The following is a 144,179-nucleotide window of genomic DNA, read 5'->3' as shown; positions in this document are numbered from 1 at the left end:
AGCTTTTAATACAAAGAGGAGCATCTTCTGCGGATTTCTAAAACAAAGAACTGAGGAAGAGACTAGTAAAGTACTTTGTGTGAATGTGGCGTTTTATGGGGCAGAAACATGCATTGGAAATGAGGATACGGAGAAGAATGGAAAATGTGAAATGGACATACAGGATAAGAAATGAAGATTTGTTTGCAAGAGTGGATGAAAAAATAATGATGCTGAAACTGATCAGGAAGACGAAAAGGAATAGCTTTAGTCACTGGCTAAGAGGAAATTGCGTATTGAAGGATGTACTGGAAGAAATGGTGAACGGTAGAAGAGTTCGGGACAGAAGAACATATCAGAATATAGGCGACATTAAGGTACATAGATCATATGCGGAAACAAAGAGGAAGGCAAGGAATAGGAGAGACTGGAGAATGTTGGTAATGCATTGAAAGACATGCTTTTGGACAGAACACTATGAATCAATGAATGAATTAACCACATTTCGTCAGGGATATTTCGGTATTGTATTTGATGTTGGATAAAGTTCCTAGATATTTGTATATTACTCGTTGTAATGTAATGCATACTGACCATATCTGTAATAAATTTATAACTGAGGGGGTTAGAAGCAAATGGATACAAGTGACATTTCTAATAACATGAGTTAAGTGCATCCAGGGTAATCTAAAGCATCTAAAATTTTAGTGGCATATGGATATATCTATTAACCACATCAAATATTGAAATTTAAATTAAAAAGTTCACGGAAACTACCAAGAAAAAAGTAACTTAAGTACACTACACTCCTTTGGTTTTTACCCCTCAATTCGTAGCATTAATATACGTTGTCTCATGACCGAAAAATATAATTTTCTTTAATGAAAATAATGATTTATTGAAAAATTAGAACAAAGTGCATTTACTGCGGTTAATATTGGAATATTAAATTATATAAATGACCTTTGCCACTTTACTGACACATTTACATTTTCGAAAAAATGTTCAGTAATCTTCCCAAAGAGTTGCGGCTTAGTTTCAATTCAAGTTCTTACTTTAGCTGGTGGATTGTTGACACAAACACGAGAATTCACAAATTAAAATCACAAGAACTCGGTGGCCATGGTTGCCTGTAAGTAACATGAATGGGCAGCAAAATTATCTCTTAACAAATCTTGTTAAGGCAATATGATTTATTCATAATTTTGTAATTACCAGATACAATAAATGGCTTGGCTTAAACAAATCGCTGCTTCATCTTTCGCTGTAAGTATTTCAGTAAGCCTACCCTACCTGTGTAAGACGGGTGCTTGGCTAGAAGGCATTTTAGATCACCATAGAGAAGAAAATTCTTTTCCACCGCTGCTTTCAGACTGATTGGCTGATGACAATTTGTGGAGTTAAGCGGTGTTCTTTACGTGAACGTTGGTAACGCTAGCTATTGAGTCGAACTTCAAGTAGCCGAGCAACAGCCGCACCTCCAATCCGAAAACTAATGTTTTCTGTACCCAAGTATAAAACTCGCCTCGTAAAACTTTTGTGCTTTCATCTTACTACATTCTTACAGTGAAAACGCTTCATGATATGCCATCGCAACAAAAACAGGTATTAGTCGCAATAAATACATTTTGTATAAAGTAAACTTACATGTACTTTTCTTTTAATTGATGATATTACGAAATTAAATCATTTGCTCTTTATTAAACAAATTCTATAAATCCTCCGCGTTCTATAGTCTTTCTTTCTCTCGTTAAAGGGATAATTACTCTTATTATTACTATATTTCGAATAGTTCAGTTTTCTTAACTTATATACATGAATTCTGAACCGACTTTCTTTTGATACGATATTTAATTAGCAATTCAACAACAAATACACAAAAACTAATTATATACCCTAATATTAGGAGAAAGAAAACTGGATTTAAATGCGACATAGAAAATGTGAAGTACATATCGTTGTCATTACTGCGTTTTACTTTACTTCTGAGATATGTTTCATATATTAAATCTCTCCATTTTTTGTCAGGAATGCCAGCTTCAAAACAACGTCTTAAAAGTGAATTGACTCTATCCAAGAGAGGACTTCCTTTGCGTAGACACATTATGATGGCCCAAGAAAAAATATTTTCTTTAACGTAACATTCCACTCGAATCCAGGGTGGAATACCATTTAAACTTTTTATATATTTAACATTATCATTAGATGCTACTGTTGTTATGTCTCCCTGAAAGAGCACACGTTCGATACATTTATTAAGATCACTACATTCCACTTCATGACTTCTAAGTCGGTTTTGATCATCAAAAGATGTTGTTTGCATGAACAATTTGAGTATCGGATACAACCCGAAGGACAGGCCAGAAGAAAGAATATCTTCAAAGGTTTCGATTTCTTTATGGTATCCGGGTTCGATAAGATAGGACATGAAGAATGCTTGGAATACGTTACTGACAGCAAGGCAATAACAAACATATATGAAGAAGAGAATCCTCAGCTTTGAATTCTTTGGCATAAATGGAACCGATACGCTCATGCAAACAGCCCAAGTACTATAGAAAACATTAGAGAGGTTCTGGAATCTTCGAGCGTCAGAAGTATGTTTGGCACTGAGCCAAAATATAACGGTTGTTACAACGAAAGTGAGAATCATGGCTATCCACACAGATTCATTGTACATTTTACTAATTCTTGAAAATCTGCTTATTTGATTTGGACAGGGCACCGCCCACTTCGTTGCAGTATATGAGAAATGCGCTGTAGGATCCACAATTCCTTTAAAAGTTGCTGTTAAAACAAGTGATCCAATGAGGATATCAGACATACCACTCATAACTTCATCAAATACTGTCATTACAAGTTCCACGTCCAGTGTTAATTTCGGTGATAGAAAAACAAGTGTCATATTCATCTTTTGGGCTAATAAAATAAGCATTTCAGCTGGTACACCTCCTATCTCGAATAGTGTACTCCCGTCCTCAAGGGTTTCATTCTTGATTAGAATAAGATAAGGTTCAACTCCAAGAGATGAAGCTGTTATTGTGCAACCCATGAAATCATCAGGAACTTTATCAGGAAATAAATCTATAGCTGTACTGAATTTTCTGTCATTTTGAGGAAGCCATCTGTCTATTAGAACTACTTCATTTAGCTCTCCACAGACACTACCTGCATATGGAAACCAGGTGTAAGTGTCAAGTGAGTAATCTTCGTCCTCTTTTATACTTAGCAATTCATCAGACCTTCTAGTAGGGACTACAATGTTTACATTAGTGATGCTGCCCATGCTCCAGAGTGTATCCAGTATGTTGAAGACGTCAGTTTTCGTCTCTTCTCTAGAATTTAATGTCAAAAGTACGACGATATACTTTCCCCTAGAATTGAATGACATCTGTTCCTGTAAAGCTTCTAGCTGAATTTCAATCAGTATCTCATCGCCATCTGGCCACACAAAGATGATATAATTACGAATTAGTGGACAATTGATATCTTCATCTGCAAAGGCTGTAGGGGTGTCTGTGGAAGATATTTGGACAGTCCAGTTTATTGTTTTCAAAATGGCACTTACTAACTGCATATTGTCTTCACGAGGATAGAGAGAGCGTCCCGGGTCTTTGAACTCAGGTTTTGGCAACGATATGAGTATGGGATGATTTGGATCAAATTGATGTGTTATTTCCTGCAAATACTGTGACAAATGAGTCTGAGTTCTAGAAATGTTACAGTAGACTGGATATTGTAACGAAGCTATCCAAATTATTAGGGCAGCTGTCATCTTTCCCATCCTTTAAAACTGCACCTTAGGATTCCTACCTGCAATAGAAGAAATTGATAGTGATAAAAGAGACAGCAATTTTCTCCATTATTATAGGTATCTTATTCGTTTAATATCAATTCTGATTGATACGTAAGTCAACACCAGATTGAATAATGCAGCATGCAGTATAATTGCATGTATGAATACGCACGAGCTTATTGTGTGTGTGTATATATATATATATTTATTTATTTGTTCACATATATACATACATACATACATACACACATACATATCCTACATGAATCATTTCATGGAAAATCTAACACTTACGAAACATGACAACTTAGTATTTGCTGCAATTTTTTATATATTCTATTGATTAAATGAAATAACCCATGTGTAATTTTTTCGGGCTGACACAATTATTTAGTCATTTATTAAATATTACTTTTTTCATAAATTAGGGTGCAATGTATTATGAAAATGGTTATACTGAAGATTCCATAAATCGTAGTAATTCCATGTTTAGATCACATTAAAGTTCAATAATTGCAGTATTATATACTAATTTTTAGTGTTAAATCAAAACATAAAATGGGCCCCTTTTAGAAAGTTATATATTTAAAATACATTTTTATATATCAGGGGCCTACTTCTAAAACGGGAAAAAATATCATTACATTCTCTGAAATGTTTTACGTAGAACTGCGTTGGTATTAGAATGCTATTCGAATAAGTCGTCGCTGTGCAAATAATTTACTGATGGCGTGTTCGGCTCGGATTGAGTGAGACCGCGCGCCGGAGCATGCAGCTGCGATAGCCGCAGCGAGAAAGAGAAAGGCATTATCAGTGGTGCGGTGTTGCTATACATAAATAAATAGGACTGATAACCTCTAGTTCTAAAAGCACGTAATGTCCCTTCAACACTTTGCAGTTTCCCTTTAATTTATCTAACAATAATGCTTAAGTCTTTCGGAGTAGGTATCGTGTTGTGTTGTGTGCATGTGAGTCATTCTATCACTACCACCGGGTGTATACCCATTTGTATTGTTAATACACACATACATACATACATACATACATACATACATACATACATACATACATACATTCCACGTCAAATCAAACACCTGTATACGAAACGTGACCATTTAATATTTGCTTAAATCTTCTGAAATATGTTCTGCAGATCAAAATAAGAGGTCTGTATTTTTTTCTGGGATCATACTTTAATATTTTACTATTTATACTCTTTTAATTACTGTATATGACAAATTCATGCGCAACGCAGTATGAAAATGCTCATTGTTAAAATTCTATGCATCATAGACGTTGAGTGTTGGTGTCATTTGAAACGGGAGCAAATAGAATATTATATTAATTGATTTATTGATGGGGTTGTTTTAGAGGGTCACTTGTTAAATATTTTTTTTATAACAGCATACTTTAAAAATGCAAAAAAATAATTATAATCTAATATATTTTACATAGAACTACGCTGATTTCAGATTGCTTTCGAGTAAGAAATATATTGAAGTTGTGTGAGAGATTAGTGATGATTGAGAATCGCCAATAAAGAAGACAACATTATCTAAAAAATATGCAAAACAAAAAATGCAGAAAGTTACAGATACACTTATACATCAAATATTTCATATCACAGAAGACACAACTTCAGCTGAAAATTCAAATAATTCCGATGTAATACAGAAACTGATAGACTTCTTCCATGAAACAGACAACAGAAATCTCAAAATATAAATATCAACAATTTTTGAAAGTTGGTTTACAGTAAAACAACAGCATTTTAATATCAGCACTCACATGATACGGATTTCTAAACAAGTAGGAAACGAAAAGTGGGTTTTGGCTACTCCTAATCCTAAATCGGGAAAAAGTGTGGGAACATTTATAGTAGAGAAGGTTGTTCAATTTTACAATACTGATGATGTGAGGATAGTTCTGGCTGACAAAAGGAATTGTGTTTCAGTTAAAGAGGATGGTAAGAGAGTTCACAAATAGAAAAGATTAATACTATGTAATCTTAAGAAAACTTACCAGTGTTTCAAAGAGCGATATCCGTATATCAAAATAGGGTTTTGAAAATTTTTCAAACTCAGACCAAACGCCCTGGAACAAATGGCACAACACACTCAGTTTGTATCTATGTTCATCATGAAAATGTTAAATGAATGCTTGATGGAATTAATAATATTATTTATTATATTCCTTTTAAATTTTTAACAATAGTGAATACAAATACCTTTGGGGAGGCCGAGACGTAGATGGAAGGATAATATTAAAATGGATTTGAGGGAGGTGGGATATGATGATAGAGACTGGATTAATCTTGCTCAGGATAGGAACCGATGGCGGGCTTATGTGAGGGCGGCAATAAACCTCCGGGTTCCTTAAAAGCCATTTGTAAGAAAGTAAATAAGTAACTAAGTGAATACAAATAACATAGCCATATTTTCTACTCAAGGTACCAACAAGCAAAAGTGGTTCGAGGTATCTTACAACTTCATTCTTTTGTTCCACTGACAAAATTTCAGGCCATAATAAAGAATTATTCACTTCAAAGTGAGAGTAATGTGGTGGACATTAAATAGAATTTGTTGTAGGTGATTAGTTTTAAAACTTCAGTGTTGTGTAAACTGTAGTTATCATTCTTACAAGTGTATATTTTATAAAAACAATATTTAAATAAGTACTATATTACATAAATTACATGAAAGAGTGATATTGTGACCGCAGAACAGTGTAAAGTGGTCACACGCCTATCATCCAGAGCTGCACCTGCATATCACCTTGCAACAGTATTTACGCAGCCCACGAACCCAAGACGCGCAGCTTGGTGAATCATTTAATTGTTCTTCAACGGCTCAGAGTAGCATTCTGATTTTTCAAGGGTGGTTAAAATAATTTCAAGCTATTAAAGGATTTTTTTTCTGTAATTTTAAAGTAAGCCGCTGCCATTAGAACATACGTTTATGTGTTTAAATGTTTTTAAAACAAAGTCAACAAACTTATATGTTTATATTATTATGCGAAGAATAAAGTATGTACTGTCATCTTCAAATTGAGACAAAGAGGAAATCTCTGTGATGATTATTAGTGAAGATAATCACGTTTAAGAATAATGATGTGTGAACTATTTCGGAGTCTTTGATAACACATATCTACTACAATAATCGTTACAGACGACAATAATAAAGCACGTATTCTTTTTTTTCAATCCATAGGATGTGTAAAATTTGTTTTATCTAAGTCAGAGACATGACAGTCAATTCGAGGTTAAATTTGTGCGATTTGACGTGGAATGACTCACATGCAGACATACATACATACATACATACATACATACATACTTATATGCAGACATACATACATACATGCATGCATACATACATACATACATACATACATACATACATACATACATACATACATACATACAGCCACCGGCGTGACTCAGTCGCTTAAGGCCTGCCGGTCTGAAGTTGCGCTTGGGCGCGGGTTCGATCGTCGCTTGGCCTGATTACTTGGTTGGGCTTTTTCCGAGGTTTTCCCGAAACAGTAAGTTGAATGCCAGGTAATCTATGGCGAATCCTCGGCTTATTTCGCTAAATAACCTCGTAGTTGGTATGGCATCGTTAAATAACCAAGTAAAAATACATACATATATAAAAATGGCTTTTAAGGACTCGCAGGTTCATTGTTGCTATCACATAATCCCGCCATCGGTCACTATCCTGTGCAAGATTAATCCAGTCTCTATCATCATATCCCACTTCCCTGAAATCCATTTTAATATTATTCTCCCATTTACGTCTCGGCCCCCAAAGGCCTTTTTCACTCCGGTCTCCCAATTAATATTCTATATGCATTTCTGGATTCGCCCATACGTGCTAAATGTCCTGCCCATCTCAAATGTCTGAATTTAATGTTCCTAATTATGTCGGGTAAGGAATACAGCGTGCAGTTCTGCGTTGTGTAACTTTCTCCATTCTCCTGTAACTTCATCCTCTTAACCCCAAATATTTTCCTAAGAAACTTATTCTCAAATACCCTTAACCTCTGTTCCTTTCTCAAACTGAGAGTTCAAGTTTCACAACCATACAGAACAACCGGTAATATAACTACCTTATATATTCTAAGTTTCATATTATTTGAGGGCAGACTGGATGATAAAAGCTTTTCAACCGAATAATAACGCGCATTTCCCATATTTATTCTGCGTTTAATTACCTCCCGAGTATAATTTATATTTGTTACTGTTGCGACAAAATATTTGAATTTTTCCACCTCTTCGAAGGATAAACCTTCAATTTTTACATTTCCATTTCGTACAAAATTCTGGTCACGAGACATATGCACTTTGTCTTTTCGGGATTTACTTTTAAATCTATCGCTTCAAGTAAAATTTCCGTGTTTTCCCTAATCGTTTGTGGATTTTCTCCTAACATATTCACGTCGTCCGCATAGACAAGAAGCTGATATAACCCGTTGAATTCCAATCCGTCTCTGTTATAGTGAACTTTCCTAATGTCTGGCGTAACTTATACGGACTCTGGTGTAAGTTTCACTGAGACACATTTTAATTAATGGAACTAGTTACTTGGGAATACCAAATTAATAAGAATATATATAAAACTTCTCTCTTAAAGCGACTCATATGCCTTTTTGAAATCGGTGAATAAGTGATGTACTATGCCCTTATACTCCCATTTTTTTCCAATATCTGTCGAATACAAAGAATCTGATCAATAGTCGATCTGTTAGTCTAAAACCGCACTGTTGATCCCCAATAATTTAATCTACATATGGAATTAACTTTCTCAAAAGAATATTGAACAAAATTTTGTACGACGTCAACAAAAGTGGTATTCCTCGAAAGTTACTGCAGTTAGTCTTGTCCTCTTCTTAAAAATAGGTCAAATTATGTACTCCTTCCATTGTTCTGGTAGAATTTCCTTATGCTTATTATTATTATTATTATTATTATTATTATTATTATTATTATTATTAATATTATTATTATTGTTATTATTAGAATGAATGTGGAGGACATGTTACTATTATTGGACAATCCCTACCTTATGAGGAGACGAAGGGCGAAACAACGAAAATATAGGGTATATCCGATGCTTAGAGAAAGGTGTCGCCTGGGTAAGTTTCATTATCTACACCTACATAATAAACTTCTAGGATAATGCTAAGTTTTTCGATTAATATCGGATGAATGTTGATACATTTCAATATATTTTAAATGTAATTCGTCCATCAATCTCAAAATGGTTAACTTTCAGAGAAGTTGTACCACCTGAGAAACGTTTATAAGGTAAGTAGTACATGAATAATAATTTGTTAAGCCTTATAAATTTTATTTCACTTGCTTAATGAAAAAAAAATACAATAACTAATTAATTTTTCGGCGTTTATGGCGAAATTTAAGGAAACTATCACCACATGTTGCTCTGTTCGGCCGAATTAGACCGGAAAATCCCATCTGAATTTGATAAAAAGTCATTCGACCGTCTTCGGACGCAAACGGCCGAATAGGGCGAGTGTAATGGACCCGCACCAATGCATTCTCTTGTTGTGGAGTCATTCGGGCGTGTACGACCGTAAACGGCCGAGTTGTTATTCGTCCGAATCCGGTTCCAGTGGACGGCCAGCCGAAGGGGCTCAGATCCGATGGTCCGACAATAATTGTAATTCAAAGGTTATTGCCTGGAGAGAGGCAGATACAAAGGCCTAGGTACCCTGAAGCTAGCGTATGCGTTTGTAAGGATGGAGGAGACAACGAACAACGTAAACCGTAGATGCAAACATAGCACAAAAGAAATTTGATTTCTTGTGTGTGAGATTGTCGGTTACTACCTTAAATATTAAAGTGGGAGTGAACTATTTTTAACTGGCTGAAGAAAGTGAATGCAGGACAACAGAGTTTTTTTTAATCTTTAATTTGACTTGCATGACGAAAAAATGTTTTCTTTATTTTCTGTGTTTATTGAATGATTAAAAAAATTAAATCAAAGAATTTAAAAATGAAATTTTTAATTTCGTTCCGTTGAATAAACTATAGTTTTTTTTATAGCATGAAATTCTCAGATTGAGATTTTGGCTGATATATCAGTCAGTACATCTGACTTGAAGATATGTGTCAGAGGAAGAATTGTCTGTATGAATCTGAAGTCTGACTAGTGTAATATGTTACTAGTCAGCGATGTATGCAATGGAGGAGGAAAGGTACTGACCACTCTACCCAATTATCACCTGGTTTAATTGTCCCATGAGTGGTGCCTTATTGGTATCACTTATGATGTTCAAACCTGTCTTCAAACAGTTGACGAACAAGAAGAACATAAAATTATTATTATTATTATTATTATTATTATTATTATTATTATTATTATTATTACGAGTGCCGAACTGAGACATTTTAGATCAGATTCGAGGCTCTCCCGAGAGTCGGGTATCTAAAAGTCAGGTGCCTTCGGTTCTTGTAGCGAAGAGAGCACGGACCGTGTAAATACGAAACATTGGCAAGATATGCGGACTTAAGAGAAATTTGAAGATGACGTTTGATGGCAAGATCTTGGATTCCTCACATGTCTCCCAAATTAAATGACCTAACATGTCTTCAGGGAAACGTTTCGCTAGTACCACATTTATGTAACAGAGTCAAATCGTGTAAAGGATGGTTCACAATAAGCCGGGAACGGAAACTAGAATGAGAACGGAAATTTTAAAATAAATTAATTTAAATGTGAGCATTCACAATAGTTAATTATTGTGAATACTCACATTTAAATACATTTATTTTGACAATATTGCCGTTCTCGTTCTCGTTTCCGTTCCCAATTTATTGTGAACCAGCCTTAAGTCTTAAACTGTCTTGTACCCTATGCAGCTGAGTGCAAATAACACTACTCAACAAATTTGAACTTTTTTTCCATAACATTAATAAAATAGGCTGATCTTCACTAATTTGCATGCGCTGAACACGAAAATGACAGTGAAAAGTTTGTAACACGTCACGTTTTTGTGTTATAGATATTTACTTAGTACATTGAAAAATCAGGATTTTTGACATATTAAAAATTACTTTGTTCTCATTTTTTGGGTGAAAATTTCCAAGGCAGCTTAGATATGATAAAACTGATACATCAATAACTGACCAGCTATTAAGGCTTATAAAACCACTCTTCGTGCAATAAAATAGAGAAAGATAAAAAAATACCTTCATTTTTTTCTCTTATGAGAACTGGAATCTTTCCTTTATAAAAAAACTAGCAATAACCGCCCATCATCGCTGGATTCCATATTCCTTGATACCGTTTCTCCATTGTAGCAATGTCTTGGTGAAATCGCTATCCCTGCTCATCACTTACAGTCCCCAAGTTCTCAGGAAAGAAGTCCTAATGTGAATGTAAGTAGTGGATCTTCAGTGACATACTGCAGGCCATTTTTATTTATTTATTTATTTTTTTTTGTAATTTCTTAGTAACGTCTCTATTAATTGGCGATAATTTTCTGCCTTGTGATTCCCTAAAAATCCTTAAATGCAAAAGATTTCCATGCTGGTAATTCCTTGGGGTTAAGTTTTTTCTCAAAAATGGTGTCCTTAAAGAGTTTTCTAATTTGTGGATCGACAAATATGCCTTCTTTTAATTTAGCATCACTGATTTTAGGGAACAGAGTCTATAAGTGTTAAAAGGCTTCTCCACTCTTATCTAGAGCTTTCACAAAATTTTTCATTAGTCCTAGTTTTATACGCAGTGGAGGAAGAAGTACTTTTTCACGTTGCACTAGCGGAGGATATTTAATATTATGCTCACCAGGAATATAACCTTGTCTGATAGGCCACATAATGTTGTGCTGTTGCTCGACTATCCCCACAAACATAAAAAACAACATAACTTAGTAAATCCTCCTTGTAATCCAAGCAACAGCACTATTACTTTCAAATCCCCACAAATTTTCCAGCGATGTTCATTATAATTTACTGCATTCAATATTAGTGACATGTTTTCATAAGTTTCTTTCATAGTGACTGAATGAGCCACTGATGGAAGGTTTTAATATTGTCATTGTGCAATAAAGTGCTTTTAAGCTTAGTTTTTATGAATCGATGAACAGTCTCCATTCTTCTGAATTACCGTCGAGCGGGGTGACTTTGTGCCATTCGCGCATTTAATAAAAAAACATATGGAAGTAGTCTTTAAAACCGTCACAAGGTTTTAAAGACTACTAAACGTAAGGAATTAGACTTTAAAACTTTGTCACGGTCTTAAAGAATACTTCCATACGTTTTTCGCGAATGGCACAAAGTCACCCTCATGGCACAAAGTCACCCCTCGCGACGGTATATTGAATATCTAATTCATCCATAAGCCTGTTCACATTTTTGCAGGGACAAACAGAATTTTTCATTACAAAATAACTAGTCAGTTTATCGTTTCGTTTTCTGAACACGGAAATCTTGGTATCTTTTGCTAATAAGTCCCATTCTTGTAATCTAGAACCTAACAGTTCAGCGTGTTGCTTGGAAAGATCTGAATCCCCAACTAGGTCATTAAGTTCTGCCTGTTGTATCAGATGTGGTGTTCTATGATGTTCGGGAATGTAGGTGGGATCAGCGGAAGTTGAAGGGTAGTCTGAGGATTCTGATAGATCGTGTTCCTCTGGAATGACATAATCTTCGCCACTGGGCGGAGGGATAGGGATAGGAAGTTCAGGAGAATGTGGCACGGGTATTCTGGCTGGTGGGAAATTAGGATACACAATTTTATCTTCAGTTTTCCTTGAAAATCCCTGTGGTTTGACAATGCAGAAGTAACAATCTTCCAGATGACTGGTGGGCTGTCGCCAAATCATTGGAACAGCAAAAGACATTTTGTTATTTTCCCCCCGCAACCACTCTGTTAACTTCACGTAACATGTTACACAACACACGTGTGGTGCCCAATTCTTAACTTGTTCACCCACTTTATAGCCAAAATACAAGTAATATGGCTTTTTTACATTGTCTGTTATTTATCCATGTTGTGATTTCAAAGTTAATTTCCCACAAACACAGCAGAAACTATTTGGAAAATTTTTACAGGAACGACGATTGCTACCCATTTAACACTATTATAGAATAACTATACTAGGGGCAGAAGAAATCGGCGGGTCTGGCGAACCCCTACTTCTCTATCCCGACTCCTACACCCCTCAGAACCTGCTTGGTGTATGGTCCTGTTCCAAACAACTTTCTCCTCCATTGATACTTTTGCAATACAGGAAAACTTAGAACATAAATAAAATAATAACGTGATTTGTAGTAATTACAAAAATAAAAATAAAATAAAATAAAATAAAGTAGGAACTAAAATTAAAATTACAGCGGCAATGGAATTATATAATATAATATTAACATAGAGAAGAATAACATCGCACGTGAAAAGTAGGACAATTTATAAAAAAAATATATATTTCAGAATTATAGAATGCAAATATAATATAGGTTGATTAATTCATACACATAGGCTATAAATTTATTTAATCAAATTGAAGATATTAACAGGTTTCTAATTTTCTTGTTATATGTTAGTGGGTTACCTGTTAGAAGTTCTGGGTGTAATTTAGCTAAAGCATTGTACAACCGAGGGCCAAAATTAATGCTATGCTTTAGATCAGCAGATGTGAGACATTTAGGTTCTACTAATGTTGAATTAATATTTCGTCTTGTGTCATAATTATGTGCCTGTAATATAAATTTATTACGATTTTTATTAACAGCGTATACTTATAAACTTGTTCAATATTAAATGCATTAAATTCAGAATAAATTAATTTAGTTGGATAATCGAAACGTTTCTTCAAACAAATATAAATTATTCGTTTTTGTAGTAAATTTAACGGACTAAGATTAATTTTTGTACTTCCACCCGAAACAATAATATTGTTATCAGGACTCTGTGCAGGCCAGTCCAACCGGTGAACATTATTGTCTGCATACCACTGCATAGTAGCCGCCGAAACATTGGCCCTACTTCCATTGTCTGAGTGCCATCTTTGCAAGAGGAATGGCGACGCATTCCAGTGGATATCCTACACAAACTAGTGGAGAGCATTTTATTTATTTATTTATTTTATTGAGAATACATCTGCATGCCCCGTTACAGTAGTAACATTACATGCAACCATTACAAAATGTACAATTTGATATTTACAATTGGGATCATATAATAAATACATACGTTTGTGACGCTATTTATAGCATACAATTGTTTTTGGAATACTTATTATTTTATTGTTCTCTTTTTTGGAGAGTTATTATGTGCTGAGTTATTTAGTGATGGTGTGAAGGTTTGTTCTAGGTGTTCATGGATTGAATATATTTCCGAAATGCTCGTAGGTGCCTGGATGTTAATTGCTGATTAGTGACTGGCCAGGTTCCTCCATTTTGTGATATCTCTTTTATGAGGATAGTTCTTTGATACGAGTATGTCATATTCGGACATCCGTAGATTAGGTGGCTCACCGTTTCTTGTCCTATGTGGCATGTGCAGGCTGGATCATCTCTGAGATGGAAACGGTGTAAATATGAATTGGTTTTCCCGTGACCTGTCATCATGGCAGTGAATTCCGGCGTTACCGGGAGTTTTGTTTTTAATCTGCCCATGACGGAAGGGAAAAATGCTTCGCTCAGCGCTCCTTTTGTGGTATTATTCCAACATTCTTGCCGTTTCTGAAGTCCTAATCGTGATATTTCTGATTTTATTGTCGATTTTGGGATTTTCTTGTATATTTCTTCACCTCCCGTGGATGCTGCTTTGGCAGTCTGTCAGCGAGTTCGTTTCCATACAAGCCAGCATGGGCCTAGTGGAGAGCATGCCTGACAGGGTGGCTGCTGTGAGAGCAACAAGAGGTGGTACCACGAGGTTCTAAAGGGGCAAAAACAGTGCCCAATTACTTTTTGAGAAATAGTGTATGTATATACTTACTCACTTACTTACTTAATGGCTTTTAAGGAACCCGGAAGTTCATAGCCGCCCTCACATAAGCCCGCCATTAGTCCCTGGCCTGAGCAAGATTAATCCATTCTCTATCATCATATCCCACCTCCCTGAAATCCATTTTAATATTATCTTCCCATCTACGTCTCGGCCTCCCCAAAGATCTTTTTTCCTCCGGCCTCCCAACTAACACTCTATATGCATTTCTGGATTCTCCCATACGTGCTACATGCCCTGCCCATCTCAAACGTCTGGATTTAATGTTCCTAATTATGTCAGGTGAAGAATACAATGCGTGCAGTTCTGTGTTGTGTAACTTTCTCCACTCTCCTGTAACTTCATCCCTCCTAGCCCCAAATATTTTCCTAAGCACCTTATTCTCAGACACCCTTAACCTATGTTCCTCTCTCAAAGTGAGAGCCTAAGTTTCACAACCAATCGCAATTTCGACTTCAGAAAGTGTGGGTTCGGGTATAAATGGCTTAGCAGTTTGTATTTCAATTTCGTCCCGATCATTTCTATTTGCCCTATCTATATTTAGTAGTTGTCAAAAATAGTTTTTCTATCTGTTCAGGATTGAATGAGCATCTGCAAGCAAGTCACCATTCTCATCCTTGATCACGTTTACCCTTGCCTGATATCCATTTTTGAATTCCTTTATGCCCTAATAGGAAATCTCTAATGTTTTTATTTTTACTATTTGTTTCTATCTCATTCAGTTTTTCCTTCAAGTAATCTCTCTTTTTATTCCTAAGCGTACGATTTGCATCCCGTCTTTTATTGAAATAATTATCTCTATTCGCCTCATCTGGATCCTGTAAGAATTTCAATTTTGCCTGTTTCCTTCTTTCTACTACCATGCAGCAATCTTCATCAAAACACGGTTTCTTTTTCTTAATTTTCATAATAACCTATGCTCTGTTCAGCTGCAATTTTGATATTATCTCGGATATTTTCCCACATGTTATTAACATCTAACTCTTCCTGAACTTCGTCGGAACTTGCTAATACGGCAGTATGTATATATATATATATATATATATATATATATATATATATATAAAATCAATTTTCAGTTCAATAAACATTTTCGGCATTGTCACATGCTCACGATACGCATTAATAACCACAGCGTCCTGTAAATTTGCAGTGTCCAGCTAAAGAAAATCATTAAAACTTTATAAAACAACAGACTCCAAAAAAATACATTACTTATTAGACGACAAAAGATTTCATCTTCAACTTCACCAATGTCTTCAACATTTTTACTTAAAGTACAATAATTATTCTTGTCTGAATATATCAAAGCTTTCTCTGACTTTAGCCAAATGGCTAAAAAATTCTGTGTATTTTTCATGCTCAATTGTTGTATTATAACAATGGAAGCATTTGATTTGACACGGAATTCTGAATCCTGTTCTTCACACATTGCATAGCTGTATTGTTCATCGTGTATGCTCAATTTGTTTATAAATTCAGTATGTTAGTTCATAATAAGGCCATATATTTATTTTTATAGGTTATTTTACGACGCTTTATCAACAGCTTAGGTTATTTAGCGTCTGAATGAGATGAAGGTGATAATGCTGGTGAAATGAGTCCGGGGTCCAGCACCGATATTACCCAGCATTTGCTCATATTGGGTTGAGGGAAAACCCCGGAAAAAACCTCAACCAAGTAACTTGACCCGACCGGTATTCGAACCCGGGCCACCTGGTTTCGCGGCCAAACGCGCTAACCGTTACTCCACGGGTTGTGGACTAAGGCCATATAAAATTCATGATCCTTGTAATATGAAATGTGCCTAAAGAAGAGTGTGCATATGAGAAGACTCTGTTTGTATTAAATTAATTTAAAGTGCAGTAGGTGTGTTTCGAATTGAAAATGTAAAAGGATCTAGAAGGGCAAGAGCTCACATCTTAGTAAGTGATGCTACGTTCCCAGAATTTACAAGTTTGTTTAGTTACTAAAGTTAACATACAGGGTGGAAGGGAGCAAAATAAGGTCATTTCGGGAGTTGAATCATGACAGTGAGTTAACATTATAAACACCAAATATCTTTGTGGTTTTTGCAGTGCGGGTTTTGACAAAGTAGCATTTATATTTGAATTTTAGAACGAGTATTTCAATAAAATGGGAGAACATTTGAGAGGTATTGTTCGGAGATTTGTACACAAGATATCAACAAATATGTTCTTATTCGTTTGTTGTATAAGGTTGAAAGGTTGGCCGTAATTTCATCGAAGCTTATGAAGTATGTGACAGAAAGATTTATCAACCGTGCATTCAGTGACGGTAAAATATTTAGGAATTATTATAGATCAGCATTTACGTTGGGATAAACAAATTGATTTTATGTGTACAAGTATAACAAAGATAATTATAAATTCGTAATACTTCGAAATTTTATCACTAAGGAGGCATTGAGAATAGTATTTTTAGCTTTAATAAAATTTTTAATACAATATGGTATAATAAATTGGGATGGAGTAGCATCAATGTACTTAATCCATTAAGTTTATTACACAGAAGATTAATAAAAATTTGTCTAACCAAAAATATGGATTACACAACAAATTTGATTTATACACAATTTTAATAGTTATTTATGGTACTTGTGAGGTAAGTGCATCTTTATTGCGCGAGTGGAAAGATTTAAGCACGAGGCGTCAGCCCATACGTAATTTTATGCATGACCATAACGAAAAATTATGTTTTATATAAGAAAATATGTTGAAAATAAGTCCTCATATAATCACATATAATGGCATGGATTTTAGAATCGATACGTGTACTAGGTAGGTCAAGATGCAGGAGGCCATAATTAGTGAAGAATGGTATCTAAGGCGTTGGATAAAAAATAACAAATTATAATTAATTATATAATTTTAATATATATATGTATATACTTTTTTTCATTTTAAACGTGTATTTTCAACATTTTGAAGTTTCAGGGATTATTTAGAAGTGTTCACGGGGCTAATGTGATTAAAATAATTTCACATTTTACTTCTGTTAACTGAAGAGGAAAATTAAAACGTAATTAATCATCGTGTCTATTCAGCTCAGTTGATTAACGCGTGTTGTTATAAAATTCTGTAAACCCAAAACCCAACTTCGCAGGTTCAAGTCTCATTGCCTCCCAAAAGGTAAAGTATTACAAGTTTTTTAAAAATCTAAAAAATTCATATCAGATATGGATGCAATGCACAAATTACGACGTAATAGATAGAGAAAAGAGAAGGAGGTTGAGTGTATGTATATTTAAGAAATGGTAATAAAGAAGTAGAGGTAGTGACATCTTGTAACTAATAAATTAACTTCTTGAGTAATAGTTCAATGGAAAAGTTTACGTGTGTGCCCGGGTACTAGGAAAATACTCATGAACTGAAAGATAAAGTTCAAACTGTGAGGTAAAGTCTTTATCTCACCAGTGGAATAAAGTAATGTTGAATAAAAGCCTACTTTACAAACGCAAAAGTATTTAGTCAAGGCATGTTTTTCGTTATGGTCATGGATAAAATATTAAAATTGAAGGAATTTATAGATATAGCCTAGTTTACTAACTTATTACTACAGAAATAAAATAAAACATAAATCTAATCGACATGAATGTCGTACTCGAAGACAAAATCTACTTTCCCATTAATTGAACCTAAATGCCATACGAGTGCGGCACTCAAACATGGTGCTAGTGTCGGCCCTAGATTGTATACTGGAATTACAAACTTTTTTCCAAATTTGAAATATTTTAAAATTGAGCCTTTTAAAAAAAGAAATTTATAAAAATATTCATGGTATATAATATTAACAAATGTAGGTTACCTTTTTATTTCTGTCGACTATATTCATGTTTTTATTGAATATCACTGGCTTCTATCTGATTGTCAATTTATATTAAATGTGTTTTTCTCTCTTTATCTCTTACTTGTTTTTTTTCTCTTTTGTGTTATTAATTGATTTGAATTAAGTTACTTACTGTATTTAGTAAAGTGTCCTTGTAAATTTTTGTTATATTATTGGCTAAGATGACACCGTACACGAGCCGGCTCTTAAGGCAGTGGCTAGGAACATTTTTGTTTTATAATTTTAATTTGTACTCACTAGCTAGTTAGCTAAAACTTATTTTAAAAACATCAAATCAAATCGAAATCAAGCTACAGTGGTAAGGAGGAATTGCACAGCCATCAATGTCCGTCTGTTCCGTGCTTTGTTACTAAACTCTTGTGCAATTATTTCGCGACTAAACCGCTACTGTTACGTGAACACGTGTTAAAATTTTGTCATCTGTTCTCTTTTATTTGTATGAATATCTCAACAGTCGTGTACAAACGATAATAATATTATGCATTAATATTTAACTGGCGTCTCTGAGTCATCTTTTAAAGGACACTATTCACTCCCCTTTCCTTTTACCCACTATAGTCATGTATTAATATTTACTCGGTATTATTTATTTTAGTGTAATAAAATTAGTAAAAATACTCACAAGTTTTGTAATAACTAAAATATATTTCGCTGCAAGGTGTTCAGATTGCTTCTCTTTGTCTACAAACCTCTGGTATGACTAAAACTGATCGTTTGTACTAGTACACAGACCAACTATGGCATGACATGATTTTTACCTTAGAATACAGTTTTATACATATTGATTTTCTGTGAGCTGACAGCGATCATTATCACGACTAGAAATCAATGACATGAACATGCTTCAAAGATAAGGACATGGTATTTGGGGAAAAAAGAAAATCTATGTAAAAATTTCTTAAGCAATTTCCACTAAAATATACGTACAGGGCGATTCATGAGGATTTACCGTCCCTTACGGAGCTTATTTCGGAAGACATTCTGAGCAAAAAATGTCAAATAAACATTTTTTCTAATCTCAATATTTTCAGAGTTACACTAATTTTAATTTGTTTGTAAAATAAATTATTCTTGAGTTTTAAGTGTGAAAGAATATTACAGATAAAGAATGAACTATTCAGGAGTATCATTTCTTTAATTACCTAGTGTTCTGAAGCTAAAAATGTGTTGTGAATTCCATAGTTGCTTCGTGCAGATTTTTTTTATATTTTTAACCACACAATTACATTTTCTTGTGAATTTATCACAACAATTGTTACAAATTACGCCACTATTGTAAATTCTTTAAGACTGTACATTAGGATGTATAATTATACTGTAAAAAGTCAAGTTCCTAAAGTCGTATGATTTGTAACAATTTTTGTGGTAAGTTCGTAAGAATGATATCATTTTTAGTTAAAAATTTTTAACTGAATTCAGAACACTATCAAATTAAAGAAATGACACTTCTGAGTAGTTCTTTCTCTATTTGTAATATTTTTTACCCGTAAAACTAAACAAAAAAAGGTATTTTACTAAAACTTCAAATTAACGCAACATTGAAAATATTGAGATTAGGACAAATGTTTATATGACTTTTTTGCTCAGAATATCTTCGTAAATAAGCTCCGTAACTGATGGCAAATATTCATGAAACACGCTGTATATAAAACACATTTCATGTAAATTAATCATCATCATCATCATCATCATCATCATCACCACCACCATTGAGGTTCGGGCCATTCGGTCCGTTCCTTCTCAGAGAAACTGATTATCTATTATAAGGCCTGATTATAATCAATTTCAATAATTATTGATAAACCTCAGAGATTAATAAATTAATTATACTCGAAATCACGGCATTTGTAGTTAAAATGAACGAAACTAAATTTGAGTCCACACAGAAAATTATACCTCTATGTAAGTGTCTCCGTAATGTGAGATTTTGATTATGCTTTACCTGACAGCTAAAATGTACAGGGGCTTCGTAATGCTGGAAGAACATGTCCATCTTGTGCCCAATGCAATCTTCAGCAGCAACATTGGAATCTCGTTTTGTGGAAAGGCTAAGTTGCTGTGTCCTGTAAGACAATTCGGTAACAAAGCTGGTCCAATCAAGTGATTATTGATAACATTTCTTAGGATTTCTTGAATATCAAAGGAAAGGGATTTCCTTTTGTGTTCCTGAACAGGAAAATAAAAGAAAATGTCAAGTAAGGAATATTTAAATATTGAAGGAGCCGTCCTTCTTTCCTTACACGAAATAAGGAACGTTCAGAATTGGAGAAAGTGTATAAGGAAAATTAAAAGTCAGATTTAAGATAAGTAACTTGTCACGTAGTATTCAAAAATGCCACCCTTAATGTGTTAATACGAAAAAATAATACAAATGTTTCAGCTAAACTTATCGAATATATTACAACACAGCCATTTAACAAAAGACAGATTATGGAAAGCATAAAACAATATTCTGAAAAGTGATAGGCCAATATGCAGGAAAACATTAAAGAATTTGCCACAAATAGGAAATAGGTACAACAGTTTCATAATTAAACGTGTAATTTCTAAATTAAAAATGTTTACATTACGAATGACACCAATGTAATAACTAATAACATAAAATGGTCGCGTTCTGGTGTTTGTTTTTCAAGATGAATGGTAGTTATAAAATAACGAATGTTCGAGAATATTACAAAATTAAACTTCAATTTACATTGAAACGAAAACTCACACGAATTCACAACGTGGTTATTATTATTATTATTATTATTATTATTATTATTATTATTATTATTATTATTGTTATTGTTATTGTTATTATGGGAAGCACAACTGAATGTTAATTTTATCCGAAAAACACCTCTAAATTTTATGCTTTTTGCTTATGATTTATTGATCCTCTCAGATAATGTGCACAAAAAAAAAAAAAAAAACAGTATTCTGCATGTATAAAATGGTTTTCGATTACAATTTGAAGGTATCTACGAAAGAAAACCAAAATTTTCGGGTTCATAGGATTCTACCCAAACGTAACAAAATATCAATCAATGATGTCAATTTAGAACAGGTTTCAAATTTTAATGACCTAGGGCAGCGATGTCAAGGTCAAGAGCACGTAGACGGTTCTGCGTGCGATCAAACACTCACTGGTTGCAATGAATCTATTCTGCAGGCAGCAGCAGAGAATAAGAAGGGGTGAGCAACGTGAACTCTATTAGCCTGTCACTACAAGATGAATTAAACTGTTTTTAAATAACAGATAACGTGTTACATTCATGCAAGACAACGAGAAATCAGAACATGTTTTGTAGAGTGTCTCTCTCTAATAAATGCAATGAATTATAAAATAGTAGGCTACAATAAATAATAAACATAGCTTCTCCTTAACTTAAATAGTTTCAGATAATGGCTAGAATATAATTAATTTTTATATAGTTATCTATTAATTGAACTAGTATAAAAACACTGTTTTCCTGTTTTAAACTTACCAATTCAAAAGTGAAATAAATTACAGGGCAGTGTGCGTACGGAAAAATGAAATAGTAGGATTGCAACAAATAATAAACATAGCATATTTTTTTATCTTAGAGGTTTTGGATAATGAGGCCTCCTAATTAATTGCTATGTATCTGTTAAACTCTTAATAATGTACTTAAGTTTATTATAGGAACAGCACATTTCTAGAAACAAATTTAAATTCCTGACTTCCCGTTTAATGCAGAAGTGTTTTTTCTTGTTTTTGCCGAAACCAACCTTCTTATGTCCGGCGAAATTATGTTTCCTGCAACATGACGTAGCATAGCACGCTCATTATCTTCTGATAATCTTGGTATTAGTCTTGGATTTGTGAGGTTCATAAGTGAGGAAAATTGCTCACATACGTACGTACTGCCAAATATAGAAATAATTTGCGCCGCAAATATTTGTACCCTGGATATATTACCAGACAAAGCGAAATTCCAACTTGACTCTGTTAACGCAATTCAAAGAACCTGGAGAGAACTTTTCCTTGGCTTAACCAAAGGACATCACAATGGTAAGGACCATTGTCAAACTGAAAATCTATGGACGACGTATCTTCACATTTTTAGACAGAATTCATAACGAGTTTACGCTATTATCATACATACTTTTTGTACTTTATTCTGTAAACTTAAATGCAATGCAGAGAAAAACCTCTACAGTACATCTAAACATAATATTTATTACTATTTAATGTCTATAAACATCAAAATTACAATACATCATTATGTACATCAATTAATAATTTCAAGCATTTCTCATTGCTCCTCTTCGTAACTAAATGCCTTCCATATACTGTATGTATATATATATATATATATATATATATATATATTAAAGAACGTTATCTCCTCTTTCACTCATAAGAAGTCAGAAGTCCAGTCAGCCTAAAACTTATTGAACGACTTCTTCCTCAATGTGTAATGTACAACCCTTAAGTTCATCATTGGCTTGTACCTGCGGGACGCTCTGAACAGCGCATACGGGCGATGAGGCACGCTTGCGCTCTCGTTGACATCACTGACCTAGGGTGTAATATTATATATGACCAACCAAGTGATCAAGAACCTAAATTCTCCACATTTTTACAGCTCCTGGGAACGATGAAACGAACTCTAATGAAAAGAATCCGGAAGGAAATAATAGTGAAATTTTATAAGACACTGGCAATGCTATTGTTAACATGGAGCCGAAAATTGGATACTGACCAAGCAACAACGTAGAAGAATAAAGGCGGTTGAGATTAGATTATTGAAACATCTTGCTGGTTACAGATTGAAAGATCAGAAGAGAAATAGTGAAATTCGTGAAGAGTTACAAATACAAAGTCTTCTTGACTTCATAGACTCTTCTAGACAGCAGTGGTACCAACATCTGATGAGAATGGACGTAAACCACTCTTGTACAGATGTTTCTATGTCAACCAGTTGGTAGAAGGGATCTTGACAGGCCCAGAAAGAGATGGAAAGAACAGTTTTGATTTCCTGGAAATGGAACAGACCTAAAGGCCTAAACCATGATGTGTTTGATGATGATGAAGATTATTATTATTATTATTATTATTATTATTATTATTATTATTATTATTATTATTATTATTATTAGCAGCAGCAGTAGGAGTAGAATTAGGAGTAGCAGCAGCGGCGGTGGTGGTGGTATGACACTGTGTTAATTCTTTTGGAAGTAGGCTATTTCTACTACGTCATACTTGTGAAACCTCTGCAGTATAACTATATCGTTAATAATGTTCTATCCGCTTCTAAGACTGATTGATGTAAACAGATCTTATTCTAATACAATAACTCCAATTATATAATTGTCTAGTATTTTTCAATATGTTGTTTAAAACAAATTTTTCACGTGAATCAATCGAAACAATCTCATTTTAATTTTGGATAAAGACTCTTTCATGTATTATGCAAATCTGGCTTTCAGGTAGTAGCTCCCTGCAGGTTTGAATGATTTCAAGGAAAAATTGTTCCCGGGGCCGGGTATCGATCCCGGGACCCCTCGTTACTGGAGGTACGTTAACATAAAACCACAATTTAAGTCACACAGAGTCTGTGTGCACTCATAGTTGAGTTCTGGCGTCTTGTCAGCTCATGTGAATTGTGTGGATATAAAGGAAAAATTGTGACGGTGTCGTGTTACTTCCTGGGGTAGCTACGTCAGTAGAGCGTTCGCGCGCTAAGCGAAGGGACCTGGGATCGATACCTGGTGCCGGAACAATTTTTCCTTGAAATTATTCACTGTTTCATGTAGTTAATCATCACGCAATATACTAGTGTCACGAATTTCACATTGAACACAGCAAAACAAATGCGTATTGCCGGGACGAGCAGTCTACTGAGTTCTTCCACTTGTCAATATTTGCATAGTTATTGAAACGAAAGATAAATAGAACATAAATATATTATATTATACTGACACGGCAACTTTTAATGGCCGTATGTCGAAATCGTCCATCATACTATGTCTGTATATTGTTGAATACCCACGATAAATGCGAAGAAGAAAATATCCGTCAATGTTAATAGTAATGTATGGTTGAAAAATATTAACTCCGTACGTACATGAAATTATTGGGTATCATCAATGTGGTTTTAGGCGTAATAGATCGACTATTGATCAGATTTTTTGTATCCGACAGATATTGGAGACAAAATGGGAGTATAAGGGTACAGTACATAAGTTATTCATAAATTTAAAAAAGGCACATGAGTAGGTTAAGAGAAAAATATTATATGATATTCTTATTGAATTTGGTATTCCCAAGAAACTAGTTCGATTAATTAAAATGTGTCTCAGTGAAACGTACAGCAAAGTCCGTATAGGCCAGTTTCTATCTGATGCTTTTCCAATACACTGCGGGCTAAAGCAAGGAGATGCACTATCGCCTTTACTTTTTAACTTCGCTTTAGAATATGCCATTAGGAAAGTTCAGGTTAACAGACAGGGTTTGGAATTGAACGGGTTACATCAGCTTCTTGTCTATGCGAATGACGTGAATATGTTAGGAGAAAATCCACAAACGATTAGGGAAAGCATGGAAATTTTACTTGAAGCAAGTAAAGCGATCGGTTTGGAAATAAATCTCGAAAAGACAAAGTATATGATTATGTCTCGTGACCAGAATATTGTACGAAATGGAAATATAAAAAATTGGAGATTTATCCTTCGAAGAGGTGGAAAAATTCAAATATCTGGGAGCAACAGTAACAAATATGACATTCGGGAGGAAATTAAATTCAGAATAAATATGCAGGATAAATGCGTGTTATTATTCGGTTAAGAAGCTTTTGTCATCCAGTCTGCTGTCAAAAAATCTGAAAGTTAGAATTTAAAAACAGTTATATTACCGGTTATTCTGTATGGTTGTGAAACTTGGACTCTCACTCTGAGAGAGGAACAGAGAATAAGGGTATTTGAGAATAAGGTTCCTAGGAAAATATTTGGGGCTAAGACGGATGAAGTTACAGGAGAATGGAGAAAGTTACACAACGCAGAACTGCACGCATTGTATTCTTCACCTGACATCATTAAGAAGATAAAATCCATACGTTTTAGATGGGCAGGGCATGTAGCACGTATGGGCGAATCCAGAAATGCATATAGAGTGTTAGTTGGGAGGCCGGAGGGAAAAAGACCTTTGGGGAGGCCGAGACGTAGATCGGAGGATAAAATTAAAATTGATTTGAGGGAGGTGGGATATAATGGTAGAGAATGGATTAATCTTGCACAGGATAGGGACCAATGGCGGGTTTATATGAGGGCGGCAATGAACCTTCGGGTTCCTTAAAAGCCATTTGTAAGTAAGTAAGTAATGTATGGTTGAAAAACTGAAACTGAATTAATGATAATCGAAAAAATGTATTGGTCGTTGCCTCTAGTAAATATTGATTACTCAGAAGGCAGAAAACTTTATGTGCACGATCTAGCACTGCATGTCACGTGACATGTTTGCTTGTTTTGATTTGGTTAATTTTATGATTCTTGTTAGTATAGGCCACGTCTCTCCTTTATGTTTTCATTTGTCTCATTTATATTTTTAATGAATTGTATATTCTCATTTATAATTTATGCACATGCAAAACATCAATAATTGTAAACTAAATTGTTCACGTATATTAATGTGGAGAAGGACCTTTGATGGGCATTAGCTCATTAACAGTTCACTTGTCAGAATTAATTTTATACCAGTTTAAACCTTAAAAAATGTTGCTATCCTAATATTTTTTATGTGTGAACTCCCATTCCGTCTTAATTGAGTGTGTAATAATAATAATAATAATAATAATAATAATAATAATAATAATAATAATAAAACCTGAAGTTAGTAAAATACAAGCGGCAGAGATGAGATTCTTGCGAAAAGTAAAAGGACACACGAGATTGGATAGAATTAGAAATGAAGATATTAGGCAGGAACTAGGAGGATACCCACTTATTGATAAAATAGATAATTACAGACAAGATTGGAAATTACATGTAGAGTGAATGGACGACTACAGACTTCCCAAGAAAGCAATAAATTATAAACCAAAAGGTCGAAGAGATAAGGGACGACCGATGAATAGATGGAGCGACCTTTCATGCCGGAACGGGCAATTGCCCATACCATGAAGTGAATAATAATAATAATAATAATAATAATAATAATAATAATAATAATAATTAGAGTACGGATTTCCATGCAAATTCATGCTTTATATGATGGGGTCAGAGCCATAGTGGGCCAAGCGCCATACATTGAGAACGGAGAAAACAAGTGTTAGAAGCAAATAATATAAAGTGTGCACATTAAAACTAAATTATATGTCAATCTTCATTTAATTATGGTATTCACTTAACTTTAATCCTTACTTTCTCCGTATTTAATAAATGGCGCTTGGCACTGAACCCTTCATATAACCTCCTTCCATTTCTCAAACTTTGCTAATTTTCGTTTTATGAGTTATCGATTCCAAACAGCCGTACTTTTTCCGTGCATATTTGCATGTTTTGGCCTTTTATGAGATTAAATTCAGGCATAATGTATATTTGAGGATTTTAGATTTAATAACATTATTCAGACATTTATATTGCATATTACCTCCATTTTTCTGGCTTTAGGATTATGTTAACTTGGATAATAGCGCCTTTAATCAATGTTGCTTCGTGGTATCTGGTATTTTCATGTTATTTCTCTGTTGCTACCGGTAATATGGATTCGTGGCATCCTTTCTGACAACTAGTCTTTGGACACAGTAGGCCTACTAAATCCTCCCTTTGTTACACTGGAATTTGCAACCCTAATGCCCGTTCTCGATTAAAATTTGACCATGGTTAAGTCGACACTTGACCATCTTCAACGCCAATTTGCGGAGTAAATCTCGATCAAAGTTAAACAAGCGAGTTGATGATGATCAAATTTGATCACGGGTGTGGGACCGATTATCTTGAGTTGAACATGGTCAAGTCGAGAAAACCAAAATGGCGGCATGATTTGATGTACCTGATGGAATTGAAGATGAAATGATGTATCTTGAACACGCAAATCACTGCGGAAATAGCAGAATCGGTGTTATTGTAGAAAGAGTAAGTTTGTAGATGAATAATAAAAGTTTTTTTTTTCTTCTCAAAATAGACTAATGTTTTATATATATTTCTGTTTTGGAAGATCGGGACTTTACTTGAGGACAAAATATTATTTAGGCCTAACTGTCCAATTTTGTTAACATAATAATAAAGTAGTTATTCTATGCCGGTAATAATGTAGTAAAACTAAATGACCATTTTGTAGAATGCTAGATTATCACTTATTAGCTATAGATTTGCCGTTTGAAACTATTAGGACCTACATGATGTTTTGGGCAATTAGGCTATTTACGCTTGAATTAATGCAAATTACACGGATACCTTCCTTTCCCTCTTAATCCAAAATTCCAACTTTGTGAACACAAAATAAATGGATAAATTTCAGAACAAAGATGCTTTCCTTTCCCTCTTACTCCAAAATTCCAACCTTGTGCACATAAAATAAATTGGCACTAAAAACTTCCTTTTCGTATGCATGATGATGAGCATTCGACAAACACATACAAATCTGCTCTTTTTAGTAGCCTATTTCAAGATAATTGTCAGTGAGGTATCCGTAAACTGAAATTTTCCCAATTATTATCAATAATATGAAATAACCACTGTATAAATTACGTTACAAATTATGTGGAATTATGTGAACACGGATAACTCATGTTCAATTGTGAGGTTAAATCCAACCAGGTAGCCTGCTTTTCTCTTAGAGAACTTCCGTCAGCACTTATATTCTCTAATATGGATGCAGAATTGCTGACGAGTTCTAAAAGAATTCCCACTTTGAACTGTGAGAAGTTCGGTGCTCTTTTCTTTCTTTTTTTTTTTTCTTCCATTATTATTGAAATTTGTTATTTGAAAACTGCGAGGAAGTTTGAAACAGTCTAACAAACAAAAACGAAGAGATAATTATTGGCAGAGTGCGTTCGTTCGCTGTTTTATACGCGGTAACCTAGCGCTTAGATGATTCTTCTCAAGCGAGCGTACAGTCAGCTGACGGTACTGAGTTGATCGAGGGAAAATATCGGTGCACCACATCTACAACTTGATCATTGTCAAGAATTAACCATGTTTCTGTGATTGCTGATAAACGGGATAGATGATCGAGAATTATGCACACGGCCATAACTCTCGCTCCTTACAAGCCGAAGGTGAAAATATAAAAAAAAAATAAATAAATAAATAAAAAAAAAAGGATGACAGAAACATCATGCTTGCAGACTGCAATTTAGTAAACTTTTGTGTCGAATTGTGAAATGTTGCAATATTAGCTCCTATCAGAACAACAAGAAGAGATGGATTGAGGGAAAGAATTTCTAAAGACCGGTGATGTTTTTTTTTTTTTTTTTTTTATTGTTGTAATAAAGATGTAAATACTCGTGTAGCTCTTTGGGGCGCGATAGCGTCACAATTAAGTCGCAACCTGAGAAGCCGGAAGGTCGTGGGTTCTATTCCAGATGAGATGGTCATGCAGAAATGCAAAGGACTTACAATTCAAACTCACTTTTCCAAAAATTTCTTCGCTTAAGGGTATAATAATCCGTGGCGCTACAGCCCGTGAAGGGCCAAAACCGAACAGCCGGCTGCTGGCCTCACGCCCACATGCCGAAGCAGAGGTGGACGATCATCGAACCAGAATTGAGCTATCGTGTGGTTAGCACGATGATCCCCCGCAGCCGTTATAGCTGGCATTCGCAACCGGATTTCGCTACCTATCGTAGCTTTCCAAGTGCATCACGTTGCTGGGTGGGCACCGGTCCCATACACTGGCCGAAATTTCATGAGAAAATTTCTTCCCTATGAGGACTCGACCCAGCACGCATTCCGTAACGCGAGTCCTAGGCAGGATGCCTTAGACCGCGACGCCGCGGGACCGCTTAAGGGTATACTGATTTGAAATTTCAATTTTCTAAACTATTCTAGGTAGAGCTCTGAAATTTTGTACAATTGTACAGTTGTCCTGCTGCATTTAAATAGTATGTGTACAAAGTTTCATCTCATTGGGTGCAGAAATATCTGAATTATTAACAATTTTGTTATTTTAAATTGTGAAAATTTAGGTTTTCAAAAATTGCCACTTCTCCGATAAATTCTAATATTTTGGCCTCAAGTTTTGTCTACATACTTTTCAGACCCTCAGAAATAAAACTTACTACATAATTGTCTTTTTATTTTACTAAAAAAGTAATTAAAATATTTTATGCACTCAAGTGTAAAAACAAAAAACAAAAAAACAACTCGAGCGTAAAGAAAAATTAATATTAAAAAAATATGAGCGTTAGGTATAATCCTGATAGGAAGTTTTGTTAAGAACACTTTCAAATACCTCTACAAAATTCATGCATATATTCGTAGTACAAAATTTGTAGAAAGAGTAGCATTTTTAGCAATGCAAAATTTACAGAAAATTAAAGTGGAGAAAATTGACTTCGAAGTTTGAAATAATAATAATGAACCGAATCTCTGCCTCTTTTATTTTCTAGGCATTTTGAAATGTATAGGCCTAGTTTGTTATATGCAGAACTTACACTTATGTACACTACCACGCTGTGCACACCTGATCTACAGTAATAAATAAAGATGACGACTGAAAAAAAAACTATATAAACTTGTGAAAACACTATACTAGAGAACTATTATTTACAAATCACTATAGACTGTAGATACTATTATAAAACTAATAATAAAACTGTTAGAAACTTGCAATATTTCTTGTATCACAAAGAAAAACCAACATGTTGCTATGGCTACTAGCAACAAGTAAAATTTTCCTTTAGACAAGAGTTGTGCTCTCCTTTGTAACTGAATGTCTTTCAAAGAAAAGCAGCCTTTGAAGTGACAACTGTTGGGTTATATGAAAAACTATTTCTAGAAGCCGATAAGCTACGCTGGTTCAATCGGAAATCTAATATAATGAATAATGTATGAAATACAGCGTAATTTCCTAAATGTTCTCAGAATTCAGAGTGGAGGGCATGGACGGGACATTGAAATTACCAGTCAGAGGGCCCAGCCTTTTAAAGGTGTTGCCCTAAACAGCTAATAGAATGGTCGTATGGCCATGAAAATTGACAGAGGGCATCTTTAGACATAAACATTTTTAAATCATTTTTTTAACCAAAAATCACAAAATCTCACATCAATAGGCCTATACCCTTAAGTATCAACCTGTCACTTCCTGTGACGTAGAAAGATCATTTTCCGTGTTAAAAAATTTGCTTCAAATAAACATATGAGCTAAAGTGAAAAAAATTTTGAGAAATTAGTTGTGTACGTTGTTTCAAAATGAAATAAAAATGTAACAAGGTAGAAGTAAATTTCAATAGTGCGTGTTTTTACTGCTTTTTTTTTTTTAATAAATTCGTGCATGTCTGCGTAGAACAATGTGATCATTCAACACGAAACCGCACGGCCTCACGCAAGTCGGGAGACAATCGCTGCGTTGCAGAAGTTGCAGTTCCACGATGCTGTGCCTCATTCACCTTACAGCTCTGACCTGGCTGCATGTGACTTCTGACTCATACCGAAACTCAAGGACATCTGTAGCGCACACGCTTCGCGTCCGACGAAAGCAAAGCCGGTGGGGACTCTATCTGTTGAGATTTCTCGCTGACTAAGATCAGAAGTGCAGACTTCCCAAACTGATTTCTATCCAGAGCAGATGTTTAAATGCTGTCTATGCATCTGAACGCAACGTTGTCATCTTCTCTGTACTAAGCTGGGAATCCTCTCTGCAAGTCCTTGATCATTCCTTATTTGCTGAAAAGCATATTCAATCCGAAACCGCAATTCCTGAAGTTTGTTTACTTCAGAAGTCTAAATCAGGCTTTTTAAATGACGCGAATACAGAAATCTCATAGGATTTAAATCCGATGACCTAGGAGCCTACGGTACAGATCTTTCTCTGCCTAAGGAAATATTGCATCAATGGTTGATTTACGGACCAATATGTATTGGAACATTTTTGCTTCTTTTAGTTTATAAATATCTTGTTGTTTAAAGGAATAAAAACTTACAGTTTTACTATCGTAATACAGTGCATGCAATTATCTATTTAATACGCGTTTTCACCTTACGGCATCTTCAGTTTATTTTCAATCATGTGAAATAAATATTTAAGTGGAACTATCATTACAATACAATATGAACACACATTGAAAAATATTTTAAACATTTTAAAATAATTACTGCAATATTTAAAATTCAATAACTTATGTCGTTTTGTTCATTTTACTATACAGATCCAGAAAAATGAAAAATCCAACGCATTGCGCATGCTCATTACTTCAAAGCAGGCTGCATCGCTTTACCAGTTATTGATATTCATTTTACTTCAATTGTTGTCGTAACTCGAAAGGCATTTGAAAAAATGCAATGAAAATTTATACAGCGTGATTCACAAGGATTTACCACCACTTGCGGAGCTGATTTTCGAGGACATTCTGAGCAATAAATGTCATAGAAACATATGTCCAAATTTCAATATTTTAAAAGTTACACTAATTTAAATTTGTCAGTAAAATATCCTTTTCCTTTAGTTTTAAGGATAAAATAATATTACAAATAGAAAATGAACATTCAGAACTATTATTTCTTTGATTGACTAGTGTTCTGAAACTAAAAATGTGTAGTTAATTGCTTTGTACAGATTTTGTTTTTCTTTTTTTTTTTAACTAAAAATTAATTATTCTTACGCACTTATTACAAAAATTGTTACAAATCGTAAGACTTATTATTGTAAACGAAATTAACCTATAATGATATGATATGATATGATATGATATGATATGATATGATATGATATGATATATGATATGATATGATATGATATGATATGATATGATATGATATGATATGATATGATATGATATGATATGATATGATATGATATGATATGATATGATATGATATGATATGATATGATATGATATGATATATGATATGATATGATACGATACGACACGACACGACATGATATATGATATATGATATGATATGAAATGAAATGATGTGATGTGATGTGATGTGATATGTGATGTTATATGATGTAATGTGATGTGATATGATATATGATGTGATGTGATATGATATATGATGTGATGTGATATGATATGATATGATATATGATGTGATGTGAAGTCAAGTGAAGTGATGTGATGTGATATGATATGATGTGATGTGATGTGATGTGATATGATATATGTGATGTGATGTGATGTGATATGATATGATATATGGTATATGATTTAATATATGATATGATATGATATGATATGATATGATATGATATTACATTTATTTATTATCAAACTCTACAATTCATAGTTATGGTGGACCTTCACATTTCTGATTTTCGATCCATCATCCCTTTCATTCATATTACCCTTTTCTATTAATATATTTATTTGCCAAGCATTTCTTGATTACTTCCTATTCTTCTATTCTAACTCAATTGCTATCTATCCTTCCCTGTTTATCCTCTTTTATTCTCCTACATACGTAGACTATCTCGCTTCCATTTTTCACTTTCTTATTAAATATTGCATATTCCTTTCCTTAATAATTTACGTTGTTTATTATTTACTTATTTATTTATTTTATTCTCTATTCACAAACCTACCTATTCTTAATCATTCGTTTCCAGCTATTTTCTCCTAAATTATTTGTCTTCATTTCCCTTTTCTCTATTTACAAAATATCACTTATTATTTCCTTAGTATTATATCCTCTATTTATTTACGTATTTATTTTTTCTCTTCACTTTACTCCTAAATTTCCTCTTTTGTTACCTCTTTCTATTAAATTTATTTCTATAATACTCCTACAGTTATAGTGCCCCTGATACTACTCCCAATAACACTGAAAAGCGTGAAATATCTAATTCACTATTACACTTCCAATTTCTCTCTCTTCCACTTCACATTTGTTCAGATGTTCTTTCACTTTAATATTCTTTTGTTTATTGTTTGTATGTAAATCTTACTACACTCTTACACTTAACACTTTCTTCTCCATTTCTATTCTATTACTTTTGCCACTCCTAACTTTCTTGCACTCACTTTTCAGCACTCTTCTTCCTCACTAATTCCATCCTCCTCTATTAATTTGAGAAAAATTCGTTCTGGCACCGGGAATCCAACCCGGGACCTCCCAGCTGTGCGCTATTCTGCCCTCCATTTTTCCATAATAACCTATATGATTATTAAAAAACGCATTCCTCCACTATCCGAAATCTCAGCGAGTAAGCACGCTAAAACAGAGCTATCAGTACGTTTACGATGAATTGAAGGGTTGATAGGAAAAACAACCCATGTCAAAAAAACACTTTTTTTCAGGGGAGCGAAAAAACATTATATCTCGTTATGTAAAAAGGATAAGAAACTTAAAGTATAGGTATAAATACCCCAATGCTTTATAAATATATTGCTTGTATTTTAAGCATACACCGACGCCACATGATTTTAGCTTTCCATTTGTACCAATATCTCATTTTCGGCTAAAACTGACATGGGTTGTTTTTCCTATCAACCCTTCAATTGTCATAATCGGGGTTGTCGTGGTAGGCCTATATCCTGTTTGTCTAAATAATGATCTTAGGCATTAATTTGATCTTATTTTCAGATTAATTTCGTGCTTTTTGCTTGAGTTGTGAAACACTTCCTGTAATACTATTCAATCAGTACTGGGTTGAAAACCGTTGTTAAGTCGTTGTGGTATGAAGATACTGTATCAAGATTTTCAAGAGTTGGGCCATTTTTTGTTTCTGAGAATGTACATATTGATCTTATCTTCATAATTACAAATTTATTATCGAAATTCATTAACATGTTATAATTTAACATACATTATAACTCATATGTTTCAATTAACATCGGCAATTATAAATTATTTTATGTAATTCAGGATACAAGTGAAAAACGATTAATAATCTGATTTAGTTGTTGATGAAATTATTAAATATAATATATAAGCTAACATTAAGATAATTTTTTAAGCAGTTAATTAGAAAACTATTCTTTACTATTTCCAAGCCATGGTTTCAAAACCGTTTTATTTTCCTCTGGTTCTATCGATGTAATGTTTTTTCCGTCTACAAATTCTTCATTTTTATTGCTTTACGCATTTTTTTTATAAATTCAGTTGACATTGAATTATAATAAAATTTTACGTATAATATTCTGATAATATGTGTTTTTTATTTTATTGGTTATTTTACGACGCTGTATCTAAGTTTATTTTGCGTCTGAATGCAATGTAGGTGATAATGCCGGTGAAATGAGTCCGGGGTCCAGCACCGAAAGTTACCCAGCATTTGCTCGTATTGGGTTGATGGAAAACTCCGGAAAAACTTCAACCAGGTAACTTGCCCCAACCGGGATTCGAACCCGGGTCACGGCCAGACGCGCTGACAGTTACTCCACAGGTGTGGACTAATATGAGTTATTTATGCTCCAGTTTGTTTTGTGAATATAGACGCATCCTGTGATGTTCGATGGCAATACTTCGTAAACAGTGTACATCAACTGATACAATGAAATCAATAAGATATTTAGTTATACGCTATAAAGAGGGTGACTCACTAGGAAAGGTCACAAATTTAGGATATGATATCTTAGGTCATTTTGAGTGAAAAATTTCATATGAACATAGGTCCGTTTACGAACGGTGGCGGAGCTAGATGCACTTTTTTGGTAAAACGTCTCGCCCCAATGTGAATCAGACTTTACGTAACATTGGAATCTGCATTGTGAGCGATGTAGATAAGAGAAACAAACCGGTGGTGGGGCATTACAAATGTGACAACAAATACGTTATCACTTATCAGTTCACAGCAGTTCAGTCAGCTACCTACAGTACAGTAGATATATTAGGTACGGTTGTCGGAAGTGTTAAGTTGTGTTCATCAAGATGCCTTATAAATTTTCGACTGCAGAATACGCCGATATTTTGTTTGTTTATGGTTTGTGCGATGTTCCTTGCGTGCCGTCGCTGAATATGAACGACGCTTTCCGAAGAGAAAGGTACCATATTGAAGAGTATTTACTGTCTATGGGGTTGGATGAAAGACTTGGTATAGCAAAGGAACGGGAAACGAGAGAGGCGCTAATAGATCGTATTTTGGATGCGACATAAAGAACAACGTGTAACTCTCCCGAGCGATGAGCGCGATTCACGCCCGAGCGCAACAGTGCATTGAAGCAGAAGGAGGTACAGTACCTTTGAAAATGTGCGAAAACATCGACCCCGACATCTATAATATTAGGAATGTATGCATACGCGAATATAAACTTTAAATTTATTCGTTATCTGTCTCTAAATGCGAGTTAATCGTTCGAAAACGGACCTATATTCATATGAACTTTTTGACTCAGAATGACTTCAGAATTCACATCCTAAATTTGTTACCTATCCTCGTGAATCACTCTGTATAAATTCACCGTTTTTGTAGTCATGTTATCTCTCCCTACAGGGGTCCTTAATCGTATATTTATTTAGAATATTTTAGTGTACAACATATACAAGTTGTTTGAAAAGTAATACATAATTGAAGACTTACCGGAATAAGGATGTAACCAAAAAATTTAGTTCATGTTTCAAAAGAATTAAAAAACTTTTAGGGGCATATTCCACTATGCCTATTTTTCTAGCAGAACGTTTTGACTAATAAATTATATAAGTTTATTTTGCTATTGAATAGAAAAAGTATTATACAATGGCTTCAAAATAACTTTTTTCGCGATAATGCGTTTTTTCGTCGTTACAGCAAACGGCCGCCACGATTGAAAGTTGCTGAATTCGAATTTGCCAACCCAGATAAGTACAGGTATGTGAAAATATTACAAATAACTTCTCTAGAGTTATTATTATTGAAATTTCCAAGTTTATAGAACCCTATTTTACCCGAAGGTATATTAGGGCTGTAGTTAAATCATACATATCTTAGGCTTGTACAAATATTTACATAAAATATATACATATTTATGAATTAAAATACACATATTAGGCCTACATTAAATGTGTATGACATAATAAAAATCTTAGTTATATTGTATACAAATACGTAGATATGAGATAAAATAGATATAATACATAGAAATAGATGCACAATATTTGAAACACAGACATTACTACTCTAGAGTTATAATGAAAACCACTGCCTTCTATGCAGGGTGCGAATTAACGGGAGGGGGGGATGGGGGATTTCCCCATCACAAAATATAATTGTTTTTATGAGAGTATTTGTATCTTTTAAAGTACAAACTGAGCAAAGAAAATAATATTTCTGTATTATCATCACCGGAAAGCTGACAACAATCAATACCTTAGAAATTATACATCTTATCTTAAGTCTGTTCACGGATATAATTATTGTTATGATCAAGATGCAAGACAAGCAACTCAGTGCGACCAAGCGTTGAGCCGTATCGAATGAGGATAATAATAATTTTATGTATGGTATTCTCTATCTAGGATCCTATCCCTCCCCCCTAATCAGAAACTTTAATTCGCACTCTCCTTCTATGTATGCTACAATCCTACAATTCTTGTAAAATTCATAACCAAAATGTAGTGTTAATTGCTGCAAATCGCTGCATTTGAAAAGTACTGAACTTTCTTTAAACAATTCAAACGTCGCTTAACAAAAACAAATAAAAAAATATCCCATTTGAACACGAAATATTACAAGTACCTAAATGAATTTTACTCCTTCACATTTAAATTGATAGTGAAGTTTAAACGTTGGCCAGACTGCTAACCTTCAGTCAGCTGTTCATAGTGTGACGTACAGTTACCCTGAAAAAGAATGAGACGATTCTTGGTCGTCGGAAGTTAAAGTTCTACAGCGCGGTTCACTCGATATCGACGTAGGGATACATAACATGACAGATAGTACAAGAATTGTTACAAGGACCACAACAAGGACAAGGACCAGAATAAGGATCACGAAGAAGACTGCCATTTAAGGCCAGGATTTCACAACATAGCTCGAGTCCCAAAATATCATTGCTTCACTGTACCGAATGGCAAATGCCTGCTAAGGGATCTACATTCTGGACTGCTGCTATCACTGTCTTGTCTCGGTAGCTCATATAGTAGCGTGCCGGTTCCATTGTATAACCGAAACGTCTCGTGTTCGATCCCAGGTAAAACTTTTTTTTTATTGAGGTGTAATTAATTTGTTCAGAGTTCCTCGACTGTCTAATTTGTCGAAAAATATGGAATAATTTATGCCCAATTTCTGGGTCTTACAAGTGGGCTGAACCTCGTCAAAAATAAATAAATCTTACTTGGAAGTTAAAAGTATTCTTCCTCAAACAAAAATCATAAGAAACAAAAAGAGACCTGTTAACTTAAAATCTTGTCCACATGCCATCAGCTTCTATTACAGCTCTAAGTCGATCCGGCATGGATGTCACGAGATTGTGGAATAAGTTCTGATCCCCGGCGAGATCTTCCCAGGTGTCAACAACTTGATCCCACAATTCGTCTCGATTTCGAGGGCGTCGGTGGGCATAGGTGGCTATCCTTCTCTTTTTCAATTCCGCCCATAAATTTTCGATGACATTCAAATCAGGTGACTTCGGAGGCCAATTAATGATTTCAATCTCGGGTCTCCTTTGAAACCATCTTTGAATGCTTGCAGCATAGTGCACGGGATGGTTATCCTGCTGGAACAGCAATGTTCCTTCGGGAAATGTTCTCGGGCGGAGGGAAGGAATATATTTTCCAGAATGTGCTCGTAAGTTTCCGCATTAAACCGGCCATCGATGCGTTCTATAACGCCAGGTCCATCGTAAGACATCCACCCTCAACACGATATGCTAAAGCGCCCCGATCTTTCACGTCGGTGCACATAGCGCTGATCATGTCGGAGACCATCCTCACGATAGACACGGACCGGACCTTCGTAATCACTCGAGGTGGTTGTTTCGTCGGAGAAAATTACATTTCTCCAATCGAAATCCACTCGATTGGTAGCGAAGGCAAGACGGTCGACAGCTTGTGCTTCCACCAATATTTCCATTTGCGCAGCCCTCCGGCTCCTAATACCGCGGTTCCTCAACCTGCTGATCACAGTCTGTGAAGAGCCGGGAAAGTTAGATGCTGCTCTTATTTCGTTAGCAGTCAGAAAGGGGTCCTGTCGAACTGTTTCGAATAAAAGAGCATCCTCTTCCAATGAAGAAATCCGCGGACGCCAAGGAATAGGGCGATTTTCGACCTCCCCAAAATTTTGGTAACGATGAACCCATCTCGCGGCTGTACTTCCAGGAACGCCGACCAAACGGCCAGCAGATCTAGCCCCATATCCAGCCTCAACTAGAGCTATAACTCGCTGTCTCATGTCACGTCGGTTCGCCATTACGATGAGAAATGAGAGATGATGATAATACTTTAGTGTAGACAATGACTATTTAACATGATATAGAATTATTGAAATAAGAGGCATCTTGCATAGTAAGAGTTAATAAATCAACACTAAATTAAATATCTAAATAACAGGATATAACAGGAAGTCCAATTGTTGCGAAACTAATCAAATTAAATCTAATTACATTAAATAAACAAACCCCAAGTTATGACACCACATTGCTACAGCTGAATTGTATGTTATTAACATAAGCATTGAATAGGTCTGTGGTTGTGCGTTGGACGACAAAACCAAACATCGAAGGTTCGAATCTTGCCGAGGAATGTAACTTCTTGCTTTTTATAATGTAAATCAGACTTATAACTACAATCATTCATATTTCTTACATTATTTATTAATATTTATAGCCAACATTGAATTTGTAAAGAAAAGACTTTAGAAATCTCATATGGAATTTGTGATCTGTAGTGACATAAACATAGATTATCTCTCGGAACTTTTCCGTAAAAGTAAATTAAATTCACTCCTTGAAACTGGAAACCTTATTCGTAGGGTCATTTTCCCATAGCATACAAGCTGAAGTAACACAGCCATTGATAAACGTTTTGTACAGAGAATTAGACTGAATTCCTATTCGACAGAACCTATAATCAATGGCTTGTCTGACCATGATAAACAAATCCTATGTGTTTCCAATGTCACTGAACAATTTCAAAATATTAATTTAAAAACTAAGAAAGGATCGTAATTGCTGTATCTAGTGATTATTTACATTTATGTCTACAAAATGAATCTTGGAAAAACATATATGATACTGGTACTACTGATATTAAGAGTAAATATATTGAATTTTTCACCTAATTTCATAATCACTTCAGTGGATGTTCTCCACTCAATGTTGTAAAAAAATTCAAAAGTTAAAACATGTAGATAACGCAGGGACTTCAAAATCTCATGTATTAAAAAGAAGAATCTATATGTAATGAGTTGCAATGTAATGATCTTCATGTTCTTAAATACTGCAAGAAGTACAGTGTAATTTATCAAAAATTATGAAAGAGGGAAATAGAATATATTTGAGTAGAAAAGTACAAAATTCAGATAATGCAATTAAACCTATTCGTAATATTATTAAATTTAAACTTGTAGATATCCTAAGAAAGAAAATATTTTTTCATTAAAACCAATGATTATAAAGTAGAGGATCCCAAATCTATTGCAAATTCTTTTAACGTATTATGGTATATAGTACAGAAATATTATTGACAACTTAAACAATCAAGATTTTGCAAAAGATACTGCAATTGGTTACTTAACAGATGTATTTAATAATTATTATTAATATATGTAATTAGTCAATAACTGCAACAGTGCTTATACAATCATAACATGAATAAAATTGAATGGAAACACGTAGATAAAATAGTTAAAATTAACTGCAGGGGTGAGAATGAATTAATCCAAAGCCATACTTTTAACAAAAATTGTTTTTTGCGAGTGCATTTCTTACACATATGGGAAAGCTATTAATAAATTATTGTAATAATTACGCAACAAATGACATAGCCTAAGGACTCTAAACCTTTGTAAAAGTTTGTCTATTATTATATATTTTTTTTAATTTCATTTTAATTGTTAGTTTTTAATATATATGCATTTACATTGTATATATGTGTGTGTATAAATGCATTCATTAGATTAACGTTTATGATATTATAACTTGTAATTTTGTATTGTTTGCTATCATTAACACTTAATCTCAGGACTTTGTAAAACTATATTTCAACGTGACTTAGCTATTTCAACGTTATTTAGACAAAAAAAATTGTTGTGTAGACTAAGAATCGAACTCGCACTTTTCTACACAACACGCAGAAGTCTTACCGTCTGAGCTATGGAAACGACATAAAAGCTTTCCTTTCTGTGCGGAGTATCGATCTAGTCATGAAGGTCCATTGTCGATTTAACTACACGATTTATGTATATATTTATCTTTTATTTACGTAATATTATCATATTTTTTGCAGTTTTTTAATTGAATTTCGGAACGATGCTAGTAACAAACCAAATAGCCTGAATTTAAGTAACTCAATATTCGTTATCTTGTGTATCGGTGCTCTGGTCTCCGATCATGCGCAGTGTCTTACATCTAAGACTTAGGAATATTCAATCGTCTCATCCTTTTTCAGGGAAACTGTACGTACTGTACATATATTAAGATTTTTTAAAATAGTATATTATTTTCAAGAAATACTGTACGAACACGATTGTTGAGTGCATTACAAAATCTCGGGACGAAAAACTAGTTCTGGTCGTTCTTCAAACTTTTCCTCGATTATGTAAAAAGCACTTCACAACCTTGTATCGTAATATACTACTTCCACATTCTAAAATGAACTAAGGCATTTGAAGCAAACTGCAGATACCCGTCAAACCTCGTATTTGACAAGGAATATTTTTACTGAAATAAAATATTTTTGCGATTATTGTTATGACATCGAGAACATTTTACATGGAAACCTATAGATTTAATATCATCTGAAAGAGTATAATTTTATGTGATATTTGATTTTGATTTTATACAGGAACACTATGGTTATGGTTCTTATGGTAAGAATTTTATTTCTGACACGTTTTGCTAGTGCTTGTGTTATGAAAGCAGTTATATTGAATTAATCATCACAAAGCAAGATATTTTGTCCGAAATCCCTTCATTCGGTTGCAGTATAAATTACGTGTTACTTTTCAAACATCTTGTATGTTAAGTTAGGATTGTTAGGGTACTTTGAGCCAACTGCCTTTTGATACGACATTTCATTAGTAATTCGAATACAAATACAAAGAAACTGAATGTACATCCTATTATTAGAAGAAAGAAAACTGGGCCTAAATGTGACATGGAAAAAGTGAAGTACATATCATCGCCATAATTTTGTTTTACTTTGCTTGTTAGATATGTGTTATATATTAACTTTTTCCATTCTCTCTCAGGAATACCCGCTTCAAAACAACGTTTTAAAACCAAGTTCAGTCTATTCAAGATAGGACTTCCTCTGCGTAAAGCCATTATTAAGCCCGAAGAAAAAATGTCTTCTTTAGCGTAACATTCCACTCGGATCCAGGGTGGGATACCGTTTAGACTTGCCATATATTTGACAAGGGTATGAGTTGCAATTGTCGTCATGTCTCCCTGAAAGAGCACACGTTCAACACATTTGTCAAGAGCACTGCATTCCACTTCATGGCTTCTAAATCTCTTGTGATTGTCATACGATATTGTAAGGGAGAACAGCTTGAATACGCGAAACAATCCGAAGGACAGGCCAGATGAAAGGATATCTTCAAATGTTTCGATTCCTTTATGGTAGCCAGGTTCCACAAGGTAGGACATGAAGAAGGCTTGGAACACGTTACTGGCAGCAAGGCAATAACAGACATGTAGAAAAAAAAGAATCCTGAGCTTTATATTCTTTGGCATAACTGGAACCGATACGCCCATACAAACAGCCCAAGCACTATAGAAAACATTAGACAGATTCCGGAATGTTTGGGCATCAGAAGTATATTTAGCATTTAGCCAAAATATAGCTGATGTTACGACGAAAATGAGAATCATGGCTATCCAGACATATTCATTATACATTTTGCTAATTCTTGAAATCCTACTTATTTGTTTTGGACAGGGCACCACCCACTGTAATGTGTCATATGAGGTATGTACAGTAGGATCAAACATTCCTTGCGCAGATCCTGATAAAGGAATTGTTCCAATAACAATATCACTTATGCCTTCCATAACTTCACTGAATACTCTGAGAGCAGGTTCCATATCCAGTTCTAAAATAGGTGACAGGAAAACAACAGTCATATTCATCTTCTGAGCAGATAATTGAAGTACTTCAGCTGGTACACCTCCTATTTCGAATACTGTACTCCCGTCCTTTAGAGATTCATTCTTCAATAATATAACGTAAGGCTCAACTCCAAATGATGAAACTCTAATTGGACAACCCAACAAGTCGTCAGGAATTTTAGGAGGGAAGAAGTCTATACTTTTACTGAAAATTCTGTCATTTTGAGGAAGCCAGCTGTCTATTAAAACTACTTCATTTAGCTCTCCACAGGCACTACCAGCATATGGAAACCAGGTGTAGGTGTCAAGTGAGTAAGCTTCGTCCTCTTTTGTACTTAACAATTCATGTGGTATCCTAGCAGGGACCACAACGTTTACGTTAGTGATGCTGCCAATTCTCCAGAGTGTATCCAGTATTTTGAAGACATTAGATTTTATCTCTTCTCTAGAATTTAATGTGAAAAGTACGACAATAAATTTTGCTCTAGAATTGAAAGACATTTGTTGCTGTAAAGCTTCTAGCTGAATATCAATCAATATCTCACCGGCATTTGGCCACACAAAGATGATATAATTGCGTATTAACGGAGAATTCATATTGTCATCTTCAAACATGTTTTCAGTGTCTGGCGAAGATACTTGGACAGTACAGTTCATTGTTGCCAAAATGTCACTTACTAACTTTATGTAATCTTCAAGAGGGTACAGAGAGCGTTCCGGGACTTTGGACTCAGGTTTTGGCAATGATACGAGTATTGGATGATTTGTATCGAAATGATGATGTGTTATTTCCAACAAATACTGTGAAAAATGGTTCCGAATACTATAAAGGCCACATGTGACTGAATATTTTGACAAAGCTATCCAAGTTATCAAAGCAAATGTCAGTTTCTTCATCCTTTGAAAGTGTGTCCAAGGAGTTTCTACCTGCAATAGAAGAAATTAATATAGATAACAGTGACAGTGATATTGTCCATCTACTTTTCAATAAACGATTTCAATGCTGAAAGATAATGTGTATCAACAGCAGCATGGATTGTATACTGTGAAATGTATACAATATATGTGAATACGTACTACGCGACCAAGGCGGGAACCGTTTTGTTTGGTGGCGCTGCGATTCGCTTCACAACACAGGCCGTGCTGTAAAGTCTGCATCAGATCCAAAATGAAGCACATGCTGAACTGCGCTCTTGTTTCATTATTATTAACACGCTTTATATGTTATATTTTCGAATATATAGTTGACTTTATTGTTTAGTTTTATTTTATCATATGCTTACACACATAGGAATCTATTCAGAAAACACACCACTACATCGATGTTCTTAAAGGAGGGAACGTGAATCGAAAGTAACGTAAACTAAAGTAGGTACTGTATTTTATACAATATTGCATTTGATATACATTTCTTACCTTAGCATTTTAAAGTAGCCGGACTCCGGACATGATATATGAGGAAAGCACCCGGTATAAAACCATCACTACCACCAGCATGGGCTACTACAGGGACATCATTTTATTTTTATTAACTTTTCTAATATTAACCTGGCTATACCTTTGGATCTATGATTGAGAACCGGAAACACCGTTTACTACCCTCTTCCATGACTGGACTTCGATGGTACTGACGTAATATACAAACAAATCACTTTACTAGGTATAGGATGGAAGAAAAGTAGTTCATCCATTTACGTGAACTAGGAAATATCGCGATTTTCAGTTTGATAATTTTCATTAGGTTTTTCTTTAATCAAAATACTGCACAGTATTAACAATGAATGTTTTTACTCACGAACTGAGCTATCCATGCGGACGTATTCATTATGCAGTGTATATTACACTGTCTACAGCACATTAGCGTACACTATAGAGAATGAAGTTAATTTGAAAAACAATCATAATATGGATATTTAAACACATTTTTGAAAATGTGTGGCCGTTCATTTCGATACAGGCTTCAGTTCTAATGCGCATATTATCGCACTATAGATTATTGTACGTTATTCCAATTACCAGGTTCGTAGTTCGTATCAGTAACTCATGTTGAAATAATTCTGTACCTACTCTATAAAAGAGTACCTTACGTACTGTAAATTCAGTCTTCACTTCTGCCCGATCCGAAAAGATAAAATTACTCAGACATGCTATCCACTGTCCGTCCAAGTGGTTATGTCGCAGGGTCGTAGAAAGGGGGGAAATCACATTACAGTTAATTACTTGACGAGGCCCTTTTATTTAGTAACATCTTTAGTAAAATCCTTTTATTTAAGTTATTTTAAACAATTGTGTGGGTATAATATTACGTCCAATTCCTAACAGAAATTAATGTTCTCAGAAAAGAACTAAGACAGCCCAGCCACTAGCCTTTACAGAGAGGCGAATAGAAGCAGGTGGGGGAAACTGGGATGCGACGTAGGCAAATGGACGACAGTACCTGTGCGAAAATGATTCAATATTGAAAGCTCTTTCGTCACTGGAAAACGCGAACATATTTTTGGAACGCACTGTTTACTATAACCGCAAGGCTACTATGACTGTATATGCGGTCTTGGATCTGTGTGGAGGACGGTTGAACTTCATTAGTAGAAGGAGTGAGAGTGAAGTACATTCAAAAACTCAGGTACAATAAAAATTGAAGTAAAAATAAAATAATGTCCCTGTATAAATCGTTGACCTGCCGGCTTTTTTTATTTTAAACTCCTGACACGTTTACGACTTGCCAACATTTGTGGACAGTGTAATGAGTATGGAACCATATTTCGTCCAGGTAAATAACGGGCTACTATATCAGAGCGTTCTATTATATATTTCGTTTTATCTTTACATTTTTTTAAGTGTAAACCCCATGCATAGTATGAGTTTTCGTAAAGTCTCCTTGCACCCTTTAAAACCTATCTCTCTCATAAAATTTATGCGACTTTCCTATTGTTGGAACTCTGTTTGTAGAGACTATAATATTTATGAACTTCTCTTCTTATGATACATCTGTTCGTGTCGTCTAATTCAAACTTATTAGCAGGAAGTCGTCTAACTTTGTTTGGTGTCGATATTCCTACACCCTTGTCCTCATATTCTTTACCTTCCTTTCTAATCCTACTAATTGTTTCCTTATTTAACTTCACAAAAGCTGCAGCATGCTCTGTTGTCTTCGATAGAGGTAGGGATAAACCAGTTATCTTTTCTTCATCACAAAACTTTATAGGATTATAAATAATGCTCCGAGCTTGGCTACGAAACACACGTCTTCCTACATGCGGCATTACGACCAGATTGAAACGTTAGGCATTGGATGTGACGACACTCCAGCAGTAAACATACGCAGCGAGCACGGAGTTCCTCATTCTACCACGATGGGTACCGCCTTGGTCGAGTAGTATGTAAACACGATATATAATTTTACAGAGAGTTCTTCAACGAAAATATTCAACAACATCATTACTCTATAAAAAATATAACATATATGGGATGAAGATAAATGCAAATAAGACGACGAGAATGGTCATAGAAAGAAAAATAAAGAAGATAAAATTGCGAATTCTAAATGAGGCAGTAGAGCAAGCGAAAAGCTTCAAATACTTGAGGTGTATTATAAGCAATATCATGAGCTTCTGCCACGAAGTCAAAAGGAGAATAAGAATGACAAAGGAAGATTTTAATAGAAAAAGGAGCATCTTTTGCGGACCTCTGGAAAAAATAACTAAGGAAGAGACTAGTGAAGTGTTTTGTATGGAGAGTGGCCTTGTATGGGGTAGAAACATGAACATTACCACTAAGTGAACATAGGCGAATAGATGCATTTGAAATGTGGATATCGAGATGGATGGAGCGTGTGAAGTGGACAGACAGACTAAGAATTGAAGCTGTGTTGTAAAAAGTGGGTGAAGAAAGAATGATGCTGAAACTGATCAGGACGAGGAAAAGGAATTGGTTGGGTCACTGACTGAGAAGAAACTGCCTACTGAATGATGTATTTGAAGGAATTGTGAACGGGAGAAGAATTCGGGGTAGAAGAAGATATCAGATGATAGACGTCATTAAGATATACGGATCAAATGAAACGAAGAGGAAGGCAGAAAATAGGAAAGATTGGAGAAAGCTGGGTTTGCAGTGAAAGACCTTCCTTGAACAGAACACTAAATTAATGAATGTACATATATAAATATATATATATATCTCAGATTCATGAGATTGAACATATTATTTTAATATTTACACATACATTTGCTAATGCATTTATACTAAGTTGTTCTACAAACATCGTATTTATAAGATGATTTAGGATATGTAGATATCGTATAGAAATTTATCTGAAGAGGCCTTTTAAGGGGAAAACGTTAATACAGAATATTATTTTAACATTTAACGTGTATTAACACGTGTCAATGTAAAAACTATACAATATTGTTAAGTCATATGACTGAAAATTAAATACTCTTTATATTAAATTAACCAACTTATCTAACAAAAACATAATGAATTATTAATAATACAATAATATTAGATTTTATGTTTAATTCCCCTCTCTGGGTCATGTTACAAAAGGATTTATTGAGTCCTCTTCCATTCGCTATAGCGTGGGATTAATTATCATTTGCTGAGTATTATTTATTTCAATGTAATGAAGTTAGAAAAATACTCACAGGATTTGTAATAAGTGAAATATATTTCGCTGGAAGGTATTCGGATCGCTTCTTCTTGTCTCGAATTTCCTGCTGCAACTGGAAAAAGTTAAATTTTTACTCACCGACAAAATAAACAACATAAACTACAAGCATGAAATGATTGGTATCTCGGCATTCAGATTCATACATACATATTTTTTCAGTTAGCCTAATTGTGGCAGAGCTCATTATCACGGCAAGTAATCAGTAGCACGAATGTGCTTCAAAAAAAGAGACACGGAATTGAGGGAAAGTAGTATACAAAGTGGACTGACGTCAAGGGCTTCCGGGCTCCCATGGGCGTGGCCAAAGGAGGGGTGGGGAAGGAGGCGTGGCGTTGCTTCGTCATTGGTTGAAACAGAAGTGGGGGAACTCAATTTTGATTGGTGCATGGGGGAGGGTCTCAAATGCGATTGGTTAATGGGGTTGGAAGGGGATTGTGATTAGCGAATGAGAATGGAGACCTCATGTATGTGAGTGGTCGTAAACGGTGGTTGGGTGGGGTGATCCGTGTGTGCAATTGGATAATGGGAGAGAGATAATTTGGGGGGGGGGAATGGGAGTGTTGAATTTCGATTAATTGTTGGTATTACAACATTTGATTGATAGTGAGGAGAGGGGAGGAGTTGTGGTTGCCCCTGCGTGATAGTAATTCACCTTGAAAGAACTAGGTCACACGTGTCAAAAGGAAGGCGATGTTTCGAATACGCATGTTCCTGTGGGTCTTATTTGACACTTATATCATTTTTTTTCGACCACCGCCTGTTCCCTGGCCAGTTGAAAATAATTTTCTGTTGTGAAATATGTATGAGTATGTATTACGCAGTCGGTTTAGCCATCTGTGTGAGAGGTGAATCCCGCACGTGGAAGTGAAAGTGAGTCCTCGACTATATGACATTGACTGGACGCGGCTGTCTGAAGCACGCAAACAGTAATTGAAAGAGAAAGTATATCACCTTGGTGGAAGTAAAACAATGCATCAAATCGAATTCAAAAAGATGAAATAGCGGAAAGGTTAGTAGAAATGAATAAAATTACTCAAATATGTGGAGAAAACTCAATTCTCACTTCAAAAATGACCTATGATTATTAGAAGTGAATAAAATGTATAACATAATAACAATGGAGAAAACTCACTTCAACAGTCACCTGGTTGCTGTATTTAAAGAGGCATGAATACATAAAGTTAGCATGATTTATACTCTATCTATGGCTGGAAGTAAAATCTTTTACCTGATTCCAGACATTCGCGGAGAAGACTGTAATTTCTCACAACAGTTGTTAAAAGTACAAAGGGATGTACATAAAAAGACTTGGACTTTTCACGATAGATTGACGCATAACCACAGTCAGAGAAAGGTTTCAGTAAGGCAGAAAAATCTTTCACCTTACTCCTTCCGCAGAAAATTTAATAATAATAATAATAATAATAATAATAATAATAATAATGATCAATCTTTTTCCAAAAATAAATGGTGTTTACATTTATAATTACACATCGTAACGCATAAATCTAACGCATGAGTCTTATCAAAGTGCAAAATGCTCCATGCACCATATTGTAAGAAACTTTTAATATTTCTTTTTAATTATATGTTCGGAGAAGGTATATAAATAATTATAAGTATTAGTTTATTATGGGGATTTTTCAAATTTTGCATCAGTGATGCATTCTCAAATATCTTTTAATTCACTCTCATGATTTGTTAGATTTAGAGCACATTCACAGAGCAGACTGGTAATTCTCACATCAGTTGTTAAAAGTACAAAGAGATATACAGAACATGTATAATTAACCATCCTGAGACCACAAATCGTATTTTTACATTTTTGTTTGTTTGTATGTCTGTCTATGTTACCTTTTCACACAATAATGACCGAACCAATTCGCATCGAAACTAAAAACAAGTTTATGCACAAGCACTGTAAGTTTATTATGAGTAAATAAAAGTATATAAAATATACTATTCTTATTATTTAAAGACGCTCATGCACACATCTTCTTTTACATGGAGGTTCATAAAATCAAAGTAAATGCTCACTTGAATAATTACCTATAATTACTAGTCAATCTCCAGAATTAATAATAATAATAATAATAATAATAATAATAATAATAATAATAATGGTGTTTTTATAGGTGCATCTAACATTGAAACATACGATTAGCTGTGTGTGTTTTAATGTCACAATGAATAATATTCCCTGTTTGTTGTGCAAGACCGCCTTAAATAGATGGAATCATTTTCGTAATACGCTGGATGGGTACAAACAGACATACCCCATTTCTTTATTTTACTTCCGTATTCAGACTACGAAGAGTGATACAAATGTGTTTCTTATAAGTGAAGCTAACATTGAAACATACGATTAGCTGTGTGTATTTTAATGTTGCAATACTCTATCAGTCATCTCACGTTACAATAAGCTCAGTGATAGTATGTGAAAACTACATCACAATAATTCTCGTTATGTTTAATATAGTATTTTAGTTAAATATAAAAAGAAGTGGATCAAATTCTCCCTGTTGGCTTAAAATATAAGTCTTTAAGTGGAAATTATTGATTTATAAATATATTATGATACACAACCGAGAGAGTTCCATTTTCGCATCATTTGCAATGATGGGGATAGAGAAACTGGGTGTGCAACTAACTTCTTCCCCGATTACATATGATGGAGTATCTCGATATGATTGTATAAATCATTGGGTTCAATATATCCCATTGAAAGGGAGGAAGAGATGTGCTCAAAAAGAGTGTAAGAGCATTGTTCGAACACAATGTTCAAAGTGTCTTATTGGATTATGTATAAAGTGCTTTTACTCATATCATAGGTTTAAAAATGTAAGTATATGTGTTTACTTTTTTCTTTTCTGTGACATTATACAATTTGCAATAGGTATCATGCTACACCGCTTTTATTTTGTTTCAGGACGTCCATTATGATAACTGACGTACAAGGTTTCCAAGAAGCTTTAATAAACAACACTGTATTTTAAAAGAACTTGCCGTCTCCACGGGAATTTACAGCAAGGATGCTGTTTTGTGCTGAAACCACCCCGTCGTATTGGTTATGTTAATTACAATGATGCTGATTCAGTGTATTTATACAAAGGGTGTGGAAAAGGAAGAATTCTTGGAACAATTTATCACCAGTTATGTGTATAATTTGGAAGAAATGGATTGCCCTGGAATTCACTAACTGAAACTGTATTTGAATACTCACTACATGTTATTTTTTTTATGAATCAATATATACACATAATGTTATTTTGTTACTATTTGCTTTTACCAAGCACATCCCCATCCTCAATCCACAATGACTAGGTTCAGTTTAATCATTAACATTCACACAACTGTGATATTCATGACTCTCAATCATGCTTCCATATCCTCTGGTTTTATACCATTCGTCATACAAACATACAATGAACTTGTGTATTTCAAATCCACAACTCTCAATCATTACTAATGTATAACAAAGCCCTATGTTTTGGTAATTCCATTTCGCACATCCTGAGAGGAAATACATAATCATTCTCGTCAAGTGCAAACACATTTATTGAAATATCATTGCGTTTTTCAAATTTTGCTCAACAAATATGTTCAATTTTAAAGCAGAGTACTCACTTAAATGTCTCTTTAAAATATCTTGGATTTCACCAGTGATGCATTCTTAAATATCTTTTAATTCACTCTCATGATTTGTTAGATTTAGAGCAATATAAGTCTTCAAACGATTTTTGAAAGCTCTATCCGATAACGCAAACACAGATCCGGAACATACTTGACTGGATGTTGGCGCCACCATTGGGACAGCATCCGCTCCAGAGGTCGGTTGTGCAACCATGCCAGATGTTCATGTTGGGATAGCAACCAACCCCCGAGAAAGGTGACGTAACCATAACTAATTATAGATTTTGATTAATGTTTATTGTATTGGTAATTGAGGTGGTGATGAATCATGACATGTAAATTTCCAATCTGGCAGTTGTCTTTATACTCGGACACAGAAGTTGAACCCGTGACCTCCTCAATGTGAGTCTCATACTCTCTCGGTTCCGCATCATTGTTTATGTAAATAAAATAAATTAAGATGAAATGAGGTACATATATATTATTTTAAGGAACATGGCAAACGAATAGCGTGGGTAAATTATGAGCGCAGGAACGTTATTTTGTGACACTTTTTAAAATAGTGAGCTCAATGCTAAATTACTCATATGCATCTAAGGAAACACCAGAGCAATAACCATAATTGTTTATGTAAATAAAATAAATTAAAATGAAATTAGGTACATATATATTATTTTAAGGAACATGGGAAACGAATAGTGTGGGTAAATTATAAGCGCAGGAACGTTATTTCGTGACACTTTTTAAAATAGTGAGCTCAATGCTAAATTACTCATATGCATCTAAGGAAACACCAGAGCAATAAATAAAGGAGCTACCACAGTGTTTTCAGTAGCGTTAGATACAATCGGTGTCAAACATGTTTTATTTTAACATAGGTAATAAGGTGTAGATGATGGTTGTATTCGATAATGTTGGAATTAACATCTTAGGAGTGGAGCGGAAGGGCAGTTGTCTTTATACTCGACCACAGAATTTGAACCTGTGACCTCCTCAATGCGAGTCTCATACTCTCTCGGTTCTGTATCATTGTTAATGTAAATAAAATAAATTACAATGAAATTAGGTGCATATTCAGTAGCGTTAGATACAATCGGTGTCAGACATGTTTTATTTTAACATAGGTAATAAGGTGCAGGTGATGGTCGTATTCGATAATGTTGGAATTAACATCTTAGGAGTGGAGCGGAAGGGCAGTTGTCTTTATACTCGGCCACACAATTTGAACTCATGACCTCCTCAATGCGAGTCTCATACTCTCTCGGCTCTGCATCATTGTTTATGTAAATAAAATAAATTAAAATGAAATTAGGTACGTATATATTATCGTATGCATCTAAGGAAACACCAGAGCAATAAATAAAGGAGCTACCCCAGTGTTTTCAGTAGCGTTAGATACAATCGGTGTCAAACATGTTTTATTTTAACATAGGTAATGAGGTGCAGATGATGGTTGTATTCGTTAATGTTGGAATTAACATCTTAGGAGTGGAGCGGAAGAATTATGGGTATATAGAGTTTGGTATAAAAGTGACTGACGAAAATGAGTTGAATGACGTCAAGCTTCATTAATCTGATTATTGTTTCATGAAAATAAAGCCCCCACCTCTGAGTGGGGATATTTTTGTTAAGATTAAAGTACTTTAAGTAATTACAGTCACATTTGCAGCTATCACAACCACAATTTATCGCAGTTCTGGAATTTGACGTTTCTTCTTTGTGATAGTTGGAGATGTGATTGTCTTGTATTACAATATGGTGTTAATAGAGTGCGACATGGATTTTATGAACCCCCATGTAAAAGAAGACGCGTGCAAGAGATCTTTAAATAATAAGAATAGTATATTTTATATACTTTTTATTTACTCATAATAAGCTTACACTACTTTTGCATAAACTTGCTTTTATTTCAATACATCACCCCCATCAAACCAACTATTCTTTGGTATCGACAACTTGTTGCATTGGATCCACTTCTTTTTTATATTTAACGATAACATTCAAAATTGTCGCTAATGCAACAGTTCGTTATTTTACTTTCTCTATCCATTTCTCAATCATGGTTAGCGCGGTGAATGTCGCAACTAGAAAATGAAAGTTAACGCACACATGGACCTTGAACTGAATATCATACTGAGAAATCTAAAGGAAGGTCCTGGGTCATGTGGTACTCTCACACGTGTCTCTTTCACAATCGAGTGGCTGGGATGTGAGCTTCAACATGATTCTGCAGTAGGCTAATGTAAGTTCATTACATCTAATCAGCAGTCATTAATATGTTATATGTGTACTCGGGGTGATCAACGAGACAGTGCAAAAAACGAAATAATATTCCAATATTCATAGAAATCGGTTCCGCCATTATCATGTGAAAAGGTAACAAACATCCCGATAGACAGACATGAAGTTAAATTGAAAAATAATCATAATATGTATACCGGTATTTAAACAATTTTTTTAAAATTGTGACCTTTCATTTCGATACAGTCTTCAGTTCTTTTGTGCATATTATCGCACTATAGACTATTGCGTCTAATTCCAATTACCAGTTTCGTCCTTCGTACTAGTAACTCAGGTTGAAATAATTCTACTCTATAAAAGAGTACCTTACGTACTGTAAACTCAGTCTTCACTTCTACCCGACTCATATAGATAAAATTGCTCCTTTGTAAAATAACTCCGCTCCAGTGAGCCAATAGTAATATTCATCTAAGGAAATCATGAAAAAGTTCAGTCAGATACTTTGAACCCATGATCTCCCAGAAGCGAATCTCAAACTCTCTCGGTTGTGTATCATAATCTATTTATAAATCATGTGCATATTATCGCACAATAGACTATTGCCTCTAATTCCAATTACCAGTTTCGTCCTTCGTACTAGTAACTCAGGTTGAAATAATTCTACCCTATAAAAGAGTACCTTACGTACTGTAAATTCAATCTTCACTTCTACCCGACTCATATAGATAAAATTACTCCTTTGTAAAATAACTCCGCTGCAGTGAGCCAATAGTAATATGCATCTAAGGAAATCATGAAAAAGTTCAGTCAGATACTTTGAACCCATGATCTCCCAGAAGCGAATCTCAAACTCTCTCGGTTGTGTATCATAATATATTTATAAATCAATAATTTCCACTTAAAGACTTATATTTTAAGCCAACAGGGAGAATTTGATCCACTTCTTTTTATATTTAACTAAAATACTATATTAAACATAACGAGAATTATTGTGATGTAGTTTTCACATACTATCACTGAGCTTATTGTAACGTGAGATGACTGATAGAGTATTGCAACATTAAAATACACACAGCTAATCGTATGTTTCAATGTTAGCTTCACTTATAAGAAACACATTTGTATCACTCTTCGTAGTCTGAATACGGAAGTAAAATAAAGAAATGGGGTATGTCTGTTTGTACCCATCCAGCGTATTACGAAAATGATTCCATCTATTTAAGGCGGTCTTGCACAACAAACAGGGAATATTATTCATTGTGACATTAAAACACACACAGCTAATCGTATGTTTCAATGTTAGATGCACCTATAAAAACACCATTATTATTATTATTATTATTATTATTATTATTATTATTATTATTATTAATTCTGGAGATTGACTAGTAATTATAGGTAATTATTCAAGTGAGCATTTACTTTGATTTTATGAACCTCCATGTAAAAGAAGATGTGTGCATGAGCGTCTTTAAATAATAAGAATAGTATATTTTATATACTTTTATTTACTCATAATAAACTTACAGTGCTTGTGCATAAACTTGTTTTTAGTTTCGATGCGAATTGGTTCGGTCATTATTGTGTGAAAAGGTAACATAGACAGACATACAAACAAACAAAAATGTAAAAATACGATTTGTGGTCTCAGGATGGTTAATTATACATGTTCTGTATATCTCTTTGTACTTTTAACAACTGATGTGAGAATTACCAGTCTGCTCTGTGAATGTGCTCTAAATCTAACAAATCATGAGAGTGAATTAAAAGATATTTGAGAATGCATCACTGATGCAAAATTTGAAAAATCCCCATAATAAACTAATACTTATAATTATTTATATACCTTCTCCGAACATATAATTAAAAAGAAATATTAAAAGTTTCTTACAATATGGTGCATGGAGCATTTTGCACTTTGATAAGACTCATGCGTTAGATTTATGCGTTACGATGTGTAATTATAAATGTAAACACCATTTATTTTTGGAAAAAGATTGATCATTATTATTATTATTATTATTATTATTATTATTATTATTATTATTATTATTATTATTATTAAATTTTCTGCGGAAGGAGTAAGGTGAAAGATTTTTCTGCCTTACTGAAACCTTTCTCTGACTGTGGTTATGCGTCAATCTATCGTGAAAAGTCCAAGTCTTTTTATGTACATCCCTTTGTACTTTTAACAACTGTTGTGAGAAATTACAGTCTTCTCCGCGAATGTCTGGAATCAGGTAAAAGATTTTACTTCCAGCCATAGATAGAGTATAAATCATGCTAACTTTATGTATTCATGCCTCTTTAAATACAGCAACCAGGTGACTGTTGAAGTGAGTTTTCTCTATTGTTATTATGTTATACATTTTATTCACTTCTAATAATCATAGGTCATTTTTGAAGTGAGAATTGAGTTTTCTCCACATATTTGAGTAATTTTATTCATTTCTACTAACCTTTCCGCTATTTCATCTTTTTGAATTCGATTTGATGCATTGTTTTACTTCCACCAAGGTGATATACTTTCTCTTTCAATTACTGTTTGCGTGCTTCAGACAGCCGCGTCCAGTCAATGTCATATAGTCGAGGACTCACTTTCACTTCCACGTGCGGGATTCACCTCTCACACAGATGGCTAAACCGACTGCGTAATACATACTCATACATATTTCACAACAGAAAATTATTTTCAACTGGCCAGGGAACAGGCGGTGGTCGAAAAAAAATGATATAAGTGTCAAATAAGACCCACAGGAACATGCGTATTCGAAACATCGCCTTCCTTTTGACACGTGTGACCTAGTTCTTTCAAGGTGAATTACTATCACGCAGGGGCAACCACAACTCCTCCCCTCTCCTCACTATCAATCAAATGTTGTAATACCAACAATTAATCGAAATTCAACACTCCCATTCCCCCCCCCCAAATTATCTCTCTCCCATTATCCAATTGCACACACGGATCACCCCACCCAACCACCGTTTACGACCACTCACATACATGAGGTCTCCATTCTCATTCGCTAATCACAATCCCCTTCCAACCCCATTAACCAATCGCATTTGAGACCCTCCCCCATGCACCAATCAAAATTGAGTTCCCCCACTTCTGTTTCAACCAATGACGAAGCAACGCCACGCCTCCTTCCCCACCCCTCCTTTGGCCACGCCCATGGGAGCCCGGAAGCCCTTGACGTCAGTCCACTTTGTATACTACTAGGGAAATTAGACGAAAAATATTTGTAAAGCGATTACCATGAAATTCTTTATGATTCAATTTACGTAGATTTATAAATACATAAGAAAACATGGCATTTTTGGTTACGAATGAGTGGACCTAAATTCTATTCTAGGCAGAAAATTATCTCTTCGTGTAGAATGTTGTAGTTGTTAACCCTTAAAAGCATTAATTATTTTTCGCCAAGTTTTTCATTTATTTCCTTGTAGACTGACTAAATAATAATAATAATAATAATAATAATAATAATAATAATAGTAATAATAATAATAATAATAAGAAGAATAATAATAATAGGACAAAATCGGCTAATTTCGTGTTTTTATTTAAATTTATCACGAAATTATACCGACAAATGTAATTCTGACTATCTTAATATATAAAATTGAATGTGGGTATGTATGTATGTATGTATGTATGTATGTATGTATGTATGTGTGTGTGTGTGTGTGTGTGTGTGTATGTTCTCTATACAAATCTACACGCTTTGACCGATATGTGCCAAAGTTTGCACATTTAACCTTCATAAGCAGGAGAAAAACATAGGCTACATTAAAATTGTGCAAATGGAAGTTAAATTAATTAAATATATAAAAAATAAAAATAAATAGATCAAATATTCATGTATTATATTAAAATGCAAAATCTTCTACAGTCAATTGTTCTTTATTATTGTCTATTGTATTCAACATAGACGTTCACGAGGCCTTGGAAATTTTAACACGAAATTAAATTACATTGTTGTTACACATCATGAAGGCTAAAACTAGGTAATTCATGCAATAAGTATCTTTACGCAGTCCAGGACCATATTATGAATTCCTCGATGCAGTTTTGTAGATAGTGAGCAGACTGTTTTATCCAATTGAATTCTAGAATTCTTTCAAACTACAAGGATTGCTACCACATAATTTACTTAATATTGAATAGCCATAGTAGACCTATTATTGCGAAATATTGACTCACCAAAATTATGCACTAACAAGAATTTGTGTCAAAAACTCATGCGAAACGTAATGTGAGTGGCAATATTAACTGAAAAAACGAAAGAAGATGATGTTTTTATCCCACGTATTGCTATTATAGCCATTCGATTTTAAGCAATTATTATAAGTTATAGTAATATTTGTGATAATATTACAATATTATAATATTACAATAATAATACTGTATAGAGCCTATTTTACTGTTACTGTTAACCCGTCTCTTATTAATAAGTTATGGTCGCTAATGACTTGGCCGTTTATAGAAAAAATATGATTTTCTGTTGTGGTAGTGTTCTACATTGCCTTCTCCAGGAGAGTGAATTCTGATGAGTATAGTCTCCGTTACTGCAAAACACCCTGAAATCCATGTATTTGATAGAATCCATCCGTTACAGATTGTAGTTTGGCCTTGAAGGAAATTAAATATATTGTGGGCAGAAAGGCTTAATAATGCATAATGCCGTGGTACGATAAATATTATCATCAATCACAATGTTAAATATCTTAAATATCCCTGTAGCATAAGGTCTTAATGTTGTTAAAACTCTATTCATAGGTGAGATGGAATTATTTCGATTAGTCAGTTTCTTTGGATATTAGTGGCACTTTCTTTAATATTCGTCACTAGGGAGGAGAAAACATAAGTAAATATGGTTCGTTTTGGTTTTATATAGTTCCCTTGCCGAGGTCTCCGATAAGTCTAACAAACAGTTTATTTAGAAATAGACCAAAATTTAAAACCCGGGCAACGCCGGGTAATTTAAGCTAGTATAGTATAAATGGTAGAAAATCTACTATAACATAGATTTTGTTCAGTGCGCTCTTTTAGTGAAGTGAGCGGATTTTTTGCAAACTAATTGAAGAGGTGTGAGATCTATAGCTTTGAATTTTTGAGTGAATACACCATTCGAGTTCCTTTGTTAAAGGAAGAGTTTTTGTTGTGTTTTGTGCTCCAAAGTGTTTTCAATGGTAAGTAGTGACATTTTATACTTCTTAGTGAAAAATATACACGTATCAATGCACTGATTATATAACACAGTTTGATTTTGGGAGGTTATTTTCTTAGAGTTTTTATCGTTCCACGAAGCCATTTTTTTTTCTTTAAATTTTTTCTGTTGTGTAATAACATTATCTAACACAGGCCTCCTCGACTGACCGTGGCGCTAGTTACGTGCAGCGCCTCGCCTGCTATGTAGCGATGTCTGTGCAGGCGCACGGACACAGTTCGTTCTCTGTAGTACACAGTGGCGGACCAGAAATGTCAGAAGAAGGGATGTCCGATAAGCCATCCACGCCATTGAATCTGTTATTATGGGCAGAGTCATTTCTATTTGCTGAAAAATCGGGAATGTCCACGTGTTTAGTTTGTGGTAAAGTTCTGAATAACAGAAGGAATTTCAACCTACAATGACATTATTCGCCCTATCACTCAAATGATTATGAAAAATATGAGGGAGAAGAACGAACCAGTCTCGTCCAAAAATTACTAATAACTAATGTGTATTATAGTAATAGTAATAATAATAATAATAATAATAATAATAATAATAAACTAAACATTACACATTTTTTCCCTAACTCTACCCATACAAAAGTAACTAATCTTTGCAATTCGTTATCTTAAAGTAAGTTTAATAAGCTCATTTGGCATTTACTGTGTTTCTAGAAATGAAAAATGTTTGTTAGATATACTGTACAGGAAAACAATTATTGAATATAAGCTGTAGTTTGATGGAGAATAAGCATTGAATGTAGTTTATTAATTTTTATTGGTTGAACATATTTGTGGCCTTTATTTTCATGTAATAATTTAGTTTACGGTTATTGAAAGAAGGAATAATTTATGTTAAACATAAAATTTAAAAAACTGTTTCTAGCTTTAGGAACAAAATGGGTCGTTAAACTCAGTATATTATTTGGCTTATTTCAGCGTATTTAATGTGCTCGGTTTGTTTATTAATTTGCCAGAAGAAATTAATGATTGCGGGTCCTATTCATAGACATTTTGCTAGCCCCGCTACGAGCGTGCTAAACTAGCCCATACTTTGCCAGAGGAGGGACGAATTATTCATATCGCTAACATTGGTTTATGAATATGGAAAACGTTAGTTTCGCTCATCATCCACCGGAAGCCTGCGCTAAAAATGTCTATGAATACGGTCCTTGATGTTTCAAATTCTTTAACTTATAGGATAAATTTTACTACCTATATTTCAAATAGAAATGCATGGAATAGTGCATAACTAATAGGGTATAAGAGTATAAGGAATGTGGACAACGCTTGAATGACTGTATTGGTAGACCGCCACTGAGCCGGTTTCAACTATCGCCCTCTCCCATCCGCACAGCAAACTGATTCACGTGTAGACTTGTGCACTGTGCAGCTCCAGCCAGCACGACTGTGCGATCGGTTGACGACGCCTGATCTAATGGAATAAAATATCACATGCATCGAACGTAAAATATTTGTGAGTGTATGCATATCATCCCTGATATATTGTGCATGTAGTGCATGTTGCAGGTAGAAGATGAAAGGTCAGATGTTGAAAGAAATACATTGTTTGGATAAAAAGTAATGGCAACACTGCTGTCACGCGACGATGCACAGTGGTCCGGATCGCTTAAAAGCTGGTCAAAAATCATTTTTTCAACTTCGATACAGCATCTTTAAATCACATTCGAATAATTCTACAATACTTGACCTTCAAAAATCACAGGTCATTTATTAATAATAACATACAGGTTTCACGATATATTTGTTCAAAGGTGACATAAATCTAACTTGTGTAATTTTACCTTAGTGATGTGAAGAGCCCTGAGCAAGTTTTGAAATGCATAAAAATAATAGTAAATATTTTTATTATATAGCGTTATATGTCTTTTACATTATATACACTAACACCTAAATTAATATTATGTTTTAGTATTAATTAGAATTTTTTAATGTCAAGTATTATTTTTAAAAAGGTACTTAAATATATAGAGAGTTTTAAAAAATGTATAAATATGTACACTGTGAAACTTGCACAGCTGTTAATGGAAGCCTTCGTTTAGGGAATGTTGAAGGTTTTATCTCCAAGGTTATCCAAGGGCAACCTCTACGTGCCCAAGACTACCCCTGCGCGCTGTTTCCTCAATTCTCATGTGCCATAACTGTGACAGCTCATAATCATAACTCGCGTTCTGTTTACTTTCCATTTAAAAGGGGGTTCTTTCCAAGCTGACTGAAACATTAACTGTATTCAGTCATCTTGATACGTTCAGTGGTTCAGGGTGTGTTTATTGTGCAAGTGAAAAATGAATTTTTCTGTGAGTCGCCGTGAACTTCACCATAAAATTAGACAACGGAGAAACGAATCGCGTAAGCAACAAGAAAACTATATCACGTCATATTTGACTAATAAATATGAAATTAGTACTGATTGTAGTGCTACAAAAAAGTTATACAATGTCATTAGACTACATTTTTTCCTTCCGTATTATCAGCGATGGGTGAAGTGTGGTTATAGTGAAACAAATTTTTCAAACAGACATTCTCGTTGGTTAGATCATGACATAACATTCCCTATTGAAAATATTTCATGTGTATCAACGCCGAAAAAGCATACCGACATTCGAAGCACATCGGGAAAGCTGGGTCGCGGTCGTCCTACAAAAGTATTTGGGGAATTAAGTGAAAGAAATAAACGAAGAAAAGCAAAAGAAACGAGAGAAAATGTGTCTTCTGAAGAGCTCTCTTATGCTACAGTAATGAGTTTAATGTCAGAGCAGCCAAATTGTTAAAAAGAAGTAGCAACCACAACATCAAGCAGAGGCAAAAGAATTCGTGATTATTGGAGGAAAGAAAAAAAGGAAAGTACTAGACTCACAAATGAAGAAGCTCTTTCATTAATAATAGATTCAGATCTGTCCAGATATCAATATAAAACAATAAGAAAAATGGCATTTACACATAACCATGATCTCTACGCCAGTTATCAATCCGTTTTAGAAGCAAAAAAAGAAATTTACCCCCAAGGCACACAAGTGACCGAAAATGAATGTGAGATCAAATTACAGTCTCTGTTACATCATACAGCCTATAGAATCTTGAATATTTCACCTCTAAGTAACACGGAGAAAAACTACATGTTGCATTGTAAATGGGGTTTTGACGGCAGCTCAGGTCATTCGCAATATAAACAGATCTGGCATAAAAAAGAGAAAAGTGATGAAAGTTTATTTCTTACGTCATTGGTTCCCCTGCGTTTGGTTGATCCTGAAAGTGGAGATGTTGCATGGAAGAATCCCCGTCCTTCATCAACTCGATTCTGCAGACCTATTCGCCTTCAGTAGGTACACGAAACAACGGAAATAGCCCAAGCAGTGAGAGAATATGTAGAAAATTAGATACCGGTACAGGACTTCCGACCTTTTACATTAGGTAACATCACAGTTCAGTTTTCACTACTTTTAACTATGATAGACGGAAAAATATGCAATGCATTAGCCAAGTCATCCAGTATGAAGTGCTACATCTGTAGTGCAAAAATTTCACAAATAAATAATCTTGAATTTATACAACAACAGTCAGAAGATACCTCCAATTTTGTCTTTGGATTATCAATTCTACATGCACATATAAGGTTTTTCGAATGCATATCTTAACGGCTTGAATTTAAAAAAAATGGAAGGCAATGTACTAGTGGAAGTCGAGAAATTATGAAGAAAAGAAAGCTATTCAAGATGCATTTCGAAATAGATTAGGGCTTATTATAGATACACCGAAGCCTGGATATGGGACCACAAATGATGGAAACACGGCAAGAAGATTTTTCGAAAATACTAAAGAAGCACCTAAAATAACTGGAGTTGATTATGATTTAATTTCACGATTCAGTGTGATTCTTACTACAATTTCGTGTTTTCAAAATATAAGTGAATCGCGATTCAATATATACTGCAGAAAGACCGCAGAGCTCCTCGTCAAATTATACCCATGGTATTATATGCCACCAACAGTGCACAAAATTCTTATTCATGGGGCATCTATTGTAAAATCAGCTTTATTACCAATAGGAGAACTATCCGAGGAAGCAATGGAATCATTAAACAAAACTGTTCGAATATTTCGACAAGATCACAGCAGAAAGACGTCAGGAATTACTACAAACTCTGACTTATTCAATAGACTGTTTCTTGCATCAGACCCTTTAATTTCCAACCTAAGAGAACTCCCCAAGAAGAAGAGAACACAGTTACCACTGCAAGTACTCCATTTACTTTCTACACCTGAAGGGCCGAAGAGCGAGGACTCGGGAGATTCTGATTCTGAAGACGAGTGATGGAGGAGGAGTCCGGTATAGATGTAAGTCGCTAAAATTCATTATATTTCTCATTTTAAACAATTATTTGTTGATTGGGCATGGCATAATGTAGATTGTAAGTAGGGAGATATTTTTGACCATGTTTTTTAATATTCGGACCACTGTGCGATGGTGCGTTCGAGAGCTGCCAGCTGTGTGGACATGAACAAGGACTGTTAGATGAGTTAGTGCAGCCAGCGGCGACAGTACTCCATCAATCTACTGCAGTGTGTAGAACGTTCACTTTCATAGGGATAGTGCGAGCGCCCTAAGACCATCCTTACAAAACTAGAGCAACGTTCCTGGATCAAAATTGAAATGGCACGAGGTCATAGTGCACAAGAATGTTTTCAGGGACTGCGTGAAGCATGTGGCGATGCAGCGATGCCATATCGCACAGTGGCACGATGGGTTAAAGCGTTCCGGGAAGGCCTTGTTGCACCGGTACCAAAGGGAAGGTGACGACTTTCTTGGACGAATCGTCGCTATGAACGAAACCTGGACTCGCTCGTATAAACCAAACTTGAAACGCCAATCAAATGAATGGAAGCATCCCGGTTGTCCTCGTCCAAAGAAAGTGCGCCCTACACAAAGTGCTGTGAAGGAGATGTTCATTCTGGCGTATGATATTGGTGGGGTAATACTGCACCACGCTGTACCTCCAAGGCAGACGGAAAACGCGGACTATTGGAACATCCACCGTACTCACCCGATATGATCCATGCGATTACGATCTTTCCACCAAAGTGAAAGAACCACTGCGAGGGACCCGGTACAATATCAGAGATGAATTTATCCGTGCTTTAGGGCGGTCAATACGGAACATCAACAAAGATGGACGCTCTGATGGTGTACGACGCCTTCCAAACATTTGTCAAAAGGTAATAAATAAGGGGGGGGCGACTATATAGAAGATACGCAAATGTTGTACCCCTGTGAATAAAGCCATGTCAGAAATATCGAACTGTTGCCATTACTTTTATCCAACCCTACAATATGTATAAGTGATATGAAAAATGGAATTGAATGTGTCTAAAACAAAGGAAAACTGCCGCACAGAAAGGTCTTCTTTTCCTTGACAAGTTCGACGAGGTTCAGAAGGAACCAAACTAGCAGTCAAGGAGAATATTTCTACTCCCTCAAGTGAGTTAAAAACGTAGATAACGAAACAGCATCATCTTCAGAAGCCAAACGAAGAATTCTTGTGCTAAAAGTAAAGCCTAATAATTTTTGTGCGGCTCTTGCTCAGGAAATTTCGAGGACGACAAGTCTGGTGAAAGATGGATTCAGTGTGTCAGTTGTGATCAATGGTTTCAGGATACATATCAATACCTTTCAAAAAAAAAAAAAAAAAAAACTTTAATTGCTTGGGTTGTAGGTATGAATCTGATCAATTTAAAATTTGACTGATTATACCTAAATATCCCGAAATTAAGGACTATCACGAAAATAGCCTTGTACTGTCACGAAATTATACCAACTGTTTAGGGTGCTACATTTTTTGTTTATTTATATTGCTTCATTGTACTTATTGTATTCATTTATTTTAGGTGAAAGTCGTGATACGTAGCTTCATGAAACCTAATAATGTAAGTACATCTAAAACACTATTTTTTTTAAATTGCAACCTTATTTTTGCAACAAAACTTTGGTATCACGAAATTAGCCGAGTCTGCCCAAATAGAAACGCGCAATAACAGCTGACATAAAAAGTATTCTAGTAGGCCCTATAGGGTATAAAGGGGTAACAAAAATTTTCAAACTCAGAAAAAGCTTGATGTTGTACAAAGCAAACAAGTAAACATACAAATAGTACATTATTTTGACGTATTGTGGAATTAATTTCAATGAAGAGAAATTATTATTGACACTGAAATTAAGCTATTCGATTGATTCGACCAAATGGAAATGAAGAAATTAAGAGGGGCTAATTGGATACTGCTGCGGGGTAATATGGATAGCAATGAAAATCCTATGTAATGTTGAATTTTTTCATGCCCTGAAACAAGTTTATTAATTACATGGTTAATTTATAAACATTTACCACAAATTAACGAATTGATTTCTTCCTTGTGCTCCCATACACTCTCATGAAACCATACCTTACATTTCTGGGAGCGAATCCATTCACCTTTCAGAGTTGATGACTTTGAGCAGTAACTGATCATGCAAAACACACATTTATAGTAAATATCCTCTTCACTTGCCTTTTAGTTTTTTTTTTATTATTTCTTTCACTTTCTTTGACATTGTCCTAAGACCTATCACGGAATTGAAGTCGAGTTTGTTTGCCCTTTAATTGGAACTCTTTCTTTGCCTTAACAGCTGCTATTTTCTGGTGATGTGTTGTGAAAGGCTGTTTGCTTAGCTCAGGAAAATGTTTGTGTTGTTTTCTTTTGAGGGCTAGGAAGAACCTCTATAAGATTTTCAGAAGCGATTCACACAGGAGGCTGCGAAGTACTAAGCTGTTCTTCAGGTTGAATTACTTCTTCGTTTTGCATGTCCTTGGTGGTGGCTGTAGTGGAAGGCCTATATGTCTCAGAAATTGCAAAATGGAAGTCCTGGATTGCTTTCTCTTAAGGGGAAAATTCCTGTACAGGAAAATCTATTTATTGCCAAATGCAGTTGACTTCATTAAACAATGAATAGAATGGGATCTTAGTTATATTAGATCGTGGATTCCTATGTAGCCGTGATGTTGCTTCACGATGATAATTTATTAGCTTTGAGTGACTTGAAAACGCAACGATCGAGAGGCTGCAATATATGCGTTGTTTGTGACGGAAGACAAAGTATTTCTATGTAATTGTTCTCGCAATATTCAAGAGCAGAAAGTGCTGCATGAGATGAATGATAATCTATAATCAGAAGAACTTTCGCTGGTGCACGATGTTCCTGGAAATACTGGAGAATTGTCACAAATATTCATTCGTTAATAGAAAGTAACTTTTAGTAATTATGCACAAGAAAAAAAATTGTTATCCGTATAGCCCCACGAAAATGTATCCAAATTGCCGGCAGGTTATTTATAACCGAGGAAGACATAGTTACTCAACAATGCAAGATATAGCACCACTATCCGTCTGATTGACTGTTACATACCACGGACACGATCACAGATAAAAGTGATATGATATTTAGTATTTGAAGGCAAATAAAGCTTACGTTCACTGACCACAATATTACATGCTGCATATACTAGAGCTGTTTGTTACTTACCGTCCTTTAAAATAACTCGTGTTGCTTGTCTCAGGATAGGAGAATTCTCACCAAATTAGCCACAAATGTTAACAACACTCTTTCATTCACTGTGAAGCTGAAAACGACAATCTAGCATCGTCGGTAGACACAGGGCATGCGAAAACCCTTAACATTTTCCGTATAGCCCCGCTATCTGATTTACCCCTCTGTCCCCTAGTTATCGCAAGTTATCGAGTGGTTCGGTGTGGTTTACTCATTGTGGCAAATCTGATTAAAAGATGGAGTTGTAGGCCTAATCATCACGCAGTGGGATAGTGTCACGACGTCCACATTAAACACAGGATATCAAATGCGTGCTGCCAGTACGAGTATTTTAGCTGAGTCTTTTCCATTTGTTAAATTAAGAATTCATTTACATATCGATTGATACAATGAAAGATAAATACGCGACATATGAATGTGTAGTGCAAAGGCTGTTGTTAATGACCGTATTTATGTAGAAATCGGCCCTAGAACTGCAGATATTATTAAAACCCATTACTGCATAAAGTTATTAATGACTTGAAAAATGTGTTTCTGAGTTTAACTTTGCTAGTTGGTGACTTAAGAATGCTTTCTTAGCATTTTTAACTTTGTTTACTTTCTAGGATAAAAATTAAGGACCGTCCCATAAATAGGACGCTAGCATAATGGTCAGTGATACAGTAGTTGAATAGAATAACCCCTTTTTTGTAGTTCAAATAGTATTTATGTGTTTATTATATAGTAAATACATATACATATTAGGATCAGTGGTTCAACTGCACTTCTCACACAAGCCTACGCATTGTACAACACTGTTTTATATGGTAAGGATAGAAAAATTTAGGGTGGAGTCCAATTTGACACTTGCTGCAGATGAACTTTGCTTTCCCTGTACAATTAGCACATCTTCGCTGAGTTTCATTTTCAACTGCCCAGTAGTGTTGACCATCAAATCTTATTTCTCCTGATAGAATGGGAACAATTTTTCCATAGTGGGAACTCACCCCATGCCTTTTCAGTACTGTAAAAGCCCTTTGTACTTTTAACAACTGCTGTGAGAAATTAGTCTGCTCCGCGAATGTCTGGAATCAGGTAAAAGATTTTACTTCCAGCCATAGATAGAGTATAAATCATGCTAACTTTATGTATTTATGCCTCTTTAAATAAAGTAACCAGGTGACTGTTGAAGTGAGTTTTCTCCATTGTTATTATGTTGTACATTTTATTCACTTCTAATAATCATAGGTCATTTTTGAAGTGAGAATTGAGTTTTCTCCACATATTTGAGTAATTTTATTCATTTCTACTCACCTTTCCGTTATTTCATCTTTTTGAATTCAATTTGATGCATTGTTTTACTTCCACCAAGGTGATACACTTTCTCTTTCAAGTACTGATTGCGTGCTTCAGACAGCCACGTACAGTCACTGCCATACTGTCGAGGACTCACTTTCACTTCCACGTGCGGGATTCACCTCTCACACAGATGGCTAAACCGACTGCGTAATACATACTCATACATATTTCACAACAGAAAATGATTTTCAACTGGCCAGGGAACAGGTGGTGGTCGAAAAAAATAATACAAGTGTCAAATAAGACCTATAGGAAGTCTGACATGCATAGCCCACTTCTCACGCAGATGGTTACACCGATCGCGTATTAAAAACTCACACAGAAATTTATTTTCAACTGGCCGGGGAAACGTTCTCACAATACAATGGACAACACATGTCGAGGTGTTGTTTATCTTGTCGTGTGTCACATGCCGAGGTCAACACGTTACGATTCCACTTTCACATTTGGTTCAAGGTGAATTACAAACAATGGACCTCGATCCCCACTCCATTTCAACATTCTCTCCATGCTCATTCGTCCATCGCTTTCCTACACCACTCGCTTGAAAATTCCCCTTCCCCATTTATTCACCAATCACAGACCAGCTCCCTCACATGCCGATGTCAACATGTTATTTGGTTCAATGTTGATTACACACAATAAACCTCGATACGAGTCGAGGGATTAACCTTGAAACTTATGTAACACAGCTTTCAGTTTCATATGTGTTACTAGGGGAAACCAAAACTCCTCCCTCTCACTAATTTTGCAAGCCCCACTCCATTTCAACATTCTCTCCATGCTCATTCGTCAATCGCTTTCCCACACCACTCGCTTGCAAATACCCATTCACCAATCACAGACCAGCTCCCCTTATCCCTACTTTGGCCACGCCCACCTTCCCCTCATCCCCCATTTGATCATGCCCCCTTCCCTCACCCCTCCTTTGGCCACGCCCATGGGAGCCCTGAAGCCCTTGACGTCAGCTTCATTTCCTTACTACTGCTACTATCCCCTTCCAGGACTGGATTTCGATGATAGTGACGTAAACTACAAACAAATCACTTTACTAGGTATAGGAGAGAATAAAAGTACTTCATCCATTTACGTAAACTAGGAAATATCGCGATTTTGAGTTTGATAATTTTCATTAGGTTTTTGTTTAATCCAAATGCAGAATTGAATTAACAATAAGTGTTTTTACTCACGAACTGAGCTATCCATTCGGACGTATTGTATTCATTACAGGACAATGGCTTACAATATAGAGAATGAAGTTAAATTGAAAAGTAATCATAATTTGGATATTTAAATACATTTTTTAAAATAGTGGCCGTTCATTTCGATATAGGCTTCAGTTATTTTGTGCAGTATTGCACTATAGACTATTGTACCTAATTCCAATTACCAGTTTCGTCCTTCATACTAGTAACTCATGTTGAAATAATTGTGTACCTACTCTATAAAAGGGTACCTTACGTACTGTAAATTCAATCTTCACTTCTGTCCGATCCGAAAAGATAAAATTACTCAGACATGCTATCTATTATCCGTCCAAGTGGTTTTGTCGCAGGGTCGTAGAAAGGGAGAAAATCACGTGACAGTTAATTACTTAACGAGGCCCTTTTATTTAAGTTATTTTAAACAGTTGTATAATATTACATAGACGTCCAATTCCTAAGAGAAATTAATGTTTTCAGAAAAGATCTAAGAGAACCCAGCCACTAGCATTTACAGAGGGGCAAGTAGAAGCGGGTGGGGGATACCGATGCGACGTAGGTAAACGAACGATAGTATCTATGCGAAAATATGATTCAATATTGAAAGCTCTTTTGTCACTGGAAAACGCGAACATTTTTCTGGAACGTACTGTACTCACTAACTCTGTATACGTGGCCTTGGTTCTGTGTTTGAAGTTTACTAATAGAGGGGATGGGAGCGAAGTACATTCAAAAACTCAGGTAAAATAAAAATTGAAGTAAAAATAAAGTGATGTCCCTATATATTTTCAGTTTCGTTATATGCAGAAGAATTATCACACAATTATTCGTGAGTTTGAGTTTCCTGTTTTATTTTCTTGTGCTACAATGTGCTATATAATTTCGCTTGTCACCTCGTATGTTTGTATTACAAAGTTTACATGTAATATTCTCGTCATCCATTTCAAAGCACTCACCAAATTCCGCTGCAAAATTATACGCCTGAGAACCTTTAATCTTCGGCATTATTATTCAGCAAGTACGCTGTTTACACATGCTAGAGTACTGACTGGTGAACGGATAGTAGAACCCGGACGATAAGTTATGGCACCAGCGCGAGAGACGCATTTTAGTTCGTTTGCTTGGACTCGCCCTCACACTCAACTGGAGGGGTGTTGGGTTAGTTGGTTACTAGCATTCCGAGTGTTCAGATCGTTCTGCTACTACCGCTATTGCTCTACTGAAAACATTGTCCTTCTGAGCGCCCTCATTATGGCATTGTCTAAGGTGGGAAATCACAGAGTAGTTCATAGTCAAGGACATGAAATAGCATACAATGTATGGAAATTCATGTCAGAAGAGGTTGTAAATGAAATACCAATTCCATTGAAAATCGTGTGTGAAAGAGTAGTGGCTGCCACTGGTATTTCAAAGCGAACCTTGGCAAGAATCAGAAAAGAAGGGAAAAATATTGAGACAGGAACAGCAGATTCTTCTCCAGTCGGGAAAAATCACAGCTGAAGAAGAAGACTGTTGCATCTGTAGACAGTTTTGATAAGGAAGTCCTACGCATAAGCAGGACTCTGCAATCGCTTCTTCCAAGAATGGATATCAGTGTATGATTATGTGAAGAAAGTAGAGAACAATTACATTGAAAGTGAGCACGTGATGGACAGTATTTTGGAGAGGATTTCCATAAACATAGGGACATCTTATTCCAACACAGAACAGTCGTCTGATTCGGACGGGGAATAAGAATATAAAGATGGAATAGCGAGCGTAATTCCATTAGGTATCTTCGGACTCTTGAGTGGGAAAGTGGTGATACTAAGGTAAAACGAATGTTTTTAGAAAGAGATGAAACGGATATGCCTGCCGCTCTGAGCTTGAGAACCGTAACCCAAACAACCCCCACTCCTCTACCCTGCTGACCGACAACTTAAACCTTCGCGCAGGTTGGTGCCATAACATCTCGTCTCAGCTCTACACTTGGAACCATCGTAACGCACCCTATCGGTCCCCGACATTACAAGCCTACTTAACAGTTTGCAAAAATACATCTAATAAAACTTAGATTTTAGTTCCATATTTTTTATTTACTAGGCCTATACATATTTATCTACATGTTTTAGCCATTTTAGCTACATATTTATGTATATACAGGGACATCATTTAATTTTTACTTCAATTTTTATTGTACCTGATTTTTTTAATGTACTTCACTCTCACCCCTTCTACTAATGAAGTTCCAACTGTCCTCCTCATAGAACCAAGACCGCATATAGTAAGCAGTACTGAGTTAGTGAGTATAGTACGTTCCAGAAAAAATGTTCGCGTTTTCCAGTGACGAAAGAGCTTTAAATATTGAATCATATTTTCGTGCTGGTACTGTCGTCCGTTTGCCTACGTCTCATCCCGATTCCCCCACCTACTTCTGCTCGCCCCTCTATGAAGACTAGTGGCTGGACTGTTGTAGCTCTTTTCTGAACTGTTAGAAATTGGACGTCTACGTAATATTATACAACTGTTTAAAATAACTTCAATAAAAGGGCCTCGTTGAGTAATTAATTGTCACGTTATTCCCTCCTTTTCTACGATCCTGCGACATAACCACTTGGACGGACAGTAGATAGCATGTTTGAGTAATTTTATCTGTGCGGGTCAGGTAGTAGTGAAGATTGAATTTACAGTACGTAATGTAGTTATTCTTTTATAGAGTAGATACAGAATTAATTTCAACATGAGTTACTAGTGCGAAGGACGAAACTGGTAATTGGAATTAGATGCAACAGTCTCTAATGCGATAACAGGCACAAAATAACTGAAGCCTGTATCGAAATGAACGGTCACAATTTTCAAAAATGTGTTTCAATATCAATATTATGATTATTTTTCAATTTAACTTCATTCTCTACATTGTACGCTAGTGTGTTGTAGACAGTATAATATACACTGCATAATGAATTCGTCCGCATGGATTACTCAGTTCGTGAGTATAAATGCTTACTGTTAATATTGTACTGTATTTTGATTAAACAAAAACCTAATGAAAATTATCAAACTCAAAATTACGATATTTCCTAGTTTACGTAAATGGATGAACTATTTTTCTTCCCTCCTATACCTAGTAAAATGATTTGTTTGTATTTTACGCCAGTATCATTGAACTCCAGTCGTGGAAGGGGGTAGCAAACGATACTTCAGGTTCTAAACTGTTACTCCAAAGGTATAGCCAGGTTAATATTAAAAATGTTAGTAAAAATAAAATAATGTCCCTGTATTTCTCATTTTCATAGTACATAAAATCCGGGCTCTAATTATAACTTCACATCTACTAAAGTTTCATCTGCCTCTAAGACTGATTCACGAGTCAGCTGTGTGCCGACAGTGTAAGCAGAACTACGTCTCTGTTGTGAAGGTGATTTGAGTGCGCGCGTCGGAACTCGAAAATGTCGCAATTTGAGCAACGGGCAAACATCAAGTTCTGCCAAAGTCAGGCAAATCCACTAGCGAAACGTTTCAGATTAAGAAGCAATGAAGACTCCTTAGGCCGCAGTACTGTGTTGAAGTGGCACGAACGTTTTTCACAGGAGAGAGACAGCTTGGGGATGACGAGCGTACTGGTCGGCCGCAAACGATCCGAACTGGACACAAGACTGAAGAAGTTGTAATGTTAGTGCGTGCCAACCGTTCCCAATCGATAGACGATCTCTCAGCACCAGCAGGGACCAGCCATGGTACGTGCCAACCGTTCTCAATCGGTAGACGATCTCTCAGCACCAGCAGGGACCAGCCATGGTACGTGCCAACCGTTCCCAATCGGTAGACGATCTCTCAGCATCAGCAGGGACCAGCCATGGTACGTGCCATCCATTCCCAATCGGTAGACGATCTCTCAGCACCAGCAGGGACCAGCCATAGTACGTGCCAACCGTTCCCAATCGATAGACGATCTCTCAGCATCAGCAGGGACTAGCCATCGTACGTGCCACAAGATTCTGTCTGATGACTTGAACATGTCGCGTGTTATCCAACACAGAGTGCCACGTGTCCTTAAGAAACACCAACGTGACAATCGCATGATGATTTGCGGTGACCTGATCGGTAGTGCTGACGATGATTCGACGTTTCTCAACTGGATCATAACAGGAGGCGAAACATTGTGTTTCCTGAACCGACAATCGGCCACCTGGAAATCGGGATTATCGCTACGACGGAAAAAAACCGCGACGAGACAGGTCAAAAGACAAGGTGCTGATTGAACTGTTCTTTAACTCATTGAATTGTTGACATGAAATTCATACCAGAGGGAGTAACTTCAAGCAAGACCCGCTACAAGAAGACCCTTCGCCGTCTACGCGATTCAATTCCTCGTAAGCGTTCTGAGCTTTGGCGTAAGAAGAATTGACTGTTACTACACCACACCGCCCATGCACATCGCTCTGTGCTTGTTCAAGGCAACATGTCACCGTTGTGCCTCACCCTTCGTATTCACCTGATCTCGAACGATGCGATTTCTTCTTCTTTTCCCGTTTGAAAGCAAAGCTCCGAGGGCGTAGGTTTTATTCGGCCGAGGAGGTCATGAATGTCACAAGAGAAAACGAATGGGATTTTCCTGACAATCTCTTTCAGGAATTTTTCAGCAGGAAGTATACCATCATTGGCAGACGTGCATAGCAGCCAACGGCGACTATTTTGAAAGACGAGAGTGAAAGCCGTGTTACGTGGCAACTGGCATGACACCTGGATTTTGCATTTCGCCTACGATCCAGGCGCCAGTCCATAAAATTAATTACTCTACTACGTATAACTTTTGTATGTATAATACTCCAGTAAATTAATCTAAAGAGTAACTGTTTCTTAATTAAACACGCCTAAATAAAGCAATTATTGTTACTGGTATTGGATCACAGAAACGTTTATTATAACACTAGGAGCGATACATGACATTAACCCATAATACATTTTATTAGTCATACAGCTAATGTCCTAAACCAAAAGTAGTGGTACGTATTTGTAAAAGGTTAATAACCACTGTTCAAAAGACTTACTACTAAATAACTTTGTAGTGTGTACTCGGGTCACAGATGAAATATAATATGAATAGTTATCTGCTAATGATTTTCTTTAGCGAAACTCAATGTTTTTTCCTTTTTAAAAGAATGAAGGTTAGACCATTTTTGCTGGCATGTCTTCGATTGTTTAATACGTCTTGAGAATTCAATCATAGAATCTGTGCTTCATATACATTACTTCTTTATTTACATTGCATACATAGTTATTCAGATAAATGTAGTTATTTCGTTAATACAAATTTGTCAACGAATTATCCCACTGGGGGCACAGTTGCATCCCACTTTGTATTTCGTATTAGTATTATAAATACTTTATGGATACATATGTGTAATTTCCTGTGATAATACAAATGTTTTAGCCTGTATTTACTGTGCTGCTGTACTAACAAACCAAACAAACATAGAAATGCAGTATTATAGCTCATTAATGATTGACATTGCACTTGTCACTGGTAGCTTTCGCAGCACACATAGTTCTCCCAAAAATATTGTAACTTCTTGCATCTTGATGTATTTTTACATTAATGCTTAGAAAATTATCTACAGCTACGGACAGTAGACTAAACAAAGTGTGTTCTATTCGTAAAAAATAGGACCGATTATTCGCCTTGTGCTAACAGTACACCAAACTCGAAATTTCCTATTATGAAAAGGGCTTTCTTGTACACGATGTGGATTTTGAGAACACCAATAGCGAATTTTTTTATTGTTTACACGGCCAGTCATGTGGATCCATGCCTCGTCTGAAAACAACACGAGCTGTGTGTCGATTAAACCTTTAGTTACTGGCGGAAAAAAACGACTTTCTTTGTCTACTCTTCATTGCCCTCAAATTGAGCATTTCAAATTGTAGTAAGTTAAACATCGCATATAGGGGTATATCTATATATGTGTCCATGAATGTGGGGGCGTATTCCTGACACTAAAACATAACAAAAAGTTCATATGAACATGGGTCCGCAAACCCTTTGTTAGGGAGTTATGAAAGGAATTTCTTGGAGTGAATCGTGATTATGTAATTTACCTTAAATTTGTATTTTTCCCACTTTCTTCATTACAGTTGGTCATAACATTTGTTTTGTTTTGTCTGATTGTCTCTTGTTCTCTTTTGTGTTATTCACAGTAACATTCACCAGATTTAAATCCAATGGATTTTTACCTCTTGAAACATTTGAAATCCTTGGTGTATTCAACAACTGTACTTAATATTGATGTTCTGAGGGTGCGTATCCAAAATGGATTTGATCAAATCCGTAAAACCCTAGGACAGCGTTTCCCAAACTTTTCTGAAGTGGGGACCACTCTTTTAATTCAGAACAGTTCCACGGATCACTTTACTCTTGTTCCCTTGGAAAGCAAATTTATCATTTATGTAGCATATTTTAATATCAATATACATACATTTTAATTTATAAATAATTAATTAAAATTAATTTAATTCATTTAGTTTTATATTAGTATTAACAAATTTAGTTAATGTTAATAGAAGAAAATTTCTTATATCTGCAAAAAGAGAAATAAAACAATTAATGCAGAAACATGCCCGATTTTCAACAAGTAAAGATGCAATTGAGGACCGTTTTTGCAATACTTGCTAACTGAAAAAACTAAATTTTACAGGAGAGACAAAAAACAGAATGAACTCAAATAGGTTATAGGTGCAACCATCACACTTTGACACACTATGATGAAGAGAAATAATTCAATTTCACTAAGATAACTTTAACATCGTGTAGAGGCCTGCTTTATGTTAACGAATCCATCAAAATCTCAATTTTGCAGTTAGTTACGACGTACAGTACGTGACCATTTCAATGTGAAAACTAGTAAGAAAGTCATAAATACATGAAAAGGTTTGGTCCTGTTATGAATAATTCGGGTAGTCCTTAGCTGGGTTACAGGCGCGGCGCCAGATGTACAGGGAAAAGATAGCGAGAAACACCACGTTCATAGTGCTTTAAATCCTCTTTTTTTGCTGAGAGAAGAGTGGGAAGTCGATAGACGGGTAGGGTAAATAAATTTCATAAAATGTCAGTACTGAAAGAGAAAGTGAAAGGCGATTGCCATGTGTCATTTACAAACTCTAAGATTTTCAGCCATAGTGTGAAACGCAATTCGTTTGAATTTTATATTCTCTTCTGTCTTTTTTGAAGGACCACGAGGACAGATCTCGAGGACCACAAACCGTCCACGGACCATAGTTTGAGAAACGCGGCCCTAGGACATTTACACAGAGTACGGCAAAGCATGGAACGCAGGCTCAGGGCATGCATCGAAGCAGGAGGAGGTTACTTTGAGCAATTTTTGTAAATGTGTGTTGTTAAATGTATCACACGTACCATTACCAATAAACCCATAACTCCCTAACGAAGGGTTTGCGGACCCATGTTCATATGAACTTTTTGGTATGGTTTGGTGTCAGGAATATGCCCCCACATTTATGGACATATATATATATATATATATATATATATATATATATATATATATATATATATATATATATATATATATACACACCCTGTATAGTGGTAGAACAAATGAAATCAGAAACATTACTGTGGTCAAACTTAATAGCGTTAATCAGAATGTTTTTCCCTATAGACAACCTGTTTGTCCGAGGGAGGACGACATTTCCAGCATCTTCAATAAGGTACGATTTTATATACGTTCTAAGTAGCGGGATTAACATACCAGTGCGGCTGGTTGAGACATGCCCAGCCGCCGAGAAGCAAAATACCGCGACAGCGTTCAATAGATAAAGATAGACGGATGGATGGATGGATGGATGGATGGATGGATGGATGGATGGATGGATGGATGGATGGATGGGTGGGTGGTTGGTTGGTTGGTTGTATGGATAGGTAGGTAGATAGGTATTATACATACAGATGTTATATTATAATCATTTTCTCTTAAATCCAATGCACGGATCTTCTGACCGTACGTGCTTTGAACCTAAAACAAGTCCTACATTGTACCTTTCACCTCAACCACTCTTCAAAAGAACACAGAGATTAAGACAAAAATGGCACAAACAAATATATTATTTAAATATCTTAACCTAAACAGGCATAAAAGTGTAATTATAATTGAGTATCCCTTTGTCAGTTCGCATCACAAACTTCTACACTGAAGTTCTAATCTGTCTCGCCTTCAAGAGGAACAATCCAGTCTTTTGTTCCCATTTCTATTCCCCTTGAGGTCAAGACATGCAAGCGAACTCCTATTCTGACTTAGCATCGAGGGTAGTAGAAATTTTTTCCGGATATGTTCCAATTCGACACACTGTAATAAAATATGTGTCCAGGAGTCTTTTCCTCTGCACAGTGGACAAAGGCGCTCTCCTTCTTCGTTGGCAATTTTATTACCATTCCATACCCGGAATAGAAGCCCTCTATTAACACTTCTACAACAATTATATATTGTAATGCAGCAAGCCCCAGTTCTTAAGAAAACACGTGTTGTGGCTTCAACTTTGTATATCAATCCTCTCAAAAGGTACAACAGAAAAAATTCAATGCTGTGCTAGCCTCAAAAAAATGCCGGATATGCGATCACACGGAGGACACTGTATGTAACGACCTCTCACGGGTTTACAAAATGGTATAGGTTAATATTAAACCGGTACAAGACACGATGAAGAAGGTGAAGCATCTGTATACATAGCGTTGGCGAGTGCAGGACACACAGAAGTAGAACTTCGATGTATCCTGAATCTCAGCTCACAAAATATTTTTGCTTCGGCCACCTTTTATCCGACGGGAACGATTTTGTATTCAGGTTCATTTAATTATGCATGGAGGTCAAAACCAGAAGAAGAATTGACCAGATGAAAAGTCCAGCTTCCATTTCGAATTAAACTCATGTTTATTCAGTACATATTCTGTCACTCTCCTAAGAGAAAGATTCTCGCTTCCCGAAAGATGATTGTACAGGGTCCGGCAATTAGCTTTTCTCATTTTCTGATTTATTGTTTAAAGAAATTACAAACCATGGACACTGTTAGGCACGTTATAGTCTTGGATTTACAGATTATTATCTTATTTTTTTTTTTAAATTGCATCCATAAGATGCCCACCATTAGCATGAATACATTGTTGTAATCTTCTTTGTACACTAGTCATTACTCTCTTCAAAGTGACTGACGCGACACCAGCAAATTCCTCACGAATTGCATTTTTGAGGCTGTTGATTTTCAGACCTTATTCTTCAGGTACCCCCGCAGAAAGAAGTCTGGTCCAGTGAGGTCTGGGGATACAGAGGGCCACTGTCACCGAACTGGAGAGAAGTCTCCCGGGGAAGGCAGCACGCAGCGTGTTCATTGAACGTGTTTCATGTATATGAATGGAAATGGAAATCAACGTGCAGAATTCTTCACACGCTTATATCCGACACATTCAGAATTCGGAAATGCCTTGTCACTGAACGATACGAACTCCTCTGCAGAGCCATTCTCACATGTTCAATATTTTCAGGTGTCCGCGCTTTTTTAATAATAATAATAATAATAATAATAATAATAATAAATAATAATAATAATAATAATAATAATGGTTTATTTTAACTGGCAGAGTTAAGGCCATTCGGCCTTCTTTTCCACTCTACCAGTGCGATACAAAAATACAAAATTACTATATTGCTAAGGAGCAAAACATTATTAATACAATACAATACAATACAATACATAACAATTCTTTTACCTTCGCAACACTCCAATGAAATAATTATGTACTAATAATAACATTGATAATAATAATAATAATAGTAATAATAATAATAATCATGCCTAAATATAATTAAATCATTAAACTCGGTTATGATTATAATTACAACTTCAATTTGTCTGCATCAGTAAGAAATTGTTTAGCTTTGTCTTGAAGGTAGTTATTGTCTGGCAGCCCCTAATCTTCTGAGGTAGAGAATTCCATTCACGAGGGACGGAGACAGTGAAAGAGGATGAATAGTGGGATGTTCTATGGGGAGGAATTGCTAGGATATGTCTCTCTTGTGACCTGGTGTTTAGATTGTGATTGCAGGATAAGTAGTCAAACCGGGAACGAAGATAATTTGGAGTAGAAGTGTGGAGAACTCGAAACAGAAGAGAAAGCGAATGAAGTGAGCTAGGGTTATTGAGTTGCAGCCAGGATAAATATCTGAACAAAGGTGTAATATGGTCAAATTTGCGAGCATTGCTGATGAATCTGACACACATATTGTGCACACGCTGTAGCTTGTTCGAAAGTTCAGTTGTCAAATCTGTAAGTATTATGTCGCAATAGTCAAACAGTGGTAATACGGGGGTTTGCACTAAAGTCTGTTTTAATTTTGGCGGGAGGAAGTTTCTGAACGGGTTAAGAGAATGCATGGTATAGCATACTCTCTTGCATATTTCCTTTATTTGGCATTCCCAATTTAAATTTTCGTCTAAGTAAACGCCAAGGTTTCTGACGACAGAGTGGTACGGAATAGTGGCATTATTTACTGTAACGATTGGGATATGTCTATTGTTCATTGTGTTCAGTAGTCGCTTATGTCCAATTATTATAGGTTGTGAATTACTAGCATTTAACTTAAGTCCGAACTTATTCGTCCATGAAGAAATTTTATTCAAGTCACGATTAAATCTGCCAATAGTTGCATCAGTTTTATTACGAACACGAAGTTCTTTTTTGGGTCTATATGACTATAGGATATTGGGGTCTATAATATTATAGGATATCGGTAGTGTGTTTATGAGAATATATGTTGGCTAGATTGGAGAATGGGGAGATGTCATGTGGTCGACGTATGTGAGAAGGTTAGTGGGTTAGTTGAGGTGATATCTCAGTGACATTAGGTGGACGTATGTGGGTTAGTTGAGGTGATATCTCAGTGAGTTTTATTTACTCGTCGTATTGGTTTACGTCGGCCGTCAGTGTGCCGTCAGTGTTCTGACGTCATCGTTTGTCAAACTTGACGAAAATTAAGCGATATCCTATAATAAAAGAATCCATCTTTTTTTAACAGATCCGATTTCACGCCATTGGCTCACCGACCGGCTGATTATTTTTCGTGACGGTGCAATTCCACGTTGTTGATTATCGCTAAATACCCGCCGAAACTCGCACTGTACAGCCACAATTGACTTGCTTGATAAATAATGATCTACCAGTCTAGTATATACAGTCACGAAGCTCAATACGTAGGGAATATGCGTCCATATATAGTTGCTAACCACTAGGATCGCTACTATCGCCTCATTAAAGACAATGCGAAATAGTACCGGCACAGTCTGTTGTTCCTAGTACCCTCAACAACTCGAGCTTCATGACTATATATACTAGACCAACTATGGGGAAAAATGCCTCTGAAGGGCCACTGCACTCAAAGCCTTCTTACCTCACTCCACCGACCATCCCCTCCGCCTGGTGCTTCGTAGACACGCTTCAGTCAGTAGAGGGTATGGTTTCGATCTCTGAACGTCAATTTCAGGAAGAGTGGTAGAAAGAATTTTTTGTTACTTACAAAAAGAAGAGAGTCTGCTGCTTAATATGCGTTTTTATAATTGCGCATATAAAATGCTTCAGTATTAAACGCAACTTTGACCGGAAGCATAAAGCGGACTTTGGTGATCTTACAGGTATTTATTTACAATTTTTTAAAGCTATTTTCGTAATATTTGTGGAAAGATACAAAACAAGATATGTTTATGGTATTTTCGGGGTTTAGTTACTTATTATTTTATTAAGTGTCTGGAACTGAACTTACTTATTTAAAACTTACAGTGCATATTACGCTTACTTGATGCGTTCTCTTTCCAAGAAAACTTTTCAGAAGTAACTGCAATGGACAAGGAGATGTGCCTGTTCAATAATCCATTTGTATTTGATGTTTCCCAAGCACCAGAGCCGCTACAGAGATGCAAACGAGCACGCCAGTAAAGTGTTTAGGAAAAATGGATTAGATCTCTTTAAATACCTACCAGAGCAGCAATTCTATATTCTGCGCACATTTGAAATGCGTATTGTATCTATATTTGGCTCAACTTACTGTTGTCAGCAGTCCCCCCCCCCCTCCAAAATGAATATGACTAAAAGTATCTCCAGTTCTAGGATCACGGGCATACATTTAGTTGCAGTATTGCGGTTCCGTTCTATTTTAGAGCCAAATATATCCTTTTTAATTAATAACAAAATCCGAGGGCATTCAACAACAAAAAAAATGAAAACTGGCAGTATAGGCCTACAGTAGTATTTCGTTTGATTCATATCTCATATATTTTGTTTAATATGTTTTAAAGTTAAATGGCAATGGAGCTTAGTTACTTTCTTTCGTGTTTTTACAAAGAAACAATTGATTATATTGATCATAATATTTTTAATATATTGTACAGTTAAATGACAATGGAGTTTTGTTTTTTCTTTATTGTTTTTAAAAAGAAACAATTTATTCTGTCGACCACAAGGCAGTTCAAGATTTTTTCGTGCACATGTTAAAGGAATAGTTATACAGTTGAAGAATATATAATTTGCCTAATCACAGTATGTGGCCGTAATAATTGAAGCGTCGGCTGGAACAACGTTATAAGTTACATTTGGTAAAATTTACAGGAGCTGCAAAAATGTGTACGCATACAACGTTGTTCTTATGAGGGTAGCAAACTTTTGAGTGGACAAATTTCACGTACTGCATTGATGGACAGTTGCAAGCCAAGGAGTATAGCAAAGTAGCATGACATACAACATTATTACACGGAAACACGCCGAATGAAAATTTTGTAACTTACAACGTTGTTCCAGCCGACGCTTCAATTATTGTATGACACATGTACTTCATATAAACAAACGAGTGTAAAGATTTTGAAACAAGAAATAAGAGCGGAGAAATTACTGATGCGCAAGGTGTGTCGAATCCACCACTGCACTTGACTCAGCAAAACAACTGCGTTACCCCTCGCCTGCCAACGAATGTGAGGTGAGTAGGAAACGTTCCCTCCCTACTTTGCTGATAGTCACCATAGCTGTACTAGACTCTGGTTCTACGTAGAAAATGCGCTGCTGCAAAGGCCAACGTTCCACGGCTAACTAAATCCAAGGCCATGCTAGACCCAATCACAATGATGAAAGCCTCCCCCTTAAATGATGCATGCATAATTACCAACTTAAAATGGGAAACGTTAAATGCCGGGCCCTGTATAAGTAAATTAATAAAGGACCTGTGTAATAGTAGTCCACTTAATTTTCGTAGAAGATTTAACTAACGGTTTTTGCAATTCAGGCACAAAAACACACATACAACATATGTTTCCTTTACAAATTTAACTTGATACGGAGAAGAGCGTTATATTCCTGAAACTCGTCAGACATGAAATTATTCGACGGTTAAATAATTCGTCCTAATTGCTCGAGGCTTGTGGGATGCTAAGCTCGTGCAATGTGTGCTTACGTTTATATACACACAGACGTAACTACAGCGTGGGCGTTATGCAAAGTGTAGTAAATACTGAAATATAACTAGAATTGGAATTAGGAACTACATTTGCTTTAAATAATTTAAGTAGATGAGATATACATATTTCCAACTGTAGCATATTTGAACTATTCACTAATTGTTGTTCGTTACCAGTGGCGGCTCGTGGGTATTGAACTCAGGGGGGCTGCATATAAAAATAAACCAAGCAACTTACTTTATTTAAAGATTAGTTCCATGCCACTTGTCTTGTAGGTTGCAAAGTTTTGAACCATCTTCTTATTAAAATCCGATATGTTGTTTAACATAGTCTTTACAATGGAAAACATAGCTAATGCGGTCAGTCTCTCTTCTCTCATCGTATTTCTAAGATAGGATTTTACTCTCTTAAATACGAAAGCCATCGTTCTGGTTCGGAAGTTGCCATTGGTATGGTGGTAGCTATGCGTAGTAGTTTCACAACTTCTGAAAATGAGGCCTGCAAGTTCTCAGATAGAAGAAACTGCAAGAGCTTGACTGCGTCACTGATATTTCTGAATTCTTGTCTCTGATACAACACAGTGAGTTCCGTTTTTAGTTTGTCTTTATCGAACATTGGAAAAAGCTTCACACATAGTCTACATTTAGATCATTTTCAGGAAATGAACTTTTGTAGCATTCAAATTTTTCTTGACACAGAAGAGAAGATAATATCAGATAATCTATGAACTGGAATCGGGTGTTAGCTTGTGCGATAATGAGGTCACACACATGCTTGGCTGCCGCAACCCTTGTCTGAATCCCTTCGACCTTACGACGCTTTTAGGGTTTTCATTTTCATAGATCTCGCTGCTCAACTGTGCATTGTTCCGTATTGTCTGTATGGCATTAACAAAGCTTGATATGCAGAGTCGGCATAGCATAGACGGTTGCGGGTTCGATCCCGGCCCAGGTCGATGGCATTTAAGTGTGTTTAAATGAGACAGGCTCATGTCAGTAGATTTACTGGCATTTAAAAGAACTGCGGGACAAAATTCCGGCACACTGGCGACGCTGACATAACCTCTGCAGTGGCGAGTGTCGTTAAATAAACCATAATTTATTTTTTATTTGCAGAGTTGAACCTTAGAATTATCTAACTGGCGATGTTGTAGTTGGTTGTATAATATATCTACATGATACATCAATAAATGAAAAAAACTGAGCCAGAAATTGAATTTAGGATCTTCAAGAGTACTCACCAGGGCGCTTGCCTCATTTATTGTGATGTTGTTAGATGTTTCAGATTCCATTATGGTTTGAAAACATTCTAGCAATGGCTCCTTCTTCTCATGAACGACATTTACTGTTCTTATTTAAAACTCCATCTTGCTGCCCCAGCTGATGGAATTGCCTTTCAAACACATTAATTTAATATAGACTGTGTGGAGATTGAGAGAAGAAAGCAGGGATACAGGATATTTTATAGCAAAAAATATGCGAGCTATGTAGGCTATTTTGTTTAGCGGCTCTTTCCATTATGAGATTCAACTGATGGGCACTTAATTTCACATTTCTCCTGAATTGTTAAGGTACTGAACTGAATAGACTGTAAATATTGTACAGAATTAAACATTGTCGCACTTGTTATACTCACAACGTTAAAGAAAATGTATTTAAAACTGCGCGCTACTGACAAACTGCTGAAAATTTTGCAGCGCCTGGAAACTCTGGATTTATGGCAAGGGGCTAGCAGGGGGAGGGGTAAAACTAACGCGCAAAGCTTCCGAGAGGAGACTGGCAGCTCCAGGGGAGGAAGTGGCTTCACCCTATAGTCCTTATCTCTGGTTTCGCTCTGGCAGCACGAGGGGAGGAAGTGACTTCACTAACGATTGTGTGCATGTCAATGAGAGCGAAATTTTTTTAAAAAGTTCGAGGCGCTGAATAGAGACTGTATAATAAATGTATTTCACAACATAAAACGAGACAAGAACCACAAATATCTGGGGGTGCTGCAGCTTCGCAGCCCCCCTTCGAAAGCCGCCCCTGTTCTTTACCTCATATGACATATTTTGTCTGGTATATTTTCACTATATGTGATATCTCATTGCAGCATATACTATAAATGAAATGAAATGTCTTTTTTCAACATAACTACGATGAAGGTAGTACGGTAATAGTGAGTCGAAATTTTATTTCAGACTATTGGCTTATAACCATGAAGTCGACTCTTCATGGTTATAAGCCAATGGCAAATGAAAAAAAATAAACAAATTGTGTTCTAGAGGTTCCTTCTTTACAATTTCTTTAATCTAGAGTTCCCTAAATATGTCCATAATTTTTTGCATGTCATTGTGGAATTTATGGTAAAGAAATACGATGTTGTAAAGGTTTATCCAGTACAGTTTAGTTTCCTTGGAGTTTCTTGAATATGTCTTGAATTTATTTCACGTTGCAATTAACTTTTTTAATTAGAGAAACGATGTTGTAGAGAATTACTCGATACAGTTTACTTTTCTCTTAAGTTTCTTGAATATAACCGAAATGTCGTACATGTAGAAATGGAATTTTTATTAGAGAAAGACGAAGTTATATAGGATTACTCTGTTGAATTTACTTTTCTCTTATGTTCTATGATTATGCCCGAAATTTCCTGCGTGTGAGAATGATTTTCTTTTTTATTATTATAGATAAAGAAGAAATTGACAAACTAACAAGCCAACATTCCGATGGGGGCAGATAAAAAGTTAATTTTTCTTCCACCATATTAGTAGTGCCAAAAAATGTGCTTGTACAAATTTTGGCCACTCGACCGCAATTACTAGGCCGTCCAGAAAATGATTTTCTCTGGGGTCGTTTACAGAAAAAAGCACAACTGTATGGAAAGATTTATTGAAACAGAAACAGCAATTTTTGTGCTATTTGTCAACATATCCTCCACTGAAATTGAGACATTTGTCATACCATGGGATCAATTTTTGCATCCTTGTGCCGTAGAAGTCAGCCGTCTAGGATGGGAACCAGCGTTTGACAGCCGTCTGCATCTCTCTGTCGATCCGATGGTATGACAAATGTCTCAATTCCGGTGGGAAATATGTTGAAAAATAGCTCAACAATTGCTGTGTCTTTTCCAATAAATTTTCCCAATGAAATTGTGTTTTCTTTCTGTTAACGGTCCCTGGCAAACTTATTTTTTACGGCCCTCGTAACTGCAGTCGAGTGGCCAAAATGTGTATAAGTATTTCTTTTGTCATTATTAACATGGTGGTCCTCTGACTTGGCGAGTTCATTAAAAACGGAACGGCTTTCGACTCCATTGAAGAAATGAGGTTCTACTCTCCTTAGAGTCCTTAGATAAAATTCACTGTTGACGAGGTAAAAACAAGCAGTGTACATAATCGTCAATGTGAAACGGTTTTCTCTATTTCAATAATTCTACATTGTCTTTCCACAATCACTGTTCCAACCAATGAACAGGAAGCCTCGAGATTTGCTATGTAACTATGAGTTTAATATCTGAATGGAAATTAGGACACAATAGAGAGGCTGAATTTCGGATAACATTAATTTTTAAACTAAAACAAAGATGATTATGTGATACTACGGCTAGTCTTGTTCCATAATTTTCCTTTCATTGAAAGGAATAATCGCAGAATAGAATTTTGGTTTCGTAATAGAAGTCTGGTCTTTGATTATGAAGTACAGAAACCTGACAGAGATATTTAGCGGTAACTCTAAGCTCCTTCAGCAGAATCCGAATTAGAACGTTAAAAATGTTTGCTGTCCGTTCTATTGAATCATCTTACGTTAGTACAATTTCGTACATCACGAACCCACAAGAGTAAAAGGAATTGGTTGGGTCACAGGCTGAGAAGAAACTGGTTACTGAAGAATGCACTGGAAGGAATGGTGGACGGGAGAAGAGTTCGGGGTAGAAAAAGTTATCAGATGATAGACTACATTAAGGTATATGGATCATATGAGGAAACGAAAAGGAAGGCAGAAAATAAGAAAGATTGGAGAAAGCTGGGTTTGCAGTGAAAGACCTGCCCTTGGGCTGAACACTAAATGAAATGAATAATAATAATAATAATAATAATAATAATAATCCGTAATGTGACAGTCAATGAAGGGCCAAGGCCTATCAGCCAACTGGAAACCTCACATCCACATGACTCAACAGACGTGAAAAATCTTCCAACCAGAACGGAAGTATTGTGTGGTTTTCTTAACTGGATTTCCTACAAATCATAGCTACCCAATTCATCACAATGCTGTATAGGTCCCATTATACTGGCCAAATTTTCATTACGGAACTTCGATGAGGACTCGAACAAGCGCGCATTCCGTAACGTGAGTTCTATAAAGCGTTCGGAGTTTAGAAAATTCCTATGGTTTACAGCGTGGATGGTGACCTCTGCACCGAAATGAAACTGGTAATAGAACATGAGAGATTTGAAAAATCTAAAGACGTTTCTTCTCTAACATTCGCCGTTTTAGAGGAAATCGTATTTCTATGAAACATTTGGCAACAACAACTCTAGCAATCGCGGCGTACACTCCTTACCTGCTCTACTGAGGCGACACTGCGCTGAGTTGCAAGATTTATTTTAACGATTTTCGTAATTATTCGATTCAAATTCATGGCTAAACGGTTTAATTAAAAAAAAAGAATTGAAGACATTAACTTTAATTTGCAAAAAAAAAAAAAAAAAAATCAAGACATAAACAATTCAGATTATTTTTACTTATGTGCTTGCATAGCAATCAGCCATTTCTCTCGGGCCATTACCGCAGTAGAGCGCTGCAAACATTGGGCAAAAAGACTACAGTATTTTTTTCCTGCTTAACGGTGCGTCATCGAAGGAAATGCATAATAAAAGTTTTGCTAATTTAACATTTGTAGAATCACCTTTTAAATGTAGCTGCACCGGTCCCCTTCCACCCTGTATATGCATATTATTAGTGGACGTATTCCTCGCTTTGTAATGTAACTACAGCCCAGTGTTTTTGTCAAATTGAACTACAAGTTTAGTGAACACATACCTACGCTCTCCACTGTTTTGTGCAACGAAAGACACAGAACTGCACGCATTGTATTCTTCACCTGACATAGCTAGGAACATTAAATCCAGACGTTTGCGACGGACATGGCATGTAGCCAGAAATGCGTATAGAGTGTTAGTTGGACTGCCGGAAGAAAAACGACCTGTGGGGAGACAGAGACGTAGATGGAAGGATAATGTTAAAATGGATTTGAGGGAGGTGGGATATAACTGTAGAGACTGATTAATCTTGCTCAGAATAGGGACCGATGGCGGGCTCATGTAGGGCGGAAATGAACCTCCGGGTTCCTTAAAAGCCATAAGTATGTAATAAAATAAACAAAACTTCGCAGGAGTTTCACAACAATAAAAAAAACTATAACCTCTGTTCAAAATACATAAAAACAACAAACTTTAGGACTGTGATATTCAGCAATCTTCTTTAAATCCATTGACCATACAATGGGTAATTGTACATTTTAAATTACTTCTCCTTTCGGGAAAGCAATTATTGTTTTTCGGGAAACTTCTTTGAATTTCACAAGTTACTGGTGTATACATAAGATGTAATACAGTGGTCGTCAGCTGTCGCTGAAATGTGCAATGGGTACGCGGTGCCGTCTCCTGTGCACGGTCGTGCAACAGGGAGAGATAGAGAGCATACCCGCTAGCAGCTACGAGACCACTATAGTGCACTGCGTGTTCAGCGGGTAAGAGAGGTTAGCCCTAGCGTGCTCTGTGCTGACGACCCCTGATGTAATACATCGATGGCATGATCCTCGTCTACCAAAATATGCAAACCTTTGCTAACTGTAATCGAGTCAGGTGAAGTGGGATGGGTTATATGAAAGGTTCAGAGCCATAGTGGGCCAAGCGCCATTTATTAAAAACTGAGAAAGTAAGAGTTAAAGTTAAGTGAATACCATGGTTTAATGAAGATTGACATACATTTTAGTTTTAATGTGTATAATTTGTATTACTTGCTATATGTTTCCATTGAATTATTGTAATAATTTCATTTTAACCCTTGTTTTCTACGGTTTTAGTAAATGGTGCTTGGCCCACTATGGTTCTAACCCTTCTTATATCTGTGATGCGGTTGTATGTTTCAATTTCCTTTTCAGATCAGCAAAACACAGTCAGTCAGACTAATAATAATTACAGAACAATAGTGAAATTTTTTTTGCATGAAATATGGTCATTCTAATTCAGATTTTAGCGCTGAATTTAATGGTGAAACCAATTATTCTCTGGGATCCTCATTTATTTCAAAAGAGTGTGGTTTTGTTTTTTCGTTGAGCTATAAATGCTAATATTTATTTGATACCAAATGATACAATAATGAAAAGCTAATAATGGTAATTTAATTAATTTATTTTATTAATTTACTGCTTAGTGGACAAAGATGCAAGTGCGATGTCCGCCGACTTATCTCTATGGTAGCGCGTCTGCCTACAGACTAGTGGGCCCTGGTTCGATTCCCGGAGAAGTTAGAAATTCTCTTGTAAAATTTGTACCTCTGGACTAGGGCAGTGCACAACTTCTAATCAATAAACTGTGCACCAGTATGCCTGCGTTAAATCCTAAATCTCTCCGCAGTGCATATGAAGGGAAAGCATATGTCACTGTTGATAGTAATGCTTCCGTCGGATGGGGACGTTAAGCCTGGCGGCCCCCTTGGTGCAATTCGACAGGAGTAGGCTACGTACCGGCACTGGGTTTCCCCTTCTCCCTTACTCACCTTTATCTTCATCCTCACCCATTCACCCCTACACTACACTTACATGAATACTTAACATACACTCACCCTGCGTAACATGGCCCGCCGAAGTGGTGTGCAATTTGAAAATGAGCCCTGTCATCTGTCTGCAGAATGCGGAACCCGAATCACCCAAGTGAAGTGAGTAGGCATTAGACACACACACACACACACACACACACACACACACACACACACACACACACACTATATTTCTTTCACAGTCTCTTAAAATTCAGCTAAAGTGACACTTTCAAAGGGTCTCACATGTCTGTTATGATAGAAAACTCCCTCCTAAATATCCTTTAACTTTATGTATCTCCACTCCTATCTTGTTTATTGCACCAGTCTGAATGTCAAGACCTCCAGAGAAATTTTTTCAGACTTTTGTTATCAGACTCAGTTACTTATAAGTTCTACTGCTGTACAGAAGTGTGTGGTTGATTATACAGATATAATTTAGCTTTGTCCGTAGTGTAGTTCATATAATTATTATGTCTGTATTTACATCGATCTGTTAAATTAAGTACCTACTAGAACACAGAGTTAAATATGTATTAGCGATCCTGACAATTTCTGCTATGTGGGTGGTGAATATACAGTTATATCTAATAAACAAAGAATAACAGCACAAATATAAAAACTTACAATACAAGAGGGATGATGTTCCACTAAGAAGACACCTATATACCCAATGGTATTTCCAAAGCTTTATAAGATTGATGTCTTAAACCATGGCGTTACTGCGCATGATGATATACGAGTAAATATGTACATAAACAAGTAGATTAATTAATAATGTCTAAAAATTATGTAAGAAATGTATTACAGATGAAATAACTTAAAATGGAATAAAAAGGGTGCTTGTAGATCTCGTTTCGTTCATGTTAGTGACAGAATGTAGTTTATTGAACTGATTTCTCTGGTATGGGGAATTGTCAGATTAATACCACGGTGGTTTGTGGCTGTAGCTCTGAAATTACTTGGTTAACAATCCATTTAGTATAGTTTTCTCTGTTTACTCCGTGGTATTATTCATTATTATTCAGCAGTTATTGATTTAGAATTATACATATAAATTCTCCTGCAATGAACCCATTCTCATTACCCGCTTGAATAACTATTTTTATTTGGCTGCCAGTATCATTTAATAGAACTTGAGTTACATTTGTATCGTTCCAACCAACAGTACACTATTGTTTTAACTGTTGAATAATTTTAATAATATTTTATACTCTCATACATTGGCTTCGCTAATATATTCGAAGTTCATATAGCAGGTACTGTAATTGTGTTCTTACATTTTCAATCCCAACAATACGGACCGTGCTTCTTTCCGTCGAATATTCTTACAATCTTTGAAATTATTCCTTTCTTAAAAAATATGGAGACTGGATATATGGGTGGATGAATGAATGGATGGATAGATTAATGGATGGATGGGTGGGTGGGTGGATGGATGGGTAGGTGGATTTATGGATTAATGCATGGGTGAGTGGATGGATAGATGGGTGGACGGGTGGATGGATGGATTAATGGATAGATTGGTGGGTGGGTGAGTGGATGGATGGATGTGTGGGTGCATTTATGGATTAATGGATGGATGAGCGGGTGGATGAATTAATGGGTGGGTGGGTGGGTGAATGAATGGGTGGGTGGGTGGGTGGATGGATGGATGGGTGGGTGGGTGGGTGGGTGAATGAATGGGTGGGTGGGTGGGTGGGTGGATGGATGGATGGATGGATGGGTGGGTGGGTGGGTGGGTGAATGAATGCGTGGGTGGGTGGAAGGATGGATGAGTGGGTGGGTGAATGAATGGGTAGGTGGATGGGTGCGTGGGTGTATTTATGGATTAATGTATGAATGGGTGAGTGGATGGATGGACGGATGGATGAATCAATGAGTAGGTGGATGGGTGAGTGGGTGCATTTATGGATTAATGGATGGATGGGTGCGTGAATGAGTGGATGGATGATTGGGTGAATGGATGGATGGATTAATGGATGGTTGGATGAAAGAATGGGTAGGTGGATGGGTGAGTGGTTGCATTTCTGGATTAATGAATGGAAGGGTGGGTGGATGAATGAATGGGTAGGTGGATGGATGAGTGGGTGCATTTATGGATTAATGGATGGATGGTTGGGTGGGTGAGTGAGTGAATGGATGGATAGATGGATGAATGAATGAATAGATGGATGATTGAGTGGGTGCATTTATGGATTAATGGATAGATGGGTGGGTGGATGGATGGGTAGATGGGTGTGTGGATGGATGGATGGATGGATGGATGCATGGATGGGTAAGTGGGTGGATGGATGAGTGGGTGGGTGGATGAATGGATAGATGGGGTGGGTGAATGAGTGAGTGAGCGAACGACCGAACGAATAAATGAATGAATGAAAGATTTATTACAAATGGATTTACTTCAAGTAATATGATTCACTTTAAATTTATTTTCAAATTTATTGTACGTATTTTCATTGATTCATTGTAAACTTTTATATATTTATTTGTTTTCTGGATCCTTATGGTCACCCTTATTGAAGGACAAATGGTTTTATTTTATAAATCCGAGATGTGCAACTATGTCTTAATAAAGTCTTGATTATACTTCAGAACTGCTGTATTCAGAATTTAAAGTATTTGACTTCCATCGCATTTATAACAATGTATTATTGCATTTCGTATATAAAAATAGAAATATATTTAATTTGTATTCATATACATATAAAACTAAAGATCAGACAACATATACTTGACAGAACTTAAATGTACTACAACTGTAGCTTATAATCACAGTAGCAACTTCAGTCCATGGCTGTATAACAAGATAACAGCTATATTACCAAACAATCAGTTTGCTAACTCTCTGATTGAGTTTCTGGCTGATATGTACATGCATTATCAGGTAGTAAATTTCACTTGACGATATGTGTCAGCGGAAAAACGATTGTTTGTATGCATCTGAAGTCTGACAAGTATAATATGTAGCTAGTCAGCGATGTATGCAATGAAGGGGGAAAGGAACTGGCTACACTACTCCATTATCTCCTGGCCTAGTTGCCTCATAAATGGTGCCTTCTTGGTGTCACTTGTGAGGTTCAGACCTGTCTTCGGACAGTTGACTAAACAATACCATCCCATCGCAATTCCTCATACTCATCCTCTTTCACAATAGCCCTGCCAAGACTCTGGAATTCGTTACCTGCTAGCATCAGGGACTGTCGAAATAAAATTCAATTCAAACGCAAACTTACTAGATACTTGGTCAGTAATTGAGACTCGTTCAGACATGGTTTCTTGTAAATAATTCTCTTAATCTATCACAAAATATTCAATATTCCTTAATTTCATCACTATAGAATTTTGTTATTGTAAGTTTAATTTGTAATTCTGTAAATACAAAAATATTCTTTGTTCTTAACTTCAATGATAAAATGTCTAGCTTTCATTAATCAGGTATTCTTGTTGTACTTTAATTTTTATTGTAATTGTAATTGTAAATGTAATATTAATTGTAATTTTATTGTTCATGTTATAGTTGTAATCCCCTGGTAGAGGGGCAGAGAAGGCCTGACGGCCTTATCTCCACCAGGTTAAATAAATAAACACTACTAATACTACTAATAACAACAATTTGCTTATGCTCCTTATTTCAAAAATAAACTTAAAAATAATATTGTTTAGGGAGAAAATATAAAGTTTCAATTACTGTAATATCGGTTTTTTTTCTTTTTCTTGCTTTTTTATTCTGCTGTTTAATAAAATGTCTTAAAATTATATGGAATGTCCACTGAGAATGGGTATTAGAATATTTGAGGCATTGACATGGGAAAGGTCGTAACTGCCAAAAATTCGAATTTTTAGGTTTTTCATTGAGAAGGTGGTAAATGGCCATGCCAATGGCACAGAGAAGGTAGTATGTCCGTATGTAATGAAACGAAGTTGGAAACGTAGTCACTAGATGTTGTAAGTTGTATGTGCACAGCTGTTGGCGCGGAGAAGGTAGTAACTCCTTTTACAACATCAGAGTGTGTCTAGACAAATATGGGCTGATAACTGTGCAGGGCAGAATAAGAATCGGATGCTTCTAATGGTCCTGATTTACATTATTGCCAAGAAACATTTTGATTCAGTGGACTTGAAATTCCTGGTTTCAGAACATTCCTACATGCCATGTGATAGGGAATTTGGCATCATAGAGAAAATAAAAAAAAAGATGCAAGACCATGTTTCCAGAAGAGGTAAGGCCTAATAATGTAATAATGATGAAGGATGACGATTTCTTCGACTTTTCTGCAGAATGTGACAAGTTTTTGAATACAACTCCTATCAAAATCAGCACCCTCAACTGGATTAGACTCTCAAGAGCTGATTTTCCTCTAATAAAAACAAGACAGTCATTTAATGACCTTGAAATGTGGACAGAGCACAGGATTTTTAAGAAAGGACAGTCATTAATGTCAGTCACTAACTTGCAGTGCTTGCAACGCCTTGAAAGAAGACCAGTCGTCCCTGATGCCAAAAAGAGAGACTTGTTATCTATGTTAGACTTCCTCGATGAAAAGTATCATGCATTTTACCGAAAAATTTGTGCATAATGTATAAATAACGTTAAATATTTAAATATTATGTTTTATTTAACGACGCTCGCAACTGCAGAGGTTATATCAGCGTCGCCGGATGTGCCGGAATTTTGTCCCGCAGGGGTTCTTTTACATGCCAGTAAATCTACTGACATGAGCCTGTCGCATTTAAGCACACTTAAATGCCATCGACCTGGCCCGGGATCGAACCCGCAACCGTGGGCATAGAAGGCCAGCGCTATACTAACTTGCCAACCAGGTCGACTATAAATAACGTTAATTCTCAGTTTGGCTAAGGAGTGATTTCAATGTTGTATTTTCATAAAATAGGATTTCACAGATAAATCTGTGCCAGAATTTTCAAATTTCATATGTAACAGAAACATGAGTGTATGCCTTTCATTTAAAGCAGTTTCTGTAATAATGTAAGTGAGAAAGTGTTCATAAATTTGTTTTTTGCTTCCCCTGAAAAATTTTCTTTTTGGCAGTTACTACCTTTCCCATGTCAGCGCTTCATTTATTATTAGGTATATAAAAACAATATGTTGCTTTGTTCTAACATTAAATTATTATTATTATTATTATTATTATTATTGTTATTATTATTAATGTTTCACTATTGTTACTTTGGCAAGTGAAATATGTTAACAGGCAGTTCAAGGTGTTCTTGTGTGAATTATGTGTGTATTTTTTAAAATTCACACCACAAAATAATGGTTCTACTTCTACAAATGCGAATTTGTCTCATAAATTATTACTGTGAATGCATGTAATTCAGATTTTTCTAGCGAAATGAGATTCAGAACTATAGTGGATTGGGATATGGATTCTGCAATATGTCGCCATTGTGTAAGCTTGTAAACAATTTAAGTGAACGGTTCCGTGGCAGGTAAAGAAAAGTTGGGTAGAGCAAAGTCAGTAGGAAACCTTATGAATGATGTTGACTGTTCACAAGAAGTGAAGGTTATTAGACAAAATTCAGAAGATGGAAAATACAATATCAATTGATTTTCAAACATGTAAGGTACTCCACCATGTGGTGTATTCTCAGAAACCCCATACTTTCTGTGAATAAAACATTATTTTTCCATAAACATAGGCCTACTTGTTAATTATATCAGAGAACTTTCAAATATTTTCAAACAAATTATTTTCATTGATTAAATTACTTTCTTAGCTTGCTTTAAAATCTATTTTGAAAGTGTTCATTACAGTAGTTTATTTTTTCTCACATTGTAACATAAAATATTTAAATTGTCTTTGATTCATTACATCATATGAGTCGATCTGAGTAGCGTAGTCGGAATAGCGCTGGCCTTCTGTGATCGAGGTTGCGGGTTCGATCCCGGCCCAGGTTGATGGCATTGGCGTGAGTGCGAAATATCGCGCACCCGACATCTAGCGGAGCGGGATGGAATTAGTCCACATATACAAATATTAACATAGCGGGATTCGGACTATTGTTTAAAACGTGAGTTACTAATGTGGAATTATACATGAAACACTTAAGAAATGTTGAATAGTCTTTAATGTAAAATTATTACCTTATATCAGAGCTGCATATTATGAGAATATTGCATACTTCATATTACTTTTCGTAATTATTAATTGTTACATTTTTTTCTTTGCTTTAGTGAGACAAAATCAGTTCTGACATTAGAAATGAATTTACAATAATGCTTTATATACCCAGTGCTGACAACTGCAAAAATAAAAATGGTGGTATGCTGATGCTTTGTAATAATTGTTAGTAAAGGCTTGTAGACAACAATAAAACTTAATTTGCTAAAACCTTAAAATTGCCAATATATTTTAACGTCTATTCATTTATTAGGCCTAAATAAAAAGGCTAATTTTTATTGTTCTATCAACACAGAGACAAAGGCATTAGGCGTAATAACGAATTTTGTTGACTCACGTTTTATGAACTGTCGGAAATCGAAAGTACGATTTGGAGCAATTTGTAATGCTGTAATTGTGGCAATTATAAACAGCACATATGCACCCTGACATTTTAACACAGCACTAATTAATAAAACAATTAACTAGCCCAACAACAATATACATTGCAGTTGATTACAGCTTGTTTCGCGAGTATCTCCACACCGGCAGGTAGGTAACAGCACCAGTGTCTTTCGCACGCATAACTGCAAGCTGTCCGGTATTATTATAGTAAGGTATTTGAGTCCATGTCAGTAGATTTACTCCTGCGGAACAAAATTCCAGCACGCCTGCGACGCTGATATAACCTCTGCAGTTGCGAGCGTCGTTAAATAAACCATAATTTAATACATCATCTGACGGAATATCTTTCACACTTTGTATATTACAGCTAATTATTTTATGTCATATAATTCGGACACCGTGAGTGATGAAGTGATCAGCTGGTGTAGAACGATAGATCTTTATTGTTGTTTTTACTTCCTCCAGCTGCCGTTGTAATTCTCGGCGCTGTTAATAATTGAAACCGCACAAGAAAGTTGACTATCGCCATCAACACGACATCTCGCTTGCAAGAAGAAAGATAAATGGAACATTGGGCCTGGAGAGATTGATGATGTTTTGGGTAAAAGAAAAAGTAGAAAGAGACGAAAGGGATACGAATAAAGATACCCTTATGCGAACAGCAGATGAAGTTACATATTTTCATTCACCTCTCAATTATTGCAATATTGTAGGACATTAGGCTAATAGGTATCTGTATTTTATATACAGAAAATGAACAATAAATATGGGATATTGCTAATAATATTTAAATTTTAATTTTACATAAAAAGTTTTATACCAAGGCTGTTGGAAATAAACCATACAATATTATAATAATAATAATAATAATAATAATAATAATAATAATAATAATAATAATAATAATTTTTATTTGAAAGATAATAATATTACACTTTTGGTTGGCACTCCCGATGAAGCAAAAGTTTGTGGCCGGGAATGGAGTTTACAATAAATAATTAAAAATTAATGTTACAGGCTTAAGCCTACACTAAAATAATTATTTTATTGTTTAATTTAATTCAGGAAGTAGAAGTAAGCAAAGGTAAAGTGAAAAGTACAAAAATGATAATACAAGAAATACAATGAAATGATATCAGGTAATACACAGAAGTGTAGGCTAACTAGAAAGACCAAGGGGCGATGCCCCATTTAAACACTAATAAAGTGAAATGAAAAAAATATTAAATAATACAATTGTAAAATAAATACAAAATATTATGCAGTAATACAATTATTTAATATAATGTATACTAATCAGGATTTAAAAACAGATGAATTGCTTGCTTTTTAAATTATTTATTATTGGAAGATGCTAAATTTGAATGTTTTAATGAAGTTATTATGCAATCTCGGGCTGAAATTTGAGCCATGCCTTAGTCCTGCTTCAGAATTGCATTTGGGTTCAAACAAAGGACATGATATAATATGTCTTCTTGCACCGTAACCATGGTCATAATAGTTATTATTTTTATGGTAATATTTTAATAGGGTATATAATATGTAGCGTCCACACCTGTGGAGTAACGGTTAGCGCGTCTGGCCGCGAAATCAGGTGGCCCGAGTTCGATTCCCAGTTCGGGGAAAGTTACCTGGTGGAGGTGTCTTCCGGGGTTTTCCCTCAAACCAATTTGAACAAATACTGGGTAACTTTCGGTGCTGAACTCCGGAATCATTTCATCTCATTCAGACTCTAAATAACATAAGATATTGATAAAGCATCGTAAAATAACCTACTAAAAATAAAATAAATAATATGTAGCCTGTTTGTTTAATATTCTGTATATTAAATTCCTTGTATATGAGGCGTGTATGATAATCCAATTTTTCTTAGAACATATTTTTATTATTCTCCTCTGTAATAATATGAATGGCATGAGAGAAGACTTCATTGCTACACCCAATCCTATAATAACATATTGTACTCGTAGGATGAAATGTAGTAAACCCAAATATATTTGTCTTAATGTTAGGGGAGAGTCGGGTAGTATCGGACAGTGCGTTTCTTTCATCTACCACCATATGGTAGTACCTGAATGACATGGTTACGTTTCTCTATGCGACGTCACAGAAATGTAACCATGTCAATCAGGTACTATCATCGTGTGGTAGATGAAAGAAACTCACTGTCCGATATTACCCGATGTCCGATACTACCCGACTTTCCCCTATATTTGCATAAAATATATTAGTCAAACAAATTTATAAATTGTTTTACGTAGTTTAAAACACAATTTTAGCGCGGACTTCCGGTGGATGATCAGCGAACTAACTGTTTTCGTATTCATAAAACAGTGTTAGCGATATGATATGAATCCTGTACAAGTAACCAGTCGATAGCCGGGGCTAGTTTAGCACTTTCGTAGCGCGGGTTAGGGAAATGTCTATGAATAGCATCCTATTAGTCTGTATGATAATTTCATCGTAAATGTTAATCTATAATAATACCTAGATTTTTACTAGTTTTTATTTTTTTATTTTTGAGCATCTACAAATTACTGAGTGCAATTACTGTCATGGATAACTAAATTTTGATTTATATTCATCAAAGACAAACTTGTTTTATTTATAGCGGTAGTAAACGGTATTAATGTAGTTTTATCAGTATTGGGCGAAAGGAGGTTTGTATCCAGCCATTTTTGAATCGAGTTTGTGTCTATATTTGTAGGTTTGTAAACTTCCTCCTTGTCATTACCAGTATATATTATAGCAACATTATCATCTGCAAAAGAGTATATTTTTCCTTTTATAATATTAGTGTCTAAAAGCAGTAAATCATTAATGTATACAATGAATAATGGAGGGCCTAACACAGTTCCTTGGGGAATACTAAATCGAGGTTTCTGACTGGTCTGGGGTACTTTTTTACTCTATCCAACGGTGCTAATACCACATATGAGAAAAATTGTAATAGCACGTATTTAAGTTTTCTAACAACTCATATTATCATCTTGGAATTATTACTGCTAATAACACATATGAGAGGTTTGCTATTAACAGATTAATAATTATTCCATTAGAATGTGTGCTAATACCACGTATCTGAGTTAATAATCTATACCTATTATGATAAATTGTTGTTACATTCCACTTTTTTCAGTTTGACTGCTAAGTGTCTAAGATTTGCATAAGTTAGTTGGTGGGAGGTGCGAAATTTTTTCTGGCCCATGGGCGTAACAAAACCTAAATACGGGGCTGGGTATACATAACGGAGATTCAAGAGTGAAATGTGTCGTCCACACGACAGTTAAATTGCCGGAGGCTGGGTTGCGTGGGGTGCCTCCTCTTTGCATGCTAATACTCGGACCCCAATAAAGTTGTGGGCGGTTGCGGAGGCGTCGGCTTTCTGTCAACAAGTTCACAATACTTCGGATGCAGCCTCGCCTGGATATGTGCTTCCATCCAGCAGCCACCTATTATATCGACTTGTCAGAAATTCTTCAATAAAAAAGTTTGTAACGGTCGCGACATATGGACCGGTACACACTGGCTAAGATGTGGAAGTCATGGTGATGAGTGCTAATCCCAGCTATATTCGAACTGTTACGTCACAGGAGTTATTTTTGTACACATATCCAATTTAGGTCGAAAAGTATGAACGAATAATTAGACTACTCTCATTGTGATTACTTATATATATATATATATATATATATATATATTTATTTATTTATTTATTTAAATATACAGAATACAGAATATAATTACAACAACAGAAATAGAAATAAAATCCTTAACAGATAGTAATGGACGAAAGGACAGAAACTGACGAAAAAAGAGAAACGGGCGAACAGAGAAAACGGCCAAACAGAGAGAAATGGACGGACAAAGAGAAAGGAACGAACAGAAGAAAACGGACGAATAAATAGAAACGGATGAACAAACAGAATGGGCAGGGGCAGGTATTTATGGAGATTAATTTTATCATTTGTGTTTTTTTAATATCGCAGTCGGCGGAGATTGTTGGAGATTGATTTGTACTCTTGGCGGAGATTAATGCAAATTTTGGAAAATACAATTATTTTGGAATTGGAGTATTAACTGAGTATGATTATTACTTTCCAAATAATTAACATTAAAGGTTCGTTGGATTCTCAATTCTGTTAAAGGGACGGTATAGCCCATGCATGCCAAAACGCTGCACATTGTGCATCTGTCTCTGTGCGATGTGCACTTTCTATTCCCCTACCTGGAGGGAGTGAATCGCCTTGGAGGGGAACGCGACAGGGCTATACAGTACCTGCAAGAGCATATCAGCTTTTGTTTCAGTAACACAGTTTCAGTACGTGTGCTGATTTGGCTATGCATTTGAATGAGTTATGATAAATAAAGTGAGGAGTTCACAGATAACGAAGAAGAGAAATTACGAATCATATAACGCAATTGTTGCAATGTTTCCCTCAGCCAAAATAATTATTTTAAAATGAAAGGCTTTCATCAGCCCATGTCGAGGTAATAGTGTTGTGAGGTGACAGTTTAAATCAGATTAGTAAAGGTCTCAAAATAGTATATTGCCAGCGCTTATTACTTAATCAGTACTCTCACGGCAAAACGAACTTGTTTTGGAGTCTGTATTAACAATCGATGGTTAGACGACTTACGACTTTAATTTAATAAGTTAATAAGTGATGAAAATATAGTGAGGAATACATGTGAGTTTTAGATTGTAAGGAGCGAAGAAAGCAACTATGTGCAAAGCGGAAAAATTTTCTGGAGAAACATATAATGGCAAATTTTTCATCTCACTTCACTATATTAATTTAATATATTTACATTAATAAATCTTTAAACCTGACATAAAGGTAATATCGTCGCTTCACAGCTTGTGAACTACACTTTTAATTTCTTTCAGTAACGGTCCCAACTTGTAGGTACTTGCTCTCAACATTTTCCAAATAAACTATATATGAATTTAAATTCTAATCTCAATTTATATTATTTATTAATATTAATGTTAATTTATATTGACATACAGAAAGGAAATGATTTCAGTGTAAGAACTTCACAATGTCCTACTGCACGCAATTAATTGGGAGTATAATATTTTCTTCAACCTTAGTGTACCAATGGTTCCAGTAAATAATAATGCTTGACGAACAATGAAAGAGTAGGGTCTATTACTTTAAAATAATAGTTAGTACTTACTATGTAAAATGAAATACTTGTTCGTTTTTTGTTGTTTCGAAATTACTGCAATATTTTTTTCTTCAAATACTATATAAAAATCATATTAATAAATTATGCTTTACAAACCAATACTTTTGTGAATTATAACTGAATAAGCCTAAAGTTTCTTGTATTACAATTGTCAAATATAGACACTGATAATAATTGTGTTTTTTTCCTTCTGCTAAGTATGTTTATAATGTCCAAATGCCTATTTAATCCAACTCTAGAAGCGCAGAATAGATTATTGTACACCCTCCAGTTAAGAACTGGTAAGAGCAACGCTTGTATGATGCAGTCCGCACAGACCGGCAATCCGCCCACATAACTGCACATTTAGAGTCTGATTTCTGGCATGCCTGGTATAGACAATATTTGTTGGATTGAGACTGTATTTAACACACATTCATTAAAAACGAAAAGAACTTGCAGCCCTCGAATTAAAACTTTCAAATTATTAGTGAAATGTTGAATTCTTCGTCGAGTTCACTAATGTAATCAGAACACCTGGAATACCATGTAATGTAGCCTACTTGGATATATAGACTAACAAATTCAAGTAAAAAAAAAAAAAAAAAAAATCGAAAAATACTCAGAATATGAAATTCGCTATAACACAACACAATAGTAATAATTCGCGACTGTGTTCATATTTCGCTATTAGAACTCTATTTCACGATTTGTCGCGATTGTTTTATTCGAATATTATTAATCAGAATCACTTAATTCGCAGAGATTCGTAAATTTCTATTGTACGTCTGCTATGTTGTGATTTTCGCTATCTCCATAAATACCCGGTCCTGAGAATGGGACTAAAACAGAAATGGACGAAGAGATAGAAATGGACGAACAGACAGAAACAAACACACAAAAAATAAATATGGATATGGAGAAGAATGGAACGTATGAAATGGACAGACTGAATAAGAAATGAAGCTGTGTTGGAAAGAGTGGGTGAAGAAAGAATAATGCTGAAAATAATCAGAAAGAGAAAAAGGAATTGGTTGGGTAACTGATTGAGAAGAAACTGCCTACTGAATAATGCACTCTAAAGAATGGTGAACGGGAGAAGAGTTCGGGGAATAAAAAGATATCAGATGATAAACGACATTAAATTACATAGATCATGTACGGATACAAAGAGGAAGGCAGAAAATAAAAAAATTAGAGAATGCTGGGTTTTCAGTGAAGGACCTGGCAGAATACTGTGTATGTACGTACGGAGACAGTGTGTGAAATCAGTTTAACGAATTTTGTGGTGAAGAGGGAAGAAAGTCTTAACGGACACATAATTGAAGATAATGTCATAATTTGGAAAGACATGGCGGTTAACATGAGAAAGTCTAATGGAGAGGAATACAAGGAATACTCAGAGAAAATAATGTGGAACGTAGTAGCCAAGATGATTCAAGATAGACCTAAATACTGCACAGAGCAAAAACCAAAAAATATTCAATCCATTTTCCTATATCAAATGCAAAAGTGCCAGGATTGCGGGAAATGCGAAAATGAAAGAACTTCAGCAACTACCAGAGAAAAGGGAAGTTATTTCTGTTGCATTAAAAGCACAGAATGAAATGAAGTAATTGATACATAATAGCTATTTATGTAACAAGTTGCGAAATGATAGCGTTTTAAGGGGAGATTCCACTGAAAATCGTAATTAAAAAAAAAATTCTATGTAACTTCTTTAGAATGTATATTTTCATACCCCAAATGGATTTAGTTCAATTCTAATTACAAATACTGTATGTTTACTTTTTTAATTAAGGCTGTAAGGGGATCGTGGCATTTAAAGAGTTGTCAGAATTATTATTTCATCAAAGAATTCTTTTTTACAAATTCCTGATTAAAAATCTATTAACTTTTTGGTCTCAAGTTGGCTCCCTGAAGTTACTAGATGAATGTAGCGGAGAAGAATTTTAATTTACATAAATATTAATATTACTTTCAAATCCATTTCCCCGTATGTTTATTTTTCTTCATTCAACATCAACTTTTTAATGCCAAATATTAATCAGTCGGGATGAAATTTTTACTTAAAGTATTTATGAGGTACCAGAATGTTATATGCTTTTATTTTGTGAGAAATGTTGCTAGTTTATTTTATTAATATTTTTTATGAATTATATGAAAAAACATGTTTAAATTTTCAAAAATATTTTTGAAGCTGAATAAACGAGATATTTCATAAAATGAATGAATTTAAATGTTTATCTATGTCTTGTGAATGCAACCATAAAAGACGAAGCTTAAAAATTGAGATCTTCTATTAAAAACTTGAGTTTAAAACTATTTTTAAAAAGTGGAAAAATATATATAAAATCAAAAGTCAAAAACATTTGGGAGTTCAACATTTGAGTTTTATTAGTTCTTTACATAGTGAACATTCTCTCAAAATTCGGTTGAAAAAATAACTAGGCAGATAGTTGTAATTGTTGGTGTATTGTCCCCTTAAGTACGAGAATTGAAGAGAACAGGGCAAGTGCTTAAAACGCTAGTTTGGCACGTGTTTCATACAAAATTTTTCAGACATTCACTCGAGAATCCCTAACGCAACTATGGGGACTATCAGCAAAGTAGGGAGGGTACGTTCCTACTCACCCCACATTCGTTTGATTGACAGGCGAGGGGTAACGCAGTTCTTTTGCTAAGTCAAGTGCAGTGGTGGATTCGACACACCTTGCGCATCAGTAATTTCTCCGCTGTTATTTCTTGTTTCAAAATCTTTACAGTATTTTGTTTATAGGAAGTACACGTATCGTACAATAATTATGACGGCCACCTACTGTCATTAAACACATTATATATTCTTCAATTGTATAACCATTCCTTTATCACGTGTACGAAAAATTCTTGAACTACCTTGTGATCGACATAATGAAGTATTTATTTTTAAAAACAATAAATAAAAAAGCAAAGCTCCATTGTCATTTAACTGCACAATATATTAAAAGATACATTGCTCAACATAATAAATTGTTTCTTTTTAAAACCAATAAAGTAACTAAGCTCCATTGTCATTTAACTTTAAAACATATTAAACACAATATAATGATCAACAAAATCAATTGTTTCTTTTTATAAATACTAAAAAGAGTAAAACTAAGCTCCACTGTCATTTAACTTTAAAACATATTAAACAAAATATGTGAGATATAAATGAAACGAAATACTACTGTAGGCCTATATTGCTGGTTTTCATTTTTTTGTTGATTGCCCTCGAAATTTCTTGTTATTAACTAAAAAGGATATATTTGGCTCTAAAATAGAACAACTCAACCGTAATACTGAAAGTAAATGCATATCTGTGATCCTAGACCTGGAGATACTTTTGGTCATATTCATTTTGAATAGAAAAACAGCTCACAACAGTAAGTTGAGCCAAACATAGATACAATACGCACTGCAAATGTGCGCAGGTTAGAGAATTACTCTTCTGGTAGATATTTAAAGAGATCCAATCCATTTTTTCCTAAACATTTTAGTGGCGTGCTCTTTTGGAACTCTATAGTGACTCTGATGCTTGGGTAACATCAAATACAAATGGATTATTGAACAGACACATCTCCATGTCCATTGCAGTTACTTCTGAAAATCTTTCTTGGAAAGGGAACGCATCAAGTAGGCCTAATGTGCACTCAAAGTTTTAAATAAGTTCAGTTCCAGATACTTAATAAAATAATAAGTATCTAAATCTTGAAAATACCATAAACATTTCTTGTTTTGTATCTTTTCACAAATATTACGGAAATAGCTTTTAAAATTGTAAATAAATACCTGTAAGATCACGGAAGTCCGCTTTATGCTTCCGATCAAAGTGGAATATTGAAGCGTTTTATATGCGCAATTTTAAACCTACATATTAAGCAACAGACTTTCTTCTTTTTGTAAGTAACAAAAAATTCTTTCTGCCACTCTTCCTGAAACTGACGTCCCGAGATCGAAGCCATACCCGCCACTGAATGAAGCGTGTCTAGAGAAGCACCAGGAGGAGGAGAGTGTCGGTGGAATGAGGTAAGGCGGCTTTGAGTGCAGTGACTCTTCGGAGCCATTATTCCCCATGGTTGCCCTAACGTATTTATATTTTAAAGAGAATAAAATCGTTGATTCGTTTTCTCACCATGGCGAACTTCTGATGTTAAAGACGAAAGAGTATTACATTAGTATGCAAAGAGATCGATTTCACGGCTTTCGTATTATGTACTAGGCTATGGTGATTGTTTTTCTGGTTGTTAAGAAGTTATTTAAGTGGAGTTCTGTTTGTCATGTAATTCTGAAATATACAATTATTACAACGAAAGTGATAAATATAATTAGGAAAATGAGTGATTCAGAAGTGAATTCCGACATAGAAAATGCAAGCAGAAGCTGCGATGAGTATGCTGATCCTACAATAATCTATTTATATTTTCAGTATTTCTAATTAGCGTGCTTGAAAGTACTTTTATGCACGGATATTCACTTTTAAGCACGCTAATTTAAGGATGCGGAAATCAATGAGTTTTCGATACTGAAATGAGAATCGAAAAGTCGTTATTTCGATACTGAAATGAGAATCAAAAAGTCGTCATTATGAAACGACTGTATAAAACTATTTTTTTTTATTTCATTAATGTGCATCCTAAAGGTAAAATATGTATGTATTTGAGGTTACGAAAATGTACTGTTAAAGAGTCATGATAAAAACAGAAACGCGCACAACGTGTATGTGTATTTAGTGTCATTACAGAACCAGTATTTTTCCTTTTTCTAAATTGGCATCATTGAGTGAATTGATTTGTTGCATTCTCACAAATTATATCTCGAAGCCTGACTCTACATCCTGAACTTGAGTTTGAGGTTTTATATATTAGGCCTAGTAATATACGTATTTTGTAAACGGAATTTTTGCACGATCGTGTTTGTGGTTGTATTTACACCTATTGTTATTAGGTCTTGAAATTTAAAAAATTCTCAAACAGACACTTGTTGCTAGGGAGACCATTCTTCATAACATAGAACTATACTGAAATAGACCCATTACAGTGCACTTATTGTTACTTAGTTACCATTACAGCGCAGTTTTTCGAAGGCTTTGGAATAATGTTACTTTAAATTTTCAATACACAATATAATGTATTTGCAATTTTAAAAATATGATCGTGCAAAAAATGTTGTACAGTAGTGGCAAAAAAACTGGACCGACCCTTGTAGCTGATTTCAGAGCCTTGTTCACTCCAGAGCACGATAGATTGGTAACTAAGACTTCCGTGGTTCGAATCCTGCCTGGGAAGGAGACTTTTTTTGTTCCTTATTCAAATTTATTCCCAATACTTTTCGATCGCAACGATATTTTACTACTTAATTAACTTATTATTCCCAGAACATGAATTTTACCAACAATAGAAAAGTATTGGCAATAAATTTGAATAAGGAACAAAAAAAGTTTCCTTCCCAGGCAGGATTCGAACCACGAAAGTCTTATTTACCGGTCTACTGTGCTGTGGAGTGAACAAGGCTCTGAAATCAGCTACAAGGGTCGGCCCTTTTTTTTTTCCACTACTGTACAATACACGTTTTTGAAGTGTATTACAAAATATCGGAAATTGAAAAACTCCCTCTGCTCATTTTTCAGACTTTTCCTCGATTTTGTAAAAATCACTTTGCAACCTTGTATTGTGATATATTATTATGGATATATTATATTTTTTCCTGTTATACGGAGGAAAAACCCGAAGGCTTACACTGCAGCCTGAGGCTTATTGTGCTTACCGCTCCTATTCTGTGAATGATTGGGTAGCCAAACGGCTACGCTCTTGTACAAGTACAGCACGCCGCACCGTGAACTGAATCCGAGTTATGGTATGAATAATGATGATATGTGAATTAATAATGGCGAAATAAGTCCGAGGTCCAACACCGAAAGTTACACAGCAATTCAACTTTAATTGGTTGAGGGAAAACCCCGGAAAAAACCCAACCAGATAACTTGTCTCAACCAGGATTTGAACTTGGCCTCGCCCTTTTCACAGTCAGACGCGCTAACGTTACTCAACAGCGGTGGATTTATGGATATATTATATATATTTAATTCTCATTATTTAACAAATATGATGTGAGCTTCCTAGTAAAATTCACTTGCTAGGCTTTGCTCGTGAATTTGTCAGTAATCTCAGATCGACTCGTGCGTGATATTATTTGCGAAAAAATAAAAACGTGGCGTTTCGGAGTTACAGCACATTTAATTGACATTCACACGACATGCAGCAAGTTTCAGGTATGTTCAAAATCTATGCCGCTTCCCTCAATGCAGACGTGGGCATTGTAATGCATTGTCTCTCGTAGGCGAATGACCACACAAGCATAAACACTACCTTGTTGGAAAGCCTCCACATCATTTCCTAAGGGAGCATAAACTAAATATTTCAGATGCACCCACAACAAAGAAATTCAAGGATCAGTGTCCGGCGAGCGTGAAGAACACGTAATGGTACAGCACATCTCTACCTTGACCCAGGAAGACGTGATCATGACGGCGATCTTTACGTGGGAAACAAAATTGTGTCTTATCATGCATGAACTACATTTACTGTTCTAATTGCAAAGATACATTGTCAAGGAGCACTGGCACTGCATTGACCAAATAATAATCTAAGCGAACCTGTTTTGTAGAATTTAGAATGTTATGTTTTATTTAACGACGCTCGCACTGCAGAGGTTATATCAGCGTCGCCGGATGTGCCGGAATTTTGTCCCGCAGGAGTTATTTTACATGCAAGTAAATCTACTGACACGAGCCTGTCGCATTTAAGCACACTTAAATGACATCGACTTGGCCCGGGATCGAACCTGCAACCTTGGGCATAGAAGGCCAGCGCTATACCAACTCGCCAACCAGGTCGACCCTGTTTTGTAAGTTCGTGTGGGAAAAGTAAGTAGATTAGGAAGGTTACTGTTCGTTCACTGATATTTTATTCAGTGGGAAGGGGTATTAGCCTATATTTGGAGCTTGCGTCAAAAACCAGACAATGCTAATTTTTAAGGAAATAAAAAAAAAAAACTGAAATCGACCCTTACATTAATATTATGAATGTAATATCTTGTGAAGACATTGAGGGGCTACCTAAAAATTAATATTGTAAATCACATTCTACTTTATATGCACACGCAATGCCCTCGAGGTACTGTAAAAAATCTGTAGGTAGGGTTGCCAACCCTCCCGTATTTCCCAGGATCTCCTGCATTTGCCCCTATTTTTAACAGTTTCCCGGCTCCCGTATTATTCTTCTCTTCGAGTTTTTTTCTCCCTTATTTTTGCATAATGCAAAAAATTCTAAACATTTGATTTTGCTGTGAATGATGATTGATAATATGATGAATTTTGTTGTTTAAGAAATGCATTAAAATGCGCAGTCTTTTGTACAAAGTAATGCTTGCCAGAAATGTGTTTTAGTGCTCACCTGTTTAAAATCAAACTGTATTAATGGAAAAAAAAACTGGCGAGTTCTGTTCTAAGCATAGCAAGTAGTAATATTCATACAAAGAGGGTGTTTCATCTCATGAACAATAATTGGACAGGTGTTCGAAACATGAGCACGACACATTTAATCAAATCAGAGATGAAAACTGTAGTCGACTTCAACTATTACGCGAGACAAAATCTGTCTCAAAATACTCTTAATTTAACCCTAACTGCCGAAGTATAGAATAAAGTTGTTTTTTAGTAACTGAAGCGAATAATTTGTCTACTTATATGTGAAATTTTGTCGATTCCTTAGTCTCCCGTATTTTCTTCAAAGAAAGTTGGCAATCTGTAGGACTTGTTCTGTTTTGATTGACAGAGGCGGACTTGTTTAACGATGATTGAAAATGGTTTGGACGTGTTCAGTTTTGGTTAAAAATAAGCATTACTAAACAATTGTTTTTTTTAGGAGTATATTGTTTAATACATTGTTTCTTTCTCTTAATAACATTTAAATCGCAGATTAAATCCCTTTAATAATTGAAGAGTCCACTGCAAGAATGATGGATGTCATTTGGAATACATTTTGCAGGAGAAGCAAGTGAAAGTTTGAAATGCTTAGCGCTCAAAGCTTAACTGTGATTTTCCGATCATTACTGGACAATGACTATCAGTGTTAATCCCATATAGCTCTCTATGTACATTCTATATGTCTTAAGCCAGCGTTTCTCAAACTTTTTTGAAGTGGGGACCACTTTTTTAAGTCAGAACAGTTCCGCGGACCACCTTACTCTTGTTCCCTTCGAAAGTAAATTTATCATTTTTGTATCATGTTTTCATATGCCTACTGTATACTTATATTCTAGAATAGAATTAATTAATTAAAATTAATTTAATTCAATTACTTTTATATTAGTATTAACTAATTAAGTTAATGTTAATATAAAAAATTCATGTTCGGTTTTTGAAATAATTCAAGGTATTAGAGTTTGGATAATCTTTAACTCATTAACTAAAAAAAAAAAAATAAATAAAAAAAAATAAATGTTGGCACTCACATCAATGAGATGGACGAGCCTGCCGATTCTAGCACAGTTATAAACTTGGATGTATGCTGGCAAGCTTAAGTCGGAGATCGTCACATACATCAAATCGATTTCGGTACTTTGTTTTTATTAGAGATAGTGATGACAACACTTTCTCACACAGATACGTAAAAGCAAACTGAATTATTATCTCTAAAGCACCATTGTACAGTTCACTATTTTCTCTTTTCACTTGTGATGAGGTCCAGAAATGAACCAATAGGGCCTACCTTCCGTTTCGAATTTCATTTTAAGTCCGGTGTCATTCGAGAGTTCAATTAACTGTTTTCTTTCACTCAATGAAAGTTTGTTTTTTTTTCAATATTGCAATGAAAGGGATCACGAACCCATGAAAATTTTATTTATGTTTATTTATTTATTTATTTATTATTATTTTCCCCCCTTTTTTTTCTTTTTCTTTTATAAGTTTTCTTTTTGTTTATCTTATTTCTGTTTTTCTGATTTCCTTAAACTAGTTCGTACACAACACCCATGCCCGAGGCGGGACTCGAACCCACAACCCTTCAGGCCAGGCGATAAAGGCATGCCGTGCCTCTACCGCTTGCGCCATCCAGGCTGGCTTTATTTAACCTGGTAGAGATAAGGACATCAGGCCTTCTCTTGCTCTCTACCAGCGGATTCGCCATATTTACTTGGAAAATAAGTTCCACATTGTGACCTCAGAGTTGTATTATTAGTGTAAGACGTAGGCCTACAGCTCGTGACCATTTCAATGTGCAGACTGGATGTCGGCAAAACTATTAAGAAAGTCTTAAGTACATGAAAAGGTTCGGTACTTTGGTTCTGTGTTATAAATTCGGGTGGTCCCCGGCTGGGTTACAGGCGCCAGATGTACAGGGAAAAGATGGCGAGGAACACCATATTCATATTGCTTTAAATCCCCCTTTGGTTGTTGAGAGTAGAGTGGGAGGTCGGTAGACAGGTAGGGTAATAAATTTCATTAAAAGTCAATACTGGGAGAAAAAGTGAAAGGCGATTGCCACGTGTCATTGCCAAACTGTGAGATTTTCGGCTATAGTGTGATACGCAATTCGTTTGAATTTTATTTTTTCTTCCGTCTTTTTTGAAGGACCACAAGGGCAGACCTCGAGGACCGCAGGGGATCCGCGGACCATAGTTTGAGAAACGCTGTAAGCTATGCATTGACGGTCTTGGTTCATTTTCGACAAGAAAGTGACATCCATCATTCTTGCAGTGGACTCTTTAATTGAATGTCTCACTTTCTTGCGTTTTCACAACAATAGCCAACACGACACAGAGACAAATGTCAGAATATTCCAACTGTTCGGTTCTTATACGAGTACAATTCAAAGTATGAAAAGGGGGGAAAAAAACCCAGTCCCTAGATTTCTTTTATGAGGACTGCGGCGCCCCTTCTCCTCACTCGCTGTGCAGGTTTTTAACATATTCGGCGATCCTGTCTTGTTGTGTTCTCTCGTGCTTTGTCCCCCCCCTCTTGTTGTAGTTATGCGTTAGTTTTCGTTCATTCTCGGCTTTTCCCTTCAAAATACTCTACCACTGTTTCTTCATATGGAACAGTTAAAATCGGGGTGAGAAAAGTGAACAACAGGCTTTGAGCTCACACAGACACTTCCTTTCAATCTCAGTTTCCTTTACAAAGCACGTTTTCGCGTACCCCTTAAATGTTACTCTCCCCTTTCATCCATTCGTTCATTCGATCATTCACACTAAGAAAGAAGTACAAAGTGGAGTAGAAAGCATTGTATTAGGGCCTACAGGACTATTATTTTCAATATGTATTGATGATTTATTAACAGATCTTCAGAGATATAATGGATCCATATAATTTTTTGCATATGATGTAATTTTAATACATTTTCTATTAACCCAGATAAACCTACTGACCTATATGTAGGACAGCATATATTTTCTTAATTTAAATCTATCACTTTGACTTCCTACAAGTTGGCAGTCCTGTTGCTATTGTTACAGACATCTATTTAGTTGTTGATGAGACAGCCGATGTAGCAAGTGTTCATATCGTGGTATACTTGTGTTTGAAAGTTGTCTGTGTCTTACCACGACAAACACTTTGTAAGTGTAATTTATTTTATTTACTTTTAAGTGGAACTAGAACTTTGTAATTTTATTTGTACACTTATAAGATATGAATCCAACGTATTATTAAGTAAGATTGCAATTTACTGTGATTACTTCGTGTTTATAATAGGTTAAACTGAAGCGGTCTATATGTAGGACGGTAGGATGATCCGCGTACATTTCTGTTAAAGTAATTTTGTCTTTTTAATATTTAAAATTCTGTAATCCAGCAATATGTATGTTACATAGTGAATAAAAGAGCAGATTTTCAAGAGCACCATAGCTGCAAACAATTTATCAAGAATAAACCCATCACCCTGATGCAGCCTATCACTTTTTCTTCGACAACTTTTTCACCAGTATTCCTCTATTTGTAGAGCTAGGAAAGCGAAAAATCAGAGCTACTGCTACAATTCGAGACAACAGGAAGTCAAACTGTCCCTTGGTGACTACTCTTGAGATGAAGAAAAGATAGAGAGGATTTTATGACTTCCAAACAGCTGAAGCAAAAGTTGTCGTTTGCAAGTGGAACGATAACAGTGTCATTACTGTAGCATAAAATGCCGTGCCTGTGAACCCAATGCAAAGTTTCTCTAGATATTCAAGACTTGAGAAAAAGAAAATTCAAATTTCTCAGCCCAGAAATATATATATCTACAACAAACACATGGGTGGAGTTGATCGTGCAAATCAGAATATATCATTGTATAGAACTATCATTCGTGGTAAAAAAATGGTACTTCCCCATAATCATGCAGTGTATTGACATGGCTGAGCAAAATGCATGGCTTCTCCATAAAAATAATGACGGAAAGCTGGATCATCTGGCATTCAGACGACAAATAAGCGCTCAACAAAAAGAGGCCCGAGCAAGGCATCGCGAATGGAACTTGCAGATTCGAGATACGACAGGCTCGAACATTTGGTGATCTAACAGAACTGTCAAACCAGGTGTAGAGTGTGTCATCAGAAGACTTCCTGTAGGAAGGAAGTGTGGCATTGTCTTACATGCCAAGTGTTTTCTTGTATATCACACTAATGTGTAGTAAATATTCAGAACTTCGCATGTATGTGACAGTTTATTTATGTCATCACTGTGATTAGTTAATTTTAATTTTCAAGTTACAATATTGCACAATTTACCGCTGAATTATATATGTGGATTTATTTTGTTGCAATTCACAGTAATGAACACTGAATGTTCATATTATTACTTTTCTCACTTCAGGAATATATAAGAGAAAACAATTTGTGTTTACAGTTTATAATATATTATCACAAGAATGAGTTAAAGTATTCAGTCTAAAATTACATTGTTGCACTATATTATTGTAGTTTTGATTTACATTGAGAACACAACTCTTTTATCTGCATTAGCTCCTACATTTCGGACAACTAATGCATATTGCCCATGTGTTCTCCCTATATCCTACCGACCTATATGTAGGACGCCACTTATTTAAAAAACCAATGCCATGATTACACAGTGGTTGTTAAAAAACTATATAAACGAATATTTTAAGTACATTTTATAAGGATATGATGAAATTCATAGTAAAAAAAGTTTCAGGCTTATCTGGGTTAATTGCATCTGTAAATTACGTTTAATAAGAAAAGAAAGTGAGAGAAGAAGGGAGAAGGTCTTGAAATAAAACAAAGAACAACCCGTGTTTTAGCGGATTTTGTTGAGAAAACAACGTACTGCTCGCCGTCATGGAAAAAGCAGGGGATTAAGTTGAAATAATTGGCAACGTGTGTCTGGTCCATGGACGCAATGTGAACGGCTAAATCTGACGGAAACAGACGATTCCCAGATTTTACTGCTGCGTGTTTAGATCGATGAGAGAAGGCTTAATTTCTAGAGAGCAACATAAACAAAGCTTCGTGCGATATCCAGAGAGAAGGAAAGCCTTCATTTCCGATGGTATAGGGAGACTCACAAGTGTTTTTAGATATCTACCAGCGTTCCCTAATACAACCTCTAAAAACGTAATAAGAATAATGTTGAAATCTTTATTTTTCGTTTTTCTGCAAGTATTTCTGCCGATTAGGTTTCGTAACAAGCATGAGTTATTCATAGATTTCAAAAAGGCGTATGACTCAGTTAAGAGAGAAGTTTTATATGATATTCTTATTGAATTTGGTATTCCCAAGAAACTAGTTCGATTAATTAAAATGTGTCTTAGTGAAACTTACAGCAGAGTCCGCATAGGCCAGTTTCTATCTGATGCTTTTCCAATTCACTGTGGGCTGAAGCAGGGAGATGCACTACCACCTTTACTTTTTAACTTCGCTCTAGAATATGCCATTAGGAAAGTTCAGGATAACACAGAGGGTTTGGAATTGAACGGGTTACATCAGCTTCTTCTTTATGCGGATAACGTGATATGTTAGGAGAAAATCCACAAACAATTAGGGAAAACGCGGAACAGTAGAAACTGTCGCAACTATTGCATGTGAGTTTGTATACGCCTGTGTGGTTATATTTATTTGTTTGTGTTGTTTAGATGTCTTTGTAGTGTGTTTTCTATTCTATATGCTATCTTGTGTGTGTTTTTGTTTTCGTATGTTAGTGTGATGTATTTCTTGTGTTCTTGTTGTGTTTTGTGTTTGTTGAGTTTTTGTTTTGTCTTCCTTATGATGTTGTCTATTATGTTTGGGTTGTAACCATTTTCTTGTGCTATGTATTTGATTATGTTCACTTCTTCATTGTAGTGTTGTTGGCTCATGGGTATGTTGAGTAATCTGTGTACCATTGTCCTGAATGCAGCATGTTTGTGTTGTGTGGGGTGATTAGATGTGTCGTGTATGTGTGTGGTGGTGGTGGTGATGGGTTTTCTGTATATTTTGAAGGTGTGTTTATTGTCAACTTTTGTTACGGTGATGTCTAGGAAATTTATGGAGTTATTGTTTTCAAGTTCCAGTGTTAAAAGTAGTGTACGAAAGATTCAACATGGATTAAGAAATACAATCTGGTTTTGTGTTAGAAACACATATCAATGAACGAAATGTTTACTTTTGGGACTAAAAAATTTCCTCTGTCCACAGAACTCACACTTTGCAGTAAATCAAACCGAAACTACCACCAGAGCTACTTAGCGGCTTTCTCTACAATCTACTTCAGTTTGAGTCCTCTAGATAGGAGCAAAAATTTAAAAACAAAAAATTTTCAAAGGTACACTATACTAAAGGTACAACAGTCTCCCCTATACATTTTCAGAATTTTATGTAAAATGTTTCAAACTGTGCCGTACAACATTTGCAAATGTTTGCTTAACGGAGCAGTGATGCTGACTGACAACTAGAGACCAGAATCTTAACCACTGCTCTTTGAAGTTTAGCGAGTACGGAGTTTGTGCAGTGAGCCAAATGACTTGACGAAGAGTAGTAGTGCGTGGCTCTGTACGTTGTAAACAAGATTATTTCCGCGCCAAGGACAACCACAGTACACACACAAAACAATGATTTCAAGATTACTGCTGTGATCTGTATTACAAAAGAATAAACATAGTCTTTTCTATGATCTTTTAAATTAAAATGTTACTGTTTCACAAGGCACTACTCTTAATGAAATGTTTAAGTCTACATTACAACAATTTTTGACGTAAAATTTTAACTTAAAATGTTACTTTATTAGAGGCATTACTCTTACTAACATGTTTCAGCCTATATTACAATAATTTGTTATGTCAAATTTTAGCTTAAAATATTACTATTTCTTAGATACCGCTCTTAATTCAATGTTTAAGCCTCGGCTATATTACGATAATCTTTGTTGTAAAATTTTAACTTAAAACACAGGTATAACTGTAACATGGGTACCGCTCTTAATGCAACGTTTAAGCCTATATTACGATCATCTTTCTTGTAAAATTTTAACTTAAAACACCGGTATAACTGTAACACAGGTACCGCTTTTAATGCAATGTTTAAGCCTATATTAAGATAATCTTTGTTGTAAAATTTTAACTTAAAACACAGATAGAACTGTAACACAGATATCGCTCTTAATGGAATGTTTGAGCCTATGTTACGATAATCGTTGCTGTAAAATTTTAACTTAAAATACCGGTATAACTGTAACACAGGTACCGCTATTAATGCAACGTTTAAGCCTATATTACGATAATCTTTCTTGTTAAATTTTAACTTAAAACACTGATATAACTGTAACACAGATACCGCTCTTAATACAATGTTTAAGTCTACATTACGATAATCTTTGTTGTAAAATTTTGACTTAAAACACCGGTATAACTGTAACACAAGGTACCGCTCTTAATGCAATGTTTAAGCCTATACTATGATAATCTTTGTTGTAAAATTTCAACTTAAAACACTGGTATAACTGTAACATAGGTACTGTCCTGAATCAAATGTTTAATCCTTTATTACAATAATCTTCACTGTAAAATTTAACTTCAAATACCTGTACTACTTCAACACAGGTACTGCCCTTGTGAATAAACGTACTTTCCAACAAAATTTTTAAATTGCTCATCCTCAACTCGGCTGAATGTTGGTCTGCACCATTATTTCATACAAATCTCTGCTAAATTCATCCGTTGCACTGCATTCCTAGTTGAAAGTAGTCATCAGACTCGCTTCTATCAATTTCAGATGGTTTATATATTTTTAATGACAGTACTGCTGTAAATATCCTTTTTTTTTAGAACAGATTATGTCAGTCTTACATAAATTACACACAATTATGTCGCCACTTACACAGACATACTGTGTTCCGAATCGTTCTGCTCGCTCCTGTACTTTCGTACACAGGTTTAGTCACCTTTATTTCAACTAGTAGTGCATAATATCATAAAAATTGCTAAACTGAAGCATACTGTACTTGTTCAGGAGTAAGGAACCTGTTGTGGAGTGACACTGTAGTGCGCGATACTTGAGTTTGTGAGCAGGTGTCTACTGAAGGACACGTGACGTAATGTACTTCATGTGCACACTTATACTATTTCGAATGTTGTTGAAATAAGAAATGGTTTTTACTGATAACCAGTTTCCTTTATGAAGATTTTAACTTTCATAAAAAGAATCTCCAACAACCTTAATATCACTAATCCTTGGTCTTCCCGGTTTCATTTTCTCACGAACTCAACCAGTTTCTTCAAACTTTTTAAATTAATGCAAAATAAGAAAGCACACTACAAGGACCGATTCTCAGACGCATTTTTGGCCATAATCTTAATGGGTCGGTGAAGTTTCTGTCATATCCATCAGCTCTTTTTAAAGATTTAAAGCCATGTCCTCAGACTTGGAAAATGTGTGCAATAAACAAGCCAAATTGCAAACAAACTTCTGCTTATTTTTCAAACCTTAATTGTTGTATCATAGCAATGAAAACAATTATTGTACTTAGCACGCATTCCTTAACCACTTACTTAATCGTGATTGCTTCATTTCTTTAGAAATTGTATAAATATATTAGTTTATAATAACCCTATATACACAGTGGAAGTAAAATAGCCTTGCAGATTTCCAGAACGAATAGCTCTTGTTGTACGCAACAAAAAACTGTAATATCATAATGGTGGAAAGTTCATCGTTTTTTTTTTTTCAGAAAAAAAAAATTGCGAGTAGGATCGTGCTTTTTGTCCATATCGATAGGATATCTAATAAAGAATAATTTATTCCTCTGGCGTATTTAAATAGCGTGCACGATTTTCGTGTATATTTCATTTTAAAAACGTCTTTGCAGAGAGCAGCTCACCAACTGAGACACACCGAGTTCATTAACCTCTTACATCTGTATCGGGAGTAGAGTGTGTTAGCAGCGATATTGCCGGACTGGTGAAACTTCAAACTTAATTTTCTAATTAACCGTCTATTTAATCACAAAATATAATATAGATTTTCTATTCATTTAAGTGTACCCTATCGTCCCTTTGAAACTGCAAGGTTATTTCACATCCACCATGTATATAATAACATTTAATATTATAGTATATCTTCAGATAGGCTATACGAAGTTAAATAACTCATCCTATGTGTTTCATTTTTTCTTCTAGAGTTTTTAAACTATTTTATAAGGAAATACTTTTCAAGAAAATTTTACTTTAAATGTGTTCAAAGTTTTTGATATAATTATTTCGTATTTCTTAAAAAAATACTGAATTCTATCTCCTTAAAGGAATTCCTAGTTGTTACTATAGTCACGTTATCACTGACTGGGGTTCTTGTTGATACATCTACTTCAGGCCGTACATCCCACTTGACGATATGTCCCAGAGGAACAATAATAACATATATATCAAGGCTCATAAGTGGTACTAGTTAGATATATGCAATGAAGGGGTGGGGGACTGAGTGACCATATCCCATTATCTGCTGAGTTAATTGCCTAATCAGTGATGCCTTATTGGTGCCACTTAAGAGGTTCCAACGATTCGTGGGACTGCTGATCATGTAATATATACAGGGTGATTCACGTGAATTTACCGCCACTTACGGAGCTTATTTCCGAAAACATTCTGAGCAGACAATGTCATATAAACATATGTCCTAATCTTAATATTTTCAGAGTTACACTGATTTAAAGTTGTTTGTAAAATACCATTATTCTTTAGTTTTAAGGGTAAAAGAATATTACAGATAAGGAATGAACTATTCAGAAGTATCACTTCTTTCATTGACTATTATTCTGAGGCTAAAAATGTGTTGAGAATTTCATAGTTGCTTCGTACAGAATTTGTTTCGATTTTGAACTACAAAATTATATTTCTCTTATACATTTATCACAACAATAATACAACACTCTTGTAAATTTTTTAAGACTGTATATTAGGATGCAGAATTAAACTGTAAAGAATCAAGTTCCCAAAGTCGTATGATTTGTAACAATTTTTATGATAAGTACGTCAGAATGTTGTAATTTTTAGTTAAAAATTGAAAAACAAAATCTGTACAAAGCAATTGACAACACATATTTATGTTTTTACTTTCATGCTTTCTTGTTTTATGGTCCGATTCGATATAAGAGGGAGTTCGCTGGATTTTTATAATTGATCAGATTTTACTGGCAACTAAATTGTCTTTATATAGACTGACCTTTTAACAAACATGAGTACCAGAGAATGTTCTCGTGGATGAGGCGACATAGACATGGGGCTGATATTATAAAAATTATTCATAAATTAGTACTTCAAACTATGGCCATCTTGCTGGACTCTGTAGCATGTAATATGGTTATATTTGTTATTTCTGTTTGTTTTAAACAATATAATTATATAGAGGCAACATTAAGTAACATTTTAATCTTCAGAAACGTCCAAACCTGTGGAGTAACGGTTAGCGCGTCTGGCCGCGAAACCAGGTGGCCCGGGTTCGATTCTCGATTCGGGACAAGTTACCTGGTTGAGGTTTTTCCGGGGTTTTCTCTCAACCCAATATGAGCAAATGCTGGGTAACGTTTTCACCGGCATTATCACCTTCATCTCTTTCAGATGCTCAATACCTTGAGATGTTGATAAAGAGTCGTAAAATAACCTACTAAAATAAAAAAAAAAGCTTCAGAAATAATTCTCAGTAAACAAATACTACAATTATTAATGTTGCAATTGAAAATAGATTAGTTTTGGCGTCTAACAAAAAACATATAGGCTCTAATAATAATAATAATAATAATAATAATAATAATAATAATAATAATAATAATAATAATTTTTACTTGGTTATTTAACGACGCTATATTTTCATTTTATTTTTAATTAGTTTATTTAACTAGCTAGCTAGTGAGTGCAAATTAAATTTATAAAACAAAAATGTTCCTAGCCACTACCGTAAGAGCCAGGCTCGTGTACGGTGTGGTCTTAGTCAATATATAACATAAAATTTACAAGGACGGATTACTAAATACAGTAAGTAACTTAATTCAAACCAATAAATAACACACAAGAGCAAAAAAAAAAAAGAAGAAAGAAAAAAAGAGAGAAAAGTACACATTTAATATAAATTGACAATCAGACAGAAGTCAGTGATATTCAATAAAAACATGAATATAGTCGACAGAAATGAAAGGTAAAAAATACACACATTTGTTAATATTATATATCATGAATAATTTTATAAATGTATTTGTTTAAAGGTTCAATTTTAAAATATTTTAAATTTGAAAAATGGTTTGTAATTTTATTGTAAAGTTTTCGGCCGAAACTAGCACCATGTTAAGAGCTGCACTTGTATGACATTTAGGTTCAATTAATGGGAAAGTATATTTTTGTCTTCGAGTACGATATTCATGTCGATTAGATTTATGTTTTATTTGATTTCTATGGTAGTAAATTAGTAAACTATATTTATAAATTTCTTCAATAGTTAATACATTAAAATCTGTATAAATAAAATTTGTTGGTTAGTCCATATTTTTGGTTAGACAGATTGGTATTTGGCGAGATGAGACCGAGGATTCGCCATAGATTACCTGACATTTGCCTTACGGGTGGGGAAAACTTCGGAAAAAACCCAACCAGGTAATCAGACCAAGCGGTAATCGAACCCGCACCATAACGAAACTCCGGATCAGCAGGCAAGCGCCTTAACTGACAGAGCTACGCCGGTGGCTCAGTAATAATAATAATAATAATAATAATAATAATAATAATAATAATAAGTAAACAGGCTATTAGAAATATTTTGTGGAGGGAATAATCTAATGATAACAGCATTAAGAGAAACCTTTGCTATTCAAGACTGTCAATCCGCTTACCAGTAGCACGTCTCTCTGAGCGTAACATCAGCAATATGGACTGTACGAAGCTCCAAAACTCAGATAAAATTTGTTTACTCGAGTGTTCTTATGACTTACTTGACTGTTGCCCCGATTTCAAAAGCTCACGTACTTTGAAAGCAACGAGCATGAATGGGACTTGGTGTGTAATTCCAGACGTTCTAAATCCACAAAGTACGGAGTTTTATCCAAGTGAGACACTTACTGGAACAGAAAGGACAAGATACAGTATATTACAAAAATATATTAGGAAATATGAGACATGGTATTTCGTCGGCATTTCATTAAAAAAATATGATTTGAAACGTGTTTGAAATTCTAAATTCGTGTCGACATCTTTACAGAACTTGTTAGATTTGGTAGTAACAAACAATTGTACAGGGTGTAAGGGGTATAAGTGCCATCCTTTTAACAGTCGTCGGGGACGATCTACAGGATCAAAAAATGTCCATTCAACATAGAGTCAAAACTCGATAGCTTCCCAGAAAAAAATATTTCTTTCCTTATTTTATTTGCGTTATAGTGCTTATATCGTTAGTAAAATTACGAAAACAATTACATCAATAGATACATCTAGCAACGAGTTAATATTAGTTAAAATAAATATTTGTGTGTTCTATTACGTTTTCGTGAAATTAAATAAAAATGCATGCTTAAATTTGTTAATATTCTGGCGTGAGAGACGTGGCAACGTGTTCAGCAGGCAGTACTCTGCACAGAAGTAAGTACGAATCAGCTGAGTACAAGCTCCCTGACCATAGCTCTACTGCCGAGCGGATGGCAGTTCAGTACAGGGTATTCAATAAACAACTTACAATGTCATTCACAGTTTAGGAATATCATGTTATTAATTTATGGAGAAAAAGTCATCGTAATTCAAGAGCGGCAAGAAGAATATACCGTCAAGGTTTTCCGCAAAGAAGGTTACCTAATCTGCAAACTTTTGAACAGTTTCTCAACGATTATTATAAATTGGGAGTCTTGAACGTGTCCGCAACAACTGGACTAGAAGATGTGATGCGTGCCTTCAGAACGACGGTGGACATGTGGAAAATCTGATATAAATCGTTATGTACAATTTTCAAATTTAATTTAACGAGTTGGTATTGATACGAGAATAACTGAACTTAGACAACTAATTCTGAATGGTTTATCTGTAAGAAGTGATTTTTCGTCAAAGGTCATGTCCTCAAATATGACTAACTGCAAACTTTAAGTTTCTTTAAAATGTTATTATTTTTCACTAGAAAAAAAACCGTTCCTGTGATTTTGTGCAGTAAACGATTATTGTTTCTTTTTAGACGACAATTAGAAATGGAGCAATATTGATGAATAAAATGGAAATTTACCATAATGTTCTATTAATGAGATTGAAAGTTTGTATTTGCTGCGCGTTATATGTAAACAACAGCTGGCTTGGTCCGACCCTGCATTAGAACAGAGCATCTGTTTTGTTGCATATTGTAAACTTCAATAATTCGTTAAATATTGCAATTAGAAAACAATTTTGAGGATAATTCTTCTTCCTTATGGCATATAATCATCAGTTAAATTAATGGCACTTATACCCCTTACATCCTGTATATCAGAATGATAGCTGATATTTTCCAGCGTAAAAATGCTTTGATTCGAACACTTAAATTGTTATGTAGGCTAATGGAAGATTCTTTCCACACTGATTACCGTGACTGCTGAAATCCCTAAAGTCTCTTCGATCTCTTTTAATAATACTAGAAGTCCACATCTGTGGAGTAACGGTCAGCGCGTCTGGCCGCGAAACCAGGTGGCCCGGGTTCGATTCCCGGTCGGGGCAAGTTACCTGGTTGAGGTTTTTCCCGGGGTTTTCCCTCAACCCAATATGAGCAAATGCTGGGTAATTTTCGGTGCTGGACCCCGTACTCATTTCACCGGCATTATCACCTTCATCTCATTCAGACGCTAACTAGCCTAAGATGTTGATAAAGCGTCGTAAAATAACCTACTAAAAAAATAATACTAGAAGCCATCTGCACAAACTCAGACGGTAGCGAATTTGCCTGCTAATCCAGAGTTGCGCTCGGGTGTGGGTTCGGTTTCCGTATGGGCTGATTACCTGATTAAGTTTTTTACGAGATTTTTCCCAACCATAAGGCGAATATCAGGTAATCTGTGGTGAATTCTCGACCTCATTTCTTCAAATATCATCTCAGTACTACCAATTCCACCGACGCTAGTAACCCAGTAGTTGATATATCGTCGTGAAATAACCAAGTAAAAATTAATAATTAGTTATTGAAATATAATACGGATAAAATTAAACATAAGTCAATTACATTTTTATAATCAAAGTTGTGAATTCTGATCTAGCCTATCTTAATTTTGTCTAAATCTTTCTCGTGACTTGTCTGAAACTTGCAACACATTTCTTTAAAGTTCCCTGAGCTCATTTTTCGAATCTACCACCACAGTAAACAAGAGTATTCTGCAGTTTGAATATGGCAGAACTACGGAGTGTTGCGTATATGACCGCGTTTATGTCTCAAGTGCTGGTCTTTCATCCAGCGGACCCAGGTTCGATATCCGGCCGGGTCGAGATGGAATTTGTGATGGACAAAGTAGGTGTTGGAAATGGTTTTCTCGGGGTACTCCAGTTTCTCCCTATCATTGCACCAGCACTCTCCTCTCTCACATTTTATGTATAATTTTCAATAGTGAAAATAGAGTAGGTCTTCAGATATTTCTTACTGTACATTCCCTTACTATTTATCCCTTCTTCCTCGCTCCACCTAACACAAGTTCTCAACACCATTAACTTGTAAGACATAGAGTAGGCCTGAGGGGATAGCCTAGAAATTGATTTTAAAAAGTACTCCAAGAGTCAAAATGGTTGGAAACCGCTGGGTTAGGGTGAAGTCTTGAGCTTTGTAGGCTACTGTTTTCAATGTTGATACAAGCTATGGTCTCCCGGAACCTGTCAGACCACTTATATGTGGATAGGAACACAGTCTCGCTCGAGCAGCCGTACTAGCAAGATCGTTGTGAGTAGTCGGCCTGTAGTAAGCTATCAGTCCGACTTTTGATTTCTTTTGGCGAAGAAGGAATTATTCTACTATATCTGTGTAGTTATAGGGTAGAATGGCAATAAAGGTTTCGAGGCAAAATACAAACAAGATTATTTTCAACAAAGATCAACAACGTCCAACGGCTTTTGAAATACATCAGTGAATTGAAGATGTTCTACAGCAGCGGTGACCAAACTGGGTGTCGTGATTACATTGTGTAATCAAAGACATTCATACTGGTAAAGGAAGTTTCCTGTACATTGCTCCCTGTCTCGATCACGTACTGAAGGTAAGCAGTGTCGATACCATGCCGCTCTACAAACCCTCTGTCTCTATGAGTAGGAACAGAAGATTTCGTACAGAATGGGAAGAGGAATTTATTCGCTGTTCTGTTGGAGAAAATGTAGTATGTTGCTTTGCTCAACGGTTCAATTAGTAGTAGTAGCCTATATAGAAGCGATATTATAGAGCATTACGCTGAATACATAGGTACTATTATTATTATTATTATTATTATTATTATTATTATTAAAGTTCCTGAATACTGTATATAGGCCTACATCTTCCCTTGAAGGATAAAATAATTACTACGCTATAGCCTATCTAAATTTTAATTATTTTTTTTAATCTTTTGATTGCTATTATCAGTTATTTACTAGTTATTGATTTTATAATATAATAATAATAATAATAATAATAATAATAATAATATAGAGAAACTTATTGCATATTACGTACTAGTGTAGTAATGAAGCGATCTAATAAACTCCAAGAACTGAAATCAGCCTTAAATCATCGTCATGAAGAGAAAGATGATATAAATAAATGTGGCAAACGAAATAGCTCGTTCTCTTGGCCCTTCCAACGAAGGAGAGTTTTATAAAAGAGTAATAATCAAGGTGGCTGAAATAATTTGTCCTATGAAAGTTGTTAATTTAGTTTCAAAAGCTGCGCATTTCTGGACTAAATATGCAGAAGACAATTCAGGAAATTTATGATTGTGTTCATGAGGAATATTAAAAAAATAAGGGAGAAAATTTGTATATATTTTTTATTGGCTCTTGATGACAGTAGTGACATTAATGATACAGCAAAGCTTGTGATTTTTATTCGCGGGGTTGATGAAGAACTCAATGTTAGTGCACGAACCACCGCTGGTTGTAGTTTTCATGCCATGTACCTCTCCCCCGTCTCCTTACTTCTTAAACGTATCTTGCGTGTAATCATTGCCGTTCTAGTTTTGTTCACTGCTGTTCTACAGGTACGTGATGAAGAACTGGTAGCTATACAACTGATAGGTAAACAAAACGTTGCATACTTAAAAATGCACAGTGTCAAGAGTTACAAGTATATCACTTCTTCAGGGGGAATGTATACAGTGATGCTTATGAATGGTGAATCAGTGACTGTGAACTATAAGCTACGGCGCACGCATTTCTTTAATTTCCCGAAATTATGAATGTCCTATACTGGGTATAGAGTTTTACTTAAAATTATCATCATCAAGATCGGGAGCTGCGCTCTGGCGTGGGTTCGATTCTCACTTGGGCCGATTATCTGGTTATTTTTTCCGAAGTTTTCCCAACTATAAGTTTAATATCAGGTAACCATATGGCGAGTTCTCGGCCACATCTAATCACGTACCATACCTCTATCATTAATTTAATTCCCACTGAATAACCGATCAAACATGTACCACAGAAATGTTAATACCAAAGTCTGGTACTGTTTTCCGATAGTTCATTGATTTTTTAACTCTTATTTTCACGGGTCATTTATTGATCTGGTTTATTAAATTCTTTATTTGTGTTAGTACATATATTTTACTACATTTTCTATCTTCTCCATTTAACTGTGTATTATTTTCTTTCCGGCTCTGTTTTGTCAAAATTAATACATACCACTTAAACGTTCACTAAATCTGTCGAAATATTTTGAGTTGTGTTCTTTCTCCTGAAATTGAATTCTTCATCACCTCGATATTTCTATTGAGTTGCTTTTATTATATTCCAATCTTTAGGTCTGTGTTTTACTTTCTTTTTTCTATTATAATAAAATAATACAAATAAAGATATACAAATTAAATTACGGCATGAATTGATGAAAACCATTTTGCTCGGTCCAAACATAGCTGTTGTCTTAAGTTTCTACTTCGTGAATACCTTTCTTGATGCCCTTGATATTTTAGAGTGAGCGCAAGAGTTTCCTTCGGCAATGTAATGCCTGCACTGAATATGGTGGTTGCTAGTTCGAACAACTTTTGCTGTAATACAAAATTATAATTAAGTTCGAGTCCTTATGGTCGAATAAAATAAATTTTCTCATAAAATGCCAACCTATATTGGACTTCCAGCATCATTAGGAATTTTGTTGACATATTTCAACGTTTAGGTCTTCCATAATATCCCACTTTTATATATAATATAACCTTCTCATTTCTGCGACTTCATTTTGTAGTTTTTATCGTAAGTTAACGTAGTGAAACATGGTTGATTTTTATCCATGCGGAAATTCAATATGCTTTCAGCGTATTCCGAATCTCACCGGTCCGGTGGCATCAATGACGTCACGTTGCAACGAAAATAAGGAACAAAACTGCTGGAAGAATCGATGCTGTCATGGCGACCGTGTAAGTGGTTATCTGTGCTACGCTAGCAAAATTTTGCGAAATTTTCGTACTGCCATCTCGTTCAAAGAAAAGAGATCATAAACAACTTATTTCTTGAACCGGTAGTAATAACTGGTCCGTTAACATGTTCGCTCATAAGCCATTAACATATTGTTTTTACGTTGTGCTCATTACAAACAATGCAGCAGAACTAAAGCAGAACACACCGCCATGACACGACAGTGCACGATGTCATTCGTCTGCTAATTCCCGCCCTATACAAGAACCAATCAGATTCACTGATGGCGGCTGATGGAGACTGCCACCACCTCTGCAAGTTGATGGCACCGGTGCGACACCGGTGGAGCATCAATGACGTCATCGGTGGAATTCGGAACACCGTGATGCCATCGGATTGCTCACCGGTGAGATTCGGAATACGCTCTTTGCCGGCGTGTGGAAGGAAATCGAGTAGAATATATAGCCTATATGGATAAATTCTGTTAACAAGGAAGTGTCGAGTTTCTATAAGATCTTCATGGTTCTTACACCCAGATGTACTTGACCTGAGCACTCTCCTCTCTTCTGACACCTCCACTTTCTCTTTGCCTTTCTAAGTGTTTAGCGTACAAACATCTTTTACAGCTCAATTGAACTTAACTGTGGAAAGAGCTCCTCTCCCCTCCCCTCCACTACCCTCCCCTCTTCTCTTCTCTTCTCTTCTCTTCTCTTCTCTTCTCTTCTCTTCTCTTCTCTTCTCTTCTCTTCTCTTCTCTTCTCTTCTCTTCTCTTCTCTTCTCTTCTTCCATTTTCCATCTTCTATCTTGTCCACACCTGTGGAGTAACGGTTAGCGTGTCTAGCCACGAAACTAGGTGCCCGGGCTTCGATTCCCGGTCGGGGCAAGTTACTTGGTTGAGGTTTTTTCCGGGGTTTTCCCTCAACCCAATATGAACAAATGCTAGGTAACTTTCGGTGTTGGATCCCGGACTCATTTCACCGGCATTATCACCTTCATCTCATTCAGACACTAAATAACCTAAGCTGTTGATAAAGAGTCGTAAAATAACCTATTAAAATAAAAAATCTTCTATCTACTATTCCCTCATCTCCCCTCCCCACTCCCCCTCTCCTCCTCTCCTCCTCTCCCCACTATCTCCTCCCCCTACCTCCCTGTCCCCCTTTCCCACCTACCCCTCTCTCCCCTCTCCCCTTCTCCCTCTCACCCTATCTCCCCCTGTTCCCCCTACCCCCTCTCCACCCCTCTACCCCCTCACTCTACAATCTCCCACTCCTTTCCCTCTCTCCCCCTCTGCCCCTTTCCCCCTCTGCCCCTCTCCCCCTCTGCCCCTCTGTCCCCTCTGCCCCTCTCCACTCCACCCCTCCTTCCTCTCCCTCCCCTCCCCCTCTTCCTCTCTCCCTCCCTCCCTCTCTCCTCTTCCTCTCCTCTTCCTCACCTCTTCTCTTCTCTTCTTTTTTTTCAAACATCTAACATTTATGATTAGCCTACTATTTCCAGTCCAATACTAATGACAATACTGTAGCTAATCACGATTAATATCATCTCTTATCATGATTTTACCGAAAATGTATGTGGAGTGTGTCATTGTATGGAGCAGAAACATGTACATTACGATGAAGTGAAGAGAAGCATTTGAAATGTGGATATGGAGAAGAATGGAACGTGTGAATTGGACAGAGAGAATAAGAAATGAAGCTGTGTTGGAAAGAGTGGGAGAAGAAAGAATGATGCTGAAACTGATCAGGAAGAGAAAAAGGAATTGGCTGGGTCACTGGTTGAGAAGAAACTGCCTGCTGAAGGATGCACTGGAAGGAATGGTGAACAGAAGAAGAGTGCAGTGTAGAATAAGATATCAGATGATAGACGACATTAAGATATATGGATCATATGAGCAAAAAGGGGGGGGGGGCAAGGCAGAAAATGGAAAAGTTTGGAGAAAGCTGAGTTAGCAGTGAAAGACCTTCCCTTAGGCAGAACACTAAATGAATAATAATAATAATAATAATAATAATAATAATAATGTTGGTGTAAAGGATAGCTGTAATACCGTTCGGGTTTGTTACATGAGGTGTAGTTCCATTTTTTGCCATCATTGGCTTTAATATTCGCCAATAAATTTAAATAGTCTCTCGGACGTATGCCCTGAGCTGGAGGTCTTTCTGTGTTGGTTTTATTTGGTCTAGCCTAGACATTTCTTCTTAGGTGATTTTGTATATCTTCATAAATTCTATTTAGCCTATCAATTTCATAAGCTTTTATTAACCTATAAAAATTTAGAATAATTTGGCAAGATAAACTCTCATATTCTCATTAGCCTATGTTTAGTAGTTTGAACTGCAATAGGATCTTTAGAGTGTCTTTCTTAAGCCGTGTTTTTTTATAAAAAATTGGTGCTGATATTTTATAATCGGATATTAAAATATGATTTAAATTCCATCTGCCATATGTAGATTTATTTCTGCTAAGAACAATGTTCACGATAAGGCATTGTAGCTCTGTTGGCTGTACGTTGTACTAACAACCCTGCCTGTTATAGACTGTACCTCGTTGCTTCATGATGAGCTCGTGCGGTGTGGTGTGGTTTTATACTGCATTTGCATGTAAAGAGCTGTGTTAGAAGTGGCAAATTTCACACTCCCGTGATTAGATGACGATCAAGTTTGCAGGAGATGAACTCGTTGCAGGAACTCGTAGGGCACCGAAGCAGGGCAAGTACCGCTGTCTGCAATTAAGGCGAGGTATTGGGAATATTGTACTTAATGAATGCAATTTGTTGTTTCCGTGGAGCGAACAGATTTGCATCCCGGTAGACAGCTTCCTTCTTAGCATAAATCTTAATATCAGCATATAACAAGAAATAGCCTATATCATCACCATAACAACTACCGTTTTCGTCATGATTTTATCGTTTTCTACAGTCAACAAATTGCAGCAATCAACAGGGCACTAACACAACTTATTTATCAAATTAATATGTTCAAAAATACTGTTATATTTAGCGACTCAATCCCTCCAATGCAAGCCAATTAATATTCTTATAAATTCCAGAATCGCAGAAATTCAATCATTCATATACTTACTTACTTACTTATTGGCTTTTAAGGAACCCAAAGGTTCATTGCCGCCCTCACATAAGCCCGCCATTGGTCCCTATCCTGAGGAAGATTAATCCGGTCTCTACCATCATATCCCACCTCCCTCAAGTCCATTTTAATATTATTTTCCCATCTACGTCTCGGCCTCCCCAAAGGTCTTTTTCCCTCCCGGCATGTCCTGCCCATCTCAAACGTCTGAATTGAATGTTCCTAATTATATCAGGTGAAGAATACAATTCATACACATACTGGCAAAACAAAATAAAAACTTGTTTCTCCAATGGATCCCTGCCCATTGTGATATTATGGGCAATGAGATTACAGATTTTTTGGCAAAGAAAAGAACTAAAATATTACAAGTAGTCCACACCTGTGGAGTAACGGTTAGCGGATCTGGCCGCGAAACCAGGTGGCCCGGGTTCGATTCCCGGTCGGGGCAAGTTACCTGGTTGAGGTTTTATCCGAGGTTTTCCCTCAACCCAATATGAGCAAATGCTGGGTAACTTTCGGTGTTGGACCGCGGACTCATTTCACCGGCATTATCACTTTCATCTCACTAAGACGCTAAATAACCTAAGATGTTGATAAAGCGTCGTAAAGTAATCTATTAAAATAAAAAATACAGTATTTACAAGTACCCTTGAAAAAAATATATTTTATCATAGTGCCAAACTGTTCATACAAACACAATTTCAAGTCAAAGTTCTAAAGAAATTTCAAGAAAATACTAATAATAAGTCTTGGTCAGTATTGCTTAATGAAAAATAACATATACCTGATTTCCCCTCGACATAATGTAGTAGCAAAATTTCGAATGCTAACTGGCCATGTCTGTTTAGCAGCACACCTGTTAAAAATTTTAACTTTTGGTTCAACAAACTTCATCCTGTGTAACCTAGAAGACTATTTGATGAATCAAAATCATCTACGAAAATGTTCAGCTTTGGCATCAAATCTTCTGCATTCGAAATCTAAATTATACTGGAAAGCTAGAAGATGAATGGAGAACTTCCAAGTGCCTGGGTAATAGCTATTACTGCTACTGTTGCTACTGCTACAGTCAGATGACTAGTCTCAGAGGAGACCGCGGCTCGGTTCCGTGCAGACCCTGTGAATTTTTTGATGTACAGATACGGAATTAAAAATTGGAGGGATTCTTGATGACAGTTCTCCTGTATGTAGGCAACAATTTCGTACGACCGTCCATAAGTAGCATATATACAGACGCTCTTGTTTACTGCACAGACGCAGTGTGTTACAATCTAAACTTATACAATAAGGGAGCTCCAGATTGTATTTCCGTAACTGTGCAAAGTGGCCAATGGAAATGAGATAAAAATGACCTTGTTTCTGAAATTTCGTAAGCTGTAAATATACATTAATCTTTTTTAAATGTTCTTATAATAAAAGTTGATAAACTAGAATTAATTTAAGGACACCTGGAGAATTTGCACAGCTGTTCCGTGTACTTTACAGATTTTTTATTTTATCTCTGTCTCTGTGCAACGTCAAATACTGCGATGAGTGGGAAGAGATATAGCAAATGGTTGTAATGCTTTTTTAATACGCTGACGCCCACAACCAAGATAAGCCACTTGAAATTTAACGGTCACTGACCGGTAAAGATATAGGCCTACTGAAACATCTGCACCCTATCTTAAAAGAAATTTAATTTCTTCCAGGACTAATATAGCAAATAGGCCTACATAAACAAAAATTTTACCAATCATAAGACAGAACATCCTGAATTTATTCATACCCCACAATAGGTACCTAGGATTATTTTCTTTCAGTTGACAATAATATTAAACACTGGAGTGGCACTTTTAAACCTTTTTTTTGTTATTTTTTTTCCTCGACTGCTACCATTTTCTCAAACTATTTGTCAAAACCTAATGAAAATGTTATAAATATTGTTTATAAATACTTTGTTATAGTAGGTGAAGGTATTTTGACATATAGCATTAATTGTTAACTTTTTTATTTTTAATTAACACAATCATCATATATTTTATTCAGTGTAGAAGCTTATTACTGAATGTACCTTACCTGGGATGGGAGCTCCATAACGGAAGAACTAAATTGTTTTGTATTGAAAATAAGTGTTATCTTAAAATACGTGGGCAGTTCAATAAGTAATGCACATCAATTTTTTTCGGTTGTCTTCCATTGGAAGATAAGAAAATTTTAAACACATTATCTTTAAAGCTTTCTGCAGTTCGTCATTATTAATGATTTTAAAAAGAATAATTTATACTATAATCTTTCACCCACAATGCCAAAAGTTTCATAGACTATGTCTATAAAATTTTAATTACTTTCTGGCAAATAGTGACTGAGAAAAAGGAAAAAAAAATTTAAAAAAATATCATCTAGAATGTAATAATTTTATTATTCTCAACTGGCAGAAGAAATAATTCTACTTACTTCCTGTGAGCAGGATAACACCCTCAGTATTTCAGTTCTAGAGAGTGGCTTATCATTGCACAACCTCAAATTTAATCCCTAGAATTGACTAGAATGATATGTACCATATATTTTTGGGACGTACAGTATCAAAATTGGTAACTGTTGTACAGTGCTGACCAAGACAAGTACTCATAATTGAGGAGCGTTTTTGCAAATGTCGATAGATGCAGAATTTTTCGAAAGTGAGTTACATATGGATATCGTATATTTTCTACCTCCGGAATCGATCTATGAAATCACATTTACCAAAACTTGATTCATACCGTATGTAGAGACTACCAAACCTTCCAGGTTTTTTTTTCAAAACTCGATATATCCTGTCACTTGGTGTAATTTCTGTAAAAACTTGATTTCTGCATCTATCGACTTTTGCAAAAACGCTCCTCAATTGGCCTAAATGCTAAATATTCTCAATAATTGTACACAATGATTAAACAACGGTCAGTGATATTGCTTCTTGTCGGAAGAATGAGATGACCTGTGGAAATCATTAAAGATTGCGCAAACAATATAAGATTAGTGTTACGAAATATGCCAAGCTTTTGTAAATGGTTTGACATAATTTAAAATTGTAGATCTGGGGATAAAGAATGTACAGAAATACCAGCCGAAGTTTCGACACTATAATTTGAAAATAATATTTACGAAATATTTCGGAAATATGGAAAGTCTCCAGCTCAAAATAAGACTTTAAAATTGTCTTAAATTTTTGGAAACTAAGGAAGAGGTTAGTGAAGTATTTTGTGTGAAGTGTGGCATTGTATGGGTCAGAGGCATGGACATTGCGACGATGTGAAAAGAAACGACCATTTGAGTGTGAATATGGAGAAGAATGTAGCGTGTGAGATATACAGACAAATTAAAAAATAAAGCTCTGCTAGAAAGAGTGGGTGAAGAAAGAATAATTCTCAAACTAATGAGGAAGAGAAAAGAAACTGACTTGGTCACTGGCTAAGAAGAAACTGCACTGGAAGGCATTGTGAACGTGAAGGCCGTTCGGGACAGAAGAAGATATCAGATGATAGACAACATTGCAGTATGTTATATGGTCCTTATGTGTATGTGTGTATTTATTCACACAGCAAATGGGTATATACCCGGTGGCATTGGCAACTAATTACACTCAATAATGACAATTAATAATAAACACAATTGATAAAAATACAATTAATAATAAATTAATAATAATAATAATAATAATAATAATAATAATAATAATAATAATTGCAGGAAGCAACCTAAATGAAATGAAGCACGATAACGTAAAATAACATTTAAAGTAAATCTAATTTGTATCTTAACCCTAAGTTCGAACTAAAACTCACGAGAATGATATGTTCATACCTGAACAAGTACCTTTCAGCACTACACTCATTTCGCTGTCAACTCACTCACTGCACTGGAACTACGACACATTTCACTGATACTATCCTGATTTCACTAACACTTCAAAAACATGACACTGTTCAAATACTTTGCACTGCCACTATAAACTATTGACAGAAACACTTACACAACACACTTCACACTACACTGACACAACACACTTCTTCACTGATACAACACTTCAAATAACAAAATATCAATTATACTCTTTAAATAGTGTATATAATATACTACCGTTTATTAGTAAAGTCCTTAAGCCTATTTTAAGTACATTTCTGGTTATTGGTAAAGCCTTTAGTAAGTCTGCAGGTAAAGCATTCCAGTCCCTGATTGTACGATTGAGAAAAGAAAACTTTCCAGTGCCCGTCCTTTGTCTTCTTTCCCTCAATTTATATGAGTGGTCGTTCCTTGAAGAGTAATTTGGAGGATGCAACCTATTTTTTTATTTCTCCCCAGGCAGGCTCACCTCTGTATGTTTTGAACTTTGCGCATAATCGAATTCGCGTTCTCCTGTTCGTGAGTACGTCCCGTTTTAATGGTGAATTATTACGACAACGCTTGAGAGCCCGTTTTTTAATCTTTTCCAGTGTCTTATTATGTTCTAATCTGTAAGGATCCGAATATGCAGCATCATATTCCATTATTGGACGAACTAGTGACTTATATGCAACCTCTTATGCGAAAATGAAGAGGAAGGCGGAAAAGAGGAAATGTTGGAGTTCTTCGGTTTGTAGTGAAGGACCTGCCCTGAGACAGAAAATTACTATTTGTTAAAGAATTAATATATTTTAAAGAGGAGTTACAATATATTTATTAATATTTTAATAACAATAGTACCGATAGTAATAATGATAATGATAATAATAATATAATAATAATAATAATATTATTATTATTATTATTATTATTATTATTTCTTAGAGCTTCTGTTCATTTGCGATTAACATTTTCGGAATTCTATGTATCTCCAGGAATAATAATGAAACCATTTTCATAAATGCTAGATGAGAAATAAAATCCTCGTACTGTATTAGTGTTTTAATTAAGGGTTCTTGTAAATAGGATCACGTACTATGAAATTAACCGCATAGCCGGCCATGTGGTTGCGCGTTGAATCTCTCTCGCTATTTTCAAACGCCCACACCGCATAAACAAATAACGATCGGCCGGCGATGTTAGCACGCGCTCTGCTGCTGACTGGAATACAAATTTAAGTGCTCTATAATGAGTGGGAACATGCTCCGTTGTTGAAAATCGCAACACATCAAACAAAAGTCAAACGCTATATCCAGTTTCCGTACTCTGGAAGCAACACTTCAAATTTGAAACCGGTATCCAGCAGTTTTTGTGACTTGTTACAGTCTCTCCACGCTATTACGAGACTAAACTTGTCCTAAATGTTAAAGCTTAACCCTCTGGAGATATGCTACGATGTTGCAAATAAAATTGCACATTGCCTATTAATATTATTATTATTATTATTATTATTATTATTATTATTATTATTATTATTATTGCTCTAGGGTATGCCATAAGGAAAGTCCAGGATAACAGAGAGGGTTTGGAATTGAACGGGTTACATCAGCTGCTTATCTATGTTGATGACATGAATATGTTAGGAGAAAATTCACAAACGATTAGGGAAGATACGGAAATTTTACTGGAAGCAAGTAAAGAGATAGGTTTCGAAGTAAATCCTGAAAAGACAAAGTATATGATTACGTCTCGTGACCAGAATATTGTACGAAATGGAAATATAAAAATTGGAAATTTATCTTTTGAAGAGGTGGAGAAGTTCAAATATCTTGGAGTAACAGTAACAAAGTATATAAATGATACTCGGGAGGAAATTAAACGCAGAATAAATATGGGAAATGCCTGTTATTATTCGGTTGAGAAGCTTTTATCATACAATATGCTGTCAAAAAATCTGAAAATTAGAATTTATAAAACAGTTATATTACCGGTTGTTCTTTATGGTTGTAAAACTTGGACTCTCACTTTGAGAGAGGAACATAGGTTAAGGGTGTTTGAGAATAAGGTGCTTAGGACAATATTTGGGGCTAAGAGGGATGAAGTTACAGGGGAATGGAGAAAGTTAGCCTACACAACACAGAACTGCACGCATTGTATTGATCACCTGATATAATTAGGAACATTAAATCCAGACTTTTGAGATGGGCAGGGCATGTAGCACGTATGGGCGAATCCAGAAATGCATAAAGAGTTTTAGTTGGGAGGCCGCAGGGGAAAAGACCTTTAGGGAGGCCGAGACGTAGATGGGAAGATAATATTAACATGGATTTGAGGGAGGGATGATAGAGAATGGATTAATCTTGCTCAGGATGGGGACCAATGGCGAGCTTACGTGAGGGCGGCAATGAACCTCCGGGTTCCTTAAAAGCCAGTAAGTAGGTATTATTATTATTGTTATTATTATTATTATTATTATTATTATTATTATTATTATTATTATTATTATGTAGGCCTACTTTTATTACTTACAAATGACGTTTAAGGAACCCGCAGGTTCATTGCCGTCCTCACATAAGCCCGCCATCGGTCCCTGTCCTGTGCAAGATTAATCCAGTCTCTATCATCATATCCCACCTCCCTTAAATCCATTTTAATATTATCCTTCCATCTACGTCTCGGCCTCCCCAAAGATCTTTTTCCCTCCGGCCTCCCAAATAACACTATATGAAGAGTCCACTGCAAGAATGATGGATGTCACTTTCTTGTCGAAAATGAACCAAGACTGTCAATGCATAGCTTAAGACATAGAGAACGTACATAGAAAGTTATATGGCATTAACACTGATAGTCATTGTCCAGTAATGATCGGAAAATCACAGTTAAGATGTGAGCGCTAAGCATTTCAAACTTTCAATTGCTTCTCCTGCAAAATGTATTCCAAATGACATCCATCATTCTTGCAGTGGACTCTTCATATGCATTTATGGATTCGTCCATATGTTTTACACGCCCTGCCCTGTATAATTTTGTATTACATATCATCACTGCACTAAACCATGCTGAACTACACTAAAAAAGACTAGACTACATTATATTTTATATTTTATATAATATATAATATATTTTTATATAATATATAATATATATTTTATATAATAGAATATTTTCAATGAACATTTTACAATGGGATGTAGTGGGAAAGCTGAAATCAAAAGAAAAAATATTACTATGAATGGTGTCAGACGGAGTATGGCTTTTAATAGACTTGTAATAAAGAATACAACAGGTAGAACGTTATGAAAAAATAATTTATTTTGGCTGGAAGGAAATTAGGCTATTTATAAAGGACAATTCCTTAATAAAATTAATACCATATATATATACACATACATACATACATACATACATACATACATACATACATACATACAGGGACATCATAATTTAATTTTACTTCAATTTTTATTGTACCTGAGTTTTTGAATCTACGAGTACTTCACTCCCACCTCTTCTACTAATGAAGTTCAACCGTCCTCCACACAGACCCAAGACCGCATATACAGTCATAGTAGCCTTACGGTCACAGTAAACAGTACGTTCCAAAAGTATGTTCGCGTTTTCCAGTGACGAAAGAGCTTTCAATATTGCATCATTTTCGCACAGGTAGGTTACTGTCGTCCATTTGCCTACGTCGCATTCCGGTTTCCCCCACCTGTTTCTATTTGCCTCTCTGTAAAGGATAGTGGCTGGGCTGTCTTAGCTCTTTTCTGAGAACATTAATTTCTGTTAGGAAATGTACGTAATAATATACCCATATAACTGTTTAAAATAACGTAAATAAAAGGGACTCGTTAAGTAATTAACTTTCACATGATTTCCCCCCTTTTCTACGATCCTGCGACATAACTACTTGGACGGACAGTAGGTAGCATATCTGAGTAATTTTATCTTTTCGGTTCGGTCAGAAGTGAAGATTGAATTCACAGTACGTAAGGTACTCTTTTGCAGAGTATGTACAGAATTATTTCAACATGAGTTACTAGTACGAAGGACGGAACTGGTAATTAGAATTAAACACATTAGAACTGAAGCCTGTATCGAAATGAACGGCCACCATTTTGAAAAATGTGTTTAAATATCTTCTACATGATTATTTTCCAATTTAACTTCATTCTATATAGTGTACGCTAATGTGCTGTAGACAGTATAATATGCACTGCATAATGAATACGTCCACATGAACAGCTCAGTTCTTGAGTAAAAACACTCATTGTTATTACTGTACATACTGTATTTTGATTAAACAAAAACCTAATGAAAATTGTCAAACTCAAAAGCGAGATATTTCCCAGTTTACCTAAATGGATGAACTACTTTTCTTCCCTCCTATGCCTAGTAAAGTGATTTGTTTGTATATTACGCCAGTATCATCGAACTCCAGTCGTGGAAGGGGATAGCAAACGGTGTTTTCAGTTCTCAACCGTTGATCCAAAGGTATAGCCAGGTTAATATTAGAAATGTTAGTAAAAATAAAATGATGTCCCTGTATGTATGTATGTATGTATGTATGTATGTATGTATGTATGTATGTATGTATGTATGTATGTATGTATTGTATGTATGTGTACATATATATATATATATATATATATATATATATATATATATTACTATTGTTCTCTTTTCGTCGTATTATCATGTCAACTCTTGCAGAATATTCCTGCAATTGAACAAAAGTAGACCCCTATTGCAGAAAATTGCAAATATTAAATTTTGTTGTGCTATAGACCTGATATTTGGAACTGCCAATTTTTCTTTCTCGAAAATTTAGTCAGTGACTATAGCAAAGTTTGCAAAGTGTACTTGATAGTTATATGCCGGAATTGATGCCAATTACGTTCGAGTGGGCATAAGACAAATTAATTCAAGTTAAACGCATAGCTAATGAAAGCAAAGCTTCACACACAAGACTCAATTCCAGCAACACACTCGGAAATTTTTATTGACAATAATTTCGTTTAAGAGGCCGTACCCATATTGAATTCGTGAAACTACACTGGACCGTTAATATTGAATAAAATATGTACAGTCATTAAAAAGATAGAGGTGTTCATATTACAAGCCACTGTCGCAGGTAGAAGGTAAGAATTGAAGTTTCTATGATTTCTTAACTTCTGTACTACAAGGAGATAGTGTGGCCAGTAGATTACCATACATCGACTGTCGTTCAGTCTTTAAAACAGGCATGAGTACAATTTTCACGCACGGGCAATGTCTACACCACCCCTTTATTTCTCCCTTCACAAATATGTAGGCCTACCTGTCTGCATATACGTACAGTAAGCAGAGGTTGAATTCGGTACCATAGCGTCCTAATAAGGGGTGTGTAACGTGGTGGACAATGGCGAATAAAGTGGAGGTTTCGTTTTAATTTCCAAGAAACATGGGAACAAGAATATTTTGTTGTTATGAATAAAGTTTAATGCCTCAGCTGTTCAGTTGAAATTTATGTAAAACATTATAATATCCTGCAATTCATTTTATGTAAATTTTCAGAAAAGTCTGTATATATATATATATATATATATATATATATATATATATATATATTGAAAGTTTATTGTTTCAGTCATTGACTTTACTGTTGTGTATGTTTTAGGTGTTGACATTTACATTATAAGTTACAAGACGTATAAACGTTTTCGTTGAACACTGTCAACATCTTCAGATACGAACAATCAATTTTGCAATATCATTACTCTCTACAATCTCTACACATACAATGCATGTTTAATGGCATACGGGATAAAATCTGTTAAAATAATATAATTATAAACACATTAATATTCTAATATTCAGCCACCGGCGTGGCTCAGTCGGTTAAGGCGCTTGCCTGCCGGTCTGAAATTGCGTTCGGGCGCGGGTTCGATCCCCGCTTGGGCTTATTACCTGGTTGGGTTTTTTCCGAGGTTTTCCCCAACCGTAATGTGAATGCAAGGTAATCTATGGCGAATCCTCGGCCTCATCTCGCCAAATATCATCTCGCTATCACCAATCTCATCGACGCTAAATAACCTAGTAGTTGATACAGCGTCGTTAAATAACCAACTAAAAAAAATATTCTAATATTCAAATATAGGTGCCCCTAACGTCAACATTTAAAAGTGTACGTATAATGTACAATACGTGTAGAAATACGTTTGCAAGTCTTCACATGTGGGCTGGATTAATAATAAGATAATATTGTGAGGCTAGAAATAGGGTTAAATATAAAATTGAACTGACTGTATATCATGTTGTATTATACATGTGAAGACTTGCAATTACTCTAAAATATGGAAAGATGAATTAAAATATGTAATACAACATTGTAATTGCAAATCTTCACATGTATAATACAACATGATATATAGTCAGTTCAATTTTATATATAATCCTATTTCTAGCCTCACAATATTATCTTATTATTAATCCAGCCCACATGAGAAGACTTGCAAACGTATTTCTACACGTATTGTACATTATACGTACACTTTTAAATGTTGACATTAGGGACACCTGCATTTGAATATTAGAATATTACTATGTTTATAATTATATTAACTTAACAGATTTTATCCCCGTATGCCATTAAACATGTATTGTATGTGTAGAGAATGTAAAGAGTGATGATATTGCAAAATTGATTGTTCGTATCTGAAGATGTTGACACTGTTCAACGAAAACGTTTATACGTCTTGTAACTTATTATGTAGGCGTAAAGTTAACACCTAAAACATACACAACAGTAAAGTCAATGACTGAAACAATAAACTTTCAATATATTATAATATCCGTTCCTCAATCTTTATTTAATTACTAGGCCCTTATTAAAAGGCTAGGAATTTTTTTTGAATGTGTGTTTGAGATCAAGTGTTAAATTTCAAATAAAAAAAAAATATTAATAAAGTTTTAACGTTATGTTTTATTTAGCGTCCATACACCAGAATAAATAAATAAATAAATAATAATAATAATAATAATAATAATAATAATAAATATGTTTCTTAGAAATGCAAATTTATTTCAGAAATGTTTTTTCTATTTATATACCAATAGGTCATATCTGATAGTAGAACTAAAACATTTTGATAACTATGATACTGTTAAATTTTGTCTTTTCGTATCAATTAATCTCTAATATTATTTATTTTCAATTAGCCTATATATATTATTCAAAGTTATGAAATCTTTCCACATCGACCAAATTCTATTTGGAGAATGATAAGCGAGATTCGAAGCGCACAACAGTTACGACACGAGTTTCGCAAGACAACTGCAAGGAACACAGCGAGCGAGAGCGGCAGTTAGTTTTGTTCATCTCTAACGCCTACCAATATTATTTTAGTCTATTTCGCAACACAATATTCTATATACATTTTTAAAATTACTTAACACAATAAAACAATACAAAACAAAATAGACTCAATGGTATAATAAAATTATACTCCTCTGGATAAAATTATCTGCAGAGAAGTGTTGAGGTCCGAACTCTACAACAAATAACTACAGCAGGAGCCAACGGCGTGGCTCAGTCGGTTAAGGCACTTGCCTGCCGATCTGAAGTTGCGCTCGGAAGCGGGTTCGATCCCCCGCTTGGGCTGATCACCTGGTTGGGTTTTTCCGAGGTTTTCCCCAACCCTAAGGTCAATGCCAGGTAATCTATGGCGAATCCTCGGCCTCATCTCGCGAAATACCATCCCCCTGTCACAAATCTCATCGACGCTAAATAACCTCGTAGTTGATACAGTATCGTTAAATAATCAACTAAAAAAATAATAATAACTACAGCTTCAAATATCGAGACTTATTTGCTTTCGGCATATCTTACTGATGTTTTGGTATAAAGGTAAATAAATGCTACGAAATTGAGTAAAGAAGTACAGAAGAATAGGAATAATTACGATGAGAAATAAGAAATGCTGTACGTAGTGCAGATGTACGAATAAAGAAGTGAAGACGTATGGATGAATGTGCAGAACTAAGAGAGGAAGTTAATAAATATGTCAGAAAGTGTAGAAGTACGGGAGTAAGCAAAGTAGTGCCGACGGATGGTAAATAAATCCTACGAAATCACGTCCTCTACCAGTGAGTTGTGAGCGTAAAGTCTGCGTACCTAACGGGTACAACTCCACCCACACTCGTGACGTCAATAATTCCTGCCAGAGTCCTTCATTACATCCTGCAGGGGGCACTTGGCAACATATATATCAAATACGCTAAATTCTGTGAGAATGTGGGAAAATTTATGGTAAAAGTTCGAAAGCTGAGGGTGGAACTGGCCGAGGGGGAGGGGGCCGAGGTAATAGGGGAAGAGTTATTTATTAGTGTTGCAATGGGTGGTATTAACACTGAGCGAATGTGGTAATTAGGGGATAATGTCCTTTTTGTATTTATTGTGTGCTTTTTTTCTATCTGTTTTTTATTGCGTATGTATATGTTTTTTATGTTTTACCTTTATACTTATTGTTTGGATTATATACTACAATTTGAATAAGGAATTGAATTGAATTGTTTATATATATATAGCTTATATATGTGTGTGTTTTTCACTGTGTTTTTTCTTTAATATCTTACATTTATTTTATGTTTATTATTTTTTATGCAGACTGTGCATACTTACAGCACGAATGGCCGTACAGGCTCGTGCGAAGGATCCTGTGTACAATAGTGGCAAAAAAACCGGACCGACCCTTGTAGCTGATTTCAGAGTCACAGATTCAAATTTTGCTAGTCACAAAACACATCCCCCTTGTATAATTAATTGTAACGATGAAATTTATTGCATTTGTTCGATTCTTACCGTCTTTTGTTTCCTTCAGTGCCTCAAACTTACGAACGATAAAACTTTGAGAGTTTTATTTTCATCTGGCATCAATATTACATTTCTACCTCTATTCGGCAAAAATAACTGCGTATTTTTACATTAAATAGCAGTACATACCTCTGGCTTCACTATCCATATTGAAATTACCACAGTTTGACACAATACACAGCACAGGATTCTTTTGTATCAGCTACAAGGGTCGGTCCGGTTTTTTTGCCACCACTGTACATGAGTTTGTATAATTTTGTATCAATAAATGCACTTCATTCATTCATTCCATTCATTCATTCATTCATTCATTCATTCATTCATTCATTCATTCATTCATTCATTCATTAAAGCACTCTGTGTAGTAAACTTGTATTTTCTCAATACGCACCTCATTTGCACTGTTTGGCATTAACACATCCTAACGGTAGCCGTGGGAAGTAGGGTTTTCAGATGGGGACATCTATGGACGAAAGTGGAACTACAACAAAATAGCAACCATAAAAATTAACTTCTTCGTCTCCCTTTTCCTCCTCTTTTTCTGTATATCTGTATCTTGTGCTACATTTCCACTAAACGTAATGTTAAATTCTGTTTTCAGTTACTGGGATTCGAGCCAACTTCAGGGGATGGTATGTATAAAGTCACTTGTCCAAGATTTTAACCACTAGACCAGTAGAATACTTTTTTTAGGTTCTACGAATACTAAAGACCCTCATTCGCGTTGAGATCTGTATCAATGCATGTTGCAAATATCGGCATCGCAGTACGTACGTACGTACGTGAGCAATTTTCCTAACTTATTTTATTTTATTGGGTTATTTTACGACGCTGTATCAACATCTAGGTTATTTAGCGTCTGAATGGAATGAAGGTGATAATGCCAGTGAACTGAGTCCGGGGTCCAGCACCGAAAGTTACCCAGCATTTGCTCGTTTTATTTTATTGGGTTATTTTACGACACTGTATCAACATCTAGGTTATTTAGCGTCTGAATGATATGAAGGTGATAATGCCGGTGAAATGAGTCTGGGGTCCAGCACCGAAAGTTACCCAGCATTTGCTCGTATTGGGTTGAGGGAAAACCCCGGAAAAAACCTCAACCAAGTAACTTGCCCCGACCGGGATCCGAACCCGGGCCACCTGGTTTCGCAGCCAGACGCGCTGACCGTTACTCCACAGGTGTGGACTTCCTCACTTATGAACGTCACAAAACGAAGACTAAGATCAAGATTGTCAGGATGCTAATAAGCGAGTTATGCTATGTAATGCTGCAAGAAATAACATTTCGCCGGACATAAAGATAAGTGTCTGCAAAAACCAGAAAAAGCAGTACTTTTGTATTAGGCGAGATGTCAGAAATTATTTAATTATTGCTCCCATAAATGTGATGCTCATACAATAAGTACATTATTATGTATGTAATTTTCAAATTTAGAAATATTCTCACCATTCGTGAGCTGGCACAAGGGACAAAGAGTACTTAGGCATATAAATGTTTACAAGTTCATCGAACCATTGATTTTGTTTTGACAAAAGAAACTCCTAACAAGTACAAAGCTGGAAATACATTTTTAGATTAGTAAAATATACCTAGTTTTAGAGAGAGGTAGGCCTAAGTATTACGAAAAAGTAAAGAATGCTAATGAACTTAGTTTCATTTCGAATATAGGTGATGCTTTAGTAGAGCAATTGATGCTTTTAATGCAGCTAATGTTACAATCGGAATAATAGATGTAGGTATTCAAAGCCTCTCAAACACATCTTTCATGAAGAGAGTAGCGGTACCTCTTGCTCCAAACAGAAGTCCGATTACTTCAAGCTCTTTTAGCCGGTAATTTTGGAGGTAATATGGAATGATAGGATTGTAGATATCTTTTTTTCCTTATCCACTTCTGCCGCCTGTTCCTCATTCGTTTCGAAACGCACAGTGAGATCAATTATGAATCCAAATCTTGTAGATTCCTTGAAAGCTCTTATATCTATACAGTTAATTAAGTAGATCTCATTATATAAACCTTTAAGTTAAAGAGAATATAAATGTTTATTATTTGTCGTAGGCCTGTTATTTCATTTTTCCGTATACAGAATATCCTATGATTTCTTTCACTTTTGTATCTAGGTAAGTTTAAAACAGGAAAGCAGTGTTTATATACTAATTGAATTATTAGATAATTTATATAGGCATATTAATTATATACTACCTGTTATCTGAAGCACCGGGTATAAGTTAAGGAGAAGCTATGTTTATTACTTATTTACTTATTAATTAATTAATTTATTTATTTATATAACAGGCAAAGCCCCAATTACAATAGACAGTACATATATTTGTTTAAATCATGGAATTGCAGGTAACATGAAAAAAAGAGATAAAACCGATACAAATGCAAGATGCAAGTATAAATTAAAAATGAAAAAAAAAAACAAACAAATAGATACCACCAAAATAAAAGACACAGACATAGATATAAATGAAAAATACAAAATAAAAATAAATGAAAAATAGGTAAGTATAGATATCACAGCCAAAAATGTAAA

The sequence above is a fragment of the Periplaneta americana genome, chromosome 7 (assembly GCF_040183065.1).
Source record: "Periplaneta americana isolate PAMFEO1 chromosome 7, P.americana_PAMFEO1_priV1, whole genome shotgun sequence".
NCBI lineage: Eukaryota > Metazoa > Arthropoda > Insecta > Blattodea > Blattidae > Periplaneta > Periplaneta americana.
Note: the sequence above shows the minus strand (reverse complement) of the source record.